This window comes from Phaseolus vulgaris, unplaced genomic scaffold (genome assembly GCF_000499845.2).
Source record: "Phaseolus vulgaris cultivar G19833 unplaced genomic scaffold, P. vulgaris v2.0 scaffold_66, whole genome shotgun sequence".
Classification (NCBI taxonomy): domain Eukaryota; kingdom Viridiplantae; phylum Streptophyta; class Magnoliopsida; order Fabales; family Fabaceae; genus Phaseolus; species Phaseolus vulgaris.
This window is the reverse complement of record NW_027174118.1, coordinates 9,561-144,441: the sequence shown is the minus strand read 5'-3', so window position 1 is coordinate 144,441 and position 134,881 is coordinate 9,561. Positions and strand designations below refer to the sequence as shown.

At 34.9% G+C, this 134,881-nt stretch overlaps 5 protein-coding genes across 10 annotated transcripts; 3 read left to right on the top strand and 2 right to left on the bottom strand.

Moving 5' to 3' along the window:
• The first annotated feature begins 13,709 nt into the window (after positions 1-13,709).
• LOC137817447 (uncharacterized) lies at positions 13,710-22,878 on the top strand. Its single transcript, XM_068620737.1, has 8 exons — positions 13,710-13,965; positions 14,040-14,113; positions 17,429-17,587; positions 18,972-19,032; positions 19,731-19,777; positions 19,877-22,124; positions 22,200-22,508; positions 22,602-22,878. The coding sequence occupies exons 6-8, from the start codon at positions 19,879-19,881 to the stop codon at positions 22,759-22,761; spliced, it is 2,715 nt and encodes a 904-aa protein (XP_068476838.1). The 5' UTR covers positions 13,710-13,965; positions 14,040-14,113; positions 17,429-17,587; positions 18,972-19,032; positions 19,731-19,777; positions 19,877-19,878; the 3' UTR covers positions 22,762-22,878.
• A 476-nt stretch (positions 22,879-23,354) lies between these two features.
• LOC137817448 (uncharacterized) lies at positions 23,355-26,678 on the top strand. Its single transcript, XM_068620738.1, has 8 exons — positions 23,355-23,530; positions 23,614-24,012; positions 24,090-24,331; positions 24,405-24,617; positions 24,699-24,791; positions 24,880-24,981; positions 25,993-26,349; positions 26,437-26,678. The coding sequence occupies exons 1-8, from the start codon at positions 23,506-23,508 to the stop codon at positions 26,509-26,511; spliced, it is 1,506 nt and encodes a 501-aa protein (XP_068476839.1). The 5' UTR covers positions 23,355-23,505; the 3' UTR covers positions 26,512-26,678.
• A 3,159-nt stretch (positions 26,679-29,837) lies between these two features.
• Positions 29,838-78,630, top strand: LOC137817445 (ATP-dependent DNA helicase SRS2-like protein At4g25120). Of its 6 annotated transcripts, none has more exons than XR_011081964.1 (30): positions 29,838-30,053; positions 30,237-30,843; positions 30,963-31,004; positions 31,170-31,333; positions 33,887-34,085; positions 35,668-35,724; positions 35,829-35,934; positions 36,031-36,164; positions 36,288-36,362; positions 41,207-41,332; positions 41,422-41,553; positions 41,645-41,728; positions 47,679-47,792; positions 47,929-48,029; positions 48,502-48,568; positions 58,529-58,579; positions 58,972-59,049; positions 60,264-60,470; positions 60,548-60,586; positions 61,411-61,482; positions 61,584-61,670; positions 61,739-61,795; positions 66,784-66,995; positions 67,099-67,192; positions 70,761-70,811; positions 75,469-75,531; positions 75,624-75,683; positions 77,061-77,203; positions 77,406-77,468; positions 78,388-78,630. XR_011081964.1 is itself a non-coding variant. In XM_068620734.1 (29 exons), the coding sequence occupies exons 1-29, from the start codon at positions 29,950-29,952 to the stop codon at positions 78,475-78,477; spliced, it is 3,294 nt and encodes a 1,097-aa protein (XP_068476835.1). In that variant the 5' UTR covers positions 29,839-29,949; the 3' UTR covers positions 78,478-78,630. The 6 variants fall into 6 exon arrangements, 3 of the variants coding, with proteins under 3 accessions (XP_068476835.1, XP_068476833.1, XP_068476836.1); XR_011081963.1 differs by having other exon boundaries at positions 77,061-77,330; XR_011081962.1 differs by lacking the exon at positions 77,061-77,203 and adding an exon at positions 76,203-76,614.
• A 19,367-nt stretch (positions 78,631-97,997) lies between these two features.
• LOC137817446 (uncharacterized) lies at positions 97,998-107,855 on the bottom strand. The gene is made up of 8 exons (XM_068620736.1): positions 107,212-107,855; positions 106,619-106,758; positions 106,347-106,446; positions 106,124-106,222; positions 105,191-105,538; positions 104,180-104,272; positions 103,877-104,083; positions 97,998-98,493 (listed from the first exon to the last, which is right to left on the bottom strand). The coding sequence occupies exons 1-8, from the start codon at positions 107,518-107,520 to the stop codon at positions 98,236-98,238; spliced, it is 1,554 nt and encodes a 517-aa protein (XP_068476837.1). The 5' UTR covers positions 107,521-107,855; the 3' UTR covers positions 97,998-98,235.
• Positions 107,856-118,064: 10,209 nt separating this feature from the next.
• On the bottom strand, positions 118,065-122,811 carry LOC137817449 (uncharacterized). Its single transcript, XM_068620739.1, has 4 exons — positions 122,275-122,811; positions 119,572-120,801; positions 119,426-119,496; positions 118,065-118,587 (listed from the first exon to the last, which is right to left on the bottom strand). Exons 1-4 carry the CDS (start codon positions 122,719-122,721, stop codon positions 118,323-118,325), a joined length of 2,013 nt encoding a protein of 670 aa, XP_068476840.1. The 5' UTR covers positions 122,722-122,811; the 3' UTR covers positions 118,065-118,322.
• Between the last annotated feature and the right edge of the window lie 12,070 nt (positions 122,812-134,881).

Here is a 134,881-nt window from a genome sequence, read left to right as displayed (position 1 = left end):
TGGTGCAACCGTCGTTCTTGGTTTCTTTGAGTTTCGTTCGGTGAAGTTTGTGTTTTAAACCGTTCGTTTGGTTTTCGATCGGTGGATTCGAGTTCTTTCGAGTGGTTGTTTGGTTCGCGGGGAAACGGTGGTTTTTGGTGAAGCTGCGATTTTCTTCGAAGGTTTGCGGTGTTCTTGAAGTTCTTGCGCAGTTTCTTGATTTCTCCTTGATCGCTGATTCGTTCGTGGTTGAAGTGTTATTTGCTGTTTTCTGTGGTTCGCTGAAGTTGATGAGAAAGATGAGAAGCAATCGTTCCAGTCCCGTGGCTCCCGTCGCAGCTGAAGGCGACGCCGCCATGACCATGGCGCAGATGGCAGAAATGATGCGCTCATTGCAGGCACTGTAGAAGCCTCGCGCGTCGAGCAGGCAAGGATACATGAAGACCTGGTCGCCTCTCGCGCCAGGAACGAGGAGCTCAGCAAGGTAGCTGAGGAGCTACGTCGAGCTCTTCAGGAGCAGCAGGTTCGTTCTTCGCTGAAGAGGTGGCACCGTCGACGCCGCCTCGTGTTTTCCCAATGCCTTTCATTCAGGCGATTACCGACACGCCAATTCCCACGAGCGTGGTCCGGTTAAAGCTGTTTTTACTGGCGTGGAGGATCCAGAGGCTCATCTGACCACGTTCCACACACAGATGATGCTGTCGGGGGGTCGGATGCTGTCTATTGTAAGATGTTCGTGAGCACGCTCCAGGGAACGGCGATGGAGTGGTTTGTGAGCCTGCCTAATGGCCACATAACTAATTTTCAACAATTCTCGAAAATCTTTGTCGAGCAGTATATTGTGAACAAGGCACCGCCCAGGGTGTCCTATGATCTGTTTGATATAAGGCAGTACCATGGGGAGTCCCTCAGAGACTACCTCAATCGCTTCGGACAGATGGTCAGATCGCCGGCCAAGGATGAAGAAATGCTGGTTATGCCTTCAAGAAGGGCGTGCAGCCAGGGCCATTCTGCGAAGCCTTGATCAGGGCTCATCCAGCGACGTTTGCTGAAGTCAGGCGACTTGCGGTGGCCACATCGCCGACGAGAGTGAGTCGCCGAGAAGAGAGGCAGTGGCTCCCGCCAGGCCACGCGCCCAGACCAGGATCCAGCCACAGAGGGTGCTGGAAACGGCAGCGGCGGCCAGAAAGGATCAAAGGACTCGCTATCCTTACGATAGGAGAAACAAGGGAAGAAGCCAAGCGCGCCAACCGCCAGCACGCCAACAACCAGCACGCCGGGATACAATCGCCCGCCTAAGCACAAATTCGTCATGGGACTAGCGGACCTGATCGCTATCCCTAACATATCTGCTAGGTTGAAGGCGCCCGAGAAGGTGGGCGACAAGGTGCTGGGGTCGAAGCCGGACGTCTGGTGCGAGTTCCACCAGTGCTTTGGCCACAACCTGGACTCGTGTTTGTCTTTAGGATACCAGCTCGACGATCTGGTTAAGAGCGGGTTCCTAAACGACTATCTGCTGGACAGAAGGACCGGAGGAGCGTCGAGTTCCCAGCCGGCAGGGGAGAAGCCCAGCAACACGAGATGCCTATCCATGGGGAGATCCACACCATTGCAGGGGGTTTCTCAGGTGGTGGATGCACCGCATCGCAGAGGAAAAAGTACGCGCGATCGGTGATGTCAGTGGACATGTTTGAAGATCACTCGCCGAAGTGGACATTACGTTCACCAAGCAGGATCTTCGGGACGTTGTGCCTCATGACAACGATCCCATTGTTATTTCGTTGATCACGGCGGGGAGGAAGGTCACCGAGTTCTGGTGGACCAAGGAAGTTCGGCAGACGTGATGTTCTGGCCGACTTTCACGCAGCTGGAATTGCCCCTTGACCAGCTAAGGCCCTATGGAGGGTGCTTGTATGGGTTCGCTGGCGACCAGGTGGAGTCAGGGGGTACATTGAGCTGAGAACCACGTTTACCGATGAGGCTGGGTCGAGGACGGAGAAAATCAAGTACCTCATCGTAAACGCCCCTTCAGCATATAACATCCTGCTGGGAAGGCCCACCTTAACAGGATAGGCGCAATTCCATCGACTCGGCACATGAAGGTGAAGCTGCCGTCCATGGAAGGGGTGGTGATCACGATAAAGTCTGATCAGAAGAAGCGAAAAAGTGCTATGAATAGCCTGAAAAATAAAAGATCAGTGAGCTATGTACAACCACCCCACCTCCCGGTGTGAAGCCCAGACCGCCGGTAATGGAGGAGGCCGCCGGAAGGGACGTAGAGATGGTAGATGCTGAGCTGGGGGAGAGGAATGCTGGCCTGGAGGAGGAAGAGGCGCGGAATCGCCCGAGGAAGCAAGGGACTGGGAATCGCCAAGGCGGTGATCGCCAGAGAATCCAGGCCCAAACCGTCGAGCAGTGGCTCGAGAAGGAGATCGGGGGAAAGTTTTCAAGCTCGGAAGATCTCTGGAGGTCGATCTCCAGGACCAGATCGCCAAGGTGATTGAACGGCATCTGGACGCGTTTGCCTGGTCCGCTTCGGACATGCCCGGATCGATCCCGACTTCTTGTGCCATCATCTGGCGATGGACGGACATGGTGAGACCGGTGCGGCAAAGAAGGAGGAAATTTAATGAAGAAAGGAGGCAGGCGATCAAGGATGAGACCCAGAAACTCCTCGCTGCAGGCCACATCAGGGAAGTCCAGTACCCTGAGTGGCTGGCAAATGTCGTGCTGGTAAAAAAGAGCAACGGGAAATGGCGCATGTGCGTCGATTTCACCGACCTGAATAAGGCTTGCCCAAAGGATTCGTATCCTTTACCAAGCATTGATGCCCTGGTTGATAGTGCTGCAGGGGTGCAAGCTGCTGAGTTTCCTGGACGGCCTTCTCGGGCTACAATCAGATCAAGATGCATCCCATGGATGAAGAAAAAACAGCCTTCATGACGGAGAGGTCGTGCTACTGCTATAAGGTGATGTCGTTCGGGCTGAAGAACGCGGGGGCCACATACCAGAGGCTGATGGATCGAGTACTTGCACCGATGCTGGGAAGGAACGTGCAGCTTACGTCGATGACATGGTCGTGACCTCGCAGGAGAAAAGCAAGCACGTTGCAGACTTGGAAGAATTGTTCACGACGATCGCCAAGTTCAAGTTGAAGCTCAACCCGGAGAAATGCATTTTCGGCGTGGAGGCTGGAAATTTTTGGGTTTCCTCTTGACTGAAAGAGGGATAGAGGCCAACCCGGACAAGTGCGCCGCCATCTTGGCGATGAGAAGCCCGACTACAGTGAAAGAAGTCCAGCAGCTGACGGGTCGGATGGCGGCCCTATCCCGCTTTGGTGTCAGCAAGCGGAGAAAAGGGACATCCCTATTTCCAGTGTCTGCGGCGCAATAACAAGTTCGCTTGGACGAAAGAGTGCGAGGAAGCTTTCGTCAGCTGAAGGAATATTTGGCGAGCCCGCCGGTTTTGTGCAAACCACTGGCGGGAATCCCTCTCAGGTTGTATTTCGCAGTGACTGAGAGGGCGGTGAGTGCTGTGCTCGCCCAGGACCAGGATCAGGCTCAGAAACCTATTTATTTCGTGAGTAAGTGTTGCAGGGCCCAGAAACGAGATATCAGGCCCTAGAGAAGGCTGCATTGGCTGTGGTGTTTTCGGCGAGGAGGTTGCGCCACTATTTCCACAGTTTCACAATACTGGTGATGACTGACCTGCCCATCCAGAAGGTCTTGAAGAAACCTGACGTTGCAGGAAGAATGGTGAAGTGGGCAGTCGAGTTGTCAGAGTTTGACATTAAATATGAGCCTCGAGGCCCGATCAAGGGGCAAATCTTCGCAGATTTTGTAGTCGAGCTCTCTTCAGAGGCGACGCGGGTTGAAGGAGATGATTTCCGTTGGGTACTCTCGGTGGACGGATCGTCAAACCAGCAGGGTAGCGGTGCTGGGGTCATATTGGAAGGACCCAACGGCGTGCTGATCGAACAATCGTTGAGATTCGCCTTCAAAGCCAGCAACAACCAAGCAGAGTATGAGGCGCTGATCGCCGGGATTCTGCTGGCTAAAGAAATGGGAGCCAGAGTGCTGATGGCTAAGAGCGACTCGCTGCTAGTCACAGGGCAAGTAACAGGCGAGTTCCAGGCTAAAGATCCACAAATGGCGGCTTACTTGGCATATGTGCAGGAATTGAAAGTTCCTTTGCCTCTTTTGAAGTGGTGCATGTGCCCCGGGAACAAAATGCCCGAGCTGACTTGCTTGCTAAGCTCGCCAGTTCGGGCAAGGGGGGTAGGCAGAGGACAGTGATTCAAGAAACTTTGAAGACGCCGAGGGCATTTGTAGCAGATCACCTGGTCCTTCAGATAAGCAGGTCGACGGAGAGAGCAGCGAGAAGCCATAAGTCTTTGACGCAAGAAACCCTGAGATCGCCAAGAATTAGAGCATGTCGAGGAGAGAAGGTGGACGTGATGCAGGTCTGCGCCACCCACGAGCCAGACACTTGGATAACACAGTACAAGCGGTGCTTGGCAGATGGTCTCCTCCCGCTGGATCCAGCAGAAGCTAGGAAGGTAAAGAAAAATTCCAGCAAGTATACATTGATTGACGGCGATCTGTACAGGTTCGGATTCACTCACCCACTCCTGGAATGTATACACGGCGAGAAGTGCACGAGGATTATGGCAGAGCTCCACGAAGGAATATGTGGAAGTCACGTCGGGGGTCGAGCTCTGGCCGCGAGGACTCTCCGTGCAGGCTACTATTGGCCATCCATGAGAGAAGATTGCAAGAAGTACGCCCAGTGCTGCAAACAATGCCAGCAGCACGCCGATTGGCACAAGGCGCCTCCCGAGGAGTTGAAGTCGATCTATAGCCCTTGGCCGTTTCATACTTGGGGAATCGACATCCTGGGACCTTTTCCACTGGCGATCAGGCAGATGAAGTACTTGGTGGTGGCGATTGAGTATTTCACCAAGTGGATTGAAGCAGAACCAGTGGCCCAGATCACCGCGCACAAGATCGAAGGCTTCGTATGGAAGAATATTGTGTGCCGGTTTGGAGTGCCTAAGCGCCTGGTATCAGATAATGGGACTCAGTTTGCGAGCCACCTGTTGAAGAAGCTTTGCGAAGGGGTCGGAATTCAGCAAGTGTTTGCATCCGTCGAGCACCCTCAAACTAATGGCCAGGTGGAATCAGCTAACCGGGTGTTGCTGAGAGGTTTGAAGAGGAGGCTCGAGAAAGCCAAGGGGAGTTGGGCTGAGGAGGTACCCCGAATAGTTTGGGCGTACCACACCACCGAGCAGTCAGGAACCCATGAGACCCCGTTCAGCCTGGTCTATGGGTGTGATGCCATGATTCCAGTCGAGATTCATGAGAGCTCGCCGAGATTCCAGAACTTTGTAGAGGAAGACTCGAATGAAGAGAGAAGACTGAACCTGGATCTGCTGGACGAAGTCAGGGAGGAGGCAAGGCTGAAGGCTGAGGCGGTGAAGAGAAGGGTCGAGCGAAGGTACAACTCAAAGGTGATGCCAAGGCAGTTTAGAGAAGGCAATCTGGTGATGAGAAAGGCCCACCAGTACGAGATGGAGAACAAGCTATCACCTAAGTGGACTGGACCGTTCAGAATAACCGAGGCACTCGGGAACGGAGCCTATCGCTTGGAGACGCTGGAAGGAGGGGCGATCCCTCGTACCTGGAACGCCACACACCTGAAGTTGTACTATAGCTAAGAGATTTGTAAGTAAAGACAAACACAAATATTACATTGCGATGCCTCTGTTAAAACAGTTTTAAGGGGGCACTCTTTTTTCCCTAAGGAGGGTTTTTAATGAGGCCACCCAATAAAAGAAGAGTTTTCGAAGTATAAGGTGTTTTCAGATCGCATGTGTGTTATTTCCAAAAAGTTTCGAAGAAAGACCTTGTCATTTGTACATGATTTCAGGCACGAAGAGATATGTCGCATGTTTTCTAAAGTTTTAAAGTCCTCATCGTTTTTCGGCGATTAGAGGCACCAGTTAAGTTTTAAAGTCCTCATCGTTTCTCGGCGATCGGAGGCACCAGATGGAAGACCTCAACGCCCTCGCGCGTTTTGAGGCAAGTTAAAGACCTCCTCGCCGTTGAGCGAGTGCAGGCGAGAAAGAGAAAAAGTCCTCCGTGTTTCTGGGAGCGAGAAGATGTAACTCCCGGGGCAACGTAGAGGCAAGTTAAAGACCTCCCCGCCGTTGTGCGGGCGCAGGCGAGAAAGGTCCTCAGTGCATCCAGGGGGGAGGAGATGTACGCCCTGGGCAAGTTGAGGCACCGGATAAAGTCCTTATCGCCGTTGTGCGAACTAAGGCCCATCAAAGACCTCCTCGCCGTCGAGCGAGTGCAGGCGTGAGAAAGAAAAGGTCCTCAGTGCATCCAGGGGGAAGGAGATGTACACCCTGGGCAAGTTGAGGCACCTGACAAAGTCCTTCTCGCCGTCGAGCGAGTTAAGGCCGTTTAAAGTCCTTCTCGCCGATGAGCGAGTTCAGGCGAGTAAAAGTCCTTCTCGCCGATGAGCGAGTTCAGGCGAGTTAAAAGACCTTCTCGCCTGTGCGCGAGTATAGGCAAGATAAAATCCTTCTCGTCTTGAACGAGTTCAGGTATGGCGGAGAGGGTGGAAGAAGCTTGAAAGGCGGCTAAGGCAGGTTCGAAGAGAACGCCTAGCCAGCCAGTCTTTAGCTCTGAGGTTCAGGAGAGGTAAAGGAAGGTTCCAAAGGGCATTTCTGCCTCAGATAAAGAGATGACTGCCAAAGCCTGAGGCTAAGGAAAGCTGGTGTTTCCAAGAGGTCTAGGTGATCGCGAAAGTTCAAACACGGCGAGAAGGTTGAAAGACTTGTTTGATAAAGCGGGTCAAGTGGGATGTTGTTCGAACCAATGATTGAACCACAGTTCATTGCTCGGAACTTTTCTTACGATCAGGTTAGTGCCTCAGGGGTACGAGTTGTTTAAAGCGATTATTGCTTAAGTTTGAATTGGCTCGAAGCAGTTACGCCAAAGGTCATGTTTGCAAAATCGCTAAGTTAAACGCAGCAAAGTTAGGCATACAAAGAAAGTAAAGCGCTCAAGAGAAGTCAGAAGACATATCCAAATTTCGCTATTGAAATAAGTAGCTGTTCAAAATACATGTGCAAGAAATTTTACAAGATAAATACAAATGAATTCATAAAGAGGCAGATGGGGTAGAGTTGGTTGAGCCTTCGGCGGGAACGACCTTCCCATCTACTACTTCGTTGTCTAACGACACCATGCTAAGGTCAAGATCAGGGAAGAGGCATGCAAACTGTTCTCGAGCGGCATCAAACCCAGCAACCAGAATCTGAGCAGAGCTTAGCTTAAGTTCTTCAATTTGCTTTTGAAATCCTTCAACCTGCTGCTTAAGCTCCTTGTTCTACTGCTCCAGCTCTTCGACCTGTTTTTGGAGTTGTTTGTTGGTCTCTTGAGCTTGAAGAAGGTCGTCAGCTACCTTCTTAGATTCTGTTTGAGCTTGAGCCAACTCGGTAGCCATCTTCACCTTTTCTTTGTTTGCCTCGGTGAGATCGGCCATGGCGTCGTCTCTTGCCTTCTCTACTTGCCCAAGTAGCTTCTCGCGGTCGATCGACCTTTGCTCCAGCCTCAGTACCTTGTCGGCATTGGCTTGAATTTGAGCCTCCAGGTTGCTCGCCTTGGTACGCAGAGGCACGATTCTGCTTTCAAGCTCGACTTTTTCTTGGGCAAGTTCGTGGACTTTGCGGCGAAGGTCGACAGCTTCCTTGCGCGCAAGCCTAAGCTCGGTGTTTAGGGCATCCTCCACTCGAGAATGTTCCATTTCCGCGAGCGTTAGGCTGAATGACACCTTCTCCACCTCGACCTTCATTGTGCTGTTCTCGGTCTTGAGGTTGTAGATGTCATCCTGTAGCCGCCTGGTGGAGCTCTCCACAGCTCTCGTTATGATTGATGGGATATCCTCTGCAATGGTTTTGAGCTTAGCAGTCAGAGGTTCCCACATCCTCGTCACCTCGAGGGAAAGATTTGCAGCTTGGAGAGGCGCCAGGGGGGCTTGTTGAGGGTTCTCGTCGCCGCCTTCCTTAGCAATATTTTCGGTGTTTGCTTCTTGGCGCGGCGACGCAATCGGGGACTCGGTGATTAGGATTGGAGAGGTGTGAGCGGCCTCATCCCCGACTGGAACGACTCCTGCAGCTGAGTTGTTGGAAGGAGGGCCCCCTCCTGCTGATATATGCGGAGTGGAGGCGCTCGGGGGGTCCTCTAAGAAGTTTGGCTCTTGGGCCTCAGTTGCAGGTGGCGCAGTGGCCAAGGGAACCGCTTGGACTGGTGGTGAAGGAGCTCGTGGCGTTGGCGACGAGGGAGGAGGGGCAGGTGTTGATGGTGGTGTTGAAGCTGGAAGGGGGGGTGGGGCAGGTAGAGAGGGTGGTGCCACCCTTGTCCTCTTTGTAACGAGGCCATCCTCAGTGACCTCGTCGTCCTCTTCCTCATCCTCTTGGACAACTTGGGGGGCTTTCCGTTTTGGCCTCTTAAGGACCAGTTTCTTTCGTTGGGCGGGCGCCTTAGGCGGTGATCGCCCCTGGATGATGGCCTTCTCGACCGCCGAGTTGGGAACCGTCTGGGAGCCGGTCGCCAACCCGTGGTTGCGGGCGAGCGCCTTTAGATCGGCGAGCATATTCTTACCCAACATGGTGTCTGCGTGAAATGAAAGTGCATAAGTTAGCTTAAAGGAGAATAGAGTAAGTGCACAAGGCAATGAAACAACAAAAGCAGGCATATGCAGAAAAGATAAAACCAAAGTCTTGTGTGTGTCGCACAAGACGCCCCAGAAACAATATCAGAAGCAATGTGGAGACAAGGATGTAGCGTCCTAACCTATTTGGAATTCCAACTGGTCCTCGAAGAACTCGAAGGAAATCAGGGTGGGGGTCAAGAATGTTATGTGGGCATCTGCCACCCTCTTCCAGAAGAGACAAAGGTCTCTGTCCAAAGCTCCCATGCTATCAGGACTTCTGGGCCTCCTGAAGCAGCTCTTGGACTCTTTTTTCCCCTTGTCCACCCAGTACAAGGGGAAACCGTCGAGAAGGGAAGGGTCCTTGTCGTTTGCGCGGACCTGGATGAACTTCCCCTTCCAATCCTTATACGACTGCTGGAAGATGGTGAAGATGGATCTCCCAGCAATGGCGTTCAGACTGACCCAAAGGCGATCGCCTGGGTGTTTGGCCTCAAACAGAAATAAAAATACGTCCACTGACGCAGGCAACCCCAGGTGGGCGCACGTTACCTCAAAGGCTCGGACGAACGCCCAGCTGTTGGGGTGAAGCTGGGCGGCAGCGATATTGAGCTCGGTTAAGAGTTCCCTCTCAAATCGAGTGAGAGGGAACCTGAGTTTAACTTTCTTGAAGAGGGTGGTGTAGACGAAGCAGAAGGGCCCGTCGGCGCTCACTTTATCATCTACGCACACTGGCAGAGTGGCTGGGCAAGGTAGCACCATCATTCTCTCATCGTGCTCCTTGTGGAATGATTGGTGGGCCTCGTCCCCATTGGTCAATCGCAGAACCGCTCCCGCGGTGTTCACCGACGACGTTTCCTTTAGGAGGGTTGAGTTGGCCCATGGGTATAACGTCTTGAAGTCTGGTAGTGGGGTGGGGGCTCCTCCAGCGTTTGGTGGAGTCGCCTGGGCCAGAGTGGTTTGAGAAGACGCGGGCCTCACAGCCTGCGAAGAGGGGGCACCACGAACTTGCGTAGAGTCGTGTGCTTGTGAATGGGGGTTTCGCGCTGACGGAGGGGGGTTCGGGGTGATCTTCGTGCGGGTCATGGTAGCAAACTGCAAACGAAGAAGAAAGGAAAAATAATCAGGAGGGTTACAAAGGCTGACTCGATCAGGGAGGGAAGGAGAAAGACGAACGAATGTAAGTTCGTTGCGACGATCGGCAGAGCCCTAAGTTACGAGAAGGAGAAATGGAAAACAGCCCACAGCGTATGCACCAGACAGTTATAGGATGATGCAAATCGGTGAAAATGCAAGAAAACCCAGCAGATGAAGGAAAGTAGTTACCTTTCGATGATCGGGAGAATGTTAAGGGGAGTTGATGATCTGGAGCGTCGAGGAACGTTGAGAGCTTTCGCAGAAGAGAAGGAGAGTGTATGCAAGTGTGAAGAAAGTGATGGAACAGTAGGAGCGTAAGGGGTTTAGGGGTTTTCGAACGGTTTTGGGAAGCGCTAACGGCAGATGAAGATGGCCGTTGATGAGAGCCACGTGTCGAATGATGCGCGAAGAGTTTGGTGGAGCGTCAGAGCAACAGAAAGTACTACCGCTTGGAATTCCGCGCCCATGCCACGTAGACCGGTGTTAACGAAGGTTTTTTCAGTCTTTTCGCTAGACAAGTCTTCGCTTAAGACTGGGGGGCTTGTGTACCGCCCTGATGGTCGGATGCGATGACGTGGCATCCTGTTGCAGTGTAGGCGTGTTGACAAGGCGCCAGGTTGACAGTTGAGAAGGAAGTCAGGAGGTACGTGTAGTCGCCCATAGTTAAGTTGGCGTGTTCCGATCTCTAGCTTACCAGAATAGGCGATCGCCAGGTTGAGGACGAAGTCGCCAGATACAGACTCAGGCGACCAGACAGTCGGAGATCGCCAGAACAAATACATCGCCGAAGTTAAAGGAGAAGCAGATTATGAAGGCGGCCGGCGAGACCACAGGGAAGGTGTATGAAGGCCCTACCTCGCCAGTTCCAGTAGAGATCGCACTCCTGAGTTAGCTATGCACTGGGCAGTACCATGCATAGGTAACTTAGCCAAAATGAGAGTAGAAGCAGCGCCAAGTCAGTGAGCCTCCAGATGATGGCACGTGTACGGTTAGATGCAGGCCACGTGTCCAAGCCTGTAACTGCCAGGAGAGAGAAAACCACCAGGTATATAAGAGTTCCTAACAGATTTTCTAAGGTACGCACGTTCAGTTCATACACTTTACGCTTGCGAGTGACAGAGCTGTTTGTGAGAGAGATTTGCACGGTTCCAGTTCTTAGTATTTGGTGATACCGTCACTGACTTGAGCGTCGGAGTGCGATCGGCCGCAGCGGCGCCGTATCGTTTCTTTGCAGGTTCTTGAGATAGATCCAGAGGAGGAACGGAAGTAAGAAGCGGCGCGCACGTCGATCCTTTGACGAGGCATTCTCCAGCGCTCCGGTCAACAGACAGGATCAATACTAAATTGAAAAACTTTGCTTCCTCTCCACCCAAGAACTACATAACTTACTTAAAAGTCCACGGCTCAATTTGATGTCCTCACGAACAACAAAAGTCATCCAAATGGGGTGGACTGTATAATACTCTTTTGTTGCAAACATATAACCATGTTCACAACAGCCAAACGCTTTGACCTGCAATTATGCCTAAACACCTGTATATCAAAATCAAATACAAATACACTATAATAATTAAAATTAAAGATAAATAAATGTAAATATCATGTCTACTTTAAAAAAAAAAACATCATTTCAAAGAAACCTTAACTTCACCCTCAGGATGACGATCAATCGTAAGAACCTCCTCATTTGAAAATCCGCTAATTGACATTATATCTTCAAACAATTTTGTGAATGTTTCCTGTTCAGAACCAAACCAACATACACTCTTATAACATCGGTATGCTTATGCTTCAATAAAGAACATTCAGTAAATTTACAACAACATGAACCGAGTTGGATGCCTAGTTTTAATGGGAAAGTGGACTTACAAATACCTCAATTCTTAAATATATGTGTACTTCTATTAATAAATAAGTTTTTTTATTCTACATGCAAATTTGGGTCTATGGAAACAGTTTTCAATCTTTTTTGGTGGCAGTGGTGGTGCCTTAAAGAAACACCCTTAAGGATTGAGCAGTGAAGCATAATTCTACAAATGATTTTAAATCTTTATTTCAAAATCAGAAGGCAGCAAAATACATTTTGGATGACCTCAAAAAGTCATTCACTTTTTTTAAGCTCTGTTTTCATTGTTGTTTTGCACTCAACAAGGACTAAAAAGTAGAATGTCTAATAATACAAGGCTTTTCAAATCATAGGGATTAAATTTCTCAACCCAAATAATGTCAAGGACTACCAACACCTTACTCCTACTTAGTTTCAGTCGTGGTCTTATACTATATTTTGATCTTCCTGGGTAAATATGAACATTGTAAAATAGACACAGTTGAAGTCCCAATGTTAAAAAAATTAAAACAATAATATAAACCTATATATATATATATATATATATGATACCCCAAACAATTCATCCTTTAAGACTTTGCAAACAACACACAAAAATGACTATCATAATCCTAACTTTGGTTGATTTAAAATTAAGAAAAAATAATTTGTGTGAATGTTTCGTGTTCAGAACCAAACCAACATACACTTCTTCTAATAAAGTTTTCTCCATACAGAGAGGAATAATATCTCTATTTCAATGTCGCTAGTAACAAATTATTTGTAAAACATTGTCAGGAGGTTATTACAGAATGGATGTTATCAATTTTAAATATTGGAAGAAGAGTTAAGGATCACAATTACTATACACTACAATTTAATTCCAAGCAATTAGTAAGCAGTATCATAAAAAAAGTGGCATCAATTGGCACTTGTCTTCAGCTCATCAAACAGGGCACACATACACTTACAAATGGGAGCAATCAAGCCAATAAAAAAATCCCAATAAACAAGGTTTAGAGACACACATTATTGACACACTTCATCTCTCAAAATATCAATATTTTCTTAGGTTTTGATCTATCCTTTTAAGCAGGCTAACTTTCATTTAAGAAAGAAGGCATATAATTCTGAAAAAAAATTTTACTTAACACAACAACTTACATGAAGTCAATTTCTTCTTCAAAAAACTAAAACAAAATCTAGAAACGAAAATTAACCTTTCCTCCCGTGACTTCTTCCTAAAGAAGAATAAGTGACCATACTTGTACTTTGATACTGGAATCGATGAGATTTGTTCTTGAGAGAGACTACGACTCTCACTTCCAACAGTATCACCTAATTCAAGTAGTTCCTGCGATAAATAAATTGATATCAACGTGAAGAATCGAGTTGGATGCCTACTTTTAATGGGAAAGTGGACTTTCAAATACCTCAATTCTTAAATATATGTGTAATTCTATTAATAAATAAGTTTTTTTATTCTACATGCATATTTGGTGGTATGGAAACAATTTATAATCTTTTTTTATGGTAGTTGTGGTCCATGAAAGAAACGCTCTTAAGGATTGGGCAGTGAAGCATAATTCTGCAGATGATTTTAAATCTTTATTTGAAAATTCGAAGGCAACAAAATACATTTTGGATGACCTCAAAAAGTCATTCACTTTTTTTTAGCTATGTTTTCATTGTTATTTTGCACTCAACAAGGTCTACCACTGCCATAGGGATTAAATTGCTCAACCACTACAAAAAAATGTGTAAAAAGTGGCGGTTTTAATATGGCGGTTATTAATAACCGCCACAAATTTCAGTATAATACGTCATTTCATTAACCGCCACAATTATCTTTCAAATTATGTCATTTTTAACTGTCATAATTTTCCTTCAGAATTGAAATTGCTTTATTCCTTTATTCCTATATTCACATTTTTTATTTAAAAATCCTTCAGTTTTTCAATTGAAAATAATTTTTTTTTTTAAAACTTAAGAAAATAATTTTTTTTTTGAATTTCAGGAAACCAGAGTGAACCTAACTCCTAACTCTTCACTCTCGTCTCTCTCTGCCTCACGAACCCTAACTTTTCACTCTCGTCTCTCTCTGCCTCACGAACCCTAACTCTTCACTCTCGTCTCTCTTTGCCTCACGAACCCTAACTCTTCACTCTCGCCTCTCTCTGCCTCACGAACCCTAGCGCTCTCTGCCTACTCACGAACCCTACCGCTCTCGGGCCCCACACGAACCCTAGCGCTCTCGGCCTCCACACGAACCCTAGCGCTTTCTACATGGAACCGATTTGAAGGTAATTAAATGCTCGCACGTTCTCTTATCAATGTCGACCATCAACTTCATTCAACTTTATCCTTTACATTTTAGGTTTTATGCAATGAACCCGCGCTCTCTGCCTCCACACGAATCCGCGCATCATTCTTCTTGTTGAGATGTTGCAGGTAACATGAATGTCAGCTCGTCCTGTGATTTCTATGGTCATATAATTTTTAGTCTGTCTGTGTCTGGTTGTGATTGTAATTCAAGTTAGGTTCCAATGAATGCAGTAGTCTAACAAACAGAGGAGCTACTGTTGGGTAGGTTTGGGTGAGTAGCTGCCAAATTTAGAGACAATGCAATTAAAGTTCTCACTTTCTGTTTGTAAAATATTATGTCATTAGATTCTAAAACCCACACAATTTGTTCTGACCACCTTTTGGTCTCATGTCCGACAGCAAACTCTGTCACCGACCATTTATGAATCTTCTAGTTGTATATTACATAATGGTAAACTAAGTGCTATTTCTTGGTTTGCTAACTGGACAAACTCTTCTAACAGAGAGGTATGGCTAATTACAAAATGAAAATAAACCAAATTATCAAGGGAAAATAGAACAGAAAGAAATCAAACTGTCTGAATAGTTTGCACTTAATTGGTGTTCACTAGCGCTTTAAAAAGAATGCTCACGATTCAGTGTGAATTGAATGGGCTCATTTCTCCAGAAATTTCCCAGATCTATTTGCCACACACTCACCCCGTACCTTTTTTAAAAAATATTTTGCTCCTTTTTGATTTTGGATTTGGCCCACATCATGTGGCTTTGCTAGATTTCCTTATCTTGTTACATACTATATGAAATGAAAAGAATAGTAGGTCAAAAATGATACATGAATGGTTATGTTTACAGATAATTGTTCCAGTGAGAAAGACATTCATTTAAGAGAAACTGTGTTCCTACACCATCTAATTTATCATTTTAAGCTAAAAATTTAAAATTGGACCTACCTTTTCCTTGGCTTTAACTCTTCAAGTTGCCAAAATTATGAAATAGTAATCTTCCGGACAGGGCCATTAACATTGTTACCCCATTTTCTGCTTCTAGTAAATGACATGTTGGCATTACAAAGACCTATCCTTCCCTTCAAATCGCATTCTTACAACTAAGTTCGGACAACAAACATTGATGGGTTTTAATGAAATGTTAGTTCGCATGCCCACTGTTCTCACAACTACTACTTCCATTAGGGTCCTTACTTGAGACACTAATGGGGTCATTTCTTCATGTCAGTCCATCTGGAAAGTACAAATTTTACAGTACAATTACATCATACATAGTCATGAACTAAAGAAACTCTATAGCCTAGAAATTCACCCCTTACAGCTCTGTATTTTTTTTGTAATGAAAATGGCATCTATGAACTCTAGTTTACAAAGATGAGAATCATAATCTTATTAAACCAAACTAGCTATCTGCTTCACCGATTTCTGAACTGTGTTTCATGCCTGAAGTATAGGCATGAGTAATACTATTTCCTGCATTAATTTCCTCATCAGCATCGTTCTTTGATGCTTCCAAATTCACTTCAACAGTGTTATCTTCTACGTATGTGACTTCATATATGTGTCCTCTGAGCCAACTTCCTTTACTAACACTTGACAGGTTTTCTTCATGCCGGATGTGTGCCCGACCAAATACTATTTCAGTTTCATTGACATCAGGTGGGACACCATTTTCATCATGAAAGCTTTGGACCTCATCTATTTCTTCTGTCAATTCAGCATTTGTGGCACCCTCCACCACATTTTTCTGTATCCCGGTTTTCTTTTCTCTAATTATTGGCCATTCATCTCCATCATTCTCTTTTTCTGAGAAATCTAATGTAGCATTCTGTCTAGCAGGCACATCATTTAGCTGTTTCCTGAGTTGTACTTCTTTTTCTTTGCCATTACTTTTAGAATCATTTACTATTGATCCCTTTGGGTATTTCACATCACCATGCTCTTTGTGACCTGACTCACTTCTCCTTGATTCTATACCAACCTTTCCGCCATTCTATAAAAATTTAAAAAGTATTCTATAAAAATTTAAAAAGTATTTACAGTTAAAATAAGTTGAACTATGGATAAAGAATATTATTAAAAAACAAAGGGAGCTTGAACATTTTTATATCATAAAAAAATGAATTAAATTAAATACAACATTTTAGTGTATTCCAACTGATTCCCAACAAAATCTGTTTTTCAAATTTACAATTGAAAACATGAATGCAATGTTAGGGGAGGAGTTTGAGTGAGTATGTATAAAGGAAAGGAAAATAGTTAGTTATTTGAGAAATGTAGGGGAAGGAGATTGCATAGAAGAAGTGGAGCAGTTTGGAGCTAACTAGAATATTTGGTTGTTAGTGATAGTATGAAAGTGAAGAGAGAGTGACAGGGAGAGAAAGGTGAAAACTGATGTGTCCCTAACAATGGAAGATTAGAGAGTATTGATGGGAGAAGTTAATGCAGGAAAGGAAAATGGTGGAAAGCATAAGGGTCTGAAGTCAGCGGATACAGCTTGGGTGGCAGATGAATCCATCATAAATATACTCATACAATTTTTGCAGTACTGGAAAGCAACAAAAGCGAGAAACAAAAGCCAAGACATGGTTACAATACATGAATAAATGAAACTACACCAACAACTCTCTACCATCTACTCCCCCTAATCTTCCTAGAGCCTACGCAATTCATGCTTCGAAAGCGACCTGACACCAACATAGCCCAACGGTTTTATCAGACCCTGTGTCACCCTGTGTCACCCTGTGTTCTTCTTCTTCCATAACCCAAGACTAATACACTACTACCCTCCAACTTCTTTTTATTTACTTTCACATGTTCACCTCTCTGTATTACAATTTGCATGTTTTTTTATTAGTTTTTGAGTTGTGTTGTGGTCCAAAAAAAAAAAGATGAAGGGGGGGGTTTGGTTTGCATGATCTGAAGGCTGAAAAATGGAAACTGTAATAACATATGCTTCAACAGCTACCTACCTAGCTGCAGGCTGAAGCTATACTATTTATATATTGTGTGCACTTGATGTGTCTCTTACATTTAGTTATACATGCTCTTCAAATGGAATTATTGGGTAAGCTCACCACCACTGAATAAAGTTCCTTTTTCCAGCAATCTGGTTGATTTGAATGTGTCCCCATTCCCTTACATATGGTCCCACCCTCTATTTCTGTGGTCTCCCTTTGTCCCATGGTGGCCAGATTTTTTGGATCATTGAGTCTGTGATAGATCAATGATGTTTTGTCCTTTTGATAAACTCTCCCTCATCAGATCATTTTGTCCCATCTGTATGCATTGGCTAATGGCTATTTTGGTAGGGCTATCCTCTTTCATCAACTCCATCCCTCATCTCATCATTTTTTTTTTCTCTCTCTCTCTCTCTCAATATAGCTATTTTTCATATATATAGATTTATGTTTGAAAATCTTATTTTGTGAATCAGGACATTTTTGGAAAACCGCCATTCTAAGTAGAAAATCCCAACACTTTCTGGAGGTGGTGTTAGCAGTGTTTTCAGCAATGGTTGAAGGGTGAAGAAAAGAAGAAGGTCGTGAAAAGAGAAAAGAGAAGTTTAGATAATTTGGAGTTATAGCAAAAAAGGGTACGTTTGAATATCAGATTTACTCTCCCTCCCTTGACAGTTGTAAAAATCAATCTACCTCTCTGTCTGTCTCTGACTAGCTAGCTCGTGATTATGTTAACTGTTTGACCTGTGCTAGGGACTTCTCACTTTTATGCTAATTATCACACGCACAATAATTATACGCTTTCTTTATTTGAAAATTTATTTTAAACCTCAGGTTTATGACAGAGAAAATAGAAAGGAAGAATGTGTTTTGTTTCTCTGTCCTTCTTCCTTAAAAAAATATAAAATATGAGTGATATATGAATAATATTACTGTCAGCTTAATTGAACATGCTAGCTATAACTCCATATTCTTAATATAGGTGCATGTATGTTGTGGACCCCAGTTTTAATCCACCTTTTGTTTTCTTTCCAACTAAACTAAGACTTTTTTCTCTCACATTGTTGGTATAATTAATAAGCAAACAATAAAAATGGCTACTAGCTTGATGGTACCTCTTTACTGAATTTGTCTCTTGCAAATGTGAAGTTGTAGATTATAGTTTTTTATATATATATGTATGGAATATATATGAGAAAAAGCAAAAGTTAATAGTTTGAATGTGATTGTACCATTTATTTATAGTATTCTCTTCTTAATATGCTTTCATAATGTGTGGGGTGTAAGCAACTTTTGTGTGTGAGTTGTGCCCTTCCCTTCCTTTTAAATAGTCATAACCATTCCAGAATTACCACATTACAACGTCTTCAGTTTTTTCAGTCAACAATAATTTTTAATATACTTAAAAATACTAATGTTCAACAAAAACAAATATTAAATACCAGAATCTAAATGATTCCTAATTAATAACTGTTTTGAAAATTGATTTAAAAGTGAATGCCACAATTATAGTGCATTATTATTCTGAAAGCTGTTGATGAATCACACAGAGAAGGATTTGGTTTGCTGCAGAAACTGCTTTTCTGTATTAAGCATTGGATCTATGGAAATTGTTAAAGAAGTCAAGTCAAGGGATTTTATTAAGTCCTTAATCATGACTAAAAGATTATATAAAAGTGAGTTTATATTTTAATTTTTTTAGTTTTTTATTTAATTTTTAGTTTATAAAAGAATTGAGTTTTCACAACTCTTTTTAGAATTCAGTTTTCACTATGATGCCCATAACTTGTCCCTCTTGATGCTTTGGTGATGGTGACTATGCTCTCCTGATTGAGTGACTATTCTGATTTGCTATATTCTGTGTATTTGATTGACCAAACTTATCTAAGTTTATTTAAGTTGGATGTCACTTGTTTGGAATATTCTTACCCTGCTCTTTTAAGTTCATGTTGCTATCAATATAGTGTGTAAGGTGATTATTGTATTTTATGTACTAATCTGAATCATTTTGTGAATCAGGACTTCTTTGATAATTAGGAATCATAGGACAAGAATTGCTCTTAAGGCAGCACCCAAAAGGGTACGTTCAAAGACAAATTACTCACCAATTATATCAGATTTTATAAATTAATGTATTTTGAATATTGCTTAATACAATTCATATAGTTTATTATATGTTGTTTATATAGTTTATTATTTTATTTTAGATTGAGTGAGTTGTATTAATTTTTTTAGTTAACCTAATTCATAACATCTAATACTTTTACAATTGTTTTTATGTTTTATCATATTAATATTAATTATTTGTATATCATATTCTTAACATGTTGCCAATACTAAAGAACGTTAAATTTTATTTTGAATGGATAAATTTTTTATAATTAAAATTAATGAATTTGATAACTTGACCTAACTTAATTGAATTATAATCTGGTTGATTATTAAACAAAATATAAATGTCAATTTAATCTAATCAAATACTTTCAGGCCTGTGCAAAAGTTACTTTAGCTTATTTTTATATCCTTTCTGGGGAAAAGAGATACCCAATCTAATAGTTCCTAAGAAAGGCCAAATATAATTATCATAGTTATTGAGCTTTAGATGTGTCAAAAAATGTTTTAGATCTTAAAAAAATTACATTCCTTCTAAATTATATAATATTATTTTCATCCATTTTAAATTATGGATTTGCCAGAATAAAATGTAGTTTAGATTGTAAAGATTGATTATATTATGACTCAATTAATGGATAAAACCTACTATATTACAATTTCCAGCTTCACAATCATCTAACAGTTTCACAACTTCACAACCATCACTCCAAGTAAGTTTGTTTTAGTTAACTTTTTTTACTTCAGTTTAATATATAATATATGTACACATTACTAGATAAGTAATGTTCTATTTTGCTGTTTTGGTGTAGTCATGCCAATTGATAAATCGTGGATTTGTAAACCACGAAACACCATTGAGTATGCAAATGGGTTGAATGTGTTTTTGGATATTGCATTTCAACATGCTAATGGTCCTGTAATTAAGTGTCCATGTGCAAAATGTGGTTTCAAAAAGTGGCAAACAAGGGATGTAGTTCAAGAACACTTAACATGTACAGCTTTCCCTCAGAACTACAAAACTTGGTATTTGCATGGTGAAGGATCAAGTGTAATTGAGTCAATGGTCGCCACAAGTGCGCATGTCACTGAAGATTTATTGGAATCTCAAAATCCGATGGAAGACATGTTGAATGATGCATTCGGGTTTGCGGGGCATGATGAGGATACTGAAGCTGATGATCTGCAAACTAATATGGTGGGTGATGAAGGAAAGACAAACTTTGATGAATTGATGAGGGACAATAATGAACCCTTATATGAAGGTTGTACAAAGTATTCAAAATTATCATTCATGTTGAAGTTGTACCATATCAAATGCATGAGTAGAATGAGTGACAAAGCAATGACCATGATTCTAGAGTTGCTAAAGGACGCATTTGAACATGCTAAGTTTCCTAACTCGTTCTATGAGGCGAAAACTGTGATTACCAAACTTGGACTTAACTATGTCAAAATACCAGCTTGCCCAAAAGACTGTATGCTATATTGGGGTGAAGACAATGAAGGCTTAGAAGAATGTAAACGATGCAAAACATCTAAGTGGAAAAATAAAGATAAGAAGCAATACGCAAAAATCTTGCGTTACTTTCCATTAAAACCGCGTTTGCAAAGATTGTTTATGAGTTCTAAGACGATTGAGTCTATGACATGGCATGCATCAAAGGATAATCAAGATGGGTTGATGAGGCATCCTAGAGATTCCGAGGCTTGGAAATCATTTGATTTATTGCATCCAGAATTTGCAAATGATCCTCGAAATGTACGATTAGGCTTAGCTGCTGATGGCTTCAATCCTTATGGAAACATGAGTACAAACCATAGTATATGGCCAGTGGTTCTCATCCCATACAATCGCCCCCCTTGGCAGTGTATGAAGCAAACATCTTTTATCCTCTCCATGATAATTCCTGGAAAACAAATGGTAGGAAATGACATTGATGTTTACTTAGAACCACTCATAAGCGAATTGAAGGATTTATGGTTTGATGGAGTGCAAACATTTGACTATTCAAAAAAAGAAATGTTTACTTTGCGAGCAGCTTTGTTGTGGACAATTAGTGACTTCCCTGGGCTAGGTAATTTGTCTGGATGGAACACGCACACTGGTCTTGCTTGCCCTACCTGTAACTTTGAAACCGACTCTTCTTGGTTGTACAGGGGCAAATTCTGCTTTATGGGACATCGTAGATTTTTAAATAAAGAGCACAGATTCAGATTCAATAATCATCTTTTTGATGGAACAAATGAACTAAGGGATGCACCAAAACCTTTGTTAGGGTCAGACATATGGAATCAAATTGAGGGTATGAATGTTACATTTGGAAAACCATTAGACCCTATAGATACAAGTAAGAGGGCTCGTGGAAAGAATGTTGTTCAAGTTGGAGCAGAGCAATGGAGAAAGAGAAGTATATTTTTTGAACTTCCTTATTGGCGGACCAACTTGTTACGCCATTGTCTAGATGTGATGCATATTGAGAAAAATGTTTGTGACAATGTTTTGTACACATTACTTAATGATCCTAAGAAGTCCAAAGATAATCTCAAAGCCCGAAAGGTTCTTAAAGAAATGGGTATAAGGAAAGAGCTTTGGCCAAATGATAAAGGAAGATTTCGGCCAAGTGTATTTTCATTGTCAAAAACAAAGAAAAAAACGTTTTTGCGGACGTTGAAAAAGGCTAAAATGCCAGATGGATACTCAAGTAATATTGCAAGGTGTGTAGATTTGAAAGGTGGAAAGATTTTTGGACTCAAGAGTCATGATTGTCATATTCTTATGGAACAATTACTACCTATTGCCATACGTAATGTTCTACCAAACAATGTGACTGCCGTGATAGTAGAAATGTGTTCATTTTTTCGACAATTATGTGGGAAAAGTATAAGTCAATTTGATCTTAATAAACTTGAGTCTCGCATGATTCAAACTCTTTGCCACTTGGAAATGTTATTTCCTCCTTCCTTCTTTACAATCATGGTTCATTTAACATGTCATCTAGCTGGTGAGGCAAAACTTGAAGGACCGGTACATTACCGTTGGATGTATCCCATAGAAAGGTAAATTTCCTACGAACCTTTGTACTTTTTTTAAGTTCAAAGTTTGATTATTCTAATTGCAAAAGAATTTTATAGGTATTTGGGACACTTAAAATCGTATGTTCGAAACAAGGCACAACCTGAAGGTTCTATTGCTGAAGGATACCTAGCTGAAGAGGTTTTGACCTTTTGTTCTCAATATATGGAAGGGATGAAAACAAGAACTAATAGACCTTCACGTGTAGATGACTTTTTCAACACAAATATTTCAGAATTGAATACCCTATTTCCACCAATTGGTAGAGTTGTAAGTGCTGCTTCAACTTTTGAGATGTCAACTATTGAGAGAACACAAGCACATCGATATGTGTTATTTAATTGCCCTCAAGTTCAACCTTACATTGAGTGAGTATTAACACTCAATATAAATCTAATTATGTTGAAAAGTTGTCCTTTATGGAATTATTAGTAATATATTGGTTTCAAATTTTTTCTTAGGGAATTTAGACAACATTTACGAAGAAGGTCTAGAGGGAGAAGAATTCCAAATACAGAGCTAGAAAAGATTATCAATAAGGATTTCATGAATTGGTTTCCTCAAAGGGTAGGTACAATATGTTTTTACAAGTTTAAAATGTCAATTTCAAAGATATACTGACAACAAGCATTATTTTTGTAGATTAATAACACAGCCATTTCAAGTACAGTTGCAAATGATCTTAAGTATCTAGCTCAAGGTCCAACAACACATGCTAGAAGAATTTCTGCCTTTAATGTAAATGGTTTCAAATTTAGAACTGAAAGTCGAGAACATGACCTAAAAACCCAAAACTGTGGAGTGTTCTTAACTTCTTCAACATCATGTGTTGTAAGTGGTGTGGATCAAAATATTAGACAAGCAGATTTGGCATATTATGGAAAATTAGAAGATATAATTGAGCTTAATTACTATGGTCATTTTAAGGTTATCTTGTTCAAATGTAAATGGGCTGACACCACAAGGGACTGTGGGTTGAGGAAGGATCCTTGGGGTTTCACTTGTATTAATTTTTCAAGGTTAATTCACACGGGAGATCGTGAGGAGCATGATCCATACATTGAAGCTTCACAAGCTGGAATGGTATATTATATAGATGATGAGGTGAATAAGGAATGGTCAATTGTTGTCCATTTGAAACCACGAGACTTGTATGATATGGGAGAAGGAGATGGTGAAGTTTGTGAAGTAGAACCGTGTCCACAACAAGACTTACATGAATTTTTCAGCAACTCTGACCAATTGGCATTATTTAGGGAGGATGAAGATGATGAATTACTAAATGAGGACAACAATGATGATGAACTTCATGAAAATGACTCAATGTCAGAGTAATAATAACCTTGGTTCAGCTGCACTATTAATATGTTCATTCATCTACTATGTGCATGTATGAAGCTTTTAATATATCTCCACTTTTAATATATCTTCAAATTTAAATTATGTTGTTGATTACTTCAATTTTATGTGCAGATATGCCTAAACCTAAAAGGATCAAGAACTTGCTTAAGTCAGTTGCTGGTTCAGACAAATCTGTGGCCAACTATGTAAACATTAATGCTACGCCTTCTACTACACAGGACCAGACAAGAACTACTTCTGCAAGTCCATTTGGATCTCCACTACCACAAGCTTCTCAATCTATTCATCAACAAACCTCACAACCTACACAATCACAAACTTCACAAGTTCCACAATCACAAGCTTCACAAGTTCCACAACCACAGACTGAATCTGAAAATCTTGAATCATCTGAATCTGTACCTCCAGCAACTTCTGAATCTGCACCTGCACAACCAACTTCTGAGTCTGAAAGAGTGCAACCAAGAAAATCAAGGCAATCAAACCACTATTGGTTTGTTGATGCTATAGGTAAAATCTTTTGTTTTTTTTTCTTTACATGTAATAAGTTTCACTGCACATGAAATAATGTATTTGGATTTTTATAGATGGCGAAGGAGTTAGTCAAAAACTAAAGGTGAAGGTTAGGGATGCTCATAACTTACCTACCGGATTACGTGTGGTGGTGAACTATGATGACAATTTTCAACCAATTGGAGAAGCATCTGGTTTACTTGCTGGAGTTTGTGGACAACTAGCAGCAAATCATGTATTGTTCCCTATTAGTTTTGAAAAGTGGTCAACTTTGCCAGATACTTACAAGGATACAGTGTGGGAGAGTGTACTAAAGGTAATATAACTTACATTGAAATAACTTTAATTTATTCAATACATTTGGACTAACTTCTTTTCTTTTTTTGAAGTCTCGATTTTGTTTCAAAGTAAATGAAGATTTGGCTAAAAGAGATGTTATGTTTAAAATTGGGAAACTGTGGAGGGAATACAGATGCAAGCTTTGGAATGAATTTTATGACCCTCTTATGAGCAGAAGTGACCTCATCAAGAATGTTCCAGCTGGATTAAACATGGAACAATGGGCTGTTTTTGTTGATTATCGTTTGAGGCCTTCTACAGTGGTATAGTAAACTCTGTTTTTTATTATTATTAATAAGCTTACTTTAAGTTTACACAGAACTGATTTCATTTTCACTTTGTAGAACATGTGTAATAGAAATAGAGATATAAGGAAGAGACAAATTATTCCTCACACTGGTGGTGCTATGTCTTTGTCAAGAAGAAGAAATAATTTGGTATTTGTTTACTTATATTGTGCTCTTTATTTTAATATATTACAATTTCCACCACATTATACTTATATTATTATTGTTGAACATATAGAAAATTGAGACTGGTAAAAATATTGGACGAGCTGAAATGTGGAAGATCACACATAAGAGGAAAAATGGCATATATGTGAATGAAGAGGCGCTGGAAATTGGGGTAAGTGTTTGGACTACTTTGATGATGATGTATTGATCATAGAAATATATTGGACTGCTTTGATGATGATGTATTGATCATGGAAATATACTGGACTACTTTGATGATGATGTATTGATCATGGAAATATACTGGACTGCTTTGATGATGTATTGATCATGATGATATATTGATCTGCTTTGATGATGATGTATTGATCATGATGATATATTGAACTGCTTTGATGATGATGTATTGATATGGGAAGTGGTGGATAGGAAAAAGAAAAAGCAGGAAATCTAGAAATAGTAATAATAATAAGAATTATAATGATAAAAATGAATGGTAGTTTATGTGATGGTGACCAGCACAGAGAGGTATGATAGCATGAACTTAAGTGGAATCAGGGGTGGGTAATTGTTATTTATAGATGAATAGGTGCATCTATATTTAGGGGTATGATTTTACAGATTTTGTCTCTAAGGTTCCAACCACATGGTCTTAATTTGGATAGTGATTGATGAGTGAGAATGCTATCATATAGATTTTAGCACTAGATTGATTGATGACCAAACACATGGTCTGTTCTTAATCGCACTAGATTTTAGCATGCTATGGGAAATTAATAATGGAGTGCAGGTATAAAGAACCTTTTACCACAAGGGAATTTTAAAATTAATCAATATTTTCTTTTATAGCATGCTTTAATTATTACGTACCATTATTCCAAACACAATCACATTATTATGTATAAATAATTAATAACCAAATGATAAAGTCACTAATCAATATCTGCATGCATGCTCCCCTTTTTCTTTAGTCAGTATATTCAGGCCTTTAATTTCTCAGTTTTTTTTCTTACCTTTTTACCTTCTTTGGGTTTTAAGTCACTGTCATCAAAATTGTAGAGAATTGGGATGAACTTTGGATGGTTTCTTTTATACCTTACTCTCATTCTATGTTGTAGTTGAGAGTTCAACCATTTCATTATGTTTACTGCTGCTGCCATGATATATTTTCAATTTTATCCAGGAAAAAATTGATGAACTAATATTGACAAATCCAAAAGGTGGTTCAAATATATCTCCAGAAGATCCAATTGGTGTCATATTTGGTAAGGAGCATCCGGGTCGAGTTAGAGGGCTATCATATGGAGCTTGTCCCAGCCTTGCTTTCAAAGGATCCACAACAAGGCTAAGTGGTATGAACCATGCTTCCTCTAGTTCAACTTCATCAAATGTGGAGGACAAGATAACTCAAATGGAAAATGAGCTTGCAACTGTGAAAAATCAAATGAACACTTTGCTTGCTTATATTGCTTCAAGAAAAGACGTTCCAGAACATTTTGCTGCAATAGCAGCTAATTTGGTTCATGCATCCACCAATGAGGTATTAATATATTTAAATATTTATTGGTGTCTTTTATTTTATAATTATAAACATACAAATTCATTAACTTAAAATTATTTATTTCAGGCATCAGATTATGGAAGTGGTGCTCCATCACCTAATCAAGTAATAGGATCAAGTGCCGGAAGCAAAACTGATTAGAGATGTGTGTTTTAATTTTAAACTTGACTAGGAATGTATGAACTTTTGAACAACTATGTGTTGGAATTTTAAACTTAATTAGGGATGTATGAACTTTTTATGTGTTTTAAACTTTTGAACATTATTATGTGTGTTTTAACTTTCAATTACATATAAACATTTGAACATTATTATGTGTGCTTTAATTTTTAATGAAATGAATGGATGATTATAACTTTATACATTATTTTATTTTATTTTGAAAAAGTGGTGGTTAAATTTTATAATTGTATAAAACAGATTATAAAAAAGATTATAGAAAAGTGGTGGTTAAATTTTATAATTGTATAAAACAGATTATAAAAAAAATTATAAAAAAAATTATAAAAAAGTGGTTAAATTTTCCTTATTCAGTAATAAAATTACGTCAGTTAAAAACGCCACTACTTACGAATATTATGGTGTCAGAATCTTCTTCAATGATTGTAAATTGCGACAGTTATAACTGACACTACTTACAGATAAAAACCGCCACTACTTACACTATGTTTAAAGTGGCGGGTGTTGCGGCGGGTAACATAAAACCGCCACATTAAACTTTGTGGCGCCCAGTTCTATGGCGGTTTGGGAAACCGCCACAAGCGTATATTGTGGCGGTTATAAATGCCACTTTATACGAAAAAAACCGCCACAATATACACTTTTTTTTGTAGTGAACTCAAATAATCTCAAGGACTACCAACAGCTTACTCGTAGTTAGTTTCAGTCGTACTATTATACTATATTTTGATCTTGTGGGTAAATATGACGCTGTTGATATTCTCTCAGTTTTAATCCTTTTGTCAATAATGTAAAATAGACACAGTTGAACTCCCAGTGTTAAAACAATAATATAAACATATATATATATATATATATATAGAGAGAGAGAGAACTATTCAGTGTGCTTTTTCTCACTGACCAAATGGGGCAAATACTTACTTACAAGATCGAAACAAAGAGGTACGATACATGATGTTGGAACAGGACAATTCTTTTAAAAAAAATTACAACTAATGAGGTATAATGAGGTGGAGAAAAATGTTTACCTGACTGAACATATTTGTCAAGTGGTCAAGAAGAGAAAAAGAAGAAGAAAATTAAGAATTGTGATGTGATAAGGAATTAAGGTTGTCCAAAATAAAATTGTTAAAATTAAAAATTTATTTTAATAATTGCTAAAAGCTGTTCACCTTGAACCAAATCCCTTTCACATGGACAGAGATCTGATAACTCCCACATTCAAGTTCAAAAGACTGCAATTGCTCAAGCACTACAAGGTTTGTTTCATGTTCTACGATCAATATTAGTAGTATGGTTCATGGTTTGCTAAAATGTGCACCACTTTTGGCTAAATAAAATCTCACTCTCTGCCAACATCAATTACAAGATTGTATTGATCAACTATACAAGGAAGTAGATGACGCGGGGATTATATATGCAATTATGATGATTCAAAATTTTCCACATAAACCATTTTGATTTTTTTTTACACTTTGCTTCTTTCAATAAAGTGAATAGCTATAAACAAAACCTTATATTAATAGCAACTAAGCATATCCACTCATCCATTCATTATTGAAAAGATTACAAAATGATCGTTTCATAACGGAAATCAACCAAACCAAAATAAGGCAAACCCTAAACCAAACCAAAATACATACCTAATGGCAACGCTCGTCTTTAAAGCTTCTGTCTCCCTTCAATAATCGCCGCACGCTTGTTTACCGGCCAATCAAAAACCCTATCCGCCGCGCCCAATCCAAAACCCCACCAATCGAAAACCCTACCAATCGAAAACGCAAATTCGAACCTGTTTTTCCGCAATGAAGAGCAAAGGCAACAAAGTCCCTTCGCAATCCACAACACTACCTTTCAAACGCACAACTCAATGAAAGAACAAATCCTTTTTTCGAACGCACTCCCTCTCCCTTTCAAAAACCCTTTTTCGAACTCACTCCTTCTCCCTTTCAGAAACTCTTTTCTCAAACGCACCTTCCAAATGAGGTTTATTTTGTTTTTTTTTTCCAACTCAGCAACTGGACTCACACACTCTTTCTTTAATATTAAAAGTGCCATGTCAACCGGATGTAATTTGGAGCAACCTCAACAGAGGTGTCAAAATATCGGTACTCAAGTTTTATTTAGTACGCATTAAGGAAAATTAACCATCAAGTGCAGGTTCAAAATTATCAGGTGTAACAAAAGTTTGTCTATATTTGTAAAGAATTGATAATTTTATTTGAAAAAATATTAATACCGAAGACTATGAACATCTCAACTGGTTCTTACAAGTCATGCATAAGTTTTTATTATACTTTAATTATATTTATTATGTCACATATTTTTAAATAACATATATTAATTTTTTATAAATTTTGTTCTAATAAATAATTTTCATAAATATTTACACTTTTATAATTTTTTATTATTTTTAAAACATCATTTCTTATAAAAATAATATTTTTAAAATTTTAGAAGTTTCTTTTACCACTTATGAGAGATAGCTATATTTTTTTTATCAATGAGCGAGTGAAAATAATTTAGTATAAATGGAATATAAAGTAATATGAAATTAAAAATCTAACTATTAAATATAAAAAATTAAATTGGTGGGACTTTTCATTACCCGAAACTGATATTTTATTTTTTCATTTACTCTAGTTTAAATATTTTCTAGAATTTCATAAAATACTTTTGAAATGTTCATAAATTTATAAAAATATTTTTAAAGTTACTATATAAATTTATTAAAATTAAAATTACTAAATCTTAAGATTCTTAAAAAATTTGACCCACAATATTTAGACAAATTCTTTCTGTACCCAATAATTTCGAACCTACACCCACATAGTTTTAAATTTCTAAAATATCCTTTATTTCAGATAAAAATCTAAAATTAAAATAATATATTATGGAAAAGTAGATCTAGAAAAATTATTGTGTTCCAAAAATAAAAATTCGGAATGAAATTAAAAAATCAAAATTTCATTATGAATTTTTTTTTTCATAATACAAAAAATTTATTATAGAAAAAAATCTGAAAAAATATTCTAAAACAAATCCAAAAATGTATTTTTATAGGTACCCCTTTTATTTATTATTTAAAGGTATTTTCATCTGAAATTTGGTAGAGTGATATTATTATGCAAGAAGTAATTGCCTAACATTCGAACATGATATTTGAAATTATATAAGACATTCTTATGTAAAAATAATATTTTAAAATGACAATTATAGTTATTTTTCTCTAAAAGGAAATAAATAAATAAAAATGGTTTTTTAAAGGAGGGAAAGAAAGAAAACCCATTCAAAAGAGGGGGAAAGAGACGATAGTGATTAGTGGCTTCCTTCATGTACATAGCAGCATACTCTGTGAGTAACTGCGGCAGGGTTTGACGTTGTGCAGTTCCCACAGAAATGACAGAGCAACGAAGTGGCCGAATCAGCGCTTATTTCAGTTCTTCAAAGCCCATTCTCCCTCGAAAAAGACCTTGTGATTCTTCTCCCCGTCACCCTAACCGGTAACCCTCTCTCTCTCTCTCTACTCCTCCCCAATTTTCCATTTTCTGCAATGCCGTATTTCCTTTTAACTAGCTTTTCCAAGATCGAATGCGAGAAAGAGAATAAACGTCAATGCATTTTCAAACGCCTGCGCGCGAATTAATTTCGTTATTTGAAGCTCCGTAATCTATTGCTGTTTGTAGAGTCAAGAATGCTGGTGATGTTGGTTTGGATTCTGTTGCGGAGAGAGTTCCTCTTGCGGAGGTGCCGCTGAATGTGTTCAATGCAAGGAATGTGTCTGTTTCTGCACTTGGTTCCGCGAATCAGAATCTGTGTCAATCTCTTTTTGAAACTCCAAGGAGAGAACCTGAAGGCTCTAAACCTAAAGAGCTGGATTATTTTTCGGCGAGTGGCCTTCTTGATGACCATTTTGATGACTCTATTTTGGAGCAGATTGACATTTTGGTTGAGCAGAAATCTGCAGAGAAGGCAGCAGAGCAGCAGTTAGTTCGTAGATGTGACGAGAAAGTTTTGAGCAAGAGCAATGTTGCTGGTGAGGTTAGTGTGAGTTCAGGATGCGATTCTGTTTCTGGGGGTTTAGGAAATGATTACCTGCTTAGCTCTGGGGTTGAGCTACATACTAAACAAGAGGAAGTGGATACAAGCTTGCAAGGTTTACTAAATAGCAACAGCAGCATGCCTGAGGAATATTTGAAATACTTGCAGTCCCTAAATGACAGGCAAAGAGAAGCAGCTTGCACTGATATTTCAACCCCTTTAATGATTGTAGCTGGTCCAGGAAGCGGAAAGGTCTTCGTCTACTTTAGGGCCCTTTTTGGTCCATATTGAATGTGGATTTTCTTTTCCCCTTGAGTTTTTTGATTTTCATATTAAAGATATATTTTTCTTGTTATTTTTTTTTATATCAGACATCCACAATGGTAGGGCGTGTATTGATGCTGCTCAATGAGGTGATACAAAATAATTGTTCCCAAGAGATACATGCTTTTCACTTGAGTATCTTTGATCTCTGTCCATCTTTTTCTACCTTTATGGATTAAGTGTTTTTACCTCTGTAAATTTTGTTGCTCAATTGTTTGTAATTTCTATTTCTATTCTCTGCTAAATATGAGCAGGGCATTAGTCCATCAAAAATTCTGGCTATGACATTCACAACAGCAGCTGCTTCTGAAATGAGAGAACGTATAGGATCTATAGCTGGGAAGACAACAGCTAAAGAACTCACTATCAGCACTTTTCACTCATTTTCCTTGCAACTTTGTCGTTCACATGGAGAAAAGTATGTTGTTCTGAATTTGATCCTGATTTCACTTTAATTTGTCCTTGATATGTGGCTCATTAGATATAACTTGTGTCCTCCTCTGTTTTCTGTTATAGATACTAAAGTTGCAGTTAATTTCCTTGTTATTTAAATGCTAGTTTTGGCATTTGTCATAATTCACAATCCATTAATCAATTCACAAACTGATATTCCATTTGAATGATTAGTGTTGAATATATTTTGTTGATTTTTTCTAATGAACAAGTTAACATTCTGAGATTAAGCTAGCAGAATAGAACAGTCAGTTTAAGGACAATTTTCGTATATTTTACTTTGAAAGATAATGACTTCAACTTCTTATATTTTAGGAATGAATATTTGGAGACATAATTCAAATGAACTAGCTCTAGGGAAAAAGTGCTAGTTTGGCTGCAATATTTATTAGTTGAGTTGCAAGAGTGACTAGTTCCTCACCAAATTCTTTTTAAATTGTATTTCTTACAAACATATCTATAGTACAGCACATGCTTTCCTTGATCATGCTAAGTGTTCGAAATTCTACATCGACTAGAAATATGATCAGATTATATAATATGTAAGACTAGAAATATGATCAAATTAGAATATATAAGTGAGTGAAAATCTTACAATCTGGTTTTATGAGGTTGAATAAGTCTTAAAGTGTACTTTCTAAGATGGTGGCCGAACTTGTCCTAATAAGGGTGGTTGGACTTATTGTGCCATTTACTATCAGCCCACTATCAGACCACCCACAAATATCTATTCATTTGCTTGAGATGTCTAATTCTCGCCTGGGGATGTGTGTTGGAGATTTCACGTCAACGAGAAACATAATCAAATTATACTATATAAGTGGGTGTAAAACTCATGTTACAAGTTGATTCTGTAAGGTTGAGTTAGACTTAAGAGCTTTGACACTGTAATAAGGCTAAATTGTTTGGCTTTCATTCTTTCACATGCATGAGATAAAAATAGTGTACAAAGTTTCATGTGTTTTCTTTAACTTGCAATAAGAAGCCTAGATTAGACGTATGATTTGACAAATGATCCCACGCATTATGATTTGAAGATGGAGGAAGAAGGGAAAGGAAGGAATAGAAAGACTAGGTGTTTGGCCTTTTGAGGGGGATCCACCGAGGTGATTTGTTAATAATGAGACCTCAGCCAAACCGATATAAGGGATTGACACCACCTCCAATCGAAAACCTTAAAGCAATGAGTTTTTGAGTCTTCTTCCTCATATGTTGCTCAACTTTTTCATTTGTACTCAATGTAATACTTAGACTCACACTTGGATTTCTAACAATCTCCTCCTCAAGAGTGAGTCCGTTTCACATTGGTAAACTTCCCCCTCGAGCAGAAACATTCCAACCACAAGTACCTCAACGATGAGTTTTACTTGTACTAGTGTTTTACCACAACAACGTGATACCCTTGGCAGAAAATGAAGAAGGGACCGTGCGGTGCATGGAGATAGAAGACCTTAAACCTAATTTTGAAAGATCCCTAATAAGTTTGGGCCTTTGGCCCATTCCAACTTTTAACTAATAAAATCCTAAAACTCTAATTATTCAAATAAAATTTGAATGTGCTGCGGCTGCATGAACTCTTAAACCTAATTAAGAGTTCAAAACCAACGTAAAATTAGGTTTTTTTGGCCTATTTTTTGCCCAATTAAAACATTATACTTTTTAACTAATAAAACCTTAAACTCCAATTATTCAAATAAAATTTGAATGTGCTGTGGCCGCATGAACTCTTAAACCTAATTAAGAGTTCAAAACCTACTTAAAATTAGGTTTGTTTTAGCCTATTTTTGGCCCAATTGAAACATTATACTTATTGCAATCCACAACACATCTTTTTATCTTTCCCATAACATCTTTCGCCATAACCCGTTATAACTTTATAAATGATTTATGGGGTCTCCGATATGATCCGTTATCCAATATCGATAACATTGCTTCTTTTGCAACTTTTACAAGGATAAAATTGCAAACTCTCTTATGACACACAACTACCCTCCCCTTTACACCCAAGAGACTTATTGAATTGTGGTGATAATACTCATATCAACTTTTCATTTTTATAGTAGTTTCCATGAATAGTACTTTGTATATCAACTTTGTCTTAATGTCATAAATGGAAACTCCCATGAAAAATTATGAACACTGGGTAAAGGAGAAACGATAAAGATAGTCCTACCTTATAGGTCATCCTAGGGCAAAGAGACTGTGCTTAAATATAAATATAATTGCATTAACTGCCTCAAAATTTTTGAATTGAGTAATTGAGGCTCATTACTATGGGATGCCGCTTGGAGCCTTGGAGGAAACATTTTTGGTGAAAGGAGAGAAAGACATACAAGAACAATATTTAAGATCATTAAAAATGGTATATCACATTTTGTTTTAAAGCCATTGCCAGGTTCTTGATCACAGTGCATGCATTTATTATATGAATGGATCTGTGTGAACTATCTGTTGCTTCAGTAAGCTTTTTTCTCTTATTGTTAGAATGATCCCTGAATATATTTGAATTATGCTGCAGGTTAGGTCGTACTTCTGAATTCTTTATTTATGGACAGGGGCAGCAGCGAAATGCAATTATTGAGGCCATCAGATTGTTAGAAAATGAAAAGAGTGGAAATAAAAATGGTGCATTATTAATGGGTGATTTGTCCAATGGTCTAAAGGATCCTAAACAGTTCAAGGATAAGGCAAAGAAATGGCAAAAGTTTGTGGCTCAGGTACTTGGTTTATTTAAAGAGTCAGTCATTCTAAACCTCTGTTTTAAATGCTTCTGCAAAAGCTACATCAATCTCCCTCAGTTCTGATGTAAAATTATAATCATTCATTGTATATATTAAAAAACAATTTATATGTTTACAAGAAGTTCTATTTGTTGTAGAAGTTGGTGTTTTTTTATTAGAAGTATCTAGTGTATGTGTAAGGCATATAGCTCTAGTTAAAGTGAAAATCACTATTGTCTGTCATTTGCAATTAAAACTTTACTATTGCAAATATGTCACTGTGTGATGTGGCGTGATTTGACCCGTCTTGCTGCTCATATGGTAAGACCTTATGTATTCACTGCTCAACAATGCCTTAATGCATGCTTTTTGAGAAGGATATTCCCAATTAAAATATCTAAACAGTAAATTGAAAACTTTAATTTGAAGAGATACTTTATGTTAGAATATTGATATTAACAACATGTTTCATCTTATCACTATAATGTCAAGGAAAGAGCTCTCACTCCCTTGTCCTTGATGTTTGTATTATAAAGTGTATGTATGTGAAGTAAAGTGTCATTCCACTTTAGTTATTCCATTCACTTGGCTTGAAGGGGGTGTGTTTAGTCTAACATAGACTAAAGATATGATATGACTTGATTAGATCTTATAATACGTGAAGTAAAGTGTCATTCCACTCAGGCTATTCCATTCATCTGGCTTGAAAGGGGTGAGACAATATATTATGGGTGGTCCGATAGCGGGTGACACGATAGGCCCAACACAAACACTCGCTAGGATAGGCTCGAAATGGCTCTGATACCATATTACAAAGTGGACTTTAAGCCTAACTCAACCCCATAAAACCGGCTCATGAGGTTGAGGTTTGCACCCACTTATATACTATGAAAGACTCTAATCTCTAGTCGATGTGGGATCTCCTACAATTACAATTTGAATTTTTAGACTATTTACAACCTAATTAAGGAAAAAAAATAATATAGACTGAATTTGTTAATATTTTTACTAAATCTTACGGGGATCTAGAATTTATTATATTTGTAATAAGGTTGATATATACAATTTGTATGCACCAACTTAAGAGGTGTTTTAGATGTAATGAGCTTAGTCCATACTTTTTGTATGTTTTTTTTCTTCTATAAAGACATAACTTTATGTGTTCATTATATGCAAAGGATTAATTCTATACTTTTTACTTTATTTTCACAACTATAATTTCACCGTTTTTTTTATTTCTACTATTTTCTTAATGTGGATCTTGTGACTTCTTTTGTATGTACTGGGAGGCATTTACCTATGTACAAATGTCTTTATAATCTTTAGATTGATAGTTCTTTAGTCTTCTCGAGTCAATTGGTTGTTCATCTTGTTAGGGACTAGAAAGTTGAGTTGTAAGCTGTTTGCTTCTAAATTATTAATAAGAAATTTTGTGGTAAAATTATGCATTTCTTAGTGGCTATATTAAGCTGTCACCTATAATTGCTTCATAAGGATATTTTAATTCGTACTTTTAATTTCTTATGCTTAATAGGTAAAATTTTATCCTATCACATGTAATAACTTTACATTCTTTCAGGCCAAAGCTTCAGGAAGAACTTCTGCAGAATATCGTGCAATGGGCAATGAAATTGGAGTAAGCTGATAAATAAAAACTTTTTCCACATGCATGCACACATGAATACCAACAACTTGTTTTGCTTGTCATACTTCTAATTTTTTTTTCTGGACTGTAATAAGGCAGAAATTCTCGAGAATTACAACAACATATTAAAATCTTGTAATGCTTTGGATTATCATGACTTGATAAGCTGTTCTGTGATGCTACTAAGTGAATTTCCTGAAGGTAATACTTTGATTTTCATAATATACAACTAATTAAAATCTATTCATTTGTTACTGTTAGTTGGACTAAGTTGTGTTTGTTTAAACTATGAATAAGTGTTGAAAGAATGTCAGGATTCATGGAAAGCTATTGTTATAGATGAATTCCAAGATACTAGTGGTATGCAATACAAGTTTCTAAAGATACTTGCATCTCATCATAAAATAACAATTGTTGGTGATGACGATCAGGTATGAATATTTTCTTCTTAATACCTAAAGTTTGATAAGTCTGTGGTTGGATATTTGTATTGTTTTGTTTCTTAAAAGATCATCCTTTTAACTGTTGGTCTAATGTCTTAATTTTCCTGGCAGTCTATTTACAGTTTCAACGGAGCTGACATATCTGGATTTAGGTCATTTCGAAATGATTTTCCAAACTACAAAGAGGTTTTTCTCACTCTTAGACTAATTATGTTTTTATGCTAGATACTTGACTTTGTTTCCTCCAGCCACAAATATAAGCAAAATAAGCACTTGTGTTGGTCTCAAATATAAGCAAATCTAAACTAATTTTAACTGATTTAACGAGACCATTTCCCAAATACCCTTCATTTAATTGAGGTTTAATTTTCGGTGACTCACTTTTATTCTTGAATGATAGTAGGCAGTTTAGATAGAGAAATATTATTATTTTTAAATGAGATTACGATAGGAGACAAATAGGCAAAGGAAGCCATAACAAGAAGCAAAACAAAAACAAGAACTTGGAAAGGAAATGGAATCTCATCTATGCCTTGAAACGTGAAGGACTTCATGTGATGCTAGGATTCACGGATTCTTACAATTCAAGTACATATAGAACAATATATTAAAATAAAATTAAGATCATGAACCAAATTGAAAAGGAACTAGGTGTGAGCAAAACAAGCAAAGAAAAATAAGAACTAGATAGAACAATAGAGCATAGGAAAATCAAAGGAAATAAATAGGGATGAAGGAGACTTGGGAGATCGAAGAACATGCCACTTGAAGTTGAAGATCATCTTCAAGATAAATGCATCAAAGAATTTCCACTTGAATCCAATGATTTTTAAGAAGTAAATGTGAAAGAGTCATATGATGGAATCCTTGTGTGTCTCAAGCACAACAAAGGAACATATTATGCATAGATTGTACATTGCATTACATAGAGATGGTCCTAGGCCCATATAGTAAAATACATCTAATACTCCCTCTCAAGATGATGCATATAAATCATATACACCAAGTTTGTTACAAATATATTAAATTCTAGAACCCCATGATGATTTGGTCAAAAGTTATTCTTTCTTTTTATGTGTCTTCATCTAATCAAGTTAATATTCCTCTTGTTGTGCCTAGTGCACCTAAAGATTCAGCACCGCCACCAACTTTTCATGTGTATAGTCGTCGTCAGACGTCCCATTGTTCATCAGATGACTCTCTTCTAGTTCCAACACCTCCATCCCCTCCAGCTTTGACAATTGAACATGATCTTCCTATTTTCATCCGTAAAGGTATACGTTCTACCCGTAATCCTTATCCATAATATACTATTTTGAGTTACCATAAACCATAGTAGTTAGAAAGAATCGTATGAATCTTACGATACCAATCGCGATTTGAATCAAAATATGGCTTTGTCGATTCAAATCGGAAGATGAATCGTTTTAGGGTTTGAATTCGTGACATGAATCGAGTGATTCGCGATTTTGTTTCGTTATTTCCGATTCAATCAATGAACGACAGTGGAGAAGAGAAGAAAATAAATAGAAGAGAAGAGAAGAACAATGTAGAACGCATAGAAGAAGAAAATTGAGGAACACAGACAAAAGGTTTCCTCACCGGAGAAGAGGGAGTCCACAGGAGAGGAAGGGCCACAAACGAGAAAAAGAAAAGCTTCTTTGATAAAGTTTATTTGTTATGAGTAAGAAGCAAAATTTTAAGAAAAGCTGAACCGCTTAATCTGAAAAGCTGAACATTTACTAAAAGGCTGGACCACTCTTAATTTTTTTTATAGGATTATTTATTTTTAAAAAACCAATTTTATTTTTTAAGACTATTTAAGTTTCTATTCATTTTAATTAATTTTTAAAAAAAATTGTATTTTAAAATAAAAACTATTTATGTTATTTTAAAATCAATTTTATTTATGTTATTTATTCTTATTTAAAAATATATAATATTTTATTTATTATGTATCTTACGATTCATAATAAGATTCGATTCATGATTCTAAATAATCGAAAAACGATTCACGATTCGTATCTCGATTCTATAACCATGCCATAAACCATCTCAACCTTTTCATACCTGCTTTTTGTCTATTTCTTTTGTATTGGTTGGGCATCCGACAACGACTAGAGATTATGACATTTCATAATTTATAACTGGGTGCAAACCTCACCTTATAAGCCGGTTTTATAAGGTAGAGTTAGACTTAAAGTCCACTTCTTAATATGTTATCAGAGCCATTTTGAGCCTATACTAGCAAGAGTTTGTTGGACTTATCAGACCACCTACTGTTAGGCCGTTATCAAACTATCCATAACATATAGTTCCATGCATGAGTTGGTAGCCTTGGTATGGGGGGTTGTGTTGGAGATCCTACATCGACTAGAGGTTATGATATTTCATAGTTTATAAGTGGGTGCAAACTCACCTTATAAGTCGGTTTTAAGGTTGAGTTAGGTTTATAGTCCACTTTTTAATAATATCCATTCCAAAATGTGTAGGTGATGCCTTAGCCCATCTTGGTTGTGTTGGAGTTCATCGACTAGAGATTAAGATATTTCATAGTTTATAAGTGGGTGCAAACTCACCTTATAAGCCGGTTTTACAAGGTTGAGTTAGATTTAAAGTTCACTTTTTAATAATTTCCATTCCAAAATCTATAGGTGATGCCTTAACCCATCCTAGTTGGCGTCAGGCCATGCTTGATGAAATGAATGCGCTCTAGAATAATGAAACTTGGGAACTTGTTCCTTTACCTTCTAGGAAATCCGTTGTTGGTTGCAGGTGGATTGTTGCTATCAAAGTTGGTCTTGATGATACTATTGATCGTCTCAAAGCTCATCTTGTTGCTAAGGGTTATACCCAAAGTTTTGATTTAGACTATGGTGATACTTTTTCTCTAGTGGCAAAGATGACTTTTGTTCGCTTATTCATAGTCATGGACTGCTCTTCAGCTATGGCTTCTTTATCAACTGGATGTCAAAAATGCCTTTCTTATTGGGGGTTTGCAGGAAGAAATTTATGTGGAGCAACCTCCCGATTTTGTTGCTTAAGGGGAGTCTTCTGGATTGGTATGTCGTCTTTGCAAATCTTTATATGGCCTCAAGCAGTTTTCCAAGGCTTGGTTCGGAAAATTTAGCAATATTGTTCAATAGTTTGGTTTGACTCGCAGTGAAGTAGATCATTTAGTTTTTTTATCATCACTCGAGTGTTGGGTATATCTAGCTTGTAGTATATGTTGATGACATTATTCTTACATGCAGTGATCACCATGGCAACTCACAAGTAAAACAACACCTTTGTCCCTTTCAAACCAAAGATCTTGGCAAACACAAATATTTCTTGGGGATTGAGGTAGCATAATCCAATAATGATATTGTTATCTCTCAAAGAAAATATGCATTGGATATTTTGGAAGAAATTGAGTTGATGAATTCGTGATTTGTTGATACTCCTATGGTTCCCAATGTCAAACTTCTACTCAAACAGGAGGAGCCTCTTTCAGATCCTGAGAAGTACAAAAGATTAGTTGGAAAATTGAACTTTCTCACTGATATTCGTCCTGATATTTCCTTTGAAGTCAGTGTGGTGAGTCAATTTCTTAATTCTCCATGTGAAGACTATTGGAATGTAATCATTCATACACTGAAGTACATTAAAGGCTCTCCTGGAAAAGGTTTGTTATATGGTTACAATAACCATACTAAAGTTGTTTGTTATTCAGATGTTGATTGGGCAGGATCTCCATCTGATAGAAGATCAACTTCCGGTTATTGTGTTTCCATTGGTGATACCCTGATCTCTTGGAAGAGCAAGAAACAAAGTGTTGTGGTGAGATCTAGTGCAAAAACAAATATAGAGCTATGACCTCAGTTACTTGTAAGCTTGTTTTGCTTAGACAATTACTTAAAGAATTGCAATTTGGTGATGTTACTTAAATGACACTTATATGTGATAATTAGGTTGCTCTTCGTATTAGCTCAAATCCAGTTTTTCAGAGGGGTGGCAAAGTGGGGCGGGCCGGCCCGCGGCCTACTTTAAAAAACGTGGGGTGGGTTGCTTATTTCAACCTGTTGGCCCGCACTGCGGGCCAAGTGCGGGCCGGGGCGAGTTGTCCCGCATTACCCACATAACTTTAAAATGTATAATTTTTTTTTTCTACACCCCCATATTTTCTTCATGTAGCCTCATATTTTACATTCCGAAATTTTTAATAACATCTTATTACGCATGTTTCATGAAAATAATATTATGAGACCATTTACCTAATGTATCTAAATAAAAAAAATTCAAAATATGTATTTAAAAAATTACTTTTTTAATAAATATTTCTTATGTGGGCTAGACCGCAGGCCCACGGGCCAACCCTTATGCGGGGCGGGCCAGCCCGCATTGCCACCCCTAGTTTTTCATGAAAGGACCAAACATATTGGGATTGATTGTCATTTCATTCGAGAAAATATTATATCCGGAGATATCTAGATTGAGTTCGTTAATTCAAATGATCAATTAGTAGACATTTTTACTAAACCCTTACGAGGGTCTAGGATTGATTATATTTGTAACAAGTTGGGTACATATAATTTATATGCACCAGCTTGAGGGGAGTGTTAGATATTATTATATATTATGAGATATTATATATATTGTTAGATATTTCTATTTATGTAATGGACTTAGCACATATGTTTCTTTTTCTATATAAGCATAATCTATGTGTTCAATATACACAAGGGATTTATCCTATTCTTCTTTTTATATTTTAATACTTGTCATGTAACCCTCCTTGGTATTATTCTTGTGCACTCTTGGTCTTTTTTATCTTCTCCATTCTTGCACTCTTCAGATTGGTAAAATTAAATAATGCTAACCAACTCTTAATTAGTGTGGGTTTATTTATTTTTGTTTAGATTCAAGGCTGCAGTGAGTAATTGGTTATGTTATACCCATATACATATATGATTTGATAGAAGAATGGATACGCTATATTTCCTTATTAAATGTCTTCATTGGATACTTGCATAACTTTTTTGGTTCAGATTAGGCTTAACAAAAACTATCGATCCACACGTTGCATTGTTGAGGCTGCATCTTCTCTTATTCAAAACAATTCCAAGCGATGTCAGCTGAAGAATGTTCTTACTGATAACTCCTCTGGTTCTAAGGTTACATCTTGCTGCATGCTTTTTTGAAAAGTATGTTTAATTGTGATTTTTGTATATATAGTTAAAATTATTTTGTTAATAATGTGCAGATAGTTATGAAGGAGTGTCACAGTGAGGATGCACAATGCGCATTTGTTGTTGACAAAATCTTAGAAATTTCATCAAATCATTCAGCAGATAACTGTTGTTTTGGCAACATTGCAATTCTCTACCGTAGGCAGGTGATGTTTATTGGTATTATAACTATGTACAAGAGCAATTACCCTATTTCTGACAGAATGGTTTTTCCTACTGCCTTTCTTCCTGTTTCAGGTATCGGGGAAAGCCTTCCAAATGGCTTTTCGTGATAGGAAAATACCATTTAACATTCATGGTGTAGCTTTTTACAGAAGAAAGGTAATTTATTTTTCAATAATATGAAACTGTGTTTATATTGAACAATTTATATTTGACTATTGTTAAAAATATTAACATTTCTGGGCCGCTGGGCCTCCACTAATAACTAATACCTTTGATTTTAAGTTGATCATAACTATTTTATGGTCATTGTAAACCTTGGGATTTTATTTCCTAGTACAGAATGATATCTAAATGTGGTGTCATAGGTACGTCAGCAAGTAACTGAGAAAGTATTGATTGTCATTTCATTAGGTTCAAAGTATTGAGAAAGAAACAGTGTATACCTATGTCTACGTCAGCAAGTAATTAATTCACAACAGGAAAACTAATCTGTTACAAAGAAAGCTAAACAAAATTACAATGAAATGAATATATGTATAGCTTCAAAATACTCCCGTTCAAACACAAGGTGGTTGACTGAGGTAGAATTGATCATATATCCAAGTTCTCTCATCTCATGGCTAGAACTCTAAGAGAGGAAAGTGGTTTGTTGAGGGTGTCTGCATTCTCGTCAGGATCTGGAATATGCTCAGCCATGGAACTTTTATTTAGTATCTTCTCCCAGAGATTCTAGCCTCATCATCTTTAGTGATGACAAAGTTTGAAACACAGGAATGAGAATGAATGGAAAGACAAAGTGACGTACCTCACATTTGGTAATGAAGTTCTCCTAGGACTTAAAGGATCGATAAACTCTTTGAAAGATTTACAACTTAGAACTCAAGATGGGAATATCTCATGGTGGTTTCAGCCATTGAGGAAAAAGAGAAAAAATAGAAAATATGGAAAGGATAGAGAATGGTAGAACACGCCACCTTAAATGAGACTTCAAGGATAATTGCATTGTAGATTCACTACTTGAAAAGGCTCTCTCTCCTAAGATAAGAACCTAAGCAAAGAGCCAAATTTTCAAGATACTCAAGTCTCACAAAAACATCATACAAGAGAGGAGCCTTCTATTTATAGGATTAGAAGGTGTATTCAAGAAGCTAACAAAAGGTGTAAAGAAGTCAAACAACTAATCCTAGGCGAATCTACATGGGTTTGCAAGATTATAGATGCATGAATGAGAGGGAGTTGCAACTCCTTTGGATCATGTAATGATGAGGTAGTTAGGTGTATGAAGTAGCTCTGAAGTTAGTTTATGACACTTAACCACTCTGTTTAGAACATGCTAGAAGTATCTAGAAACCTAAAATATTCCAACATATTTGAAACAAATAATTTCATTTTTACAGAAGAGATTTTTCTATTCTATGCTATCTAATCTCCTTCTCTAGTTTCTTTATTCTTGCTTTTGTCATTTTCTCTTGAGGAATCTTCATCTCTTGTTTTTCCTTTCTCTGCAAATGATTGTAGATGGGTGGAACTAGAACGCCCAAAAACTAGGCCAGAATGGTCTGTTTTAAACTATAGAGAGCAACACATCCAACCAACAAGATGACAGTCAATTGTTGTTGAGAAACTGGAAGTTAAATGGCATTTTTTATGTCTACTAAGTCAATCGGCAGATAATGAATGAATTTATAGAAAGGGTGAAGAATTTGGGACCATTAATGTCAATTACATAAAACATCCATTTGTTCTAAGTGTAAATTATTAACAACTGTAATCTTGGTCACAACGGGGTGACGATAAAACTTTGGAAACAGAGAAATCGCCAAGGAAAACTACGAAAAATCCTTTCAAAGAAAGTGGTCTCGAAACCACATTTAGGTATGAGAGTTGATTACATGTAGGTAAGGTATTAGCGTCGTACTATGTTCGTCCAAAGACAATTACCTTTTATTAAATGTGCAAAATAAATTTGGTTTTTAAAATGTTTATTTATTTCCCTGAAACATAATGCATATTTTTATTTAGACTAGATAAGCAATGACCTTGCTTTTACGTATTTCCATTTACAATGAAAAATCAGTTCTTTGTCTAAAAAGATATTTTTTAATTTTAATATTTGTTAGTTTTTTTCATTTTCTATAGTTCACGCCAATTTGAGTGTAAGATAGGACAAACGACTATACTTGATGCACAATAAGCCAAGATATTGTAAATTATGCATTGATATTGTAGATTGTTGAATGAGTTTTATTTAGAAGAAAAACATTTAATCAAAATAAATTGCTATATAAGAATAAATTATTGAATATAAGATGATGTGTATGATTATTAATATACTCAAATGGTTATTTTTATTATATTATATTCTTATGATTTTCTTTTATTTTTAGATAATTAAATATAAGATGGCACATGCAGCTATACAAATATCTCAAATTTATTTAAGGTAGTACAAAATTATTTTACTTATCATATTAAAAATGCAGATGTATTATAATCAATAGGCACTAGGTACGAGATAACGTGACGTGTGTTGTCATACATATACCTAAATGACTCTTTAATATAAAGGTAATGTAATCTACACAATTATATTAAAAGAATCAAAAAAAGTTAGCACATAACAAACATTTGAAGATTGTCATTATATTTTAAATGAATCTTAGTGTGTATGATGATGCAATCCTACATACAATTATAAAATTTAATTTTTTACTATTAGAAGTAGAGTTACCTACACATGTTCTAAAAAAGGGGTACTAAAATTTAATTAACAAACATAATTAAGTAAATAGCCGTCAATAAAATAATTTAGAATAAGTAAATAGCATTTTAAAATAAAAAACTAAACAAAAATAATTGCAACGTACAAAGTTTAAAAGGTGTGTCCATCAATTGATTGTGGCACCAGGAAATCCCACATGCATAGTTGAGTTTTAATTTTACCATTCAGCAAAAAAACAAACATAGCCGTCAACATATTGATAACATGCATGCATTGAAGTGAAAAGGAGAAAATAATAACAACATGAATGTAGTTGTAATTGGCAGTCAAGGCACCCATCATTTCTCCTTGCCCAATATAAAGCCCATTACATTCAAAATAATAAGCATCTGTCTTAGGTCCTTGGAGATCAGTGCCATGTCATAGGAATTCCCCACCTCCCATTAGCACCCAACTTTGCGAAAACACTAAGCCATGCATGTGCATGCACGTATTGAAGTCTAAATTGCACTTGAATCAAGCAAACTATCCAGATGATTAAGTCTACACACAAACTAGTTCTCCATGTGATGCATACAAGAACACTAGAATCAAGGGCATGGCATTTTGAGGGGTTGCATTGTGAACCAAATTTGTCATTATCTTTAATGCAAAAGAGAAGGTTAAAATAAATATTAGCCAAACCTTTTTACATTGTAACAAAGGAAAAATATTTTATCTCCCTAAGAATATGGTCTGTGTTTTTAACCAAGATACCAATTGGAGTGATCGTTGTCATTTAGGCGATCAAATTGAAAGAAATTCTAGTTCCATTGCAGAGACTGTCTAACAACAATGTTAGACCATCTAACACTAGAGAAATGATAGTATAGATAAGTTCAGGTGATCCCAAGTTGTCTCTCAACAAATCCAATAGTGATTCTAGTAGATCAGTATTCATAATCTATCTGCAAACAATGAGCTTAGTGATACTAGTAAGGATTAAAGTGAGGTTTAAACGTGTTTTAGCAAAAGATTAAGATAGGCTATTATGAAACTGTAAAGAAAGTAGGTTCTTTAATGTACTCTTCATTAGTTGATATAAATATTTTATTCATTCAACCATCCAAACATAATTGAATTGAGTAAACATGCGTCAGCAAAGACAATGGAATCTAATTAATGAAACATGCGTCCATTAATTTATTCAGTACCTTACTCCTCCATGCGTCTACTAAGGTTTTTAAATCTTTTACCTCTTGAATCATGCACCCAAGAGATTGTTCATAATACTGCAAACTTAACAAGAGTTTTGTTTAAAGACAAAATTGAATAATTCTAGAAACAATTCCCAAAATAGAAACTAAAACTCAATAAGACCAGAATGTCTATATTGAAGAACAAAACTTTAATTACAATGAATCTCAGAATTCATTTTGTAATTACAAGAGAATCAACCCAAAGAAATCTAGCCTTCTATGCGGAGGCAAAACCAAAGAATTACAAAGAAAAAAAAAGAAATCTAAGAAAACTTATTCCTTTCTCCTTGAATCTTGCATCTTTTTATAGGTTTCTTTGCTTAAGTGATCTCATTATTATTTTTCGTTTCAAATATTGTTCACAATTTCTCACTTCCAACTTTTCAGAATTTTCGAATTTTGTGGCCTCGTATTTTTGCAAATGATTTATATCCAATTCTGTTTCCGAGATATTGTAGATTTTGTTATCTTATTCTTCTATTCAGATTTTGTTTCTCGTTTTGATTCAAAGAAACAACTTGGACTTTTGCTTGATTAGGCCCACTCGCAACGTTAATGATTCCTTGAGACAGTCTACTAGATCGTCTAGTCTATTATTTTCATCAGACCCTTTTCACAGGTTCATCTTCATTATAGTTGATGTTGAGGTGTTTTCTTCAGTCTTGCTAGATGGGTTGTTGGGCCTTCTACTCCATGTACCCACTCGATTGTCTAGCCAGACCATCTACACAAAGTAATATTGGACCATGTACTGCGACTACAACACAAGATTAGTAGAAATAACAGATAAACCCAATTAGATGAATCTGAATTAAAACAATTAATTTATTCATGATTACAGTCCAAGAATTTATGATTAAAGTTTTAAAGTGAGTAAAATTATGCTCATCATGGAGCCACCTTTTTTTTAGCAACAATAAACTGTCTTGTGCAACACTCATTTCTTATTATGCTCAATAGCTCAAATGGCTTCTTCACCTATTGCTTCCTCTTGACATACTTGAACTAAGGAATCCAATGGTATCAGATGGTGATGCATATGCCATTATTCCAAATCTTGAGACATGCATGTTGGCTTCAAACTTACAACACCACAAAAAGATGTTCGTTGCCTTACACCTCCAACAGAGTCACTTCCCAACGTTGTCGAATGTCACCATAATATACCAGCCTAAGATTGGGGAACCTTTGTGGGGTTATCACAGCCCACATCATTGGACTAATAGATAATGCATGTGGCGTTGAGGGTGGGGTAGTAGGAGTAGTTGCCGATCGAATCCTTAACTTGGAAGTGGTAGGTGTAGTTAGCTTAACAATTGATTATTATTATATGTTTTGGGGACGAGGAGGAGTGTGAAGCAATTGTAGCTATGATTTTTAAGAAAAACTAGTGATAATATTCGTTGTTATGCATTGCATTTGTAATGAAGCTAGAGAATACCATGAAACTATACTCCTAATCTAAATCAAAACCTCACAGTAAAGCATAATGAACGTTATGGAGAAAGAACATATCTCTTAGCTTTTTACTTTTTTTTGGATGTGAGAAAAATCCTTCTTTTCTTATGCTCGTTTCACTCCAATACCTCATTTTATAATCCTAGCCAACCGGATCTAAAGTAGCTTCTTAAGGAATTGGTCAAGTTTTCCTTTCTCTTGTTCTTTATTTTCTCAAAATATATGTAATTGTGTTTTCAACTAGAGTTGTATTTTTACTAGGATAATCAGTCACATGTATCCTATCAACATAAACCTCGCCTAATTTGTATCAACAAAACCCTAAATTCTATAGTGGACAATTTTCTTGTATAGAATCCTCTACCCAGGTTTTCATTGAGATAGTTCCAGGATGTGAAGAATGAGTTAAGTCATATTTACATGAACTGGCTAATTACACTCCCTAAGACTTCCCCTCTGTCAAACTAAGCTAGTGCATATATGTCTTGCATCCAGCTTCTTACATGTGTATGTTATCCCTGGGCTCAACAGATTTGTTTAGCATATCTTCTAGACTATTTTATAATTGAAGTTCACAAGCTGTTGAAAGTTTTATGATTATAATCTTACAACTATTGGACCTACAAATGATTGTATCTTTATCTCTGCATGTATGCATAATTTGTTTACTTTTGCCTTCTTATAATAGGTAGTCAGAACTATCATTGCCATGCTTCGAACGACACTGCCTGATTGTGATGATGGGTCATATAGTAGAGTCTTCAAGGCTTTATTGCCTTTGGAGAAAGATAAAACAATGAAGGTACATCTTTTATAAAGGTTTTCAGTTTTAACCTTCATAACAGATGGACCATATGGCCATGGAGGCTTCATATATTTTCTTTAGTTTTCATATATTGTTTCAGTGTAAATGTTTCTGATTAGTGTTTCCCTTGCAGATAATTGACCATATCAACAAAATATCAACAATTAGAAAATGTAGTTTCGTGTCAGCTGCCTTTGACATATTTAGTGCAAAGATTTCTGGTACCTTTAAAAGGTTTTGCATAAATTCTTCCCTAAAATGTTATCTTGCTATATTAAGTATTTGAAAAAACAATTGCTTTGTAAGAGTGTGCATGACACATTTTATTTTCTAAAGTGTTGTGTTTCTTTTACTAAGTAATCTAGTTATCCATGTTTTAATTGAATAACAATGGCTTGATCTTGGAACTAGAATGATCAGCCCTACACATCAAGGCTTCACTCTGGAATATTTATTATTACGAATATAATCTTTAGTGAGCAATATTTTTTTGAATCTCGGGTTGTTTTATTTATTTATTTAGGGCATATTTCTTGCTTTTGTGGTTGTCCCTTGAACTTCAATGTGAATTTCTTACTTGCGGGCATATACCATATGTTGATAATTACCTAAGCTAATGTTCTTTGTGCTTTGAATCAGTTCATAGACATGCTTTTTTCTGTATTATTATGTTGTATAATGACATTCATACCTGTTATTGCAACAGAAGTGAACTTACTCATGGAAGGAAGGTTTTAATGACTCTAGAGATGATATCAAAACATATTCAGAGGGTAGACTCTTTCTGCAAACTTTAATTACCAATCTAATTTATATTTGCAATGGCAATTATTGAAGCAATCTTTGTTGTTGAATGGAAATAAAGTATATTTCGGTGATATTTGATTGTTCTATCTTATATATGGGGAACACTGAATGAGGAATTTTTAATACAGGGGACAAACTCAGACACAAGCATTGAGCATTTGGTCATGCATTAACCGTTTGTATAAAATGGATTTCATCAATGATTGTTAGAGATCTTAGGTTATGATGCTGTATCTGCTGCAATCAAGTGCAGGGTATTGGATCCTGTTCTGGCAAGTTGGTTATCGGTAACTGACAGTTGGGTTGTCAGTTGCAGTTAGTCAGACTTTGTTGCAATTAGGATTAATGTTGCAATATCTATCTCTTGTCAGTTTGAATCACTTTAGAAAATGTTCTGTTTCAGAAGTTTAGGTGGCATTTACTTTGAACATTTTCTGTTTTAATTTCCAAAGAAAACAGAAAAGGAAGCTGAAAATATGTTTGATAGAATATTAGAAAGCATTTTCAGAAGAAAATGATTTTGAAAAATAAGCCAAAATTTTACTTCTTGATGTTGATGATAGATGTTATACTTTAGGAGCAACCATCTTTCTTGGTCCTAATTTGATATCTTGGTGGTCTCTTAAAGAAACAAGTTACTGCTTTGTCCAGTGCTGAGGCAGAATACAAAAGTTTGTCTCAAACTTCCACTGAACTATCATGGATTTCTTTGTGCGAGAAAAGGTTATGGCCAAGCAAATCTACATCTATCATATTCTGCTCTTGATCAGTGTTTAGATGTACTGACCAAGCCTCTATCTTGGGTTCGATTTATGTTTCTTCGAAGCAAAACAATGTGAAGAATTTTTCATCTGAAAAATCTTCTTTAGTTTGAGAGGGGATGGTGTAAAAATAAGTTTGTAAGTTTAGTTTGTACTACTGTTAGTCTTTTATAGCTATCAGCCATTGCTAAGAATAGCCTAATGGTGCCTAGCAAGAACTTATATTAGTTAAATGGTGCTGAGCGGCATACAGTGCCTATAAATACATTGTTGTAGTCCTATTATTGAGTGTATTGTGAAATTTATAAAATATCAGTTAATTATTCAGTTTAGTTTCTCTTAAGAGTTTTACTAGTTTCTTTTCGGATAAAACAAAAAGTTCTTCTAATATTAAATACGTCCGCATTGTTTTTTGTATTGTTTTTGTCATTCTAAAATTTAAATGTTTTTCAAGTTCCTCTAAAATTTAAGCATATACTTTTAGGTCTTTCTTAGTGTTAGATGTACGACCACTAGGCGACCACCATGCCGCAAAGATCACAGTGGTCGAAGCTCCTCGCCAAGCAGTGTCACAGCCAACACTTTCTGCCGAGCATGGAAGCATGTCTGATGTCTTTTCTGGCTGCAATTACCAATGTTGTTATCGCCTTATTGTCCTTCTACTTCACTACGCTCGATCCCCAATCTACTCTAATTATGTCAATGTACTTCTATTCATTGAAAAATTGGATGGAACTAATTATGATACCTGGGCATCAGATAATAAACTATGACTTAAGAGTTAGGGTTATGTTGATCATCTTACATAAAGTGTTGCCATTATTGCTAAAAATGAGGTTTCCCATTAGTTGAAAATGGCTTCTCAATTTTGCATTGTACTAAAGTCTATTATTCACTCATCTTTAAAACAAAATTTTTGTGCTTATGAGACATGTTCAGAGGTTTGGGAACAAGCCAAATTATTGTACACCAATGGTACTCAACTTCTTTATGGTGTTTGTAAAAAAATCCTCAATATTGTTGTCCACAAACATGTTAATGGTGCAATGGTCGTATATCTGGTTAAAGTTCATGTTCTTCTTCATGACTTCAATGAGTTATTGCCTCATGCCTCTACTCCATCTCAAGAACTCGAGCAATGGTCAAAGTTCTTGTTATTGGCTTTACATGGACTTCTTGATGATTATTAAATTTTCCACGATCTGAGTTTGGGATCCCTAGTTGTGTGTAATTTTTCATCCACTTGTTCCACCCTTTTGTGTGTCAGGTAAGCCAACTAATGATATATCTGCTTTTGCAAATGACTCTTCTGCTTCTGCTTTGGTATCTCAGTGTGATGATCACAATCGTCCTTGTAAGTCTGGCTGAGGGCGTCACATGTGTGGACATTGTCACAAGTTAGACCACAAAATTGACAAGTGTTATGCCTTACATGGTCATTCTCCTCGATCTGCTTAGTTGTCCAAACTGCTCCTTTGCAATTGTCTACTTTGACCCTACTTCATCAAATAACTCAGGACAACTTGTTATTTTCAATGAATTTCTCCAATGGTATAAGGATCATTAGAACTCTAGTTTAACTTCTTTTGTTGTACGCATAGGTATGTATTTTGTTTCTTTTAATTACTCCAATTCTCTTTGTTCTTTGGTTCTAGACTCAACATTCATAGATCATATTATTGATAACAAATCTTTTTTCTCTTCTTTGTCTACTTTGGGTTGTTTACCTTCTATTACCATGACATGGCTCTAGGGTCTCATTTGATGGTTTTGGTATTATTCATTGGCAATGTTCTTTATGTCCTGAGTCTCCATTTAACTTATTATCCATTAGTCATCTTACTTGTTCCTTTGATTGTATTATCTCTTTTAGCAAAGATTATGTTTGTTTATAGGGTCAAATGTGAGTCTCATGGTCTTTATCACCTCTGTGCATGCTGGCACAATATTGGATTCTCCATCTCTCCTCCATGCTCAACTGGGTCATCCTAGTCTTGCCTAGATGTAGTAGTTTGTTTTAGGTTAGTCCAAGTTATCAAGTTTTTCTTGTGAGTCATGTCAATTAGGGAAAAAAGTCAAAGTTTTGTTGTTAGTAGTGTCTCGTAATGTGTTTTGTCTTCTTTTGCTTTAATTCATTTTGACATTTGGGGATCAAGTTATATTAAATCTAATTTAGAATTTCAGTATTTTGTTACAGTGGAAAGAAATAGATGAAATATATTTCTAAGCTGTATTACAAATGTGATTACAATATCTATTTATAGACTGTTTTACAACCTAATTAAGGAAAGAAATAATAGGTAATGAAAGCTAGAAATAATGGGTGTTTAAAGCTGTACAAATCAAATAAAATCAAATTACTAACAAATCTGTCCTAATAAATATAAAATGGAATATGCACTTAATTATAACATAATTCTCCTGATTATGCAACACTCCCCCTCAAGTTGGTGAATGTATATCTATCATTCCCAACTTGCAAGTAAGATCTTCGAATTGTTTTGTGGGAAGTCCCTTAGTAAACATATCTGCCAATTGGAGTCTTGAAGGGATGTACTCAGTGGCTATAAGACCATCATCCAACTTCTCTTTAATAAAGTGTCGGTCTATCTCTACGTGCTTTGTTCGATCATGTTGAACTGGATTGTGTGCAATATTGATAGCAGACTTATTATCACACACCAAACCCATAGGAGCTTCATATTTTATTTTTAGGTCATCAAGTATGATCTCCATCCATAAAAGTTCTCACACTCCTTGAGCCATGGCTCTAAATTCTGCCTTTGCATTTGATCTTGCAACTACATTTTGCTTCTTGCTCCTCCACGTCACCTGATTTCCACCCAAGAACATGCAGTAGCCTGTGGTGGATCTCCTATCAACAATCGATCCTGCATAGTCAGCATCAGTATATACTTTCATTGATAAGTTTTCCCCCTTTTTGAATAGCAATCCTTTTCCTGGAGAGGCTTTTAAGTACTGAATAATTTTATCTACTGCCTGCAAGTGTCTTTCTCTTGGATCATGCATAAATTGGCTAACCACACTAATTGCATAGGCTATGTCTGGCCTAGTGTGTGATAGATAAATGAGTTTTCCCACAAGTCTTTGATATTGTGTCTTCTCCACTTTTGGGTTTTCTTCATCATTCCCAATCCTATGATTTTGCTCTATTGGCACTCCAGTGGGCTTACAACCCAACTTACCAATCTCTTTGAGAAGATCAATGATGTATTTCCTTTGAGAAATAAAGATGCCCTATCTCGAGTAAGCAACCTCTATCCCAAGGAAGTACTTCTGCTTCCCAAGATCCTTCATTTGAAATTGAGCAGCTAGTCTCTCCCTCAAATTTTGTTTTTCAATCTCATCATCACCTGTAATAATCATGTCATCTACATAGACCAAAAGTAGAGTGAGTTTACCATTTTGAGAATGTTTTATAAACAGAGTATGGTCACCTTGGCTTTGTCGGTACCCCAAAGATACCATAGCTTGAGTAAACCTTCCAAACCAAGCACGAGGTGATTGTTTAAGACCATATAGGGCCTTCTTAAGTCTGCACGCCTTATTCCCTTCATTAACAATACCATAACCACGTGGAATCTCCATGTATACTTCTTCCTCCAAGCTTCAATGCAAGAAGGCATTTTTAACATCAAATTGATGCATTGCCCAACCAAAGTGTGCTGCAGGGAGAGAATATTCCTGACTGTATTCATTTTTGCCACTGGAGCAAAAGTCTCCTCATAATTGATCCCATAGGTTTGAGTGTACTTTTTTGCAACCAACCTTGCTTTATACCGATCCAGTGTGCCATCAGACTTATACTTAACTGTGTATATCCACCTACAACCCACTGCTTTCTTATCTTTTGGTCTCTCTACAATCTCCCAAGTCTCATTCCTTTCTAACGCGCTCATTTCTTCATTCATGGCTCGAATCAAATTCTCATCTTTTAAGGCTTCTTGTACCGATGTAGGGATTTTGATAGAATCAATAGCTAAAAGAAAACTCTGGTGCTACATAGAAAGTTTTTCTGTAGACACAAATTGGGATATAGGATATTTGGCCCAAGATCTTTTTTCTTTTCTCAAGGCAATAGGTAAATCATTTAGGTTAGGTTCAAAAGCAGTATTTAAGGTGTCCTCAAGAGTCTCACTGGTATGAGTTCTTACCTCCGGTTCAAACAATTGAAGTTGTTGTTCGACCAGGACGGGTTCTTGTTGCCTTCGCTAATATTGTTTTCCAAAATATTTGTCTTCATTATTCTTCTCTGGTAATGATGTTGGTGAAGGGTCTTTGTCATCCTCCCTAAGAATGAAATCCTGCAACAAAGGAAAAGGTGGCAACTCTAGATTCTCAACTTCTTGAATACTTTCCCCTGAAGCTGAGAACTAGGAAAGAAAGTCTCTGTTTCATGAAAGGTAACATCTTTGGAAACATAAACTTTACGACTTTGAGGGTGATAACATTTGTACCCCTTTTTGTTGGGGGCATAACCAATGAAGACACATTTGATGGCACGAGGATCTAACTTACCCCGATAAGGACTATGAACATGGACAAAAGCAGGACAACCAAAGACACGATTCTGAAGACTAGTCAACATGGGAATAGAAGGATAGAATGTGGTCATAACCTGAATAGGAGTAACACCCTCTAGAACCCGAGAGGGTAATCTATTAATCAAATAAGTGGCAGTCAGGACTGCTTCCCCCCAATAAGATCTAGGAACAGATGTTTGGAAAAGTAAAGCTCGAGTAACCTCAAAGAGATGACGATTTTTCCTTTCAGCAACCCCATTTTGTTGAGGAGTGTCCACACAGGTTAATTCATGAACAACTCCATTTTCCTGAAGGAACTTGGAAAAGTTTTGGTTCACATATTCTCTTCCATTATCAGAACGCAATCTCTTAATTGGACTTTCAAATTGTGTTTGAATCATTCTGTAAAACTTTACAAACAGGTGAAAAACTTCAGACTTATCTTTCATGAGAAATATCTAGGTAACCTGAGTACAATCATCAATAAATGAAACAAACCATTTTGCACCCGAGATATTAGGAATAGGTGAAGGTCCCCACACATCTGAATGAATAAGATCAAAAGGTTTAGAACTTTTATTACCATTGGGAGGAAAAGTTGTCCGATGGTGTTTAGCAAACTGACGAACATCACAATGAAATGACTCAGCAGACACTTTTGTAAATAAAACAGGAAATAAGGACTTTAGGGTACTAAAGGCAGGATGACCAAGACGTTTGTGTTCAAGCCATATCTGAGAGGATGACCAAGATTCACGACCTTGCTAGAGATTAGAAGTGTGTGCCTGTAGTCTAGCACACTTTTTATTTTCTTCATGCTGTAAATAATATAACTCGGCCTGCTCTTTAGCAATTCCAATAGTCTTCCCCGTGGCAAGATCCTGAAAAACACAATGGGAAGGGAAAAATACCACTGTACAATTTAAATCTTGGGTAACTTTTTGAATAGACAAGAGGTGATTGGATAATTTGGGAACATGAAGCACATTTTTTAAAGGAAATGAAGGTTGAAGGTGAATGTTACCACAACCATTAACGGGGGTAGTGGAACCATTAGCAACAGTAATATATGGGTTACCAGATAAAGCAGTGTAGGATGAAAAAGAAGAGTAATGAGGTGTCATATGATCAGTAGCACCAGAGTCTATAATCCAGATATTTTCAGTACTAGAAGCATTAAAGGATAAAAAACTTGAACTCTTACCACTCATAGTGAATGAACAATAGCTAGATGACTTACTAAGGGAGTCCATGAGAGCTCAAAACCAACTGAGTTTTTCAGATTGGCAAAATTGATCCAGTTCAAAAAAAATCCACCGAAAAAAATTTTCCGGTGGCGGTTTCCGGCGAACGGCGGGAGTTTCCGGTGATCAGCGTCGGCGGCGGTGGTCGGCGACAGCGGTCAATGGCAGTGGCAGTTGTTGGGTCTATTAGTGTCTAAGTTCAAGAGGGGAGGGGTGAATTGAGCTTATAAAATTTTCGCAAGAACACACAATTTTTAAGTATTCCAGAGGCAAAAAGAACAGATTGTTTTTACATGAAACAGATTGATTCTTCAGAGCAGTCTTGGCACAATTTGAATTTTGTTCAATGTAAAATTGTGATCAACAGAGAAATATGACAGAACCAGATCAGCTTAATATAGTGAGGATGAAGGATACAACTATGCTTAGAAATCAACCAAAAATTTACACAACACTAGATTTCAAGAAGTATGATCCTTTCTTAGGTTTTAATGAATGGTCAGTTTGTTCACAATTCACTTAAACCATTATATGCAGCAACCTTGTTTATGATCAGAAAACTTTAACAAATCAGGAAGAACAGTTTTCACTTAACCCAGAATTAACAGATTCAATTTAAAAAGAACAGATTTAGTTCTTGACAGAATTAAGCAAAAACCAGAAAAGAGTGCAGGGATGAGAATACAAGGTACACACGTTTTTATACTGGTTCACTCATACAGAGCTACATCCAGTCTCACCTTACCCCAAGGTGGAATTCACTAAAAACAGTGCCAAACACTTACAAAACCAGCAGTTCTTGAACACTACAAGAACAACACACACAATGCTGAAAAACCCTATTTCAGCACACCTTGCACTCCAAGAAACCCTATCAAGGAGTGACTAACACTTATACCTTTACAAAATAGAATAAAGGAAAGATTACACCTAAAAAGAAGATGCAAGAACTCAAAAACAGTAGTTCAATTTGCTGCAGAACTGCACCAGCACCTTCACCAAGATCAAAGGTTTCCTAGAACAAGCACACTTGAAAATCTCTTTGGAAAACCTTTCAAAAACTCTTTCAATCCTTCTTCTCACATGGGAATTGTTTGATCTCTGTCAAAAGCGTAATTCCTCAGCACTTATTCATGTGAGAGAGACTTTTCTTTATATAGAAAACAGTTTCTAACTTCTTTTCAAAAAACAGTTGAAAAACAGTTAAGAAAACAACAGATTCATTTTTGAACTTAACAGATTTATTTTGTGAAAACTGCCAACTCAGCTTAACAGAAATAACTGTCTGAGTGATACCTTTGGTGCCCTAACTAACTTGTGAAAAACCTTTCAGCTCACCAAAGAATAAACATGTTCTTTCACAGTAAAACAGATTAAAGTATAACACACAGGTCAGCTAAGCTTAACTGAAATAACGACCTGAGCTTTCCCTTGGTGCCTTAACAGAAATTTAGAAAAGCCTTTTAACAGAGAAGAAATAAACAGATTCTTTCTCCATAAAACAGATTTATTTGTGTACTGTTTTAAAACTGTTAAAGACATTTTAAAAAGCTTTTCAAAAACTATTTAACAAAAGCCTTTTTAACAGAGAAGAAATAAACAGATTCTTTCTCCATAAAACAGATTTATTTGTGTACTGTTTTAAAAACTGTTAAGAACATTTTAAAAAGCTTTTCAAAAACCATTTAACCACATCATGTGCTTGATCTAGACTTGGTTAGGCATCTAGGCTAGGTTATACAGCAAAAGGCAATCATACACACTTACAAGCCTAATACCAAATGAATCTAAAAACCTATTACAATCTTCAAAGCACTCAAGCCATTTTCTTCATCAAACACACATCAAGCCTTGGTGGGGAAGAAGCTTCCTCCAGCTTCAACAGCAGTAACAGTCAATGGTGCAAGGTGGTGGTGGTGGTCAATGGAGAAAAGATAAGTAAAATAAAAAAGTTGCAGCAATGAAGGCTGCTAAAAAAATATTGCAGAAGCAGAGTCTCCCAGATCAGGAGCTCTGATACCATATTGCGAAGTGGACTTTAAGCCTAACTCAACCCCATAAAATCGGCTCATAGGGTTGAGGTTTGCACCCACTTATATACAATGAAAGACTCTAATCTCTAGGCAATGTGGGATCTCCAACACACCCCCTCACGCCGAGACTGCCAACTCGTGCGTGGGACTATATATTATGGGTGGTCCGATAGCGGGTGACACGATAGGCCCAACACAAACACTCACTAGGATAGGCTTGAAAATGGCTCTGATACCAAGTGGAAAGAAATAGATGAAATATATTTCTAAGCTGTATTACAAATGTGATTACAGTCTCTATTTATAGACTGTTTTACAACCTAATTAAGGAAAGAAATAATAGGTAATGAAAGCCAGAAATAATGGGTGTTTAAAGCTGTACAAATCAAATAAAATCAAATCACTAACAAATCTGTCCTAATAAATATAAAATGGAATATGCACTTAATTATAACTTAATTCTCCTGATTATGCAACAATTACTTTTATTGATAATTATTGGATATTTTTTGGTTGTTTTTAATGAAAAATTGTTCTGAGACGTTTTCTATATTCCAATCTTTTTACAATGAAATTAAAAATTCAATTTGGAGTTTTGTTCGGAACTTGCGCAGTGATAATGCCCATAAGTATCGTTCTTATTCTTTTAAAAATTTTATGGCTTCTCATAGTATTCTGTTAGGTAGGAAACTAAGGACAGTCCTTGGAGGGTGTATCATAGAAGTAAAGTTTAAAATAAGGGATAAGGGGGTTAGTTAGTTGTTATGGGGGGTCTTTAAATAAAGACCAACCTGTTGTGAGGAGAGTATTAGGTATAACAGTATTAACTGTAGAGGTTAGCTGATTTGTTGTGTAAAGTTGACAGGATCAAGCCTGTGTGAAAGGAGCTATACACCTTTGTAATTCTTTTGTGAGTTCTGAAAAGTGCTGGAATAAACCAGAGTTTTCTTTCTTTTTACTGTGTTCGTGAGGGAGTCTTTGTTTTTCTTTTTGGGAACCTAACATATTCATCATCAAATCTCATTTGCTTATAAACCTCAACAATATGGTGCGGTTGAGCGCAAGAATAGATATCTTGTTGAAATAAATTGCACAATTTTAATCCATGATAAGGTGTCTCAACGTTTTTGGAGTGATGTTGTTCTTAGTGCGTGTTATCTCATTAATCGCATGCCTATTGCTTCATGTTACTAATTTACTAGGTTGTTGTACTACCTTTATTTTTCAAGTAGTTATTGCTTTTCTTCTGAACTTTTTAAGAGAGGATGCTTCATCAGCATGTTTGTTTTTCTCCTCTTCCTTAATAGTAATTTACTCGAGGCTATATTTATATTTATTTGACAGGAAAAATCAATCTCAGCTGTCATAACTTCTGTTGCAAACATGATACCCGAGGTTTGTCTTGCATCTTACTTGGAATCTTTTCTCTAATATCCTTTTAGTCCATGAGTTATTGCATTTTCTTAAAGTGGTACAATCAATTTGCTTACTGTTGTTTGAACGGTTTTTGTTTATTTTTAATTATATTTATTGCTCTATCTGTATGAAACATTCTTGTGTGTATGTGTCAATCATACAATTGTATTAGTGGACTACCTAGCATTTTATTTAAGATTTCTTGCTTTTGTTTTTAGATAAATATGAAGATACATTAATTTAATTTTGACCTACGTTTTAATGAATTTGAGAATAGGCACATAGTTTTTTTATCAAAATATTTCTTAAAAATACAATGTCATATTCTTCAATATCTATTTAATTATTATTCCATGAATTATGAATTTCAGAAATACCTTCTTGAGCAACGAGCAATTACTGATGTTGATGGAGGGACATTCCTCAATGAAGACTACGACATCAGATCTGTAAGTTTTCGATGCAAAAGGAAACATAGATTACCATTAGAGATTGTTGTGTTAGGAAAAAAATGGTTGTTGTGTTAGTAATGTATATATATTGAAAACATCAATAATTTTTTTATTTTGTAGTAATTATTGTGTATGTTTTTGCTCTTTTACTTGTAGTTGTAGTTGGACTCTTGCGTTATACTCGTTCTACATATTACTCACGTGCCCTTGTACTGCGCTTTAAATAATTTTGGGTCTATTCATTTTCAAAAGCATGGCCCCGCTCTTAGATCCTTTTCTCCCTCTTACACATGGTATTAGTTATTGGGGTAGAAGCCTAAAGTTAAAGTTATCGTTTTTCTCATACTAAGGTATTTGTTAAACGAGAGAAATTATAGACAATAGTAAGCTGAAATAATGTGTCTGAATACACAATGGATGTGGGTTTGTATATACTGTATTGTGTTAATTATACATGAATAAAATATATTCTGTTTCCTCTAAACTACACATTACATGTCTAAAAATGCAATTTTTCAATTAATACAAAGTATTTTATTTTCATTATGAACACTCAGTCTCTAGCTACAACAATATAAATCATATGCACTAAGTTCGTTGCATTTATTGCCAATTCTCAGACCCTTCAAGGTCTTGGTGAAGACATTTCTCAATTGGTCACTAGAGTTAACAGAGCTTGTGGCAGTATCTCATGACTCGATCATCTTCCTAGTGAATGACAATTAACCTTAATATACTTGGTACTCGAATGAAATATTGGATTAGAGACAATAGGTGAGGCTGCTTATCACAGGTCAAAAGTTATTTGTGTAGTCTCTTCAAAATCGAGCTCTTTGAGAAGTTTTCTGGTCCCGTAAGTTCGCAAGTTACTAAATCATATATGTTCTGCTTCAGCATGTGATCTCACTACACTATTTTGCTTCTTACTTTTCCAAGATACCAAGTTTCTCCAATCAATACACAATACCCAGTAGCAGTTCACCTATCAGTTTGTGAACTGATCCAATCTACATTTGAGTAGCTTAAATATCCAACCGAGCATGTACCCTTTCTTCATAAATGAGGCCTCAGCTGTTGGCATAAAATGTTTGAAGGAACATATTGTTCTAAATTTTATAATTTTAAGTATAACTTTGTATTCTTCTTTTGTGTTAAATTCATTTTGACCTAGACCTTGTTCATCCATGGTTTGGATTACACCTTTTCTTCAGGTTCTCCAATACCTGTTAGACGATGTCTCTGAGTTTCTATCCACTAAATTAGTTGAGGTAAAAGGGGAAAGGGAAATATCAGAAGATAAGGGCTGCACTTTTGTCTTAAAAGCATTCATTGATTATTTATTTGAATGTGAGAGAAAAAATTTTCGTGATCGGAGGAGGGACAATGAGAACTCCGTGACACTGACTACCATTCATCAGGTACCCGTCTCACTTGCTTAGCATCTAATTGAGTTTAGCTCAATGATAATGAAGGTTTTAGTTTTTTTTACCTGCAGGCAAAAGGTTTAGAGTGGGATGTTGTCTTCATTGTTAAGGTATGTGATTGCTCTTTGTCAAGCTCTTAAGCAAGTAGAGGGATATGTGATTTCTTATGTTTCTCGGAAATATATGATCAGATTTTTATGCTCCATTTTTCATCGTAACCTTGGATGCCTATATGGCTATATTTATACCTCAATAAACTGCAACATGACCATGCTGCTTATTGGAAGTCAGTGAGTCAGCATACTCGGGAAAAGGTGCACCAAAAAGACTTTTTTTCCCTTTCAGAAATTAATTGGAGATTGAGTTAAACAATTATCAATTTGTTGCAGTTTGGTACAAGACGAACACATCTTTGTTGTCACCTGAATCTTGATATTCGATTACCTTTTTCATATCTTGCCGTGTTTGGCATATTCTTTTGTTGTTATTTAAAAAGTTTAAGTTATTTTTTGTCTTTGATCCTTTAACAATTTATTGACCGACATTTTAACCTGGTTATCTGCAACAAGTCCTTGCAACTGCTCATTGGAAGTCACTAACTGATATTAAATTAGTAGTTAAATATTGTGTAAAAAGTTAATTAGGTTTCTTGTATATTTGTTTTTAACTACACCCAATGGTGTTGTATGGTTTATGCAGCCTACCTCACCTAGTAAGATTTACTATTCTGGTTAATGTTTTGAAGTTAACAAAGTGTCATAGTTTTGAAGATTGAGGAGTTTATCTTTATTGTGCTTTCACTTTTGTTGTTTGACTACCTTGTGTAGCGGGATGATAGTTCCTTGTTTTGTTCAACTAGTTACTACAAAAAGTTATGAATTACCTTTGTTTTTTGGCTGTGTTTCCTTCACTGATATTTTGTTGTATCAAATAGGCAAATGACTCTGAGATCCCTCTGTTACACAATTTCAAGGGTACTCTAAAGGACACTGCAGCCTTGGTTGAGGTACATTGTTATTGTTTTTTAGTTGGATGGATTATTTATGTGTTCATCTGTCTTTGACTGCATTCTTTAAATTATGATTCTAATTATTATGTCACTCCTAGGAAGAACGACGCTTATTGTATGTTGCAATGACTCGTGCTCGGCAGAAGCTTTTTATTCTTCATGTATTGATGGACTCAAACTGGCAGGTATGTTCAGTATAATTTTAAATTCAACTTTTTAATTGTCGGCTTTTGCTAATTCTTTGCATTTCTAGATGCTTCAACCGTCAAGATTTTTGAAAGAAATCCCTCATCATCTCATTGAAATTCAGGTATTTTTGCCTTATTATAAATTATTGACTATCAAACTATATTAGAATACCTGTTTTGAAATACTTATCCTTTTTGTTGTCTTGATCCGCTCTAAAACCATGACCAGCATAATGGTTAACACCAACTTAAATGACCTTTAGCTTGACAAGCTTACGGGTCACACTGAAAGAGGAATGCTTGCTCTAACAAATAAAAAAACGAGTTAATGAAAATTTGATGGAGTTTTCTATGTATCTCCAATATTTCAAGGATAACAAACACATGTCAATCACTTAATGGAGGTAGCTAGAATTCTTCAAAAAAGTTCTTATGATTTAAATATAATATAAAAGGGTGAGTTCTCAAACAAAGGTATTCAACCATGTCACATAAAGCCCAGTGAATAGTATGTATTGCAATAATTAACAACTCCTGTCCTTATAGTTGCATTATATTCTATACTAAATTTGAATCACCATACTAACCACCACCACTCAAAAGGATGAGGCCTAACAAGTGAAACTTTGGAATCTTCTCTCCTTGAGCTTTTGGATGCTCTTTGCTTTTGCAGTTACATTTCCCAAGAGAAGAAGGAACAAAGAGTTCACATGTTTCCTGAACAATTATAGGAACAAAAAGATATGACAAAGCATAGAAACAGGCATAAATTGTGACAGCTTAATAAATTATAGATAGGATGAGGATTGCAAATTGTTAGATTTCATCTTGAAACCAATTGATATTGTTAGATATTGAGAGATATCTTGGCAATCTTTGGTCTGAAAGTGTTGACAAAGGTGTTGTTTTACTTGTGAGATGCCATGGTGATCACTGCCTGTAAGAACAATGTCATCAACATATACTACAAGATAGATACACCCAGCACTCGAGTGACGATAAAAAACTGAATGATCGCCTTCACTGCGAGTCATACCAAATTGTTGAACAACATTGCTAAATTTTCCAAACCAAGCCCTAGGAGACTGCTTGAGGCCATATAAGGATTTGCGAAGACGACATACCAATCCAGAAGACTCCCCCTGAGCAACAAAACCGGGAGGTTGCTCCATATAAATTTCTTCCTGCAAATCCCCATTAAGAAAAGCATTTTTAACATCCAGTTGATAAAGAGGCCATTGTTGAAGAGCAGCCATAGCTATGAATAAGCGAACAGAGGCCATCTTTGCTACCGGAGAAAGTATCACCATAGTCTAAACCAAAAATTTGGGTATAACCCTTAGCCACAAGACGAGCTTTGAGACGATCAATAGTACCATCAGGACCAACTTTGATAGCAAAAATCCACCTGCAACCAACAACAGATTTCCTAGATGGTAAAGGAACAAGTTCCCAAGTTCCATTATTCTGAAGTGCATTCATTTCATCAAGCATGGCCTGACGCCAACCAGGATGGGCTAAGGCATCACCTACAGATTTTGGAATGGATACAGAAGAAATAGACGAAAGGCAGGTATAAAAGGGTTGAGATAGTCTATATGGTAACTCAAAGCAGTATAATGTGGAGAGGGATTACGAGTAGAACGTATACCTTTACGGATAGCAATAGGAAGATCAGGTTCAACAGTCGAAGGTTCAACTATAGGAGCCGGAGGGGGATGAGGTGTTGGCACCAGAATAGAGTCTGCTGATGGACGATGAGACGGTTGACGACGACTATACACCTGAAGAGTTGGCGGCGGTGGTGAATTGTTAGGTGCACTAGGCACAACAAGAGGAATATTAACTTGATTAGATGAAGAAATTGAAGGAGAAGGACAAGACTTAAAGTAAAGGGAAGATTCACTGAAGGTGACATCTGCTGAAATAAAATAACGGTTTAAAGACGGTGAGAAACATTTATATCCTTTTTGTGATCTAGTGAACCCTAAAAAGACACATTTGTGTGACTTAGGAGATAATTTATCAAGACCAGGACTAAAATTATGAACAAAACATGTGGACCCAAAAACTTTGGGAGGTAAAGAGTGGAGAGGGTCATGTGGGAATAAAATAGAATGAGGAATTTTGTTATCTAAAACTGAAGATGGCATGCGATTAATGAGATAACATGCACTAAGAACAGCATCACCCCAAAAACGCTGAGGAACATCACCATGGATTAAAATAGTACGAGTTGTTTCAACAAGATGTCTATTCTTGCGCTCAGCTACCCCATTTTGTTGAGGTGTATAAGCACATGAAGTTTGATGAAGAATACCATGAGAAGTCATAAAATTTTTAAAAGAATGAGAAAGATACTCACGTCCATTATCACTGCGCAAAATTCGGATGGAAATTCCAAATTGATTTTTAATTTCATTGTAAAATATTTGAAATATAGAAAACAACTCAGAACGGTTTTTCATTAAAAATACCCAAGTACATCTTGAATAATCATCAATAAAAGTAACAAAATACTGAAATCCTAAATTAGACTTAATACGACTTGGTCCCCAAATGTCAGAGTGAACTAAGGCAAAAGGAGATGAAGCACGTTGTGAGACACTACGAGGAAAAGAACTACGAATGTGTTTCCCTAACTGACACGACTCACATGATAAAGTAGACACATTAGACAAACTTGGAACAAGCTGTTGCTTCTTGGCAAGACTAGGATGACCCAATCGAGCATGAATGAGAGATGGAGAATCCATAATTGTGCCAACATGTGCAGAGATCTGTAGTTGATAAAGTCCATGAGACTCACATCCGGTGCCAATCATCCGTCCCGAACTCCGGTCCTGTAAAGTAACAGAATCTTTGGTAAAAGAAATAACACAGTCAAGGGAACGAGTGAGACGACTAATGGATAATAAGTTAAATGGAGACCCAGGGACATAAAGAACATTATCAATAGATAAAGATGAAAAAAGATTAATAGTACCAACACCATGTGATGGTACCCTATATTCATTGGCCATGGTAACTGAAGGTAAATAACCTGTAGTAGATAGGGAAGAGAAAAAAGATTTATTACCAGTAATGTGATCAGTGGCACCTGAATCTAGAACCCAAGGGCCATGGGAAGTGGAGTGAGTGAGGCCAACAAAAGATGTACCTGAATGTGCAACAGAAGCCGTGGAACTAGGGTTCTGACGATCCTCATACCATTTAAGAAATTCATTGAAAATAGCAGGCTGCCTTGGGGTATCAATTGAAGTATGGTCCATGGTAGAAGGTTGCACAGGGGCAATTTGAGCAACCGCAACAAATCTAGGAGGACGACCATGTAAGGCATAACATCTGTCAATTTTGTGGCCAAGTTTGCCACAATGGTCACACTTGTGACGCCCTTTGCCCGGCTTGTGAGGCCGAGTACGATCATTATGCTGAGATACTAAAGCAGAAGAGTCATCAACATGAGACGTTATATCAGCGGTGTGTTTACCTGGCACGCGCAAAAGGGTAGAACAAGTGGAAGTAAAATTGGGCACAATAGGAGATCCCAAAATTTGATCACGAACGTGAGAATAATCATCCGGAAGACCATGTAAACCCAATAACATGAAGAACTTGGATCTTTGTTCTAGTTCTTGAGAAGGAGTAGAGGCAGGAGGTAATAACTCATTAAAATCATGAAGAAGAGCATGAAGTTTACCTAGATATTCTGCCATTGTACCATCAAGACGTTTGGGAGCAACAATTGTGAGAAGATTTTGACACACACCATAAAGACGTTGAGTATCATTGGTGTATAATAATTTTGCTTGTTCCCAAACTTCTGAACATGTTTCATAGGTACGAAAAATTTGTTTTAAAGATGAGTGAATGGTCGATTTGATAACAATGCATAATTGAGCATCAATTTTCGACCAACGAACAACCTCATTTTCAGCAAGAGTAGGATGAGTAAGATGATCAACATAACCTTGACTCTTAAGCCATAATTTAATATCTGATGCCCAAGTGTCATAATTGGTTCCATCCAATTTGTCAATGGAAAGATGAACATTGACGTAATTAGTATAAATAGATGAATCCGGCATAATGATTGAAGAAGAAGCCATAGTGGCAGCGGAAGCGGAAGAAGCCATAAAAGATAAGGACAAATCCAGTCACCGGTTAATTGGCGGGAGCAACAAAGATGAAGGCTCCGACAGCGATTCCGGCGGCGGCTACGGCGAAGGTCCGGCGAAGTTCCGGTGAAGGTCCGGCAAAGGTCCGGAGGCGGGTACGGCGAGACAGTGGGGGTGGTGGCTGGAAAATTCCAGTGAATAGTGGATTCACCAATAAAAATTGAACCCTAAACCCTAAACTCTAACCTTATGCTCTAGATACCATATTAAAGGAAAAGAAAGAATAGGGTAAATTCCTTGTGTATATTGAACACATAGGGTTATGTTTATATAGGAAAAAAGTTTCCTTTCAGATATATAAGTTGTACTTCAAGAATTGAGTAGGTGATGTAGTACTTCTCACCCTCGCCCTAGTGAAGATGGTAGGCGAGCATACCAAATATGCAATTTATTAAGATGAACTATATAGACTTTGATACCATTTTGAACTTGATCTTAAAACTAATTGACATTAAGCGAAGTTGTTCAAAAGATATATAAGCCACATTCCAAGAATTGAGGTAGGCAATGTAGGTTTTCCCAGCACAAATTTAACATATAATATCTCAAAAAGCCAAGCCATGGTCTTATAATGGTTTAGCAGAAGAATGAATTATTAAATATTGGTGTTTAACTTCGAAATAATATGTTGATTCTAGAGGAGAGGTTGAATAGAGTTTAAATTTCTTCCACAAATGCTTGGAAAACAGTAAGCAACTGTAGACGATTAATAGATGAAAGCCTATACTTTTAAAAAGGATTTTAATAAAAATAACTATACCAAAACTTGAGTGTAAAGGTTTATCAAAATAGACAGTCTTCAAAAACTGTTCCTTTGTGTTACTTAACCAAATAAATGCCAGTCTTCTTCCTAGCATGTATCTAGGTTATGGGATTATCATATTTATGCTTAAGTATAAAAGAAGTTCAGTGAATTGTATATTCTTGTGTAGGGTGAAATAAATTTACAAGAACTACAGATAAAGCAAGAAGCCCTTCAAAAGGAGCTTACCCATTGTACCACTGACTTGTTGGTAAAAGAGAGACAATCTGAAGCAGATGAGGTCCCTATGCCTCATGAAATACTTAATAATCATGGTAGTGAGACTTCCAATGAGCTTGCGCAATTTGCTGAGGCAAACAATGGAAATGATTTCTTAAGAAGGTTTCTCTAATTCAATAATCATATTACTATTATTTGTCATCGACCTAACCTGTATTTGATTTTGGAATATTAATGTTAATCATTACGTATTATTTTTTTGCAGATTTAGTGTTGAGGACAGATCTATTGTTTCCCATTTATTCCATCAATGGGCCAAAAAGAAAGCATTTCAAGATCCAAAGAGATTGCTTGACAAGGTGATTACTCTGTTGGATCTATCTACATCTCTACCTACCCATTTATCAATTTTGTTGACAACTGCATGTAATTTTATTTTAAAATTAAAGATCAAGATCAGGTAATAGAAATTTGATTAATATTTACTCTAGAATAATTTGATTTTGTTTTTTATTTTCTTCCTATCTTGTCCTTAAATTTTTTATGTAATCATGGTAATTAGGAACTCTCCCAGTCATCTCTGCTTATCTAACTCATCTAATTTTGATCTATCAATATAATGAAAGATCATTAACTGCTCCTAAAATTACACGCACACTTGTACAATACTTGGCATATCAAATGAGAAGACCTTTTTTATGTGAGAGTGAGAGGAACAAATATCATTAAATCAACATACCTTACCATGAGACGGTAAAATAGAAAAATCAGAGTTTAATTTTCATGTTCTATTACTGTTAAGATTTCACTATTGACCAGTTAGAAATCACCCTAAATATAACTTCTAAAGCACTCCTTTCATTTTCAATACAAGTCACATTTTAATACAATTATGTTAAGTGACATTTTAGGTTTTCAGTTAAACATTAAAATTTTCAATCGAATCTCACCCTAAACAAATTATCAACAAGATGCTTTTTTAGTACTCGTGTACCTATGATGCAACAACCAATACTGATAATTTAACCCTTGTTTGGATGGAGTAATGGAAAGTGAGGAAGTGGAAAAGGAAAGAAAAAAAGAGAATTAGAATATCAAAAAACTGAGATTGTTTGGATTAGTGGAAAAATATTAGAAATGAGTGAATTTTGTTTGGATATATGTGATTCATTTGATAGAAGTGAAAAGGTTAGGTAGTTTTTTTTGTAAAGTCCTAATTGCCCTTATGCCATCTTTTTGTAGATTTAAACATGCAATGCACAAAATGACCGCTGTTGGTGGAAAAAAATATATTCAAAACGTACATCTTGTTCAAAAACAACCCAAATAGTAGATTATGCTAAAGGCATAATTGATTATGTGAACATGTTGCATTCAAAACACTGTGTTTTTAGCCCTATATAATTAATTGTGCCTGAGCCATGCATAATCAATTGTGTAGGTTTTAAATACAAATAATTTAAATTCAAATAATTTAAATACACATTGGCATTATTGTTCCCAAGTCACATCCATGGCTAAAAAATTGTGCAAAATGTTTGTTGTAAATAATGGATTAATAGGATAAAAATATCAATATCTTCAAATTGATTAGGAGAAAATATCTTTAGAATATTATTCATTTGAGCATATTTTTATTTCCTTATTTTAGAGAGTTTGATTATTTCAAAATGAGGTGATGAGAATGTAATAAGTGTGATTGTTATCTATAAAATAGTTCTTTATTTTCTTACGCAATTCAAGTTGGTATTAGATAGTTGCAATGTAAACAGCTGCCATGGCTGTTTTCACTCTCTCATTGTTATCATTGTGGTGGTGGTTGGCTTGAAAGGTTTTTCAAAAATGAGTTTTCTTTCTTATGTCCTTGTTTTGTGATTTTTTCAATGGTCTAAGGTGAAATTCATCTCTTGGGTATTAATGATCTTCCAAATGTGTTGATTCACTATTGCTTTGACAACCAAAATTATTTCCAATTGAGCCCGTATTTTTGGAGGATTCTCAAGGGACGATCAAGATAAGACCACATCAATGGTGGAGGATTGAGGTCAACTGACTCTAATTTTGTGATTTGGAATAAGGAAGGTTCTTTGATCATGAGCTGGATGTGGCATTCCATGGGTTCTAAGATAAGTCGAAACTATATATTCTATTCTTCTGCCAAAGAGATATGGGATGACTTAAATAAAATTTTCTTTTAGGAATGTTGGGTATGACATTAAGAACAATGTTTAATACTAAACATGATTTTCTCTCAACATTTATCACAAAATTTTGAATGTGTGTTGGATTGAAACAAAAGAACCTCATTATGATAGGCATACAATACTACCTCAACATGAAGAAACAAATCAACCAATTGCTCCATGTCAAAAAGATCTTGATATGAAAGTCTATAGGGAAGAACTTGCTCGTATGAGAACAATGATTGGATCAATGAATAAGTCTTTTGGATTGTGTATCCTATCTATGAAAGATAAGAGTTCATTCAATAGTGTTGGCCCAGTGTCTTCGGGTGTTTACATTCTTGATTCATAAGCAATTAATTACATCTCTCCATTTGCTAAATTTTTAAATTCGTATGTCAAAATGACTAGATAACAACTCATTACATTTGCAAATCACCTCAAATTCATCCGTGGTTACACTACTCACCCTGAAATTAGCGAAGCATTACAGTCTGCTTGGGTTGATTGCACTCATAGTAAATTGTCCACTCATTAAATTTTTTATAATTCTTTTTAATCCTCGGTAAAAAACCTTAAACACTTATTATTCTAAAATGGAGTGAGTAGATATTATAAATGTCTATAATGTTAACAAATGATTCTCGAAGGGTCTAAGTTAACAAATTTTGCTTCAATAGAGGTCTGGTAAGAACCAACATTTTATAGTTTTTTATTTGAAATATTGTATTTTATTGTTGAGATTCAGGTTTTAATACAAGATCTAGTTCTTAATTTTAAGACCCCATCATACCACATCAACTTGCTCCAATAGGAATTTCTTATTAAACTCGATCCTTAAATTTAATAACCTTTTTAAGACCTTTACATTGGAGATGTTTTAAGGTTTTCTTAATCAATAAAATATCCCCATTTTTATTATTTAAATTTCTGAATTTGTAGGATTTTACAAAATCTATTAAGAAGTGAACTTTAAGCCTAACTCAACCTTATAAAACCGGCTTATAAGGTTTGATTTGCACCCACTTATATACTATGAAATGTTTTCATCTTTAGTCCGTGTGAGATCTCAAACACATCCCCTAACACCGAGACCTGCCAACTCGTGTGTGTGACTATATATTTATGGGTGGTCTGATAATGGTCCGATAGCAGGTGACCTGATAAATCCTACAAACTCTCGCTAGGATAGACTTTAGATGATTTTGATACCATATTAAGAAGTGAACATTAAGCCAAACTCAACCTTATAAAACCGACTTATAAAGTGAGGTTTGCATCCAATTATATACTATGAAATGTTCTTATCTTTAGTCGATATGGGATCTCCAACAAAATTCCTATGCAAAAATTCATATGATGAAATATATATGAAAGTAAGGCCATTTTATCTTTAAAACAGAAGTGCTGGAAGACAATAACTACTCAGACCTATATGGGGGGTTTTAATGTTGGTATTACGAGGAAATAATGCTTGATCAAGTCCCTCAACATTGATTTCAAGGAAATAATGCTTGAAATGCTGACAAGTGTTCTCTTATGTTGTAATTATAAGATACATATATTTCATTATATTTCATCTTTATTATATACATAATTAACAACGATTGATAGCTAAAGCATTTATAGATATTGTGCATTATAATATTGAGATATCTTTTTAAATAAGTATTGTAGGATGCACACCATGAATGTAATTTATATTTTCTTATTTGGTAACTAAATCACTTTTTCCTCTTAACAGGTAAGTTTTGTAATTGATGAACGCCTGAGACAGAAGAGAAACAAAAACAAGGTCCACCAATATCCATATTTTTCTGACCTGACTTTTATGCTGCCTATTGTTCTCTCTTTCTTGTTTGTGTACTTTGCTTTGACAGACTTTCAGTTATATGGAATGAACCCTGATACAAAGAGACATGTTAGATATAATTAGATATTATGAGCTATTATAGATATTTCATATTTATGTAATGGGCTTAACCCATATGTTTCTTTTCTTATATAACCATATACCCCTATGTGTTCAATTCACACAAGGAATTTATCCTATTTTTTCTTTTTCTTTAATATGGTATCTAGAGCATAGGGTTAGGGTTCAATTTTAATTGGTGAACCCACTATTCACTAGAATTTTCCAGCCACTACCCTACCTCTTTGCTGGAGTCGCCGTCAGAATCTCGTCGGAGCCGCTGTCAGAATCTCGCAGGAACTACCGCCGCAATCTCGCCAAACCACCGTTGCGATCTCGTCGGAATTGTTGTCGGAGCCTTCATCTATGTTGTTGCTTCCAATTGACCGGTGATTGGATTTGTCCTTGTCCTCTATGGCTTCTTTTGTTCCCTCTTCCGCTTCCGCTCCCAGTATGGCTTCTTCTATTCCCTCTTTCGCTTCCGCTGCCACTATGGCTTCTTCCGTTGCCAATGGTCGTACTTGCCCTCACAAGCTGGGCAAAGGGCATCACAAGTGTGACCTTTGTGGCAAACTTGGTCACAAAATTGATAGATGTTATGTCTTACATGGTTGTCCTCCTAAATCTGTTATGGTTGCCCAAACTGTTCCTGTACAACCTTCTACAGTGGGTCATACTTCATTTGATACCCAGGCCAACCTGCTATTTTCAAAGAATTTCTTAAATGGTATGAGGATCGTCTGAACCCTAGTTCCATTGCTTTTGTTGCACATTCAGGTACATCTTTTGTTAGCCTCACTCACTCTACTTCCATTGGCCCTTGGGTTCTAGATTCAAGTGCCACAAATCACATTACTGGTAATCAATCTTTTTTCTCTTCCCTATCTACTACGGGTTATTTACCTTCGGTTACCATGGCCAATGGATATAGGGTACCATCACATGGTGTTGGTACTATTAATCTTTTTCCTTCTTTATCTATTGATAATGTTTTTTATGTCTCTGGGTCTCCATTAACTTATTATCCAGTAGTCGTGTCACTCGTTCCCTTGATTGTGTTATTTCTTTTCCCAAAGATTTTGTTTCTTTACAGGAGCAGAGTTCGAGACGGATGATTGGCACCGGATGTGAGTCTCATGAACTACAGATCTATGCACATGTTGGCGCGATTATGGATTCTCCATCTCTCATTCATGCTCAGTTGGGTCATCCTAGTCTTGCCAAGATGTTGCAACTTGTTCCAAGTTTTTCTAATATATCTAGTTTATCATGTGAGACGTGTCAATTAAGGAAGCACATTCGTAGTTCTTTTCCTAGTAGTGTCTCAAACGTGCTTCATCTCCTTTTGTCTTAGTTCACTCTGACATTTGGGGACCACGTCGTATTAAGTCTAATTTAGGATTTTAGTATTTTGTTACTTTTATTGATGATTATTCAAGATGTACTTTGGTGTTTTTGATGAAAAACCGTTATGAGTTGTTTTCTATATTTCAAATATTTTTCAATGAAATTAAAAATCAATTTGGAATTTCCATTTGAATTTTGCGCAATGATAATGGACGTGAGTATCTTTCTCATTCTTTTAAAAATTTTATGGCTTCTCATGGTATTCTTCATCAAACTTCATGTGCTTATATACCTCAACAAAATGGGGTAGCTGAGCGCAAGAATAAACATCTTGTTGAAACAACTCGTACTATGTTAATCCATGGTGATGTTCCTCAACGTTTTTGGGTGATGTTGTTCTTAGTGCATGTTATCTCATTAATCGCATGCCATCTTCAGTTTTAGATGACAAAATTCCTCATTCTATTTTGTTTTCGCATGACCCTCTCCACTTTTTACCTCTCAAAGTTTTTGTGTCCACATTCTTTGTTCATAATTTTAGTCCTGGTCTAGATAAATTATCTCCTAAGTCACACAAATGTGTCTTTTTAGGGTTCACTAGATCACAAAAAGGATATAAATGTTTCTCACCTTCTCTTAACCGTTATTTTATTTCAGCAAATGTCACCATCAGTGAATCTTCCCTTTACTTTAAGTCTTGTCCTTCTCCTTTTATGTCTTCATCTAATCAAGTTAATATTCCTCTTGTTGTGCCTAGTGCACCTAAAGATTCACCACTGCCACCAACTCTTCAAGTGTATAATCGTCGTCAAATGTCTCATCGTCCATCAGATGACTCTCTTCTAGTGCCAACACCTCATCCCCCTCCTACTCCGACAGTTGAACCTGATCTTCCTATTGCTATATGTAAAGGTATACGTTATACCCCTAATCCCTCTCCATATTATACTGCTTTGAGTTGGTCCTGATGGTACTATTGATCGTCTCAAAGCTCGTCTTGTGGCTAAAGGTTATACCCAAATTTTTGGTTTAGACTATGGTGATATTTTTTCTTCAGTGGCAAAGATGGCTTATGTTCGCTTATTCATAGCCATGGCTGCTCTACAACAATAACCTCTAAGTCAAAAATGCCTTTCTTATTTAGGATTTGCAGGAAGAAATTTATATGGAGCAACCTCCTAGTTTTGTGTCTCAGGGGGAATCTTCTAGATTGGTATGTCGTCTTCGCAAATCCTAGGGCTTGGTTTTGAAAATTTAGCAATGTTGTTCAACACTTTGGTATGACTTGCAATGAAGCAGATCAATCAGATTTTTATCGTCACTAGAGTGTTGGGTGTATCTATCTTGTAGTATATGTTGATAACATTGTTCTTATAGGCAGTGATCACCATGGCATCTCACAAGTAAAACAACACCTTTGTCAACACTTTCAGACCAAAGATCTTGGCAAACTCAAACATTTCTTGGGGATTGAGGTAGCACAATCCAATACTGGTATTGTTATCTCTCAAAGAAAATATGCATTAGATATTTTGGAGGAAATTGGGTTGATGAATTCGAAATCTGTTGATACTCCCATGGATCCCAATGTCAAACTTCTACCCAATCGGGGGAGCCTCTTTCGGATCCTGAGAAATACAGAAGATTAGTTGGAAAATTAAACTATCTCACTGTTACTCGTCCTGATATTTCCTTCGCAATTAGTGTGGTGAGTCAATTTCTCAATTTTCATGTGAAGATCATTGGAATGCAGTCATTCGTATACTAAAGTACATTAAAGGCTCCCAGGAAAAGGTTTGTTATATGGTCATAATAACCATACTAAAGTTGTTTGTTATTCAGATGCTGATTAGGCAGGATCTCCATCTAATAGAAGCTCAACTTCCGGTTATTGTGTCTCCATTGGTGATAACTTGATCTCTTGGAAGAGCAAAAAACAAAGTGTTGTGGGAATATCTAGTGCAGAAGCAGAATATAGAGCTATAGCCTCGGCTACTTGTGAGCTTATTTAGCTTAAACAATTACTTAACGAATTGCAATTTGGAGAGGTCACTCAAATGACACTTATATGTGATAACCAGACTGCTCTTCATATTAGCTCAAACATACTGAGATTGGTTGTCATTTCATTCGAGAAAAGATTATATCGAGAGATATCAAGACTGAGTTTGTTAATTCAAATAATCAATTAGTAGATATTTTTACTAAATCCTTACTAGGGCCTAAGATTGATTACATTTGTAACAAACTGGGTACATATGATCTATATGCACCAGCTTGAGGGGGAGTGTTAGATCTAATTAGATATTATTAGATATTTCATATTTATGTAATGGGTTTAGCCCATATGTTTCTTTTCTTACATAAACATAACCCTATGTGTTCAATATACCCAAGGGATTTATCCTATTTTTTATTTTTCTTTAATAAGACATATCTCTAACAAACCCTTGGATGCTTTTTTTGTCATGTACTTTAAAGTGCATGTGCATATTATCATTGAGGCTGGGTTGAATATTTCCAATATTTAAATTTAAAAGCATTGGACATGAAATGATATCAGGAGCTACTTAAGAACAGTTTTGTTGAATAGTCCCTATAGCACTATTACGGGCGGAATCCCTTGGATCTGCAATTGCAACTGTGTCCGCTTCTGCGACCACTGCGGGTTTCTAGGTTGCCACATGCATCCTCTTGTCATCTCTGACAATTCTCCAGACAATAGGACTTTTGAGTTAATAATATGCTAATTTTTATTGATTTTGTTTTCATTTGCATACTCTTAATTTGTATACACATATAATTGATATATATTTCAACTATTATGCAAATTCAACTAATTGGCCGTTGTGCTATCTGCTATATAATGTAGACATAGCGGATTATAGGGTATCCTTCTTCAATCTAAAATTAATGACACTGCTTAAGAATAAAATTATTATGCTTAAATGTTTTGGGGCTCATGTGTTGATAATATCAGAAGCAAAAACAATTTCCTTTTTCTTTCTGCCTCTTACCGGACAAACACTGACACTTTGTTACAGTAATCTGTCAATTATTGTTCTCATTACTTATCTTAATATAAGTTGTCCAAACTCACATGACAACTGTCAATGGCGTGAATTCTTGTTTTCCGTGTTACCAAAATATCTTGTTAACTGATTTGTATGCTAATTTCTAATTTCATTTTCAGGACTTGTTGAATACATTAAAACCTTGTTTAAGCTGTGTCGAAGCATTTCAGTATGCTCAATATGTAAGCACCTTTATATATTATTTAAACTAAATATGTTTCCATATCTTGGATACTGCATCTGTAGAAAAAATCTGATATTTATTTCCTGATAGGTTTTGAGATGGGAGCAGATTCCTGCTGATAAACGTGCTCATCTTATGAGAGAAAAACAGGTTTTCTGGATTTTCACTAGTTACTGTTTGGCCTAGAAAATTAGTATAGATTAATGTGAATAATTTGTATCTTATATCATCTCGTATTATTTTCAGAGTTTTAATTGTTTTCTTCTGTTGGAAATATTATAGTTAATGCGGATATAAAATAGTAGATTCATGCATAACATGATAAAGGCATTTACCATTTAGTACTAATGGATTTTATTTGTTCCTAGCAAGTTTTACATAGTCAATATCTAGAGACTATATATGTATATGATATGCAAAACCTATGTACCACACTCTATATGTAATATTGTGTTCTATCGTCCTTTAATCTCCCCCGATAAAATCAACATGATAACATATAAGTACCATACACCATGACTCCTAGACATGGAATTGTTCTGTTTCAATAGTTTTCCTCATTTTAGTGTCAATTTGCTCATTCAAAATCATTTTCCTTATTTTTTGAGTGACCCCTCTTTCAAACTTCCTAGCAACCTCTCCTGACCAGGCGTCGTCTTTCAATTGCAGTCGTGGCAGTCAAGCCTGGTGGTAGATTTGCTAATTTTCAGTTCCAAATTTGTCTCAAATATGGTCACACACTACTAATATTTGCTTTTACCGTGGAGATTCTTCTTATCAACCACATGAATCTCTTGTTGTATATGACCCTACTACAAATCAGCCTCTCTAGTCCTCTGCTACAATATCCAACCCTTCTTTCAAATCTAAAAGCTTGACTAATCCTTCTACTGCACTTATTCTTCCAAGACTCACTGCTGATGTGCCTAGTGCAGTGAAAGCAAATTCTTCTGCCCAAGAACCTGGCAACTCCAGTTGGGTACCTATTTCTGGGGGGACTTTTCATGTTATTGGAGACTCAATATTCAACAATTTAATTATTTTGAAGGCCCATATCAGATTTATGTTGGCAATGGTGAAGGTTTGAAAGTTCTTCGTTCTGGTTCTTCTTGTCTCAAGAAGTCTATTAATTCTAATCTTTTTCTCTGCTTACACAATTTACTGCATGTTCCCTCAATTACTAAAAATCTTCTTAGTGTCAGTAAATTTGCTCTTGATAATAATGTCTATTTTGAATTCTGTCCTCACTGTTTTCCAAAATTTGAAATCTATGGTTGAACTGCAGTTTGCTACCAAAATTAAGAGTATTCAAACTAATTGGAAGGGGGGTTGAGTTTCGGTCATTTACATCTTTCTTGCTAGTCATCATATACATAGATTCATTTGCCCTCACACGCATCACCAAAATGGTGTAGTTGAATGAAAACACCAACACATAACTGAATTGGGTCTAACATTACTACATGTTTCCCTTCCCTTGAAGTTTTGGTTTTGCATTTCAAACAACAATTTACTTTATTTTTTCAGACCCTACTCTTTATAGATCGGTTGTTGAAGCATTGCAGTATGCTACTCTCGCCAGACCAGATATAACTATGCTGTCAATAAAGTTTGTCAATTTTGTAAAATCCATTGGAAGCTCATTGGACTACTGTTAAAAGGATTTTACGGTATCTCAAGGATACCATTTCTTATGGTCTTCATATGCAACCTGCTTTTGCTTCATATGCATTTATGTAGTTTTTCCCGTGCTATTGAGTGGTTTGCATAAAAACTATTTTCGTGGATGGGGTTGAGGTATAAATATAACAACCATGATTTTCGTTGTTTTGATATTGAATGAGACTTATGACTATTTGTTTCACTTTTCAGGAACATTTCCTGAAATTAAAGATTGAGAATGCAATGTGTTCGGCAACACCAACTGCCAAGCAGGTAACAATTCATGGTGACAAGATATGTTAGACCTATATGGTTAATAAAAACTAAGATATCAAGTTATTTTTCATAATAAACTTAATAAAAATTCAGAAAAATATGCAATTTTAATGAGATTAATTTGATAACATATTTTGTTTGTGTTGCGCTTCTTACAAAATAGTTTAGGCCTAATTTAACCTATAAGCTTGACGATTGTCCATGTGGATATATATATATATATATATATATATATATTTATTGAAATAATCTCTAATCAATATAGGACTCAACACTAGTTCTGGTCGAATTTGGAATTTTTTTTTCCAATAGCGCTAGTTTATATTTTGACCTTTTACTGATTAGGGCAATGCAACCTACTATTACATTTATGAATACATGGTTATTTATCAATAAGTTGAAAAATTATCTTGTTGATTTTTCGTAGCAAATTCTATGATTAGGATTGGATAACTATACTATGTATCTTAATTCTTACCATTTTCTCTTTTTATATTGTTTGTACATTCATACCTTTCGTTTACTAACTTAATACCTAATGGTGGTGGTGTCACATTTCATAGGAAGTCTCATCTCCAATGTTTTCATTAATTAGTTAGCATTGCTAATTATCTGTGTCAACTTTCGTATAAAAAGACGGACTAAAAAGAAACTTTTTCGAACTTTAGTTCATTGATTTTCTTGTTGAAACTTGAATGTTTTCTGAAGTATCAAATTGTTTTCTTCGCATACCAAATAACACTTTCCATATAACCCACTTTGCCATTTATTAGATTCATGGATTGTTTCGATAGTAGTGTAGGTAACTTGCTTTTATTTCTTGGTAATGATTCGGTTGCTTTATTTTCTTTGGGGATATTGTTAGGCATCTAAATTTGTAGTTTGGTTGTGACATATGTAGCAATTGTTTTCGCAGATTTCATATTTGAAAAAACTGGGTTGCACTGTGACCCCTACATCCCGCCTTCATGCGTCTCATCTTATTGAGCAGTACAAATCACTGTAAGAATCCAATGTAAGATTATTGAATCTCTATACACTCAACTTCAATGTAAGATTATATCGCAGACTAAGCTGGTTTGCAAGATTACTACTGTTTGAATTTTAATCATCCACTAAATTTTTGCCCTTGTTATGGAACAGTTATTTTATGCTGTCACATTTGTTTTCTTTCTTTACATTTTGTAACTACTCCATCAAAATCTAAATTGAAGGGATTACTACGAAAAAGAACCTGCGTAATATTGGGTGGAGAACCACCGGGCTATAATTTTAAATAGTATATAATTATAAAAATAAATTATTCTTGTTTTTCTTGTGTTTTTTTGGATTTCGTCTTATACCTCTTCTATTTTTTTTTATATCTATAGAAAACTCTTTTAATTGTTATAATATTACACTAACACTATAAATTATATTAATTCTTGATTGGTAGAAAAAGTATCACTTTATATTATAAGGGTGATTGTTGTAAATTTGAAAAAAGAAAAGTTGTTATGTGTAATTCAAAAACATTTCGGAGTGTAAATGTGACTTCCTAATTGGCGTTTCAATAGTAGTGGTGTATAGGTTGTTTTTTTCCTTCACCTCATGTTCTCGTGACACTCAAATAATAAATATAAAAATATGATTTTGACCTTTAATAAAAAAAAACCTTAAAGTTTTAATTAGTTTTTCACCTTCCTTCTTTTTATGGTCATTTCTTCTTGCACCATATCATTTAAGACATGCACCTAATTCAAAATTTAAAACCCAAAATTTAAAACCCAACATTGTTCTTGTTTCATTTTTGCATTCGGATGCAAAACTTTGGAAGTGACTCTTATAAATTTTGGATTTTGATATCTGGAAGGTTATTTTTGTACTTCATTTAAGTTTTTGGATGGCCATATTCAAAAGTGAGTTATGAGTTTTGGATTTTCATATTTGGAATGGTGTGTTGTAAATGGTGCTGAGGATCGAGATATGGAACTAATTTATGTTTGCTTACGAATCTTGGCATTTGAAAGGTCATTTATGTTGTTTAGGTAAGCTTCCGGATGTGACATATTAGTTCTAGACTTGTATATTTGGACTTTGTGATTTGACTTACATATATGAATATCCGAAAGACAAAAATTTTAAATCATTAAGGACAAAACAAACATTTCATGTCAGTGTGTTTGGTAAAAATTTCATTTGTAGTTTTTTTTTTCTTGTGGAAAAAATTAATCTTTATATTTTGTTGTTATTGTAATGTGTCTTTTGTCATTTCATTTTTTGTGTTTTATAAATATTTCATATTATCTATGCAGGAAGGCTTTTATAATCAGAAATTGTATTTCGATTTATTTAATTTGAAATATATTTTGTTGAAAAAATACTTTTAGATTCATGTATCTAAAAGTATACATTTGCTTTATATTCTTTCTTCTCTTTTGTTTGAGCTTTTCTTTTTGTTCAGACTTTTACTCTTCTTCTGCTTGAGTTTTGGAATTGAATAGTATGATGGGTTCAGACTAAGGTTGAGATTCACTTTATGGTAAATGCAAAAGAATGATGGTTTCATCAAGGAATAGAATTGCTTGAAGTGGAGTGGAACAATAAAGAGAATGACTACAAATTGAAATTATTTTCTTTTATATGTGAGATTTCGTGTTCATTCTTTTTGTCGTTGTCTTCTTATTTCCCAAAAAAAATCCCTTCCATTTGTGTCTTAGGTCCTTAAAATAAGGACTTGAGGGAAGAGTACCTCTCCCATTTGTGCCTTAGGCCCTTAAAATAAGGGGTTAAGGGAAGGGTATCTCTCCCATTTGTGCAGTAGGCCCTTAATAAGGATTTATGCTTTGTTTGGATTTAGGGAAAGAATTGAGAGAGTGAATTTGAGATGATTTGAAGGGAAAGTGTGAAGAAAGTTAGGGTGTTCGGATTAAGGTAAATAAAGTGAAAAATGTAGGAAAAGTTTATGAAAATTTGTGAGTGATGTGATGGATTTGATTGAAATTGTATTTTTTTTAATTTATAAAAATGTAAGTTTACATATTTGTCTTTGTATTAAAAAATTGCTGAAAAAATAATTTGATTGATTATTTGTGAATTATAATAGTTTTGAAATAAAATATTATTTTTGGTAATTGAAATATTATTTCTGGTATTGTATTAGAACTAACTTCAGAAAAATATAATATAAATTATTTAAAATTTTCGTACCATGTTTACGATTGTCAGAAACTTTAATTAGAAAAAAAGTTGTAACTGTGATTTATTTATTTTTTAAATTATAGTTGTATGAAATTAAAAGATTATTTTTGTTACTACGTTGGAGCATATTATTTTCAATACTCTATTGGATATATAATTTGATGAAGCAAAAAATATTTATGAAATAAATATTAATGCAATAAATTAAAATTTAAAGCAAAATTTATGGATAAAGTTCGTGCATGAAAAATATTATAAATGTGCATAGAATTCATGTCATAATTAAGATTACAAATTCGAAAAGAAAACCACATATGCATAATAAAAGACAACCAAATTTTTACATAATTTAGAGATTTGTAGTCATTATCTTCACAAGCTTTCTCATTCGTCTCTCGAGAGGTAGGCCAAAAAGTTGTTTCACCGCATTAGGATGACCACACAGGAAGTCGTAACAATTATCCAACAAATCTTCATCCTGTATCTTCATCTCCACTAACATTTCCCAAATACCAGATTCAGAGTATTGAAAACTCGATGTACGACGGAGTGTGCTTGTGTGTTCACGAAATATGGAGTTTCGTTCTTCTTCTGCAACAACATGACATCTGTTATATTGCAGATTTTCTTTTGTAGCATTACCCACTCGTTGTGATGACAAAGCGACAACCTCATAAAATGGCTTATCGCTCAACAATATGACATAACCTATCTAACTGATCGTTACCCCTCCCAATAATATTAGTTAATCCTTCAAACCTTCTATTGAGCTTTTCCAATTGCATATCAATGACGTCCACCATGGGGGCTTTTCTTTTTTATCCCCTAGAGGAAGAAGTACTACCTGATGGCTGGGATGACTGAGGTGGCATCGATGGGGTGTCAGACTAGGGTCAGGATTGTATGAATCGACATTAGGGCCCACTAAGCGAGGAGTTTCACATTGGGTCGCATAAATATCTGGCTCCTCCGGGATGTACTCCATATTGTGATCGTTAACTGTTCGAGTTGATGACTGAGTCATGTTCTCCCATCGTGGTCGCTAGCACGATCAAGCTCTCATAAGTTTTCCATTAACTTGTAGTGTCTGATGGGTTTAACGCGCCATTTTGCGACTGTGGGTTTTGCCTGTTCATTAATGAAAAGAAATACATTGATATTCATAATTAATTGTTAATGTATACGATAAGTCAACATCAGGTTGAATACGTTACCTTTATCAACACCTCCCACACTTCATCCTCAACCTCAAAAATTTTCGAGCTTTGATTCTAAGCGAAATCACTCAGTCCACTAAATAGATCATGTATCTCACGCCATTTGTCCTTGAGGCTTTTCTGCTTGTTCTTCACATGATTTTTTTGTAATCCCTACCAATCCACTTTCATGTAGGGATTTAACGATGTTTGTGTAACCCTAGGTCGTCCAACTACCATCAATGTGATTACCCATAGATGTTTCATTGATCATGGCATTCAGCAGTCGGAAATCCATGTCAGTAGTCCATTTTTGGTGTTCACGGATACCTCCTTGAGGCTTTTCTACTTGTTCTTCACATGATTTTTTTGTAATCCCTACCAATCCACTTTCATGTAGGGATTTAACGATGTTTGTGTAACCCTAGGTCGTCCAACTACCATCAATGTGATTACCCATAGATGTTTCATTGATCATGGCATTCAGCAGTCGGAAATCCATGTCAGTAGTCCATTTTTGGTGTTCACGGATACCTGCTAATGACTCCGAAGCAATACCCTTCCCACGATCCATGATAAAACCTAATAAAAAATATTGAACTTTTGCATAAAATAAATAGTTCAATACGTAAATATTAATAAAGGTGGAATGTCAACATTAAACCATGACATTGTTCTTAACAATATAAATATAAGTTCACGAATGTTACATCAAATTAATTATTACAATAATTTGTCCACATTTCATTTGTTGTAGTATCCCTAATTTGTGACTCAAGCCTATAATCATCTTCACGAGTTTGCGAGTGTAACACATCTATATCTCCTTGCATCAAGTCACAATCAACTTCTTCCAACAAAGACTCATCATTATCCACCCCGCGAAGAAAGTTATGAAGAATACAACATGTTAAAACAATATCGGTCATAGTGTCCACAGAGTAATGAGCCTTTGTTTCGCTAGTGATTATTGGAAATCATTTTTTTAGAACACAAATGTTCTTTCGATAATATTTCTAAGTGAGGAATGACGATGATTAAACATCTCACGTTCATTTTGTGAACCTGTTCAGGAATACTCTTTTAAATGGTATTGAACTTTGCGATATGGAGTTATAACTTGAGTTTTGACCATAAAACTAGTGTCTCCAAGGTAGTATTTGCCTAGAACTATCCATTAACACTTATTACTTATAAGTAATGTCACCAAATGAATATTTATTGCACTTGTAACGGAGCACTAAACTAACCTTCTGGAATGACCAATGGATCCTCTCGTATAAATACATCCTTCAATATCCTAGAATTAGAGGCGGTTCCTTCCCACCCGGAAAGAACATATGTGAATTTCATGTCAAAACCACAAGCAACAAATACGTTTTGAGTTGGCCAATCTTTTCTTCCGCGAAAACGAGGTGCATCAGATCGTGGGACTTTGACACGGACATGAGTGTCATCTATGGCACCTAAACAATCCTATTACGTAACAAATTCACATTTATAAATAACTTCAATTGTATAGAACATAATTTAAGTATTTAAGTATGGTTTCTCATATTCATATCTTAAAGTATGGAAAAAAATTGACTGTTTAAGATATGAGGTTCAACCTCGGTCCCAGATGGTTGAATTAAGAACTCTCATGCAACATCAATATTACCTTTAAAACATTATGAAAGTGACGAGATACTGTTTCCCCGGATCGATGAAAGAATAATGAAACACTTCGACTCTTGACGTTATGACCAATGATCTGTAAAAATTTAGCCACTTGTTATTCAACTGTAGATCGAAATGCATCTTTTGTTAGAATATATGGCCTTAAACGAGAGGGGGGTGAATTGTTTAAAGGGGGTTTTCAAAAACTTTTTAAGCTAAAACAAAATCCTTTGAATGAAACTCAATCAGAAATTTAGTTAGCCAATATATAAAGCACAAAACAACAAAGCACCAGAAAAACAATCGGTTGTTTCTGTGAAACAATCGGTTGTTTATATCAACAAAGCAATAACAACTGAATTTAAATGAGTTTAAGGGAAGAAAAAGAGATACACAAACAATTTATACTGGTTCACTCTTAAACCAAGAGCTACATCCAGTCCCCAAAATCCACTGGGCAATCCACTAAGCAATCAAATACAGATTACACACAAAACCACCAAAGAAGTGACCTTGAACCCTTCAAGAAACACACTTCCTTTGGCACAACACACACCAAGAATGTTGATCTTGACAACCTCAAAAGCACACAACACTTGATATGATTCCAATAGCACAATATGAATGATTCTTGACATTCTTAGGAATCATCTTGAGTTGGATATGAGATAGGCACTTTAAGATAGAATTGGATCAAGGTTCTATAATCAAGAACTCACCAAAACTAGTACCAAAACCCAAACTCATATGGAAGTTCCATGTATTGTCAAATTGAACCGAACAAAATGGAAGAAAAGGCAAAGGCACCGAACAAATAGCACAAAAATAGAATTGCACCGAACAAAAAGACTAGGAATGAAGAAGAAACAATGAAGAACAACAAAGAAGCAAAAGAAGCGAAGCAAAACTCATAAGAACTGAAAGTGCCGAACTGAAAATCAAAAGAAGCAAACTAAGACATGAACATAAAAAGAGAAGGAAGGAAGGAGAAGAGAAAGCTCATGAAGATGGAGGAATGGTTGGATGATCACGCCACTTAGAGGATGGTGACTCCAAGATGAGTGTGCAAGCCGCCACTTGAGGTAACCAAAGAACTCTCAAGATAAGACTAAGTGAGGAAGGCACAAAGCTCTCCAATTGTTCTCTCAAAAATTGAGTATAGTTTCTCTAATCAAAATTCAAATCTGAAAAATACAAAGGCAGCACCTTAATTTATAGCCTAGAGGTGCTGAAATGCAAAGCTAATTAAATTCAAAATTCCCCCCAAATACAAATGAAAGTGGCGCCAAACTAAGTCATGAGGAAGGTGTGACCTCCTCTCTCACTTTGGCACCTCCCTATTACTCCTACACCTATCACTAACGCACACCCCCCCTAAGACTCCTAACTAAAGACCTAAAGATGCTTTAACAAAAGAGGTTTCTAATGTTTCCCTCTAAGCACCTTCAAACAAAGAAATTACAAAAAGAGAAAATAAACGTCCATTAGCTCCTAAAGCTTTGAACATGCTCCTTGTAAGCCTTTGAGGTGGGCTTTGACCTCCATGAGCGTCCTCTATTTGAGCCTCAACCTCTTCTTGCTCTTGATGATTGGCCTCCATGTCCACTTGAGCTTGATCTCCATCAACACTCCTTGGCTTACAACACCAGAAAGTATAAAGTATTCAAAACGAATTACACTTGTTTACGGAATAAACTTAAATCAATACAGATGTAATCCTATTTCACTCTCTCTTGAGAAAACCAAAGCTGAAAAGGTGAATGTTCAAATCTTGAAAGCAATTTCTCACAACTGATGATGTGATTCCAATAGCCACAAAGAGAAAGGTTCTTGACCTTCTTAGGAATCAACTTGAGTTGGACAATAGTTAGGCACTTTTTCTTAGAATTGGATCATTGTTCTAAGTCAAGAACTCTCCAAAAACTAGCACCAATTCCAAACTCATATGGAAGTTCCAATTATAGTCAAATTGAACCGAACAAAATGGAACAAAAGATAAGCAAACTGAATTTGAAGTGCTGGAAATTAAAATGCACCGAACCAAAACAGAAAAGAATAAGAACAGCTGCTGGAAAATGAAAGATAACCAAATCAAAACTCAAGAACACAAGCTAAACATGAACAATTGAAAGAGTAGGAAGGAAGGAGAAGAGAAAAGCTTATGGAGATGGAAGAGAAGGTGAGTGATCACGCCACTAGAAGGTTGGTTGCTCCTAGATGAGTGTGTTGCCGCCACTTGAGGACACCATGGATCCTTCAAGATAAGACTACAGAAGAAGGCTCAAAAGCTCTCCAATGCTCACTCAAAAATTGAGTATAGTTTCTTTACTCCAATTTCAATTCTAAAAAATACAAAGGGAGCACCTCTATTTATAGCCTAAGGTGCTGAAATGCAAGCTACACAAATTCAAAAACTCCCTCCTAAAAACTTCTAGAATTGGTGCCTAAAACAATGCATGAGGAAGGTGTGATCCCTTCTCTCACTTTGGCACCTCCTTATTTATTCCTACACCTATCTACTAACACACACCCCCTAAGACTCCTAACTAAAGACTAAAAGATGCTTTAACAATAGAGGTTTCTAATGTTTCCCTCTTAGCACCTTCAACAATATTCTTTATTATTTACTACTTGGCCTTGCCCTTCATAGGATGGACTTGGGCTTGGGCTTGGGCTTTGGGCTTGGGCCTCTCTTTATTTTATGTCTTCTTTTAATTTTGAGAAGACTAGAAGGAAGAACTTCAAGTGTGATGGTGAATTGCCTCTTCCTTCATTAATAAAAACCTCCTTTACTTGACTCTCATCAACTAAGAAACTCAAATATGTTTTTCTTGTTTGTTATAAAACATAAACAAACTATTTAAAGCTTTCAAAGATTGGTCAAAGCATTTAATACAAGAGTGTATTCAGTTGAAAATCATTTAAAGCACACTTAACTAACAAAACAGATTCTGTTAGGATTTTTAAACAAACAATCGATTGAAAGCACGAAACAATCGATTGTTTTGGTTTGACAGCAAGTCAACCAACCAAAACAGTTTTCAAACTTTTCAAAAACACCTAAGAGTAAAACAATCGGTTGTTTCGACACAACAACAAGTTATTTTTCACTTAGTTTGAAAAACACTTTCATCTTTAAAGGTTTAAAAACACTTTAGCTTTAGATTCAACAAAGAGTGGATTACACAGATAAACTACCCAGATCCTATTCTAAACACAGCAGCAACTTCAGCCTTGCATCAACCACTTGGATTTGGATTCTTCAAAGCCTTTGATCATACTTGTTTCAACAATCTCCCCCTATTTGATGAAGACAAATCCCTGGTTGCTTGTGTTGGACTTGTTTGAATCTGAAGCAGTTCCTGCAAAACAAAACTTGTGCAATACACTACATCTATAGCAGCAGGTTAGAATAGTAATTCACTAAATATTGTATCAGACAAACAACCAGTTGTTTCCTCGATTCAATCGGTTGTTTTCTGTCAGCATAAGTAGAAAATAATTTGAATTTCAGAATTTTGGAGAGATTTAACAGTTTGAAACATATTATAAAGAGCAGACAAGACAAAAACCAACCAATTCTCCCCCTATTTTTCTTCACAAATAGACTTTAAGAATTAAAAAAAATTAAGAGAGATTTTTGTTAAAATTGATGGCTTTAAACTAGAGGGGGTGAATTGTTTAAAGAGGGTTTTCGCAAACTTTTAAGTCAAGAATGAAATTATCTCAAGAAACAATTGATAAGAAATCCAGTTTGCCAAATCAATAAGCAAAAACAACAACACCAGAAAAACTCATTTTCATCCCATGATAAAGCTTTTTCTCCTTGCTCTTGTTTGGACAATCTGCCTCTATATGACCTTGCTCACCACAACCAAAACAAGTATAGTTATTGGAATTAAAATCATTAGATTTCTTGTTTTCATACCTATCTTTGTTGTTGTCCTTGTTGCGGTTCCTCTTCAAGAATTTGCTGAACTTTCTTGATAGCAAGCTAAGGTTTTCCTCATCACTATCATCGTTGGATTCTTGTTTGCTTTTGTGCTTGGAAGCTTTTAAGGCTATGCTCCTTATGTGCTTGTCTTCGCTTTCTTGAACATTGAGTTGATTCATCTCTAACTCATGTTCCCTAAGCTTACCAAACAAAGAAGCCATACTCAAGGATGTTAGATCTTTAGATTCAGAAATAGCAGTTACCTTGGGTTGCCATGCTCTATCAAGACATTTCAAGATCTTGATGTTCAGCTCTTCCTTTTCAAGGTCTTGTCAAGGCTCATGAGATGATTGATGATGTGCGTAAATCTTTTATGCACTTCAGCAATTGTTTCACCTTTTAGCATTCTGAACATCTCATACTCTTGGATTAGAGTATGCTTCCTAGCTCTCTTCACCTCATTTGTACCTTCATGAGTTACCTCCAAGGTGTCTCACATTTCCTTTGATGATTTGCATTGAGAGGCCCTGAAAAACTCATCAGAATTTAAAGCAGAGGTTATTATATTTTTGGCAATGCGATCGAATTTGGCCTTCTTGCTTTCTGAATAAGTTCATTGAGACCAAGGCTTTTCAATGACAGATCCATTTTTTCAAACTTTGGGACAAAAGAACCATTTTCAATTGAATCCCAAATTCCTTTGTCAAGTGATTCCATAATGACAGATCCATTCTTACTTTCCAAAATTGGTAGTTCAAACCACAAAACAGAGGTGGTCTGTTGATTGAAGCACCTTCCCCAAAAGGTAGTCTATCAGTCATTTTAAAAATAGTTTTAGGATCAACTTGAATAACTTTCAAGAACCAAGCTCTTGATGCCAATTGTTAGAATGGATGGCTTTAAACTAGAGGGGGGGTGAATTGTTTAAAGAGGGTTTTCGCAAACTTTTAAGTCAAAAATGAAATTATCTCAAGAAACAATTGATAAGATATCCAGTTTGCCAAATCAATAAGCAAAAACAGCAGCACCAGAAAAACAATCGGTTGTTTCGCAGAAACAATCGATTGTTTATACTAGTAAACAAAATCAAAACTGAATTTAAAGAGATTAAGGATAGAGAGATTGCACACAGATGTTTATACTGGTTCACTCTAAACCCAGAGCTACATCCAGTCTTCTCAGAAACCACTGAGGAATTCCACTAAGCAATCACACCTAGATCACTTACACCACAACCAAGAAAGTGACCTTGATCCCCTCAAGACACACACTTCTCTTGGCCAACACACCAACACTAAGAATGCTGATCTTGATCCCCTCAAGAACACACAGCACTTCTCAGCAAACACACAGAAGAAACTTGTTCAACAGAATACAAGGATTACACTTGTTACAGAAGCAAATCTGAAATCAATACAAGCAGAAATCCTATCTTACACTCTTTGATCAATCACAAACTCTAAGCAATCTCAACTCTTTGAAAAAACTCAAAAACTTGTATTCAAAAAGATTGTTACTCAAATCTGTTTTTCTGAATTTAATCAAATATGTTTGTTATCAAATCTTAACAAACTATTAATTGCATTTAAAGATTTGTCAAAGCATTTAAAACTGGAGCGTAATCAGTTAAAACATTTAATGCTCAGTCAAAACTAAAACAGTTTTTCTGTTATGGTACCAAAACAAACAATCGGTTGTTTCCTCGAATGAATCGGTTGTTTTGGTTTTAACACCTCAACCATTTGAAAAACAGTTTTCAATCTTTTCTAAAAACATCTAAGTATAAAACAATCGGTTGTTTCGACAAAACAATTGGTTGTTTCGACAAAACAATCGGTTGTTTTTCACTTAGTTTGAAAAACACATTTCTTTTAAAAAGATTGAGAATGCCTATGCTTTGGATTCAATCATAGAGTGGATTACAAAACTCAAACTACCCCAGATCCTAACTAAGACACCTCAACAACAACAAGCACAGTCAAGCCTTCAACATCCTTCAAAGGGTTTGGATTCTTCAAAGCTTGAACACCACTTGGTTCAATAATTTTGAGAGTCAAGAAAGCCTAACTCATATCTTAAGAAGAAAAACCTTTCTTTTGGTAGAGGTTTTGTGAATATATCAGCCAGCTGCAATTTTATTTCAATGAATTTCACATCACAGTCTCCATTGTTCACATGATCTCGTATGAAGTGATGACGAATCTCAATGTGCTTAGTTCTTGAATGCTGAATCTGATTTTTGGTGAGATTTATAGCACTTGTGTTGTCACAAAGCAAAGGAACCCTGTTGATCTTCAATCTAAAATCTGCAAGTTGTTGTTTAAGCCAAAGTATTTGTGCACAGCAGCTTCCAGCAACAATGTATTCAACCTCTGCAGTAGAAAGAGCCACACAAGCTTGCTTCTTACTATGCCAAGAGATGAGGCTTGATCCAAGGAGATGACAAGTGCCACTTGTGCTTTTTCTGTCTAGCTTACACCCTGCAAAATCAGAATCTGAATAACCAACTAAGTGTATAAGAGAGTGAGAAGGATACCATAGACCAACATTGGTTGTTCCTTTGAGATATTTAAGAATCCTTTTTGCATCTTTGAAGTGAGATTCCTTTGGATTTGCTTGATATCTTGCACAAAGACATACGACAAACATGATATCCGGTCTACTTGCTGTGAGATAGAGTAAGGAGCCAATTAAACCTTTGTATTTTGTTTGATCTACCCCTTTTCCAGCAGTATTTTCATCCATATAACAGCTTGAAGGCATGGGTGTGTTTGCTTCTTTGCAACTTTCCATTTCAAATTTCTTGAGAATTTCTTTGCAATATTTTTATTGGCATAGAAAGATTCCATCCTTTGTTTGCTTAACCTGCAATCCAAGAAAGAAAGAAAGTTCCCCCATCATAGACATTTCAAACTCACCTTGCATAGCTGCCACAAATTCTTCACTCACACTATCTTGGGTAGCACCAAAGATGATGTCATCAACATAGATTTGCACTAGAATAATTTCAGAATTTTACTTCTTGATGAAGAGAGTTTTGTCAATCATTCCTCTTTCATAACCATGTGACAAAAGAAAATTGATAAGTCTTTCATACCACTGCCTTGGAGCTTGCTTAAGCCCATACAATGCCTTTTTCAACTTAAAAACATGATTAGGATGTTGATGATCTTCAAAACCCGGTGGTTGCTCAACATACACTCCTTCATTGATAAATCCATTGAGAAAAGCACTCTTCACATCCATTTGAAAGAGTTTGAATCCATTCATACAAGCAAAAGCCAGCAACAACCTCACAGCTTCCAATCTTGCAACAGGGGCAAGGGTTTCTCCATAGTCAATCTCTTCCTTTTGATTGTATCCTTTGGCAACTAGCCTTGCCTTGTTCCTTGTAATTACTCCAGCCTCATCAAGCTTGTTTCTGAAAACCCATTTAGATCCAATGATGTTCATCTCATCTATTTTAGGAACCAGAAACCACACATCATTCCTAGCAAACTGATTCAGCTCTTCATGCATAGCTTCCACCCATTTTTCATCTTTAAGAGCTTCTTCAATAGACTTTGGTTCAACTTGAGAGACAAAAGCAGTGTGCCTGCAGAAGTTTGAGATAGAGCTACGTGTAAAAACACCCTCCTTTATCTGCCCAATGATGTTCTCCACTGACAAATCTCTTGGTATTCTCCATTCTTTAGGTAGCTCATTCTGTTGCAGAATTTCAATCGGTTGTTTCGATGAATCAACCGGTTGTTTTTATGCACAACAGTCCAGCTTCTCCAGATTGATGTTCTGTTCATCCTCTTTTGTGCTATTCTTTGAGACTTGAATGCTTTTGTGATCAACTTCATCAAAAACCACATGAACAGATTCTTCTACAGTCATGAGCCTCTTGTTGTAGATCCTATATGCATGACTTTTTAAGGAATAGCCAATAAAGATTCCATGATCAGCTTTTTCATCAAACTTTCCTAGATTTTCTTTTCCATTATTCAGAACAAAACAGTTGCATACAAACACTCTTAGGTGACCGATTTTTGGCTTCCTTCCATTGAAGAGTTCATAAGGAGTTTTCTTCAAGATTGGCCTTATTAGCACTCTATTCATCACATAGCAAGAGGTGCTAACAACATCAGCCCAAAAATACTTGGGTAAGGAGGATTCACTTAGCATGGTTCTTGCTAACTCTTCAAGAGATTTGTTCTTTCTTTCCACTACACCATTTTGTTAAGGAGTTCTTGGTGCAGACAATTTGTGTAAGATCTCCATCTTCTCACAGAATTTGCTGAATTTCTCATTTTGAAATTCCCCTCCATGATCACTCCTTATAGAACCAATGTTGTTGTTTTTTTGTGTTTTGTAACCTTCTAGCAAGCTTTTTGAAGGTAGAAATGGCATCACTCTTTGATTCCAAGAAGAGAGTCCATGTGTACCTAGAGAAATCATCCACAATAACAAGAGCATAATAGTTGCCACCAAGACTCAAGATTCTTGAAGGTCCAAACAAATCCATATGGAGCAACTCAAGGGGTTTTAAAGATGAAACAACATTTTTAATTTTGAAAGAATTTTTAACTTGTTTCCCCTTTTGACATGCTTCACATATGTGGTCCTTCTCAAACTTAAGCTTGGGTAACCCAATCACAAGATCTTCTGAGATTAATTTGTTTAAGTGATTCATGTGAATGTGAGCAATTGTTTTATGCCATAACCAAGATTCATCATGCTTAGAAAGAAGACAACCTATAGAACAAGGAGAAGAAATATCCAAGAGATAGACATTGTTGATTCTCTTACCAATCAACACTACCTCTTTTGAGTTAGGAGGCAGATTTCACAAGAGTTTGTCTTGAAGATTACTTTATAGCTTTTGTCACATAGCTGGCTAATGCTGAGCAAGTTGTGCTTTAGTCCCTCTACATACAAGACATCATGAATGATCAAGATACTCTTATCTCCTATAGAGCCTCTTCCAAGAATTCTTCCTTTGTTGTTATCTCCATATGTTACATAGCCTTCTTGTTTGAAGGTGATGCTCACAAACTTTGATTTATCTCTTGTCTTGTGTTTTGAGCAGCCAATGTCCAGATACCACTGCTGCATGCTCTCCATCAAATTTCCCTACAAAGTGAAATTTCAAGTACAAAGATTTGGTCCCCTTTTAAATGTGGGTCCTTTTGATTTACATTCATCACTAGGAACTCCAGAATCTTTAGGAATCCATTTCATAATTCCTTTAGGAACAAAATATTTCCTAATTTTACAGAATCTGACAGAATGGCCTCTTTTCATGCAATAGAAGCATGTAAACAATCGGTTGTTTTTCTGGCAGTTTAGAAAATGATTTTGAAAACTTGTCTTGCTTGTTTTGTGGATTAAAACCTAATCCAACTTTTCCAAAAACACAATTTTGAGATGCCAAGACATTCTAAAAGTTGGATTTACCCTTTGAAAGCTTATCCACAGTTTTTACAAGATAATGAACTTTCTTTCCAAGATTTTCACAATTTTCACAAATAAGAGAGTCACACTTGCAAGAAGATTTTTTGTAAAGAATTTCAAGGTTTTCAAAATCTGTTTTTGAATTTTCTAATTCTTCTTCCAGTGACTTGACTTTGTTTTCAAGCCAGTTGTTCATTCCCTTAAACCGGATGTTCAAGAGAGTCAATCGGTTAGCTTCTTCATGTGTTTCTTGAAAAGCTTGAAGTAATTGACTGTAATTTTCAGCATTTGAAGAATTAGAGGAACTTACACTGCTTGAATCATCTTCCTTTTTGGCCATGAAGCATAGATTGAGACCTTTTTTATTTTGTCTCCTTTTTCTTCTTGTCTTTGATTTCTTTATTTCAGTGGTATTCTCATGAGTTGCCTTTGGGACCAAGGTTTTTTAATAAAAGATCCTTTCTTTTTAATTTTTGGAATGAAATGGTCATTTTCAATTGCATCCCAAATCCCTTGATCAATGGATTCAACAAAGATTTTCATTCTAGCTTCCCAATACTTATAATTCAAACCACATAACAAAGGTGGTTTGTTAATTGAAACACCCTCCTCAAAAGGTAGTTTTCCAGCCATTGAAAAAGATTTTAGGATCAAACTTGAGTATTTTTCAAGTACCAAGCTCTGATACCAATTGTTAGAATATATGACCTTAAACGAGAGGGGTGAGTTGTTTAAAGGGGGTTTTCGAAAACTTTTTAAGCTAGAACAAAATCCTTTGAATGAAACTCAATCAGAAATTCAATTAGCCAAGATATAAAGCACAAATCAGCAAAGCACCAGAAAAACAATCGGTTGTTTCTACGAAACAATCGATTGTTTATACCAGCAAAACAATAACAACTGAATTTAAATGAGTTTAAGGGAAGAAAAAGATACACAAACAGTTTATACTGGTTCACTCTTAAACCAAGAGCTACATCTAGTCCCCAGAATCCACTAGGCAATCCACTAAGCAATCAAATACAAATTACACACAAAACCACCAAAGAAGTGACCTTGAACCCTTCAAGAAACACACTTCCTTTGGCACAGCACACACCAAGAATGTTGATCTTGACAACCTCAAGAGCACACAACACTCCTTGGCTTACAACACCAGAAAGTACAAAGTATTCAGAACGAATTACATTTGTTTACAAAATAAATTGAAATCAATACAGATGTAATCCTATTCACTCTCTCTTGAGAAAACCAAAGCTGAAAAGGTGAATGTTCAAATCTTGAAAGCAATTTCTCACAACTGAGAAACTCAAATCTGTTTTTCTTGTTTGTTATAAAACATAAACAAACTATTTAAAGCTTTCAAAGATTGGTCAAAGCATTTAATACATGAGCGTATTCAGTTGAAAATCATTTAAAGCACACTCAACAAACAAAATAGATTATGTTAGGATTTTCAAACAAACAATCGATTGAAAGCACGAAACAATCAATTGTTTTGGTTTGACAGCAAGTCAACCAACCAAAACAGTTTACAACCTTTTCAAAAACACCTAAGAGTAAAACAATCGGTTGTTTCGACAAAACAACAGGTTGTTTTTCACTTAGTTTGAAAAAACACTTTAATCTTAAAAGGTTTAAAAACACTTTAGCTTTAGATTCAACAAAGAGTGGATTACACAGATAAACTACCCAGATCCTATTCTAAACACAGCAACAACTTCAGCCTTACATCAACCACTTGAATTTGGATTCTTCAAAGCCTTTGATCATACTTGTTTCAACATCTTTAACCATTCTCGTTCCTCTTAGTCATTGACATAAAATAATAAATGCTTCTGGACCCAAGCGAATAATGTCACGGCATCTTTCAATATGGACCAAGTACGACATCAATTCTTGTCGACAACGCTATTTTTGTGGAACCAACTCCGGCATAACATTATTTGTCTCCGTTAACACACGCAACAGATTCAATCCATATCCAATCATGCAAAGGACTGTCATTGTTGCTACTTACGTCCACACATTTATTTGTTCTTGTATTTGTGAAATTAGTGTGAAATCAACACCAACAACATCAAAATTCATGTCATTCGTGCTAGACATTTCCACATTGTCGAAATACATAGACATATGGTTATCGTTATCCATGGTCACAAAATATTCACAATCATATATGTTTAACTATTAGGTATAAAGAACCACATTTTAGAAAAATAATAATAATACATAAAATAAAAAATTAAATTATATAATTAATTTATAAAATCTTAGCATAAAATTAATTTGGAGTTTATATTGTGCTTTTTTCACTTCTAAGTTTTTTTTTACTTCATCTTGAAAAAAAAATATTATATGTAAAGTAGTGTTTTTATACTTATAAATCATTTATAAATTCAAAAATAATATTCTTTATACTTATACCTATTTTATAAATTCACAATAATATTTATCAACTTTTTTTTACTTCATTTAAATAAATATTATATCTAAAGTATTTGTACAGTAGTATTTTCAAAAACTAAAATATGCTTTATACTTATAACTATTTTATAAATTCAAAATAATATTTATAAAGTTTTTTTACCTGATTTATTTTTAAAATTCAATATTGTATGTAAAGTAGGCTTTTCCAAATATTATCTGTAAAGTAATATTTTTAAATCTTTAAATATTTTTTATACTTATAATTATTTCTTAAATTCAAAATAATATTTATAATTTGTTTTACTTGAATTTTAAAAACAAATTAAATACTGTAAAGTAGTATTTTAAAAAATTTAAATATTCTTTATAGTTTTAATTATTTTATAAATTCAAAACAATATTTATAAAGTTTTCTACTTTATTTTGTCAAAAAACATTCAGTATTATACGTATAGTAAGCTTTCCTAAAGATTAAAACGCAGAAGTAGTATTTTTAAATCTTTAAATATTCTTTATAATTATAATTATTTCTTAAATTTAAAATAATATTTATAAACTTTTCTTACTTGATTTAAAAGTAAAAACTAAATACTGTAAATAGTTTCTTCAAATATTTAATTATTTTTTATGCTTTATAATTATTTCTTAAATGCAAAATAATATTTATAAACTTTTTTACCTGAATTTTAAAAACAAATTAAACAATGTAAAGTAGTGTTTTCAAATATTTAAATATTCTTTATACTTTTAATTATTTTATAAATTCAAAATAATATTTATAAAAAAAATTATTTTTTTCAAAAAAAATAATTCAATATATTATATGTAAAGTAGGTTTTTGAAATATTAAAATGTACAAGTAGTATTTTTAAATGTTTACATATTAATTTATATTTATAATTATTTCTTAAATTTAGAATAATATTTATAATATTTTTTACTTGACTTTTTCAAAAAAAAAAATTAATATTATCTATAGAGTAGGCTTCTCCAAATATTAAAACGTACAAGTAGTATTTTAAAATCTTTAAATATTTTTTATACATATAATTATTTCTTAAATATTGAAATTTATGAGGAATATTTATTATATTGGCTCAAAATCCGTTTAACAAGTTAAATATACATAAATTTTGATATCTTAACTAATTCTACTTAATATTATTTTCTCAAAAATATTTATAATTTTAAACCTAATTATCATTATCAATAATTATGCTATCAGATTTTGACAAATAATACACTTATTCAACAAAAACAAACCACCTAATTATCATTATATTCATTCAGCCAAACTAATTTATTTATTTTACATATATACATAAATCAAATCACACTACACATACACACATAAAAATAAAAAATAATTATTAAAACATCAGAACAGCACACATACATACATAAAATAAATAAAATAAAATAAAAATTATCAAAACATCAGAACGTGTAACTGGTGGTTTTTTCCAATACTAAAACACTCATTAGGTACTAGTTTTGACTTTTCACAACTCTCCATCAATTATAAGTTCTTCTTTGTGTACTCGAGACCACCGTGTACCGTTGTCCAACCACAGCCGTCGTGCACCACTCACCAATGGCAACCACCGCACACCACGACCAACCACACCCATTGACCACCACAAACGGACCACCACCGGCGGAGCCACACACCACCACAGGACCAACTTGCACCACACACCGCCAACATCCAAGGACCTCTTCACCAAGCCCAAACTCTTCATAACACACTCACATCCTTCCTCAACTCAATGCATTCCCTCTCTCATTCCACTATTTATTATTTCATTCACTCATCAACTATCACTTTTATGACCGTCACAGCTGAGAGAATCTCTGTTCTATGGAAGATGAGAACAGTTGAACACGTTTTTTTGTTGTATGAGAACTGTTGAACGCTATTTTCTTGTTGTTTTCTTTGGAAAAACATTTCTCTTCATGACATATAACACTGCTCAATGTCATGCTTTATTTGAAAAATCAAGGATAAAAATGTAAAAGCACAATTTAATACTAATTTTCTCTGCTATTGACAAAATTTGTAGTTTCTCACCTCTCCTCACCATTCTTTCCGCAACACTTCCTAGATACAAGCAGAAATTTTATGCGCTTTTCTTTCCAGGTGAACATCCGGAGTGCGTTAAAGAAAAAGTATGAGATAAGTTTACATACAAAAGTTGTCCTTAATATTAATTTAAAAATTAAAAATAATTTTATTTTTAAATAATTCATGTTAAATAACGAAATGCTCATTTTTATAATTTTAAAATATAAAAAATAAAATAATAAAATAAATATTAATAAAACTAAAATAGAAAAAAAAAATTGTGTTCACCAAAAATAAAACAGTTATGAAAAGAATTCTCTTTTAACAACTATCAAAACCGAAACTTGTTGCGATGTTAAATAAAATAAAGAAGTCATTTAATTGCAGCAATTTAACATTATAATACTTAAAATGTTCAAATACATAATTGAGAATTCAAAATAAGCTGAACACCACACCACCCTCCTCCCCCTTTCACTTTAAATAATTTATTTAGTTTCAAACTAATACAATCCACACAAGAATTAAAGTATGAGTCGATTTGAACTTTCTATCATGGGTTATGGCCCCTTTATTTGTCAGAATATGATCATGAAGGTTAATTGTTCCATCAAGCACTTCACTAAATTTGAAGGCACAGTCAGATCATTTTTTTATTTATTTATTTTTGGCACAACTTTTTCATTTTTGACAATTTCCGCTCACAATTAGAAAGCATTAAGAAGAACATCTAAACATTGAGAGCACCTTCATTGGCAATCAATAAATAATGAGGAAGCTAACATAGGACTGGCTCCCGATACAAGATAACCTATAACCTAATATAAGAAACATTAGTTCAAAGAGCATCCCTTCCCAATGTTAAAGCCCAGGAATAGATTCAAGATTGTACTTTTGGGAAGATTCAGTATCCCTCTTTTCCTGTAATGTTGGTGGCGACATGCCATCAATAGCATGCAGGTATGCGTAGGAAGCAGTCCGATTAAATGGTGGGCTTGGATTGCTGATTCTGCTGGCAAGGAAGCGACGGATCAGGCCCCTCAGAAATGGAGCCATGGTTTCTGGCTCGTGTTCCAAGTAATACATTATTCCTCCCATACACAGAGAAAACAAGAAAACCTGTACAAGTTGAAAGCATAAAATGAAACAATTTCTATAGTTGTCATGCAAGGCGTCGCCTAATTTCTATAGTTTTCTATAACTGATAAAAAAAATAAAAAATGCAAGGCCTCGCCTAATTTTCTAAACTATAACCTTAAACCCTTAAGAAAAATGAAAACAAGAATCATGTACATGATTAACTAGGAAAAAGACAATAAATGAGCGGCAACGCTTGGAGGCATTGTTTTTAAACTGATAAAATACTCGCATTCTCGATCTGCGTGATATTGGAGGTAAAAAAAACCTCTAAAGAGGTACCGACTATAAAAACTAGCTTTCATCTCAAACAAAGTAAGGCTGTGTTACAAGAGTACTATAATATTATTTTTGGAAAAGGCTAGAAAAACAGATCAGATAAGAGTTTCCTTTAATTCATTATAAGTTGAGAAGTTAACAGAAAACTGAACAAGGAGATGTGATCGTTGAATCATGCCGTACTTCAAGAAACCTTCTTTCTCCTTGCTTGCGATCTACGGCACTTTCTTCTCTTGTTACTTTTAGTTAACTTCCTGTCTGCCATTATTCCTTGGAAATTTATTGTTTCTCATGAGGTCTCTCAGCCTTCTATACTACTCTGTTTCTGGTAAGGATTCATCTCGACCAGGTTCTACTATAAGGTTGTTGCTATAGCAATTAAAATTCCGGTAGATGAATACCTTGCGGATTTAGTAGGATGCAAGAATCATCATCAAGTACGGTTCATTCTTTATAAAAGGTGTTACTCTCTAGTGGTTAATGCTGTTAAAAATGAACTTTTGTCTCTATGGAGTCCTGTCAAGAACAGGATTTGATTTTTTTGGGGAGTGCTTATATTGAATTCTCCTTTGAATCTTCCAAGCATATGAAACAAGTGTTTTCTGCAGGTTCTTGGATTTAAATCCTACTGTTCTTCAGCTTTTTCTGTGGCCCCCTGATTTCAATCCAGAAAAGCAAAGAAATTATAATGCTCGTGTTTGGGTTCATAGCTATGGAATGCCCACATGAGTATTGGAGTCCCAAATTTTTTTACTCAATACTCAATGGGATTGGAGTGCCTATTAGGCTTGATGCAGCTACTTGGAATAGGTCTTTTGGTCACTTTCCAAGAATATAATTGACATGGATCTTAGTAATACTGTTCTTCATCAAATCTTCCAAGGCTTGCCGCTTTTTGTTCACATTGTCAAGCTATTGGACATGAAAACAGTAATTCTAAAAGACTTAATTCAGTTGATCCTCAAATCAAGACTTGCCAAGAAAAGTTTGGAAGTGTAAATTAGAGAGTGTGGACAGAGGTGCAGCTTTTGAGGTTGCTTCAGTTGACCAATTTTGTCTCCTCAAGAAGTAAAGATCATGATTGTGGTATAGTAAGGAAGTTGTGGTAAAGTGATCAAGTAGATGAAGAATAGATGAAGAATAGATGAAGAAGATTGTAACACTGAAGATTTTCAGCTTGTTATTTCTAAGGCCATTAAGAAGGAACAAGCTACATGAAGGATGCTGTATATGTCCAATTGGCCAATAGTCTTATCTCTGTCGAGAAACTTACAAAATACTTGAATTGTTCAGTAATTTTTTTCTCTTTTTAGTGTGTATCCCAGTACCCTAGCATAAGGAAGGCGATTTTAATTGCTAAGGAGCAGACCAAATTGTATTTGTTAGAGTCCAAGGGCCAAAACAAAACAAAGGCATCATGCAACATCAGAATCATGGGCAAGTTTTGAAATATGGCTTCAACATAGAAGACTTGGACCTCCCTCATTCCGCCTTATCAAATTCTTGTTCACTCATTTGTTTGTTTACCAAAGAGTCCGAGTCTTTCAATTGTCAAAGTACCATCATGCATCTTATTCCATTAGTAATAAAAAGAGTAATTTGTCATTTGATTTTATTCACTCTGATGTTTGAGGACGTATTTTAGAATCTATTTCTTGAACAAAATGCTTTGTTACTTCTATTGACAATTGTACATGTGTCACTTGGACATATTGTATGAAAAGTAAATGAGGTATTTCAAATCTTTAATTTTTTTCGTCTTGTCCAAAATTAATTTGGAATAAACATCAAAAATATGATAATTGCCCTAAATATGTGAATCATGAATTCTCCAAATTTTTGTCTCATAATGGTATTTTTCATGAACTAATACATCTTAGCACTCCACAATAATATGGGGTTGCAAAAAGGAAGAATTATCTTTTTCTAAATGTATGTTCTCAAAAGCTATTGGGAAAAGTTGTGTCAATTGCCACATACCTCATCAATAGGTTACACATTTGTGTCTTAAATGACATTAGTCCTAAAAGTTGGGTTAATGGTCACATATCTCGTCGATAGGTTACACATTTGGGTCTTAAATGACATTAGTCCTATTGAGTCAATATTGTGTTTTGTTCCCTCTTCTTCTTTAGTGTCAAGTCTAACCTTGTTTTGATCTTCAAATGTTGTGTTTTTGTTCACTCTCCTAATTCTAATCATAGTAAATTACATTCTAGAGCACTTAAATGTGTCTTTATTGGTTATCCCTCTAACAAAAAGGGATGCAAATGTTATCATCCTCAAATTCGTCATGACTTTATCACTATGGATATCACCTCTTTGCTAGCCCTCCAGATCCAAAGAGAGAAAGGACTAGAAGCGAATGAGCTCATCTTCTTGTCATTACTATATCTGTGCAAGATGTCCAATTTCTCAATGATGCATACAACACATATGGAATAGAACTAAACTATAGTAAGGAAGTAGATCGATTCTTTAACATAAAATATTAAAGGTGTTAGATATAATTAGATATTATTTGATATTATGAAATATTATAGATATTGTTAGATATCTCATATTTATGTAATGGGCTTAGCCCATATGTTTCTTTTCCTATATAAACATAATCCTATGTGTTCAATTTACCCTATTCTTTCTTTTCCTTTAATAAAAGGAAACAATTCACTTTGGGTTATGAGCAAGAAAAGTTGTCTGACTCAGAGGTTAAGAGTTCCTGAAGATAATAGTGAGGAGGAGGTGAGTATTATTGAGATTTTACCCATTGCATTGAGAAAGAAAAAAATAGTGTTAAATATCATATTCCTCAATATGCATGCACTGATAATCTCTAATAAATATCGAAGCTTTATTGTTGTCATTAATACCACAAAAATTCATTCCTCAATTCAAGAAACAATGAAAAGTGAAAATTGGACTCAAGTCATGAGAGAAGATGAATATATTAGAGAAAAAACTAGACATGGAAGATTTTTGACAAACCAAGAGACAAAAAGTCAGAGGATGCAAATGGGTATTACATTGAGATATTACATTGAAAAAATATAAGGCATATTTGGATAATAGACAAATAGAAAGTCAAATTGGTCCCAAAGATTACACCAGTTTGACGTGACGGATGACTTTCTTTGTGGAACTTTACCGTCCTCATACTGATGGCAGAGCCCCGAGCCACAAGTTCTACTAGAGCAAGAATCAGAATACTCCAAGAAGAATGGAACTCAACAAAGACTATTAGAGGAACATTCTTAGGAATCCAAGGAGAATGGAACTTAGCCGAGACTCTCAGAGAGACATTCCTACATATCTTAGACCTTGTTCTAGTTATTAAATATTAGAATAAAATTTCATTTCTTATAAGATAATGTTAACCTACACAATTAGGTCAAGTAGTGTAGAAATTTGAATTGTATTTGCATTTAATTAAACTAGGTTTAGGTTTATGTTTATGATTTCTAAACCTACCTAGGGTTTAATTGGGCTCAATTATGACTCGTCTTAAACCCTAGGCCGATCATCGATAACCTAGAAGGTGCACATGAAACAGATTGCCTTCACATGGCAAGTGTGACTTGTTTTAAGCACCTATTTTCAAACTTTTGCATTTGAATTTTCCCACTCTTTTTTCTTGTAATTGGCCAGCCCTCTAAGCTATAAATTGGGGTTCTTGGCTCATGTTTTAGTAGATCAAATATATGTGTTATGCTGCCAAATTGCAAGCCTAAGCACTCTCTTGTATAGCCTCTCTAGGATAGACACCTTTGGTCTCTTTTTCCACCTCTTCCAAGTGATATGGCCGAACCAATCACTCTCCCACTCCTTACGACAACTACAAGGAATCCATGGCTCCAATGGAGCTCTCCTTGACTCACTACTTCCATTAAGCTTTCGCCAACTCTCACAAAATTCCAAGGAAAACCCATTCGGATGAAGATGTTATCAAATACCTGATGGGTATGAAATTTTCTATGGAGATTACGCTATAGACTTTCCTTGCCACATATGATAATCTTAAATGTGGTTGGTATATTGTTTCTAGATGTCATCATTGTAGAAATCAAATTGAAATTGTTGTGCACTTGTCCATTTGTTGTTAAGTTCTAGTTAGTTCATATCTGCATGATCATATTAATCATCAAAGCCTTGATTGGGTGTTGCTATGTACTAATGCTTCATATTAATCATCAAGTTGCCAACTTGTGTCATTGATGCCATTCGGTATAGTAAAAAATCTATTTGTTTTGAAGGATACATGATTCATTATTCCAGCTTCAAAAAACCGTGTCTTCTCTATCTTGAACATATTCGGTAATATATGCTTTTATTCTCTGAAATCTAAGATCAAAGAGTTCAGCATTCTTAAAGAATTTGGCATCTCTATTAAATTGGGTCTAGCTCCTTCTGTCATACCAGTATTTTGGCTATCTCCACCTTGTTTTTGAATGAACTGTAATATTGATGAAGCTGCTCATGGTGCTCTTAGTCTTGCTGCTAGTGGGGACCTATTTCATGACAGAGTTGTTGCTTTTGTTGGTTGTTTCACTCACTATCTTGGTGTAGAATCAGCTAATTATGCAAAACTTCTTGGTGCTATCGTAGGTACTGAAATTGTAGTTGAGAAAGGATGCCATAGTCTATGGATTGAAAGTGACTATGTGTTGGTAATTCAAGCTTTCTCCAATTATCACGTTGTTCTTTGGCATCTTCATAATCGGAGGCAGAATATGTTGTATAGGTAGGAGTATGAGATTTCAAGTATCTCATATATATAGAGGGAAACCATTGTGCCAACAAACTTTCTGATTTGGGGGTTAGACATAGACGTACTATGTCATGGGATCTTATTCCAGATTTAAGTTTCATTTTTATAGGATTAGATGAAATCTACCAAGTAATAGGTTTGTTTCTTGAGTGAGTTTTAGTATAGTCCCCTCATTCTCTTTTCTGTTTTTTACAATATTATGTATGCAGCAAAAAATTAATATAGCTTGGGATGTCAACCTAATCGGAATTGCAAGTTATATAATGATGTTTGTGCAGTCCTTCTTTACTTAATAAATAAATAAAAATAAATCAGGAGTACCTCAGCGTTCCTGATATTTGGAAGGAGGTGCCTGTTTACCAAGATATACCATAATGAATCTCCTGCTCTGGGAAGAACATATAAAGCTAGCTCACCACGCTTAGCTTTTTTCTCCAATAGCACAGATAGGGCAGATATTCCACCTGCTATCCAATATACCAGCTTGTGATCTCTTGAAAAAACTTTTCTATGTAAACATATCACTCCCTGCATAACCAGAAAGACACAGAACATAAAAATTACATTTATCTATAAAAAAATATTATAATAATAATAACAATGAGAACAACAACAAAAATACACCTGAAAGATTCCAACAAAAGCAGACAAAAAAGTCGTTGAGCGAACACCTCCTTTAATGGCAAGCCAGAAAGTACGGAAAGGAGCATCAGTGAACTGAAAAACATAATTTTTCTCATCAGCAAAAAGAAATGTACAAAAATTACAGATATGTCAGCAATAAAAGCAAGACTTGTGACATTGGTTGATGTAGACAGAAGTCGGTTACCTGTCTTATTCAAAGCACAAAAATAACTCAATGTTAAAATTAGCAAGATTTCAGTAAAATATTTGTTTCGATCTTAAAATCAAGCAATGACATTGAAAATACCAAAAAAAATCACATTGGTTAGATTAAAGAAAAAGGTGAAGCATGAAACCAAGATTACAAGTAATCATCATGAGAGTTTGACTACCAAAACCCTAATGAACTAATTCATACTGAAGGAACTGAGGCACCTCAACAAGTGCATTATAGTAGGATAAAGATAAGGAGCCTATGTTTAAGAAATCCTCAAGAGGAAACTGGAAATCAGTCCTGAACTTTGAAAATTTCTTTATTTAACTATTCTCGTGTACTAAATTGCATGAAAAGGAAAAAATAACAATTTCAAACTTGAATGTCCACTGAGTATTACTATAGATTAAAACAAGAATGGCAGTAAGTAGCTAATTATGGGCATAAAGTTGAGTACTGACCAATCACAAAATGTCATAGGTTATATGGTCAAGTTTGTTGACTTTTACAATAGCAATACCTTAAAAGTCATACCCTGTGTGCTTTACACTGACAAGACAATGCATAAAAATTAAAAATTTAAAGTTTTATAAGCCCACAAAATAAAAAAGGAACCTAACAACTAGCAATTTACTTAGCTGTGGTTTCCTTCCAGGACCTTAGAAAAGACACTTGCCACAAACACTTCCAAATTAAGCATAACAGTTCTCTTTACATATAACTATTTTCTTGATAAATTATGCAAGTATTTGATTTGCTGATACACAAGTAAGAGAAATAATTAGGTAAGAGAATACCTTCTGTAGGTGCAGAACAACAAAAGGCACAAAGGTCAAAGAGAAGTAAAGCGGGAATGTTTTCTTAAACGTAGTTGAAGTTGCATTTACTTGATGGGCTAAACATGAAAGTGTTTCAGGATGAATGATGGAACACGGAATAGTGGAGGGAAATTCTTCCAACTTTATATAGTCAGACCTTCCTACATGAGATAAATAGGTATGTAGTGAAGCAACATCAACTGGATGACCTCTACAGCTATCCCTCACAGCCTTGTACACAGGCTCTGCAACTGGCCCTGTTTTTTGAATGAAGTCTTGATAGGATTTTGGCAAGCTCTCAGGACGCATAACAAAGGCATACATAACCTGAAATATTTTTTTGACTGTAAAATTAATAAAAGTAATTTCATGAAGCGTAATAAAAGATGATGCTATAGACAAAAATTTGAAGGTTTACATGAAAACAATAGTGACAAATATTTTAAAGACACTGAGGAACCATAAAGCATCTCCCTAGAAACAATCAAGTTTAAGAAATTAACTAGTAGTTATACAAGGTAATTTACTTAACATTTTGGGCATGGTTGGAATCAGCTACATGGGCATTATTAAGACAAATACAGAATAAACATTCTCACATGGCTCCTCTCAGCTTTTCATAAGAAAATGCAAAATGGTAGAAATGTGCTAACTTGTGAGAAAAGTAAAAAGTGTTGTATTTTTTCCAACAACAATTCATTTTTTTCTCTCGCCAGAATTGGCTGTGAAGCTTTGTAACAACATATAAAAGCTTTTGCATCAAATAACATTATTGCTGGTATTCATAAAAAAATTTCCCACTAGTTTTATGGCTATTTTACCAGTATCAATTATCAGGCACACATAAAGATTACAAGAGTGATAGTTAAGAGTAAACCCTAGCCCAAAAAAGTCAGAGTGAGGATTGAATACCTGTGCACAAGCAATAGCAAACAGCAATGAATCTCCATGCCTCCAATGACTCCCCCAAAGGTGAAACTTGTTCTTAGACTTTGCAGAGTTATAAGCACACTAATATATAAGAATATGTATTAGCCTGGCATATGCAAATCCTTTTCAAGAGGCTAAAAATGCATTAAATACATCCATGTAAGTCAATGTCCAGAAATCATTTTGGGGATGTACTTTAGAATACCTGGGCCAGCCTCGCCAACAGGTACAAAGCCAGTGTACGTCTCCTATTTGAATCATTCAATGCCAGAATTGAGAAACCCGCTATTGAACCTGCTAAAATTCTGCACCATCATCGCCCTAAACAAAGTCATAAATAAGCAACACGTGCAAACACAAACAGCAAAAAACAATCTCCAAGAATTTTAAATATAGATGAACAAAAACTTAAAATAAATAATTCAAATAGAAAACCTAGAAGAATAAATCAAGGAAGTTGTTCGACTTGTAACTTACGCATTAAGTGGTGCCTCCTTCTTCCTCAATTTACGCAACAAACATCTAAGAGCATGATAAGATCCAGTGAAACCACCAAAGAGTAAACCAATTCGGCATGCTTCTTCCCTTACTATTAGATCTTTCTCGGATACAAGTTGCTGGAAACAACAAAAAACAATATCCATAACCTCGTATATTCTCCACTTGTACAAATACCGAAATCATAACATCTACCACAATACTGTCAATACTTCCACGCTACATAAATATTACGCAACAACAACTAAAAGCTACAAAATTCCACTCAATAATATTAGCTACAAAAGAATTGAACCGAACTGAATAACATATGCAGGAACAATTTCAATAGAATATATTAAAATAAAGAAAATCGAAAGTGCAATTGCTTTAAATTCCGCTTTAAGCTACTCCAAAACGCCGATTCTGTTACTTTCTGCTCATTCAGATTAAAACATAATTGAATTTTAAGAGAAATGTTTCAGCTAAACAAATACACCTCAAATCTGACACGAGGACGATATTTGATTCAAGTAAGAAATCAATGTTGTTATAGAAGGAAAATTCGGAACCCTAATTTGATTTGAAGTAACCTTGAGATCGAGGAGAGAGGAGTAGGACTGCCTCCGAACGAGCTTGAAGGCGCGGAGGAGTATACCAATGCCGACTCTGACGCCATAGGAGAGAAGGAAGGTCTGACAGAGGTTGCCAATGGCGTGAGCGACACATGACTCGTCGGGGCCATGATCGCAGGGAGGCGATTCCACGCGGAGGTGTTGCTGAGCATGAGCGGCAGCCCGGCGCTGGAGCTCCTCGATGGCGTCGCGGAGGCGCTCCTCCGCTTCGCGAAGACGGCGCTCGGCGTCGGAATTGTCGGACGGCGGAGGCGAGGATGGTGTCATGGGAGTGGAATAGAGTTACAGCCCCACCATTGCTTGATTTCAAATCCAATCACACCAAGGTAGCCATTTCATGCTTTCTTCTACTTTTTCCTTTTATTATTAATTGCTCTGAATTATTCAGAAATAAATAATAATTAATTCTTTAAATTAAATTATTGTAATTAGATTATTGATTTTGTAGAAATTTTATAATTGAATATCAAATGAGAATTTGAAATTCTTAGAAAAATGTGAATTTGCGGTTTCTTGAAAAACCTAATTTGTACACTTGAGAAAGCTATTAAGACTTTAACACTGACTTTATAATAATGAAATAAAATACAAGAGCGCTAAACGCGTGTCTTTCCGTTTTTGTGCATTTTATTTGGGAGAGTCTGACATGGAACTTTCTTTCTTACACTGCGTTTGGATCTATTTATCAGAAATTAAGAGCCGAGAAATAGAAAAAGGGGTGACAAAAGAAGAAAATATGAAAATACCTTCATAGTTCTATGATTTGTTTATTAAAAATATACATAAAATAATAAAAAAATGTCGAATAATAACATAATCAATTATCGTACCTTATACGTATAACATAAACAATTGATTATGTTATATATAACGTAATCGATTAAGTATATAAATATTTATATATAATATAATAAAATAAAACTAAAAATAATAACTAAAATATTTATAAAGTAAAATAATTATTATAATTAAAATAATTATATTATTATTAATATTAATGATAAATTATAAAAATAATACTATTTAAAAAATAATAAAATATATTTATAAAATACTAATAATATTGATGTTACAATTAAAAATAATAATAATAATAAGAAAATCATAAATAATAATTATAATAATAAATATAATTATAAAATAATAATAAAAGTAATAATAATATAAATATAAAATAATAATAACAACTTAATTTTCATTTTTATTTTACTTTATGGGTTTTTTATACATTTTAGATGTAACACCCCATCAATTACATATCACTATTACAATAAAAATTGTACCAGTTTCTATACAAACTTGGAGTTTTTCAAAACATTCCTAATACATTATTAGGACTTATGGAAACACAAATATTTACAATATATAGTTCAAAAAAACATCCTAATGCCCTCCAGAACCTCCAACACCTGTATGGTCATATGCTCATGTACGTAGTATAGTCATCACAGTTCAAACACAATATGAAAAGCAAGGGTAAGCTAATGAAAAGAAATTTCATATCTTATCTAATTTTTGCAAAAAAAACCAATAAAACAGATCATTTATAAACATTTCTTTAAATGTTGTCATATAAAATTTCAATATCAATTTCATCATTCATATAGACCACACATGGATCTATTTTCAATCACAATCATTGGATTTCATTTCAATTCCACTTCATCTTCCGGAAGACTCATTAAGTATGCCCCTACCAGAGACTAACACTTGATCTAAAGATTACCAGCAAATCCAATAGAAAGGATCAGCGTAAGTTCAAGCATCCAATACCAAGTGTCTACCGTGGGACCCGGTGTGTATGAACTCTCTCTCAGCTTCTCACCACCTGATATCTTAGTCTACATGACTTAGATCATCAGTGAAGCCAGAGGATCTCCGTTAAACATAGGTTTTATTCTAGGGTGCTATTAAAAATTAAATTTAGCTCCCCTTACCTTAATTGCTTTATTTTCAAGCAACTTCTAGAATTTTATTCCTCACAATTTGGATAAGCTTCAAGATTTATGGGCCTAATGTAAATTATCCAAACAAAACAAAAATTCAGTATATAATAGAATAAGTTGGAAGGATTAAACTTTTCAACTGATCCCACCAAGATTGATGACTAAATCCTAAGGAAAAATAGAAAACAAAGGATATTTAGAGTAAAAATGAACTTACTCTATTTGAAAATATGATCGGGTAGAAATGTTCATTAACTCCTTCCTCAACTACAGCGTGGTATGATCAGATTCTAAAATAAATGAGGTATGGAGTGGAAAATTAAGAGAAAAGATAGAAGAGAGAGATGGAGGGAGAAAGAAAAAAGAAAAAGAATGGTGCGTGATAGTGGGGACAAGGATTCTGCTTCTTTATTTTTTTATTTTTATTTTTTACGTTGTTACATTAAATGTATGGACAATGTTAAACAATTTACAGTTTTATGAGTTTATGAATAATGCATTAATCAAATGTCAATATCAGTAGCTATAAATAACTTATCATCATCTATGTTTAATATTTATTATGTGCTGAATTTTTATACTATTTTTTTTTGTTTATTTTATTAAATTTTAGGAAAATTTACAACTCCAATTAAATCTTTTACAATAATTATTATTTTCAGAATCTATTTTCAACAATTTTATATGTATCCGTAATATTATATTATTTATATTTTTTAAATTTAAAAATCATAACGGAATAATATTTTAATCACACTCAGTTTCATATATAAATAAACAATTATATTTTAATTTAGTTTTAACTTAAAAAAAAAAATCTTACAATTTAAAAAAAAATTATCAATCACACATTATTTACAAATTTTTATAAATTTTCCCTTTATTCTTCTTTTTTTAAAGATCAGAACTTTCCATTATATTTTCTCTCAAATTCTTCACTTTTCATTAGCGTGGGATCGCCATAGGTGAGAGAAATGAAGAAGAAAAGCTGATGGTATGTGAATATTACTAAATCATTTTAAAGTATTATTATATATGGACACGCTTTTGTTTTCTCATGAAGATATACTTCCTTCCTTCAAAATGATTGTAATTTTAATTTTTTAAATAAATTGTCTATATTTTTAGTTTTAATGGACATTATTTATTTCTTTTCCAATACTTATATGAATATTTTTATTTATAACATGAAAATAATGTATTTTTATTATATTAGAACTATCTATAAAATGTTCTTTTTAAAGTTTCACTGAGTCTTGAATCTGTGTTTGAATTATGTAACAGGTTTTTTTTATTGGGAATCAATTTGACTAAGTAGTTGATGAAGCAGTTTCTCCTTGATACAAACAGAATCAAAGTGAGAAGAAAAAAAATCATTTACAAAAACAACGACAACGTTGGTATAAAAAGAATACATTTGTGTAATTCGATTTTAGAAGGTTGGTGGTTTCTTTGTCCACTTACTTGTACATTTACAAAAATTGAGTTTCTAAAAATAAGGTTTTAACAACATATTTTAATTGGGGTTACATTGGAAGTGCATCATGGGATCACTTTGAAACGAACCATGTTATGTGTGGGACAATGGGCAATGTTGAGAATTATTTTGAAGTTATTGAGATTATTAAAGAAAACTTGGAAAACAGTCAACAAACAGTGAAATTGTGATTGAGAGTTAATAATTCTGAGTATAGGGAGATTAATTTTGATAGTGTAGCATTATAGAGATAGTTAACTATGCTATTTCTATTAAGGTTGAAATTAAAATGTTTATGGAGCATGAAGGTGGGATGAGAGTATATTCAATGATAATCTCTCCTACAATACTCATGATTTTGTTATGGATGTTTAATTAGACTATATAGAGAAAGATAAAGTAATTGGATTTGATGTTTGTTTTTAATGTTTCTGCTTCATAATTCCTAATTTGGTAGACTGGAATAGACATGTAGAAATATGAAACAAAAGGTATGAAGGTAATCTGAGTCATCATGAATGATAAAGATAGTCATGTTTGTCATAATCAATTCAATCAACGTGTTTGTGTTAAAGTTGTTTATGTATTAGTTTTAAAAAGATGTTGAAGTTGTAATGTATCTTATTGTCTCTTTGAAAATAATTATATTTCTAACATATCAATGTTATATCACAACTATAACAACATACACTTTCATTCATACACATTTAATTTCAATTCAATTATTAATAGTATCATTCATTCATCATTTATCACATTTAATAGCAATAAACCCAAATATATTGATCAATAATATGATAAAAGATAAACAAAAATGCATTTGAAAAGCTTAAAAACATGTTTTCCTTAATTGTGAAACTACTTTCTCACTTAGTCATTACTTCGCTCACCCATTTAATTAAGCACATTTGTCCAACCACTATTTTGATCGATCATCCAAAGACATCAACTTGCTCAACAAATTTTAGTCACCGAGCGAAAAATATGCTTGCCAATGACCAACATATTTGTCCAACGACTACATCACTAGAAATTTATATAAAAACATCTTGATTAACGAGAATTTATTCACCCAACAATAAAAACTCTCTTAAGTTTTCAATTAATTGGTTTTTTTTAGCAAGACTAGGTTCACTCATGAACTAAATCACAAAGATTTTTTATTTAAAGAGCTCACCCAACAAATTTGATGTGGCATAGAAAGTGGTACAATTGTAAACATGTGGACTATATAGTTAGGTACATAGTGACACAATTGTGACCACTGACGTAAGATATTCACGCTCTAACCCCAAGACCTTTATCACCTCCACACATCGTGCATCCTCCAGTGACGCCGCACCATGTTCGTTTTAGTCATCTGCTTCTCCTTTTTCTTCTCCTTCATATCCTAGGGTTACCTTCCCACTGTCTTACCACCGACAATAGGCCTGGTGATTTTGAAATTAAGAGTCAGATTATTGGATGTTGTTGGAGCGGGAGTACTATAGAGAAGATTGCATAGAAGACATTAACATAAAACAACAGACAAAATACAAGACACTAATCTTAAGAAAGTGACATGTAGGGATATCGTGTGTGGAAGTGTGATAATTTCAACCAAATATTATGAGAAATTAAAGTAACAAGAAAAATGAGAATGATACCATAATTTTTAGGTGGAAAACCCCTTTAAATAAAGGTAAAAAACCATCGACAAGAGAGCTAAAACTTCCATTATAATGGTCTGGGAGTACAATGAATTCCTCTAAGGCTAATAGATAAATAGCCCCAAAACAAATTCTATCTATGTGGGTTAAACTCTTACACTCAGGAGAAGAAATAGAGAGTATATGAAAGGAGAGAGGAAGCAATTGTATGTTGCTATTTTGTTGTGTTACATTGCTTGAAGGAAGTCACTATATATAGTGGTTCTAGGAGACAACAATAATAAAAAATAATTAATTGAGAATGGTAAGTAACCTCCCTTTGATAACAATTAATTGTGAACGGTAAGTAACCACCCTTTGATTTCTTTGGATATACTCCTTCAATTATGCCAAGAAAACAGAAAAGGTGAGTCATATCCCACAAATCTCCACCTTGACTTGCCTTTGACTGGAACACTCTCTCACCATGAAGCCTTGATTGTATGAATAATACCAACTAAGTTCAGGCAATGATCAAACTTAGCTGGTGGAAGTGACTTGGTCAACATGTCTGCAGGATTTTCGATCGTATGAATTTTGTCAACAATTATATCTCCCGTATCAACAATGTCTCGGATAAAATGGTGTTTAATTTCAATGTGCTTGGTCCTTGAGAGATACTTGTTGTTCCTGGTTAAGTGGACAACCCTCTGACTATCACAAAATATAACAAGAACATCTTGTTCAAGACCAAGTTCACTTACCAAGCCTCGAAGCCATATAACCTTTTTCGTACCTTTTATATCAGCGATATATTCTGCTTCAGTGGTGGACAAAGTCGCAATGGCTTGAAGTGAAGAATACCAACTGATAGCAAAACCACATGGGGTAAAAATGTAGGCTGAAAGTGACCTTCTCTGATCTAAATCACCATTATAGTCATCATCAACATAGCCAATTGCTCCTCCCGGATCGACTCTATGTTGATCCAATACCAAACCAAGATCTGGAGAACCTTTCAGATAACGATGTATCCATTTAACGGCTTCCCAGTGTGCCTTGCCTGGATTACGCATGAACCTACTAATAATGCTAACAACATAAGCTAAATCAGGCCTGGTACATACCATAGCATACATGAGACTTCCAATTGCATTTGAATACGGACATGTGACATGCGCCTTTTGTCCTCGTCTAATTTTGGACACTGATCTGATGACAACTTGAAGTGGGCGGCAATTGGAGTACTAACAGTTTTGCAATCTCGCATTCCAAATTTGTCAAGCATCTTAAGAACATACTTCTTTTGTGATAGAAAAAGTTTTCCAGCTTGACGATCTCTGTTGATCTCCATTCCTAAAATTTTCTTGGCAAAACCTAAGTCCTTCATATCAAATTCACTACTAAGTTGGGCCTTTAACTTGTTAACTAAAGATTTATCTCTTGCGACAATCAACATGTCATCAACATATAACAACAAGTATATGAATGACCCATCGAATGTCTTTCGAAAATGGACACAATTATCATAGCTACTTCTAGAGTAGCCATGTCCAACCATGAAAGAATCAAACCTCTTATACCATTGTCTTTGTGATTGCTTCAAACCATAGAGAGATTTCTTCAAACAACATACATGATCCTCCTTTCCAAGAACAACGAACCCCTCAGGTTGCTGGATATAAATCTCTTCCTCAAGATTACCATGAAGAAAAGCAGTTTTCACATCTAACTGTTCCAACTCCAAATCATACAAGGCAACTAAAGCAAGTAATATAAGTATTGAAGTATGACGAACAACAGGAGAAAATACTTCATTAAAGTCAATACCTTCCTCTTGATCAAAACCTCTTACAACAAATCTTGCTTTATTCCTTATACTCTCAACACCAGGAGTCCCTTCTTTTCTCTTAAAGATCCACTTGCAACTAATGACTCGTTTTCCTTCTAGTAACTTTACCAATTCCCATGTTTTGTTTTTTAGAAGACTCTCAACTTCTTCTTGCATAGCAGCAATCCACTTTATTGAGTCGTCACTAGAGATAGCTTTAGAGGAATTCTTAGGTTCACCTTCTTCACCCATCTCTTGTGCAATAGTTAAAGTATAAGCAATGTTGGCAGATTCTGCAATTAATCTTTAAGTCAGTTTTATTGGTCTCTGTTGTGGAAGTTCTTGAGCCATAGACCATGACTGTGGTAACCCTCGTCGTTGAGGTGAACATTGCTCATGTGGACTCAAATGTTCATTTGTACCATCAATAGCAGTGGCTTGATTATCTTGAGTATTGGAGGAATTGGGAATGTTTTCCTCATGAGCGGGTGTTTTAATCTCAAACTCCACCTTCTCTCGAGCATCTTCTTGGTCACTTGTATCAATTGAGGAAATGACTATCTTTTACAAAAGAGAGCATAGCATTTTCATTAAAGGTCACATTCCAACTGTGAATTACTTTGTGAGATTCTGGGTCATATAAACGATAGCCTTTAACCCGTGAGCCATAACCCAAGAAAATGCACTTCTTAGCACGAGGTTCTAATTTTCCCTCGTTTACATGAGAATAAGCAGGGCAACCAAATATTTTAAGATTAGAATAATCAACAGGGTTACCTGACCAAACTTCTTCTGAAATGTTGCAATCAATTGATCTGTTAGGAGAGCGATTTATCAGATAACATGTTGTTGAAGTCGCTTCAGCCCAAAAAGATTTCCTCAAACCAGAATGGGAAAGCATGCAACAAACTCTCTCTAGGATAGTTTTATTCATCCTTTCTGCAACCTCGTTCTGTTGTGGAGTCCTTGGGATGGTGAGGTGTCTGGAAATGAGTTCCTTCTTGCAGAAATCATTAAATTCATTCGAACAAAACTCAAGGTCATTGTCTGTCCTTAGCCTTTTTATCTTCTTGCCAGCTTGATTCTCAATCAATAATTTCCACTCTTTAAAAGTGGAAAATGCTTCATTCTTATGTTTGAGAAAATACACCCAAAGTTTTCATGAGAAATCATCAATAATTGTCATCATATAACGACATTTACCTCTAGAGGGAACTTTTAACAGACCCCAAAAACCCGAATGAATATAATCCAAAGTACCTTTGGTTCTGTGTATGACTTTAGAAAAACTAACCTTCTTCTGCTTACCAAAAATGCAATGTTCGCATAAATCAACCTTTCCAGTACAGTGGTTACCAAGGTGACCCTTCTTCTTAAGGATTCGAATTCCCTTCTCACTCATGCGGCCTAATCTCATATGCCACAACTTGGTGTTATCTTTGTTGGGTGACGCAACAGCTGCAAAACATGTAATTGTTGAACCCTGCAACACAAACAAACTATCACATCGAATTGCCTTTAGTAACACAATAACTCCTTTAGACACTTTTAAAACTCCACCTTCAACTGAGTATCTACACCCATAAGATTCAAGGGTACCTAAGGAAATGAGATTTCGTTTCAACTCAGGGACATATCTGACACCTGTTAAAGTTCTAACAATTCCATCATGTGTCTTGATTTTGATTGTTCCTTCACCAACAACTTTACATTGAGCATCGTTTCCCATTAAAACAAGACCATCATAAATTGGTTCATATGTGGTAAACCAGTCTCTATTGTGAGACATGTGAAAAGTACAACTAGAATCAAGAATCCATTCATTTTTATACCTTTTGTTCAGTGTTGGAAGCTACAAAACAATCCCCATTAGATTCAGTTTCAACAATACTGGCTTCGACAGATTTTTCTGGTTGTTTACCATTTCTCTTATCTTCTCTATCTTGCTTATTCTTCAATTTATAACATTCAAAGATCTCGTATCCCTTTTTCTAGCAATAATGACAATATTTGGAGTTCTTGCCTCTAGATTTTGACCTGGATTTATAATCCTTCACCGGAGATTCCATAATGAATTTCAGTGTCAAATTTTTCTTTGGCTAGTAAATTAGTTTTGACATCATCAAAGCTTAAGATAAGATAATTATCGTATAACATAATTTCTATGAATTGTCGATACGAGGGTGGTAGAGAAACAATAAGTAGAGCGGCTTTATCCTCATCATCAATTTTAACATCCAAATTTTCCAAATCAATTATGATGGAAATAAATTCATCAAGGTGAGATTGGATGGGAGTACCTTCGGACATTCAGAGTGTAAAGAGTCGCTCCTTTAACCAGAGTTTGTTTGCAAGACTTTTGGTCATGTATAGAGACTCCAATTTACTCCATATGCCTGTTGCAGTTTTCTCGTTGATGACCTCACGCAACACCTCACGGGACAAGCATAACTGGATTGCAGACAATGCCTTTTCATTCATCTCATCCCACTGCTCCTCCGTCATAGCGGTTGGCTTCGTCATTTTACCAGCTAGAACTTTCTTTAAACCATTCTGGGTGAGAACAGCTAACATCTGGACTCGCCAGATAGCAAAACTTATTTTACCATCAAATTTCTCAATATCGAATTTTGACATTATTGAATAACAAATCCAGGTTGAATTATCAAAAAAGCTTTGATGCCAATTTGTAGGGATATCGTGTGTGGAAGCGTGATAATTTCAACCAAAGATTATGAGAAATTAAAGTAACAAGAAAAATGAGAATGATACCAGAATTTTTAGGTGGAAAACCCCTTTAAATAAAAGTAAAAACCACCGGCGAGAGAGTCAAAACTTCCACTATAATGGTACTGGGAGTACTATGAATTCCTCTCAACCTAATAGATAAATAACCCCAAAACAAATTCTCTCTATATGGGTTAACACTTACACCCAAGAGAAGAAATAGAGAGTATATGAAAGGAGAGAGGAAACAAGTGTATGTTGTTGTTTTGTTGTGTTACATTTCTTGAAAGAAGCCACTATATATATAGTGGTTCTAGGAGACAACAATAATAAAAAAACAATTAATTGAGAATGGTAAGTAACCTCCCTTTGATAACAATTAATTGTGAACGGTAAATAACTTCCATTTGATTTCTTTGGATATGCTCCTTCAATTATGCCAAGAAAATAAAAAAAGATGAGTCATATCCCACCTGACATGTTTTTGCCTTGTTTAAAAGGGGTTGTAAGTATGTATTTTGTTGAAGGTTAAAGACAATAGCAGTGACTAGTCGGTTTAGTGCTTTCAAACTTTTTCCCGACTCAACTTTATTTTTTAATTAAAATTAAAATAAAAAATAGTTTAAAAGAATAATTTTTTTCTATTATATTATTTGAAAAAATACAAATATACAATAATATTATAAATATTAATTATAATGGAACTATTTAACCTGTAAAAAGATAATTATTTTAGTTTATTGAATTAGAGACATTAATTAACCAATTAAAAATTTAGAAAATATTTATATGATTAAATGTACTTTTAATATATATATATATATATATATATAAATTTTAAAAAAGCACAAGATTTTAAAAAAATTACAGGATTTCAACCTATTTTATTAATTATCAATTCTTAAGAAAAAAAAGTGGAATCTGATAACATCACTAAATTTGTGAATTCCAATGATCAATTAGTTAATATATTACCTATAGGCTCCAAGTTAAAAAAAAAGTATTATAATTATAAAAATAAAGAAATCAGGAAAATATTGAAATAAGCAATTAATTTTATATCATCAATAATATCTGGATTATATATATATATATATATATATATTAAGAATTTATTTTATTTATTCCCGTATCATATAATTATTATTAGAATATAGAAAATCCTCTATTTGTTTTTTGAGTATAAATAAAGCACCTTGGTATCGGAGATAAAGAGATTTTCATCTCAATGTTTATAATGTTTATATCCTCCCTAGGGTTTAACGAAAACTATATTCTCAATAAATTCATCATCTATTGTTAGCATAAGAAGTTTTTTAACCCTTGTCTTGGAGCTGTGCTCTTGAATGAAGAGCCAAAATATCTCTGCACTAAAATATAGCTAAGAATGAAGAGCCAAAAAATATAGGTTATTCATTTACATGTACACGGGGTAAGATCATGGATTATATCTATCACCTTCAATGCTTCTTCACAAACGTACGCTTTTTTTTCATCTTAGTTTTCCTTAATTCTAGTTTTTTCTTATACTTCCGATATCTATATTTTTGTCGATCAGTCAACCACTTGGAATAATTTTTCCCAGTCTTACACTCAAGGAAATCTGCAAGTTCATCATAGTCGGGTAAGTTTTTGGGGTTTTCGAATAAGCAATTAAGAAACATTTTCCCATTGCAGGTTTTCTCTGTGCCATCCTCGTCGTCACAGGAGGTCAAGGAATCCATTCTGAAAAATACAGGATAGTTCAGAAAAAGCACAAAAGAGGAATAGTACAAAAAACGAAACCAATCAATTGGAGGACAACTTATTTACGCAAATCATGTCACTTTACCAAAAAAAATGAGAAAATATAAGATATTTGCCACTTAATTTCAGTGGAGATTATAAATCATTGCATAATCATCGTTTTTTGGAGGTCAGAGAAAAAGTTTATGGGAAGCTAAGGAGGGAAGGTTGCCTTGTTCTTGGGAGACAATGGTACTTGCATATAATTCAAACAAAAAATGAAGGATAGGATCCCTAGCCCGAAGTGAGACCAAGACATTCCACTAGAGTTAACCCTCGTCGCTTGATTGCATAATGTTTGTTACTACATTTGGGTGGGAAAAAATGCATGAATAAAAATAACACGACAATAATTCATGCAATCTAAATATCACAAGTGGAACCACTGTTAAATTAAACTAAATGGAATCCCTCAAACTCTCTACCATTGATGCACTAAACTAAATGAAGTCCCTCAAGATCTAAATATGCCCCAAAATTCCAAGAGAATATGCAGTATAGTTTAATCAAATAAAGGGTAGTCCTTCAAAGAGGCCATAACTAGGACAGAAGACAACTGCTCCTTAACAAAACTAACAGCAAAATCAGTGGGCCTCTAACTATGTACCCCAACAGCGTGGTGTTTTCTTAGGCTTAACAATGAATTGAACTTATGATGGCTATTCAAGCACCCGTTAAGCAAGCCTCAAATTACATGCTTGAATAGAGAAATTGAGCATCTGTAACTGAAAAAGACAACACCATGTAAAGCCTAAAAAGATATAGATACAATATGTACCTCAAATTACATGATTGAATTCTACGAAACTCTTCTGCAACTTTATAGACAGATTGCTTATCTCTTGCACCCTGCAAAATTTATCCACAATTTAGAATGAAATATAAACTAAATTCAAGTTCATGAGAACTGAAGACACAATTCACCTTTCCGCTATTAACATATGAAATTTTGGACAAGCCAGGCCGCAATGACAGACCCCTCAATGATCCCAAAGCAAGTAAATCTCCCTCTTCAAAAACAAACAGATACACCAATGCCATAAGTACGGATATACACCCCTTTGCTAGCAATTCAAGTCCATTGTTAAAACTTAAAGATAACAAGCCAGTAAAGTGCACGAGCAATGACTTGGAGACTTTGTAATTTGATTTCTGACTTTTCATCTCATCATGCAAGAAAGTTTGAATTGGTAAACAAATCTTAAACGGTTGAAAATGGTCAATGATGCTGATCAATAAATCATATTTCTCACGCACAATGGCACTTTTCATGGTATTCAAACAATCCGAATCACCACTATTACTTAGATACTTAATTGCCTGTAGCAATGAAACACTCATCAGCTTCAATATGGATCCAAGAAGACATATATCTTGTGAACTAGTGTTTTCCTTTATATTGTATACAGCATCTCCAGCTGCATCTTGAGAGAAAGCTTGATGGATTATACAATTTAAGATTGAGGTAATCACTTCCCTGTATGAATCATCAAATAGGTATTGTCTCTCTTTCATAAATGCAATATATTCAGCCAAAAGATCGGCTTTTGTTTTGGAGAACAGTTTGCATTGATAGGAGTCCCATGAATCATCTGATTTTGGTAAGACTTTATTTAATCTGCTTCTGGTGCCTTGCTGGATATAAGATTCAAATTTTAGCTGACCTTTGTGAAGAAGATGTGAGTTGTTGGAACATTTCAAGTCAACACGAAAACCATCTATTTGCAAATTAGACACATGTGTAGAGTACAAGATAACAGATTTTTGAAGTGATGTTAACTGGAATGCTAAAATCTCTGAAGATAAGCCAGAACCAATGGCTTCAGCAACCATTGAGATTATGTGTGCCTGGAACATCTTTGGTGCAAAGAGCACAATAGGGTCATGCAGCAATACAATGGAGGGCGCAATGCTAAGTTCAGGAAATCTGAAATCCTTATCCCAATGTAAAAATAATCTAACAGTCAAATCCTCAACTGCTTTCTCATCAGAAACTGACAGGATGAAATGAGAACATAACACCTCCAGGACAATGGCAATGTCACCTTGGTTGAAATGACACATGAAAAGCTTTTCATGGATTGAAGATTTTGAAGCAACAATCATAAGATACCTTCTCAATGGTTGGTGTCTTAAAAGTTCATCTGCAAATACCTGAAACAACATGTTGATGAACATAAATTTATTCACACTTAATAACTTTAATAAAAGATTCTTGGATTGTAATCATGGATAAATCCATTGTTTTAATTAATATTCTTCTAATTGGGTTTATTAGGCCTTAATTGTCATTTCTGTTAATTATGTGTTTTTAACCGAAGTTGCTTTTTTTGAATCAAGACAGAAAATGAAATCTGAGATAAAGAATTAGAGAATTATATATGCAAATAACTCAAGAAAAATAATTGAAAGCAAATCATCAGCAGAGATATTCTCTCAAAATCATGCAATTAAAACTCCTCTGCAAAACCCTTCAAAAATAGAGTAAATGTATTTTGAAGATATTATTCAAGAAAATCTTCTGCAATATCTCACAGTATTACTGGAATCAATTACAATCAATGCGCAAATCTGAAGCAAAATTGGAAACAATATATTTGTTTGGGAATGAAGATATTTGTTTAATAATTTTAGGTATTGAATACATCAGCAAACGCATGTTTTGATAAGATTCAGTTGAATTGAATCAACACATGTTTAATTTAGTTTAACCCTATGTGAGAATTGAATGGTGATAATCTTTAGATAACCAGTGAGAAATTTATTGGTGGGGGAACTTAGGAGTCAACCTACATTATTTACAATTTTTAATTTCTACTTTATTTTTCTAAACAACTATCTCAATGCCCCTTTTATCTTTATTATTGTTGCTAATTTTTCTTGTTTGCAGATAGATTTTGAATACTTATTGATTTATTGATTCCACAATTATACTATCATCTCTCTAGCACTAGAAGGTCTACGTTGGAATCATTTTATGTTGAATGCTAAATGCCAACTATCAAATACCTGAGATAACATGTTCAAGTTTAGATTAATAGAACTCCAGTAAGAATCCTTTACAAAATTCTATGTGGCAGATGTTTAAAATGCAAAAAACAAGAGGGACAACCTTTGGCACAGCTGTAGACTGTTGCCTGGTGACCTGAAAGTTACTAGTTCAAATTCTGGAACAATCTCCCTGACCACAATAGGTGGGAGCCTAAAGCACTGGAAAAAAAACCCTTTGTAACAATCATTAATCATTTAACACTAGCACATACACATTTGGTCACATCCAAACTGAAACTAAATGAATCTACCATCTCCTCTAAGTTAAAATCTCCAAAAGCTTAAGTGAATAAGTCAATTTTCATTGCGAAAGAAGAACAATTCCTTTTACCTTTTTTTCATACAGTAAGTACTTAAGAAGAAGTATTTCCAAACAGGTTCTAAATCTACAAGAAAATGATAATAACAGAATTCTAGATTTAAAAACTATGTAGACAAAACTTTTAAAACAAAAAGCCACATTTAATTAGTAACCAGATCCAGAATCATATAAGTTAATATTAACCCGTTAATTGGAGCATATAGCTTCAGAACACACGTATATTATAAGATTAACTATGTGAACACGAAACCTACCTCAAGCAGCGAGCGCAGAAACGGACGGCAAGAATCATCGAGGTCCAAGTCGACGTCGGAGAGGAAGTTGCGAAAGCGCACGCCGTGATGTTCGGTGACATTGATAGAGAGGAAGGAGTTGAGGATGCGAAGAAGGGAGCGGCACTTGAGAAGTAGGAACTTCTGGTCGGAGTGCGGGATCGTCAGGAGAAGAAGACAGCAGCGCAGAATGAGACAAAGATTTTTAACAACTGGCCACAGCCGCGAATTCGGAGGCGGAAGGGGCCGATACTGAAGGTCATGGATGTGGTGCAAAGGAAGAGCGGAGAAGAATCGGTCGAAGGTGGAGTGGAGTTGCTCGAAGAGGGTTTCGCAGATCCTGCGATGGTCTTTGCCTTGGAGAAATGGATCTTCAACGGTGAAGTTGGAGAGCGATTGGTACAGTTCAGTATAATTTGCTTCGTCCATTAGGGTTTCATAGAATCGGACTTCTCTGTGACTGAAGGCGGGAAACAAGATGCAACACCACGCAACACAACCTTTTGAATTCCACAGTATAGATTTGACTCTTTTTACTAACAAAAGATATTAGTACCTTGAGAACAAAATCATTTTTTATTGCGTCAGGATAGAAAAAAAAAAACAGTGGTTATTATTTTTATATTATATTTGTTAATATTATAATTAGTATTTAAAAATATAAAATATAGTTAATAATTTTATTAGTTTTCAAAATTATTAATAAACGAATTGTATTAGAAAAGTTTAAAATTATGATTATAAAATTAAAGTAATATATTAAGATAATAGAAACTAAATTATTGAATCTATCAAAAAGTAAATCATTAAAAAGAAAAGTAAAAAATAAATTAGTTAATAATAAATTGAAAATAATTGACAAAAAAAGTATTTCAATTATTTGATTCAGTTACGTACTTACAAAATATTACTATATTAAATATTATTTGTTATCTAACACCCTTATAAAACAATATAAACATAATATATAATTTTTCAAAATACATTTTAAATAAATATATAAATATAAACTTTTATAGAAATAAAGCATTAATAAAATTTTAATCTTTATCAAATGTTACTCATATACGCGTTACAAAATAAATAATAGATGTAACCTATTAAAATAAATTTTTAAGTTAAGAAAATATACATGTAAAGAAAACATCACGATTAGGAAATAAAGACCAATCCAACTCTATCAAAATATCAATATAAAAAAAAATTATAAGAACAAAATGAATTTTTATATTAAAGATATTCAACTCATGAAACATTAATTGAGGTTTTATGCAAGACTCGTATTAATTATGTCATACTAGGTTAGAACATAAGTGTCAATACTTAATATACAAATCAAACAATTATCAACATATTATTCCATATTTGTTACATCAAATCCTTGTCAATAAGCATCATCATACAATATAATGTATTTAAACAAATCCATTATTCAACCAAATATACTAATTAATACTCACTTTGCATTTATAAAAACATACATATTCAATACATTAAAGAAACTAGAACGGACAGAAAAAAGAAAAGAAAAATAGTTTGAGCGTAAATATCCTTTCATGAGTAAAAATCTAGTAGAATCAAGGGTTGACTTATAGTGTTATTTTCGCTTGAGCGAAAATAGGATCAAAAGTAAGATTTGAATTTATAATCTATTTTTTACTTGAGCGAAAATCCTATACTTCGAAGGAAATATCAGAAAACGAGATTGATGCATTAAAGCAAATCAATTTTCAAAAAGTTTTATTTAAAGTCACTTTATCAAATATAACTTTTAAACCATTCAAAATATCAATACATTTTATAATATTCTCAAACATCAATATTCACTCTCTTCAATTTAGTCTTAGTGTCAACACCCAATTGCTTCTGGATAATTAAAAAAAATATTTTATAAAAATGAAAAATATGCTCGATTGAATATCAAATCATTAATTTGAGAGAAATGATAAAATAAAATTCAAAGTTTTTTTAAATAATATATATATATATATATATATATTAACAAATAAAATTAAAAAAAGAAAATTAGATAAAATAGAAATTGTATTTGCTAATATTTTAAAACTTAAAAATACATTAATATTTAATATGCAATTATAAATTTTTTATTATGTTGATTTATTTATTTTAAAATAAATATAAATAAATAAATTTTGGTCCAACCTATATTCTTTTTCTTTTAACCTAGTTTTAACTTAAAAGAAAAGCATTGGAAGACACAACAAAAATTCATGAGCACTAAAAACAACATATAAAAGAAAAAAGAGTGAAAAAAATTGCATAGAGAAAAATAAGAAAAAGTAAGCAACAAAATAACAAGAAAAGAGAGAAAGTGAGGACATAAAATGATGGAAAGCGTTATTTTTCTTCTTTTGATGGAAGATGAAGGAGAGTTGAGGAGCAAAAACATTCTTAGAAACTCAATAGGAGTTTTTATGGTTTGAATTGGAGTTAGAAATTGTGAGAGTGAGGGTGAGAGTGAGAGGTGAGACCAACTTACTAGGAAAGATTCTAGGCTAAGTCTTAAAGGACACTAACCTAGAAAAAACTTAGGAACAAGTAGAATGATGAAAATGAGTACCATTTCAATACTAATTCTAAGTTCCAAAAAATACAAGAGAGGAGCACTTCTATTTATAAGAGGCTTGATCATAAAAAAAGAAGAAAGAGTGTGAGGGAAGATTTTAACCATAGCTTAGTCTCCAAGTTTGAGTGAAACTTGGAAGTCAAGCTTCTAACCCTAACTTGGAGCTCAACCTCTACACCCCTTCCCTTGCATATCCTTCATAGGGTTTTCTCTTGGGCCATTAGAGGCCTAATTAAAATCTTAGCTAGACTTTACAAAATTTTATTCTACTTGGCCCAAATACATGACCCAAATATTTTATGCTACTAAGCCCAATTAGGCTCATATGCTATTAAGATTAACAAAATTTTAGGTCTTCATCCTTCTTATTGAGTGGATATTGTGACTAGATGGGTTTCCATCACAAAGGGAGGCATGAAACGAAAAAAGCAAGGGGCATAATAGAAAGAGAAAAGAAGATGTGAGAAGGAATAATAGAAAAAAGAAAAAAAAAGGAACAGAAAAGCAACATAATGAGAAATGAGAGAGAGAGAGAGAAGTCAAAGCGATGGGTGTAGCAATAGAAACCCAAACAGGTTTTCTTGTGTTCCTCACCAATGACAATGTCGTTTAAGTTTGCAAATTATGTGTGGGATGTATTATACGTAGTCCCAGAGCAAGTTGTGAGGTTGAAGATGAACTTCTTCGAAGTTTGAGTTCCAGAACGAATAAGTTTTTGGTTGCGTCTCTTCACCAATAGGGGCGGAGAATACATTTTTCACTGGGTGGTCCACATACTAGTAGAGGAGACCATAGCAAATGCTTAAGCCCTAGTTCAATTTTAAGGAGGCAAAAGAAGGTTGGTAATAATCCTACATTTATGTTCTTTGTCATGGACATTGTCGATTGCAATAACATCATTGCTAGGTTTTGTGATGATGGAATTTTTCCAAAGCTAAGACCTTGTTTGAAGAACTATGCTCTAATTCTTTGAACCCCGACGTGCCTATTCACAAAACTTTGATTGAAGCCTATTGAGAATGGAGAGGATCAATTATGCTTCCCAGGTGTTCAACAAAATGGTGGATGTTGGTTTGAGGTGGTTGCTAATTTTGGTAATACATTTTTTATAAATTGAATAAGAATGGTAAGGTTATTAACTATGCTCAAATTTTTAGTAAATGGGAGAGAAAGATCCAAAAGCAGACCCCATTTTCTATGAGGTTATCAAGGGATTTTGTACCCATTGTGATGGAATTCTAGTTCCAATTGCATGCGTCATGTTTTTCTTCAATTTGTTTTTAAACTTGAATGATGTTTAGAGGCAGGGAAATTCGTGTAAGAGTGTAGTTTCATGTCATTGTGAGATGTGGAATTTGGAGTTTGTGTTTTAAGTGAGGTTAGGTCAACACTTAGGAGAAAGTCTAGAAGTATCTTACAAGAAGACTACTCTAGAAAGAACTTTGAAGAACAAGTATAAGAGTCATTTTGATATCAATTCAATACTCATTCCAAGTATTTATTATAAAGTATTCAATACTTGGTAGCAACACTTCAAGTAAAAGAGGTCAAAGCTCTTAACACTTGCTCACCAAAGAACCCTCAACAAAACTTAAGAAAGATTTGAAAACAAGCAATAAAAGATAAAAGAAAAAAAAAGCTAAACACGTAAAAACAAGACAAACAAGAAAAACACTTATTAAGACTCAAAGACACTTACTTAAATTTTAACTATGAAGGTTTAATGTCCTTGGAAATTGTGAAAGCAAGAAGAATTAAATTCCACAAGTATGAAAACAAATTGCCATATACTTAGAAACCCCTTTACTAATTTGAAATTTGAAATGTGAATGTACTCAATTTGTTTTTTTTTTTAATATTTTTATGGATTCAAAATTTCCATATTCTTTTGTTCATGCATATTTGAATTCACTTTTCAATTTTCAAAAAAGATATTGGATTGGGATTCAATTCATATGAACACTTGCATTCTATGTTTGAAATTAAATCAACCACTACTCAACAACTTCTAATTTGTTTTTAGTTCTTCACAATTAAAATCAAAATAAGCAGAATTGATGTAAGACTCCTAGAACACTAAAAACATAAGAATCAAGAAAATGAGGTAAGGAAAAAAAATTGACAAAAAAAAATTCAAAAGTAGAATTTAAAGTGCTTAATGAATAAAAAGGCGGAATTGTAAATGACAAGAATTTTAAGGCAGAATTGAAAGGTGTTGAATGTAAAGCGGAATTAAAATTGTTGGAAGATAAAAACAAAATTGAAATGTGTTGGAATTTTAAAGCAGAAAATCAACTCATAAAAGATAAGCACAATTAAAATCATGCTCTGATTACCACATGATGTGAGTTGATTTTAGATTGACACATTTATAGAGGTTTCTCTTTTTATTAGCTTTTTGGGATTAACAAAATATGGTGAGAAATCTAAAGAAGATTCTCGCTGGACACGAACTTAACCAAGTGGTTAAGTAACTCTGAAGGTTCACTTTTAGAGGGTAAAGAGAAAAACACAAATATATGGTGTGGATGATGCAATGGTGCGAAATTAAAGATAAGGAAAAATAAAGAACAATACCAAATCAAAGACCAATCAAAGAGTAGAGAAAGACATATATGGAATGAAAAGTGGCACAAGAAAAGAATAAAAATGATGAAGGGATGAGGAAAGCTTATAGAAGAAAAAGGTTATCACGCCACTTAGAGAAGGAGGTACTCCAAGATGAGTGGTGAAGAAGCCGCCACTTGAAGTGCTCACACAGTCAAGATAAAACCCACTATGAGAACTCTCAAGTCTCACAAAACCACTTATGCAAAGTTTCTTTACTATCATCAAATTCAATGTAAATACATGGAGGGAAGCACCCTTTATATAGGAATGAGTGACTTGGAGAACAAGATAGAGGGGTGGGGGTGTCATTTGTGAGAAGTCTTTTAAAAGGTAGGTCAAAGAAACACTAAACCTATAAGCACTTGTCATGAAAGGTGGGCTCGGCACAAGGCCAATTACTAAGCACACCCTAATCTAGTTTATTCTTCTATTCGGAACTCCCAAAGTGAGCCCAATTTACTTACACACATTTGTGTCTTGTAAGAAAACCAAAAGAAAGAACATATGATGCTCTGGTCTATGCCCAGTTCTTCTTCTACTGAGGTCCTTCTGATATTTGGTGGGGGCATTGTCTTGTAAGCTAAGATGACTGATCAAAGTGTGAAGTGCCTCTTATGTCCTTGGTCATCTGCTTGGCTAATTGGGTTGTATCAACATGTGACAACAATAACTTATAATCCAAGATTCAAAATACTTTCTAATGAAAGGTGGACAAGTGACAAAAGAGACGTTCCAACGTGACACAACTTTCGTACAAAAGTAACACGACTTCAGTTCTATGAAATTTACACTAAAATTGTGCATGTAGCGACTTCAACTTTGTTGATTTTTTTTTAAAAAAGTTTGTTTTTTTTTTTAAATAGAATAATTAATTAAATTATTAATTTGATAAATTTTATAAAATTAAGGTTTAGTTTTTTTTTAATTGAAAAATTAATTAAAAATGGTGCTAAAACTCTAATTGAAAATGTAAACTAAAAGTCAATATACAAAAATACCTCAAAAAATACTAAAAAAAAGAAGAAAATACTAATAGTAAATTGTTGATTTTTTTTGAAATTTTGGTATCCCCAATTTCTTTCGGGTATTGGCCTTGACATGATATTCCTTATCTCATTTCGAACAACTTTGCTTTTTAACACGTCTTAATTTGAGATCTTTATCAAAAGTTATAACCATTTAAATTTTTTTTCTACAAATTTTATAAACTTTGTCAAATTTTTTATATTTTTATTAATTCAATTAATTATTCTATTTTTTAAAAAGAAAAAACAAACATTTTTTGTAAAAAAGAAATCAACAATGAAGTTGTGGTCTACATGCACGATATATAAATATAAATTTTATACAATTGAAGCATGGGTGACACCACTTGAGTTATATTACTTGTGCACTGAAGTTGTGCCGATGTGGCACGACTTTAATGTAATCCAAGATTTAATAAAAATCATGTAAGTTCCACGCAACTTTAGTACAAATTGATTTTAAGTAAAATCATGGACTAGTAGTACGACTTCAATATTGAATCCTCTTTGCATGAAAGTTATGTGTCTCATGCACAACTTCCTCAATTGAAGTTGTAGTGCCAACAAGACACAAATTGCCCAAATCATTAATATATTATTTTTCACCTAAATATATCATACAAATTACCCCATTTTTGACAAAAAAAAAAAAAAACTAATATCTTACTATTAGTTTAAATCTTATGTTGCATGAGTAATCCATGTTCATTATTGTTCCTATATGTTACCAATGGGCCAGGTTTCATTATTGTTCCTATATGTTACCAATGTTTCCATTAATATTTAATATGTTCTTTGTTCTTTACATTTAATGTAGACATTATTTATAAAACGTTTTATATAGTCTTTTTAAATAAAAGTTTTGCACCGATTCTTTTAATATAATTGAGTAGTTTACACTACCTTTACATATTAAAGAGTCTTATATATATATATATATATATATATATATATATATATATATATGACCACACACATCTTCTCATATTAGTGTCTATTTATCTTTTTTAATATTTTTAATAATTTTGTACTACTTTTATATACTTCACACAAAATTTAGACATCTTTATGATCACACGCGTAATCTTATGTTTAATATTTTAATAAAACATAATTGATTGTGTATATAAATGATTGTATGCATCATTTTATCAATATATTTTGATATAACAATTTATTAAATAATTATTTTTTTTAAATAAAATTCACCTAACAATATGCAGTATTAATAAATAGTTTACATTATTTTTGTGTATTGTATTATTTGAAAAGTATTAAACATAGTTGTTTGTAGTATCTTATATTCTTATTGGCATGAACTAAAAAATGCAAAAATCTAAAAACTTTTAAATTTTCAAAAAATTCAAAAATATCAAAACACAAATAAACAAGTTTTTTAAAGACCTATATAATTTATAGTTTTCCATTGTGAATGCAAAATACATAGGACAATCCTTATTGGATCCAAATAAATAATTTTATAAATATTTATTTACTCTAGAAATTAAAATAAAAACTTGTTTACATGCATCTTTGCTTTATTTTTAGAGAAAAATATAAACATTTTAAAAACTACATTCATTTTGCAAATTTAATTAAATGTAATCATCTTAAGACTGATGTTGTAAGGTGCTAACACCTTCGCTACACATAATCGAAATATGGTTTTTGAGACATTTTTTTTAAGGGTTTTTCTGTAGTTTCTCACAATAATTTTTGGTGATTTCAATTCACCTGAAGCTCATAAACTAACATTGAATATTTTATTGAATATTTTGCTTCAAATAATCACAACTTAACTAATTTATCTCAAATGCAATAATCTAACTCAAAACGGATAACACACAATGGATTTCATTCATTCAAACTATAAATCTCAAACTCAAACATTAAAAACATGTTTAAACAACACACAACCCTGCATAAAACTCAAGATATTTCAAACTACATACAAACCTCATTCAACTCTCACCATCTGAATATCTTCATCTATATGATTCCACTATATTAGTAGAGTCAGGATATCTCTTTCTAGAGGAATCCCTAATCAATGCACATCCTAACCAATCTCAGCACAATATTTCATTTTTTGAAAATATTATGTCTCAATCACATTCCACATTATTCATATTCCATCCCATTCATCAACATACCATTCAATCACACAAAATTTTATACTTTTAAAACTGTTAGAAAATATCAACAATAAGCACATAAAATAAAAATTTCACAAATCAATTGAATAAATTGTTTTAAACACTTATGTTACATAAATTAAATCACATATAGGCCTTTGAAAGTTGTAATCACTTCCAATTTACAATGATAAATCTTCAAAAGATCATGACCATGGAAAAGAAGCTAGATGTAGATAAGCAAAAATAACAAATTCTTTCAAAATGGCCAAGCCCATGAAGATATGCTTAACCCCATGAAAAAATCGTTTAACACATGGAATGGGGCTTAAGAAAATTTGTGACAAAGAGCACCCAAAAACTACAACTTTGTTAGAATATGTGGCCTTAAACGAGAGGGGGTGAATTGTTTAAAGGGTTTTCGCAAACTTTTTAGGCTAGAATGAAATCCTTTGCAAGAAACCAGATTAGGAATTTAGTTAGCCAAGAAAAAAAGTACAAAACAACAAAGCACCAGAAAAACAATCGGTTGTTTATACCAGCAAATAAACAACAACTGAATTTAATGAGTTTAAGGGAAGAAAGAGATACACAAACAGTTTATACTAGTTCACTCTTAAACCAAGAGCTACATCCAGTCCCCAGAATCCACTAGGCAATCCACTAAGCAATCAATTACAGATTACACACAAAACCACCAAAGAAGTGACCTTGAACCCCTCAAGAAACACACTTCCTTTGGCACAACACACACCAAGAATGTTGATATTGACAACCTCAAGAGCACACAACACTCCTTGGCTTACAACACTAGAATTTACAAAGTATTTAGAACGAATTACACTTGTTACAAAATGAACTGAAATCAATACAGATGTAATCCTATTCCACTCTCTCTTGAGAAAACCAAAGCTGAATAGTGAATGTTCAAATCTTGAAAGAAATCTCTCTCAAATTGAAAAACTCAAATTTGTTTTTCTTTTTCATGTTTGTTATAAAACATAAACAACTAAACAACTATTTAAAACTTTTAAATATTGGTCAAAACATTTAAAACAGGAGCGCATTCAGTTTGAAAATCATTTAAAGCACACTCAACTAACAAAATAGATTCTGATAGGATTTTCAAACAAACAATCGATTGAAAGCACGAAACAATCAATTGTTTTGGTTTGACAGCAAGTCAACCAACCAAAACAGTTTTCAACCTTTTCAAAAACACCTAAGAGTAAAACAATCGGTTGTTTCGACAAAACAACAGGTTGTTTTTCACTTAGTTTGAAAAACACTTTAATCTTAAAAGATTTGAAAACACTTTAGCTTTAGATTCAACAAAGAGTGGATTACACAGATAAACTACCAAGATCCTACTCTAAACACAACAGCAACTTCAGCCTTCCATCAAACACTAGGATTTGGATTCTTCAAAGCCTTTGATCACACTTGATTCAACAATCTCCCCCCTATTTGATGAAGACAAATCCTTGGTTGCTTGTGTTGGACTTGTTTGAATCTGAAGCAGTTCTTGCAAAACAAAACTTTATGCAATACACAACATCTATAGCAGTAGTTTAAAAAGGCAATTAGCTTGTGTTCTGCTTAACCAATACAGCAGAGAAAAAAACCAGCAAAAAGGCAAACCAAGGCAAACCATACAGCATCAGTAGCAGTAGCAGAAATAACAATCATTTAAACAGATAGAGTTTGCAGGTTTTAAGATAACACAACATAAAATTATCCCCCTATTTGTCTTCACAAATAGACTATAAGAAGAGATAAAACAAATAAATATTGTAATTTATATGTAATTTATAAAATAAAAAAAAGTATTCAAATTGAACTTGGAGATAAATATTAAAGAAATATATGAAAAGGTTGTGAATGCTAAAGCAGTAACAAATCTATACCTATATATAAAGGGGATTCCCCACTTTAACTACTCTAAATTGTTTTCCTATTTTATCTTTGCTTAATATTTTGTTTTATTAATTTATTTTGGTTATTTGGACATTTTATAATTTTAGAAGTTAATAAAACAGTTTTTTAATTTTAAAATTTTATTTTATTTGTTCTCACTTAACTGAAAGGAGAATAGAGAGATTGGTAAGTTAATTTTGTTTTGTTGTCACCTAACTAGTAGGAGAATTGAGAGATTGGTTACTTTTCTACTTTAAACTGGTATTCTTTTTTATTAAATAAGCAATTTTTTAATTTAATTTTATTTGTTCTCACTTAACTAGCAGGAAAGTGGAGAAGAGATTGGTACGTTAATTTTATTTTATTTGTGGTCACTCAAGTGGAAGGAGAGTGAAGAGACTGGTTTTCCTTTTTAAAACAGTTATTAGATGCAGTTTTGAATGTAGAACATTTTTTCAATTTTTTTTTCTCTTATTTTATCTTTCTCCTTTCTCAAATATCTTAAAACCCAATAACATATCTCTCATACATACAAATATATATATATATATATATATATATATATATACACACACACACATACCTATATATAAAGGAGATTCCCCATTATAACTGTTTTTTGGTGTACACAATTTTTTTTCTTCTGATTCTACCCTTATTTAATATATCTCATCTGATTAGTATAATGGAATATTTTATCATTTCAGATGAATTATTTAAAAAATAAAAATATTTTTTAATTTTTTAAATTAATGTTATGTGATGCAAACTAACTCCCCCACCCTTCTCTTACTTCCTTATTTTAAGGCAACAACATAAATAAAGAGAGCATACTCTCACCCTCAATCATTCATTCCCACATCAAATCTCACGTATCAAATAAAATAACACTAGTACAAAATATAAAAACAACGACCCCTTAATTAGTGCGGCTTTGCGCTTAAACGCATTCGTAAAAAACGCGGTGGCATTTTTTAAATTAACTTGATTTACAAATGCGACTATTTGAATAGCCGCATTTGTAAATCAAGCGCTTTGATTTACAAATGCGGCTGTTTTTATAGCCGCATTTTTAAGTGAAAGCGTTTTGATTTACAAATGCGGCTAAACGTAAAACCGCTCTTGTAAATCAAACGCTTTGATTTACAAGTGCGGTTTTACGTTTAGCCACATTTGTAAATCGTTTTTAACCCTAAATTTTTTAAGTGCGCCACAGACTTTCTTACTTTCTTTCTCCTATATGCCTTTCGTTTGCATTGTTCCTGCACTGACGTATCTTGAATTTGCCATTGTTAGTTCGCTTTCTTATGCACCTTCATTATAATTTGCCATTGTTAGTTCGCTTTCTTCACAAATGTATTTCGTTTGCCATTATAAATGTTTTTTGTTTCCTTATATTTGTTTTTTATCCCATTGGTGGTCGAAGGTACTGTTCCATTGTCGTTCCCATCTCCGTCGTTGCTCCGCCATCGTTTTCGCTGCCACCGTTTCTGCTGACGTCATTGTTGCCGCCACTGTTGCTGCCATTGCTGTTGCCGTCACACAAGGTCTGTGCTGTTTGAAATTTTTTGATGTTTTTTGATTTTTTGAATTTATTTTCTAATGTATTATAATTTGTATATTTAAAATTTTATATTATTTAGTATTTATTATATTTTGAATTTGTATGTTTTTTTATGTATTATAATTTGTATTTTTTAAAATTTATATTATTTAGTATTAGTACTTATTATATTTTGAATTTGTTCTTTTTTATGTATTATGTAATTTATATTAAAATTTATATTATTTATTAGTTAGTTGTTACTTTATATGTTATATTTGGCAATAATACATTCCGGTATTGAGTCCAGGGGTGTTCGACCCTCGGCAAACGCGTGAGATAGAACACTGATTGAAAAATCCTAACCATTCCAGAATATATAATGGATCGAAATTGGATGATATCTGCTCGTATAAGTGACGAGTACGAAAGAGGAGTTGAAGAATTTATACAATTTGCACAACGTAACACGATTAATAGTGGTCATGATGGAATAAATATTAGGTGTTTGTGCATTAATTGTTTGAATGCAAGGATACTGGATGAGAGAGCACCTGCTATGTGATGGGTTTCTTCGATCTTATACAACTTGGATATGGAATGGTGAATTATTAAATTTACCACGTGTTTTTGTAACTGAAGAATATGTGGGGTCCACCATGGATGAAGCAGTACACGATGATGTAGATGATGATCGATTGGAGGACATGATTCGTGATGTAGGAGTTGAGTCTTTTGCAAAAGTGCATGGATATGGAAGTATGTCAAGCGA

What these genes read in the sequence shown, in the direction of transcription:
- LOC137817447 (XM_068620737.1), top strand. Translation starts at nt 19,879, where the DNA reads ATGCCAATTGATAAATCGTGGATTTGTAAACCACGAAACACCATTGAG. An exon ending in TGGATGTATCCCATAGAAAG is followed by an intron (nt 22,125 to 22,199) that starts GTAAATTTCCTA and finishes AGAATTTTATAG; the next exon opens with GTATTTGGGACACTTAAAAT. An exon ending in CAAGTTCAACCTTACATTGA is followed by an intron (nt 22,509 to 22,601) that starts GTGAGTATTAAC and finishes ATTTTTTCTTAG; the next exon opens with GGAATTTAGACAACATTTAC.
- LOC137817448 (XM_068620738.1), top strand. Translation starts at nt 23,506, where the DNA reads ATGTTCATTCATCTACTATGTGCAT. An exon ending in TGTGGGAGAGTGTACTAAAG is followed by an intron (nt 24,332 to 24,404) that starts GTAATATAACTT and finishes CTTTTTTTGAAG; the next exon opens with TCTCGATTTTGTTTCAAAGT. An exon ending in GTTTGAGGCCTTCTACAGTG is followed by an intron (nt 24,618 to 24,698) that starts GTATAGTAAACT and finishes TTCACTTTGTAG; the next exon opens with AACATGTGTAATAGAAATAG.
- LOC137817449 (XM_068620739.1), bottom strand. Translation starts at nt 122,721, where the DNA reads ATGGACGAAGCAAATTATACTGAACTGTACCAATCGCTCTCCAACTTC. An exon ending in TTCTGCGCTCGCTGCTTGAG is followed by an intron (nt 120,802 to 122,274) that starts GTAGGTTTCGTG and finishes ATGTTGTTTCAG; the next exon opens with GTATTTGCAGATGAACTTTT. An exon ending in CATATGTTAATAGCGGAAAG is followed by an intron (nt 119,497 to 119,571) that starts GTGAATTGTGTC and finishes TAAATTTTGCAG; the next exon opens with GGTGCAAGAGATAAGCAATC.
- LOC137817446 (XM_068620736.1), bottom strand. Translation starts at nt 107,520, where the DNA reads ATGACACCATCCTCGCCTCCGCCGTCCGACAATTCCGACGCCGAGCGC. An exon ending in CCTCTCTCCTCGATCTCAAG is followed by an intron (nt 106,759 to 107,211) that starts GTTACTTCAAAT and finishes TGTTGTTTCCAG; the next exon opens with CAACTTGTATCCGAGAAAGA. An exon ending in TTGTTCTGCACCTACAGAAG is followed by an intron (nt 104,273 to 105,190) that starts GTATTCTCTTAC and finishes TATGTTTTTCAG; the next exon opens with TTCACTGATGCTCCTTTCCG.
- LOC137817445 (XM_068620732.1), top strand. Translation starts at nt 29,950, where the DNA reads ATGACAGAGCAACGAAGTGGCCGAATCAGCGCTTATTTCAGTTCTTCA. An exon ending in ATTTCTGGTACCTTTAAAAG is followed by an intron (nt 48,030 to 48,501) that starts GTTTTGCATAAA and finishes TTATTGCAACAG; the next exon opens with AAGTGAACTTACTCATGGAA. An exon ending in CACTGACTACCATTCATCAG is followed by an intron (nt 60,471 to 60,547) that starts GTACCCGTCTCA and finishes TTTTACCTGCAG; the next exon opens with GCAAAAGGTTTAGAGTGGGA.